Source organism: Stylophora pistillata, chromosome 10 (assembly GCF_964205215.1).
Source record: "Stylophora pistillata chromosome 10, jaStyPist1.2, whole genome shotgun sequence".
In the NCBI taxonomy this organism is placed as follows: domain Eukaryota; kingdom Metazoa; phylum Cnidaria; class Anthozoa; order Scleractinia; family Pocilloporidae; genus Stylophora; species Stylophora pistillata.
In genome coordinates this window covers 1-125,000 of record NC_142528.1, presented here as the reverse complement: position 1 = coordinate 125,000, position 125,000 = coordinate 1, and the positions used below count along the sequence as shown (strand labels likewise).

The window sequence follows — 125,000 nt, the reverse complement described above, 5'->3', positions numbered from 1 at the left end:
CTCCCTCCAAATGTGCTAGATTTCCTTGTGGAACATAAAGAGAATTTGGGGCTGTGTTGAAAGTTACATACAAAAATACTTTATTCCACACATCCCTAATCAAGGTATGGCATTATTAAAGGCTCTTATTTTCATCTTTAAGCAGAATGCTAAAATGGTGATGACATCACTGTCAGGACATATGATGACTTTAGATTTCACAGCCAGTCATCAAAAATGGTAAGAATACATAATTATGTTAACTTAATAACCAAGATATTTTATAAAAATAACTTATGTTATTTTGATAACCAAGATATTCTATAAAATGTTTGTCATAACATTTCCTTTCTTCAGGTATAGTTGTGCTCCTGTAGCCCTGTTTAGTGCTCCAGTTACAAAATATGTTGGTGAAAGCTATCTCCCTATTAAGGTAAGAGACTCGTCCCACAACTACCTTGGTGCATTGTTTCTGTAAAAAGACTCCTTCCTCTTTTCATGAAGAAAATTCCTGTACATGTATCTGTGTATGTTTCATTTTAATCTCATGTGCAATTGTGCAATTATCACAATCACAGAGGACTTTAGAGAGAGAGGTACGAGGCTGTCAGGTGTTGATTATATGGACTGATTGTGACAGAGAGGGTGAAAACATTGGCTTTGAAGTGATAAATCTTTGTCAAAATGGTAAGTTACTTATTGCAAACTTGGACAATAAATGATGTAATAATTTTCATTAGGGTAAGTTTTTCATTTGTACATATTACGCATGGGACAAACAAAAAAAGGGGGGTGGGGAGGGTGCATGGCAAGTGAGGGAAAAACAAGAAAGAATCAAATTTAAAGTCTAGCACAGGCTAAAGTGTTAAGAGTGCAGAGATATCTTTCTTGCATTGGTTTGTTTATATGCTGGTAATACATCATGCTATTTTTGTGAATATTAAGCAAATAAAGTCAACATTTGTAATGTTGTAATCTCCTCTAACTTGATTGTTTCGCAGTCTGTCCAAATATCCAAATTTACCGTGCAAAGTTTTCAGAAATTACTCCTGGGTAAGTAGTTAGAGACGCTTTCTCTTTTATAGAGGAATTCTTTCAAACAAAACATTTTAAAATATACTGGATGTGAGAACTTTTAGTGCTAGACTTGTTTTGATAGTACATCTGTCGCAGCTATTGACTAATTCTCTCAGGCTCATTATGAGGAGAGTAAAAAGTGTTTGTATTGCCCTTAGCAAGATACTTATTAATACTAAAATAAAAAGTGTGTAGCATATAATGCAAAGATCAAGTGGTACTGCAACAGTTACAGAATACAAGGCATGGGAATTATTTTTGCTGGGAAATTTGCAGCTCACAGCTTTTTGTTTGAGGGATTCCTAAAGGTTTGAAATGTTCTCCATAATTGTCAACCTAAAGAAAGAGCAGTATTATTTACTTTTATTACGTTATTTCAAACATTTTAGCTCGGTTTCAAGAGCAGTCCAGAACCTTGTTCAACCTGATTTATTACAGTCACAAGCAGTAGATGTGAGGATGGAGCTTGACCTAAGGATAGGTAATTTTTTCACTTTTGTTTGTGGTAATGTCATTTATAGAAGTGCAGTGTTTTGCTGTACATGTACATCAGAGGATGAAACAAATTTGGATGTGTTGTAACAAACTTTGTTGACTGTATTGGAGTAGTGGTCCCATTAAACTATGTATTTGTGAAGAAAAAATACAACAAAGATTGTGCAGTAGATTCTTTCTATCTTTCTATTTTTGTGACATCTGATTTTCTGTAACCCTGTTTATCATAGGAGCTGCCTTTACTCGGTTCCAGACACTGAGACTGCAAAAAGTTTTTCCAGATGTTTTGAGTGATAACCTCATCAGTTATGGTAAGCATCAGCTTCAAAACATTAACTTGTAGACTTACAACCATAATATATCATTAAAGCCTTATTCAAGCCTAAATTGCTTCTTTTTTTCTTGTTTTAACTATTTCATTTTGCATGAGAAAATTTATACTTGAAAGTGGATGGTACTGTGCATTGATGGACAAAAATTGCTTATAAAGGTAGATGGAAGATGGTGTTATCAGTTAGTGGCAAAGGAATATTCAGGAAGAGAAAATTTGACTAATTATCATAGCAAGAAATGATTTTTTGACTTTTTCCTTGTCCAGTTTCAAGACCTTTTAATTTCATTTCCTTTAGGAAGTTGCCAGTTTCCAACATTAGGATTTGTTGTTGAAAGAGTGAGTAAACCTTGACATTTGACTTTGTAAACAGAAGTAGAGAACATGCACAAATATTCCATCCTTAGAAACTCTTTCTCTGATTAAAATAGATCATGCGCCCATAAGCATTGTACAATTTTTGCTTTGCTTTGTAACTTTTTAGGTCTAGTCACCAAGTATTGTCACTATGAAGACTGCTGTCAATCAATTTAAATACCGGTAATTTATAATTTTTTTGTTTTTCAATCAGTATAAACAGGTTCAGCAATTTGTTCCTGAAGTATTCTACAAAATTAAAGGTAGGAAATTGTTAAACTCATTTCTGTTTTATTGTTTAAATTATTTTTGTTTTATTAATTTATTGTTTGTACTTTCAAAATATTTGGCAGGCTTGATAAATGTTTTTGAAAGCATTAAATTCTAAGAGGTAGTGAAATAAATAAATAAATTATTTTGATGAATGAATAAAGTTGATCTTTATTTTCCTTTAGTTTCTCATGAGATGGAAGAAACAAAAGTGGATTTCAACTGGAAGAGGTACAGTATACTTAAGTTTTTTTTTTTATTCCTAGGGTTTTGGCTGTCAGTGAGTTTTTATTAGCCCCATGATGTTTTGAATAAATGCAGACATGTACAACATATTTATTGTTATTTCCCTTATAGAGGCAGACTTTTTCACCGCTTGCCTTGCCTGGTCATCTATCAGATGTGTTTGGAGGTATAATATATGTATTTTGTTTAAACTACATTTTGCTTTTCTTCTCTAACTGGCTATAAACTTAATAAAATGAAAGGTATATAACGCATTTACCTCACTCTTGGAGCAATAGTTTATTTTTTTTTATCATTAATATTATGCTTGTTATAATATTAACACTATTATTATTATTTCTCTTATGCAAGAATCCTACAGCAAAGGTTCTTAGCACATCATCCCGTCCCAAGAGCAAGTGGAGACCTCTTCCTTTAGACACTGTGGTAAGTGGAGCCACCATTATAAGTTGACTCCTTACAAGTTCAATCTTTTGTTTTGGCTCCTCTGAATGAGTTTTAAACCTACTTAAAAAATGTCTTGCAATGTCTACATAGACTTTATGATTAGTAATATTTTGGTGTTTAGTGCTTTTGGGTAATGTCCAGTTCACTTAAAGGTAACATATACAATACATTTGCAGGAGCTTGAGAAACTTGCCTCTCGAAAGTTGAAAATAAATTCCAAAGAGACAATGAAAATAGCTGAAAAGCTCTACAATCAGGGGTAGGTAGTAATAGTCAAAGATGTATTTCTGAAGAAGTCAATCATATATTATTGGTGCTCCAATGAAAGCCATGTTCAATACAGGTGCTCTCTTAGTTTCAATGTGATTAAATGTGGTGGTAACTACTTATTGTTTTGCATGATTTTATGCTTGTGGCACAATTTAACTGGCTGCAAGTTGAGAGAATGTCTTTGAGTACACATTTTCCATGATAATTAGTTATCCCATCATAGTGTCATTGTATAGACATCATGAAGAGTACCTTTGTCACTTTGTGTTTTAGATTTATCAGCTATCCTCGCACAGAGACCAACATATTTCCAAAGTCATTGGACTTACGACCCCTTGTTCAAAATCAGACTGTTGATGGAAACTGGGGAGGTAAAAATAAAAGTTCATATATTCATTCATTCATTTTTTCATTCATTTTGTCATAATTCACTTAAAGTGCCATTCATACATCTAAGCTGTGTTGTAACTACTATTTAAACTATTTTCACTGACGGCATTTTGTAATTACCTTTAAGTTTTTTTGTGTAGTTAATATCATTACAAAGCACTAGTCTTGATTCTAAGGTGGAACTTCCACCTTGGAAACAGCAACTGTAACTTCGGTGTTGTGACTTGGTCATTTTTTCCAGCTTTTGCTGCTCGCGTGTTGGAACGAGGCCCGAGCCCTCGGCAAGGCAACAAAACAGACAATGCTCATCCTCCCATTCATCCAACAAAGCATACAGACAATTTACAGGTTTGCTTTTTTTATCCATTTGCTAAGACGTATGCAGAGATTTGGAACTATTTTGAAGGATTTCTGGATAATAGCAATCCAATCATTTCTCCTTGTGATATTCTGCTATGGCTCATCAGAGCAATCAGATGTCAAATTTTGTAAATTGAATCACATTTTGCATGTTACCAAATTGAATTATGGGGAATTATATTCGACTGATACATCGGCGGAGTGTTGGTTGCTACTCAGATAATTTATTGGCTGAGTGTCGGCTGGATATTTGTCAACCGACACTACCTACTGTATACATGATCTTTGCCACCTGCTACATATTTTGCATTTTAATGTTATCATTAGTTGAGAATTTTTCCAGGCTAAGTTTAGGTACATAATGTCTGTTTGACTTAATTTAAATTGCAGGGAAATGAAAAAAGATTGTATGAGTTCATAGTGAGACACTTCTTAGCTTGCTGTTCTGAGGTGAGAAGATTCCTTTGTTTTAAAGTCATTTTTATTGCCTTTCTTCCAATTATCTTCCTCCTGGGCCCATTTCCCTGAAGAGCGTGATCACCTAAAGAAAGTTTTCGCATGGCTTAAATACCCGGAATGCCTGGTAAATTCTACTGTTAACACCCTCTTACAATCAAGGATTGTTGGTAAGCAGCCCACACAGACGCCCAAAGAACCAAAATCCATTGTTCGTGTGGTCATACCTTTCAAAGATCAGGAATCAGCAAATTATGTTAAGAAAGAGCTCAAGAATCTTAGCATGAAGGTGCAGACAACTGTCCAGCCAGTATTTGTTAGCCGCAAAGTTGGCCAAGATCTCAAAGTACGAGAAATCAAGCCACAGATCATCAACCAACAACGCGTCGTTTATGGTTTTCAATGTGACCTGTGTTTTTTTTTTTTTTTTTTTTTCCAAGGATGCTAAGGGTCAGGAGACTAATGTGGAGATTGAAATTGCTGGAGAGAAGGTCTGTGTTGTACAGCTTATTGAATGGTGGTATGACTGTTTAAGTCAGAGAATGAGCACCAAGTTGTCAATGAAAAGTCACTTCTGACTGAAAAAAAAAAAAAACCTTATGCTCTGGTAGAAGAAGGTTTTTAATGTTTGATGTACATTTTTTGCAGTTTACTGCCACAGGTCTAATGATCACTGCAAGGAACTATCTGGAAGTTTATCCATATGATAAATGGAGTGATAAGGTAATTTTGTTTCCTTTGTACAAGATTTTACTTACATTTGGCCCTCTTTTTCCAATAAAAATTACCAAACAACTTTTTTTTAATATGGGAACATACCATGGTTTTACATCATGTGGAGTGCTATTGTTAGCTCTGTGGTCAAACAACTGTTTTCTTTGCATATTAAGCTTTCTACTTGTATGATAATCTTTTGTATTGATTCTCTCATTGAAGACAATTCCAGTCTACAATCAATGTGAAGAATTTCAACCAAGCTCTATTGAGGTTTGTAATTTAACAAAATTCTCAAATTAAAAATTCAAGGTGTGTTTGGCCTTCCCTGCTTTGGAAACTAAAAAGGCATCTTTCCCATCATGTTAATATGGAAATTTATAGAGTTTATGTCTACAATAATATTGTTTGCAGATGGTTGATGGGGAAACCAAACCACCTCCTTTGTTAACAGAAGCTGATTTGATTGGTCTGATGGAGAAACATGGCATAGGTAGGGGATAACTCTAAGCAAGAGTAATTACAATTTATTTAGTCTGATCATCCATTCGGATGAGAAGAAAAAACTGTAGAAAAAAAAAATTCTCCTTACCAAAAGAACAGATGGAAAGCAAACAGTTTCTGTTACAAATTTGAAATAATCAGCTGACCAAATGACAGCATGATGGGTGAAAAGAAAAGTTAATTGATGATGTGTTTCATCCTTCTTGCCACAGGCACAGATGCCACTCATGCCGAGCATATTGAGACCATCAAGAACAGGTGCTATGTGGGGGTACAGCAAGATGGGACCTTTCTACCAGGACAGCTGGGAATGGGACTTGTGGAAGGTACAGTGAGATCCTATCACATGATCTGCATGTTGTTAATGACCTTCCTGTTCTTATAGTAGAGATAGAGTATTAAGCTTCCCTAATTAATTTTTTTCTCTCATTTATGAAGAATAGTCAACTTTAGCTAATCCTTAAAATTTTTGTTTTTTGAAGGTTATGATTTAATGGGATTTGAGCTCTCTAAACCAAGACTAAGGTCCGAACTTGAAGCAGATTTAAAGAGGTAACACCAGGAAAACTCCACTGCTTGCATTATTTGAATTTCCCCCATTTCTCTTCCACTTTTTGGTCTTGAACTGAGTGAGATCTATTGGTAAACAACTACAAAGATACAAACTAGAAAAAATTGTTGTAAACACAACAAAGGGAAGCCTTGAATATGTACCCTTTATATACTTGCCAATTTTGTTTTCTTTTGCAGAATTTGTGAAGGAACAAGAAATAAAGATGGTGAGACAGATTATAAACTACATTTTTTTAAGAATTCTTTTTAAACAAGCAATGTCTAATGATTTGTGAACTTTGTCATTTAGATGTACTTGTTGAACAAATAGCAAAGTACAAGGAACAATTTGTCCAAGCTGTGCAAGAGGTTAGCTAGCTTAACTCATGTACGTGTATGTTCAGATCAACTCTATAAATTGGCCAAAAGTTAAATGACTTTAACTTTGCAGATGACAACTTTAATATAGAGAAAGTTTTCTTTTCTTCTAAATATTGTTAAGAAATCCATCTCAGTTTCAAAATGAAGAATGGTCCAAACCAAAGGAAGCTGCTGCAATTTGCTGATTTTGTAAAGAATTGATCAAGGTGTAGATTTAGAATGATGTGCTTAGTAACATTGTGTTTCACCACAGGCAGTCAAATTGGATCAAGCTTTAACACCATACTTTGGAGATCCTCAAGAATTCATTGATGAAGGTCTGTATTTTTATCTAATATACATTGATGATAATGATAGCCAAATGGGCAGGATAACAATAACTAGGTGATTAAACCAAGAAAGGCAGTCCATGCTAAATGCTTAAAATATCTTGCCTTAACTGTACAGGAAAGCTAGAGTAATGATTCATTAATGATTTATTTATAAAGTATTGAGCTTTCCACACACTTTTCTAGCTTTGTCTTATCTTTTGTTTGTTTGTTTGCTACTGAAGTTCTCAGTAGAGGGGATGAGAGGGGAACAGAACCTATGCGGCTTTGTCCAAGATGTAAAACAGAACAAATGGTGCTCAAAAAGACCAAAGATGGAAGGTACAGTACTTTGCTCACTTTATCAGCAAAATGTTCACAGGTGCTCTCATGAGAACTGTTGACAAATACATGTTCACATTTGAATGAAATGCTGGTGATGGCTTCAGCAAAGCTTTATGTGTGTTCCATAATTAAATTGAAATATTGATGGGTTGAAGTGCCATTTACTTATTATGTTTTTCCATGTTATCAACCTGCAGCTACATGATTGGTTGTCAAGGGTATCCAAGATGTCGAGCCAGCATTTTCTTCCCCAAATTTGTTTTAGAGGCCTCGGTTGATGAATCTCTTTGTCAGCAGTGCCAAACTGGAGATGTACATAGAATAAGGTTCAAATTTAAGAGAGGTTCTGTTCCACCAATGATGCCGCTAAAGTAAGTTGGCTTTTGATTAGTGTGTGTGTGTGCGTGCGTGCGTGCGTGCGTGCGTGTGTGTGGGTGTGTTTTATAGTAGACTATAGCTTGATTGTATTTAGGAGAGTTGTTGAATTTTCCCCTTTACAATGGCTATGTCTTGCTCCATTGCTCATATCTGTACTGTTATGTGGGTAGCTACACAGGTTGTGTTGGTGGATGTGATGAAACTCTAAGAGAGATGCTGGATTTGAAGGACTTAAAAAAACTGCCATCTGAATCAGGTAGAAGTTTTGTTCTTTTGCTGTCTCATTTTGCTTACATTGGTAACTGCACTTTTCATCCTCTTTTCCCATTTTTTCTGATCTTGCAACTAACAATAGTCCAGCACCTTGCAGGAAATCAGGTCTTTCCTACTCTGTAATAGTTTACAGACTAACAGTAGCTTCATTCTGTTGAAAATGTTTTCTTTTGCAAGCAATGATAGCAACAGTTTCATCAACTTTGCGCAGTTTCTTATGAAAGTTAATTAAAATAGCGGTTGCATGACAGCATACGGCGTATTGCCTGATTTTAAAGACAATTATCAGCTCTTTCCTTTGTGATATTACTTGGAACAGGTTGTAACTAATAATGTGCAAACATTTCATTAAAAAATAGGTGGTTCAAACCCAACAGGAAGAGGAAGACAAAACCCTCAGCCCAGTAATAGGGGTAATAAACGTACCCCAGGGCGTGGTCAAGTAGGCAACAGAGCCCAAGGGGTTGTGACCAGGCCTCCTACAACACCTCAAGTTACAAGACCACCTGCTCAAAGAGGAAGTGGATTTGTACCAAATGGTCAAAGTCGGGGGCAGAATAGTGGAAACAGCGCATCATTTTCTGGAAGTAATTGCTAAATAAATGGTTTTTTTTTTCATCCGCAACGGTTACCTGTATGTCGCATTTTAAGTTCATTTGGGAGGTACTTATCTAGTAACATCAAAGCTACGTAAAGAGGTTGAGGAGCAAAAAGATTCAATAGTGGAAATCAGACCTGAAAAAAAAAATTTCAGGCCTGTACGGGATTCGAACCACTGACCTCTGCGATACTAGTGCAGCGCTCTACCAATTGAGCTAACAAGCCAACTGGGAGCAGGCCATCAAATTAATTTGATATAAACCCGTAGATGATAAATCGAACAACAACAAACATATGAAACATATGAGTGAACTGCGGTTATGAGACGTATATAAGAACGATCCTTCGCAGTAAAGCACTATTTAAGCAATAGTGGAAATCAGACCTGAAAAAAAAAAAAAAATTTCAGGCCTGTACGGGATTCGAACCACTGACCTCTGCGATACTAGTGCAGCGCTCTACCAATTGAGCTAACAAGCCAACTGGGAGCAGGCCATCAAATTAATTTGATATAAACCCGTAGATGATAAATCGAACAACAACAAACATATGAAACATATGAGTGAACTGCGGTTATGAGACGTATATAAGAACGATCCTTCGCAGTAAAGCACTATTTAAGCAATAGTGGTTCACTCCGCAGTTCACTCATATGTTTCATATGTTTGTTGTTGTTCGATTTATCATCTACGGGTTTATATCGAATTAATTTGATGGCCTGCTCCCAGTTGGCTTGTTAGCTCAATTGGTAGAGCGCTGCACTAGTATCGCAGAGGTCAGTGGTTCGAATCCCGTACAGGCCTGAAATTTTTTTTTTTTTTTTCAGGTCTGATTTCCACTATTGCTTAAATAGTGCTTTACTGCGAAGGATCGTTCTTATATACGTCTCATAACCGCAGTTCACTCATATGTTTCATATGTTTGTTGTTGTTCGATTTATCATCTACGGGTTTATATCGAATTAATTTGATGGCCTGCTCCCAGTTGGCTTGTTAGCTCAATTGGTAGAGCGCTGCACTAGTATCGCAGAGGTCAGTGGTTCGAATCCCGTACAGGCCTGAAATTTTTTTTTTTCAGGTCTGATTTCCACTATTGCTTAAATAGTGCTTTACTGCGAAGGATCGTTCTTATATACGTCTCATAACCGCAGTTCACTCATATGTTTCATATGTTTGTTGTTGTTCAAAAAGATTCAAGTCATTTTTCAAATCAAAACTGTTTCTTTTCCATTTTAGGTCATAATCAATTTCCATCAGCTGGCTCAGATAATGGGTAAGTACTAAGTCTGTACTAAGAAACCAAGAGAAACCTCGAACTGCACAAATTAACTGAGCAGAAAGAGGAATGCTTGTATTGAGCTTTTACAATCCAGTTCACACGAAGTAAAGACTGAAATCACGTTATAACAGAATATGAAACCAACAAAGAATCTCATAGCTGGGATCGTACTACTACTAACAGTAGCTTGCCCAAAAGAACTAACTTGTGTGCTGCAAAAGTGCGTGATGTTCTGTCACGTTGCTAGATAGACTTGCAAAGGTCTCAGCCTAGTAAGGTTTTGTCAAATAGTAACTAACTTGAGTGCTGCAAAAGTGCGTGATGTTCTGTCACGTTGCTAGATAGACTTGCAAAGGTCTCAGCCTAGTAAGGTTTTGTCAAATAGTAACTAACTTGAGTGCTGCAAAAGTGCGTGATGTTGTGTCACGTTGCTAGATAGACTTGCAAAGGTCTCAGCCTAGTAAGGTTTTGTCAAATAGTGCGTGATGTTGTGTCACGTTGCTAGATAGACTTGCAAAGGTCTCAGCCTAGTAAGGTTTTGTCAAATAGTGCGTGATGTTGTGTCACGTTGCTAGATAGACTTGCAAAGGTCTCAGCCTAGTAAGGTTTTGTCAAATAGTGCGTGATGTTCTGTCACGTTGCTAGATAGACTTGCAAAGGTCTCAGCCTAGTAAGGTTTTGTCAAATAGTGCGTGATGTTCTGTCACGTTGCTAGATAGACTTCCATGTGGTCTCAGCCTAGTAAGGTTTTGTCAAACAGCAGCTGCATAGTACGGGTAGGAATCGTCTCAGCGGAGTCGTTGTCATTGCTGTTAGAGAGGTATGCTGGGTAATTAAGCTTAGTTAGGCTTTCGCTCCCCTAGAAGCTTTTCGTATCTGAATGTTTGTTTGTCAGAGGTGATGAGAACTGTGTTGTTTGTTCTTGTGGACAACCTGCAATGATGCTGACCGTTAAAAAAGATGGACCTAATAAAGGTGAGTTGAGATCACTGTTATCTAGTTGTGTTATTTAATATACCAGAGGCTGAGATATATGAAGGATTCTGAAATGACGGATATATCAATTTTGATACTTTGTCGTCAGGTCGGCCATTCTATAAATGTTCAAACAGAGACAATGGTTGTGGTTTCTTTTTATGGGCTGATGATGATTCTAGCGGTTCGTCTTCAACATTTGGTCAAACCGCTCCTCTGAGATCAACTAGCAACTTCAACAGGAATAGTATAGGTATTTCACAATTGTCATGTGATCGTGTGTATTATTCTCATGTAAGTAATCTTCTTTAAGATTAAAAAGTGTAGCAGCCTCTTGATCAGAAATCAGTTTTCATTCGTGAATATTTAAGTGACTGTATGTAATGACTGGAAAGTACTTTTTTTCTAAAATCTGCAACTTACCAAAATCATGTATCTCACAACTTTCCTTCATGTAGATCTTGAACCTTTGTTATGAATGTTGATACTCCTGCAGGGACAGGAAACGTATTAACGAATAACTACGCTTTGTTCTTTTAGGATTTAATTCTGACAGAAACTCGACTTTCCCAGGAAGCAGGTACCTTTTTAACTCTCAGTCCGGATAACAGTTTTAGTCTGAATTGTCAAATATTACATCTCTGCTTCATGTAAAGCCTCAGATATAATTACTTTTTAATACTTTTCCGGGCTATGTTAACATTGCAGTGGATCATCGAATACACAAGGCTCTGGACCACCTTGTCACTGCAGTGAACCGGCCATCAGGTACAACAGTTTTACTATATATGGTAAACAAAATTGAGCTCATTAGGTGAAAAATACTCAAATGAATTTACAATCCTTCTATTCTCAAAACATAACAACTGCAACTACAAAATGAAGAAGTTACTAGAATCGTATCTTTACGAGTTGTTTCCATATTTTTCAGTCGCACAGTTTCCAAAGAAGGAGCAAACAAAGGTCGACCGTTCTACTGTTGTGCTAAACCGAGAGGCCAGGGCTGTGATTTCTTTGAATGGGGTGACACAACAGGGTCATCAGCAGCTATCAGCAAGTTTAAACCTGGAAGATCTGCTTCGTCAAACAGTGGAGGGGCAAGGAAAAGAAGATGTGGCCTTTGCCAACAAGAAGGTCGGATACTATCAACTTAAAACACCTTCATTTTGTGCTTAACTATTTAGTGCACTTTCCCTGGAAAACCCGAGTGTCCTGGTATTGTTTTAAACTTAAAATGTACTTCAACGGGTTGTTTGCATGTAAAACACTACTTTGTTGATTGTTTCGTTACCACGAGTAATGTGTTGATGGTTCTTCTGATGAGATAAAGCCTCGACATAAGGCTTGACGTTCTGAAATCTCAAGTCTTTCCAATCTCGCTTTGAAAATAAGGCCACGTGAAAATATTTCACAATACGACAACGATTTTTCTGAAGTGAGATTTTAAAAAAATTCACCAAAATAGGCCAAAACTGAGGCTTTTGTGATCTTGGAAATGGCTTACAGTCCCTTACTGGGGAAACGCCAATGTTACTTCCACTTAATTTCAAGAGAGGTCCCATATTTTATTGCACCAGACATGGAATTGTCAAGCTTTGCCACTTGTCACTGACTGTCAATTTTTATCTTTCATTTTTAGGCCATACCAAGCGAACCTGCCCCATGAACCGATAAAGTCACTGTACGCAGACTTCGACTTTTTTATATGTTGATTTCAATAGGATTGTAAATAGGGTCCTAAAGAAATATTTCGAGAAAAAAAATGACTCAAACTCTTTGTTATGAAACAAGTCTGTGACTGATGTTATACAATATATCTATTGTAATATTTATCTGTAATTCTGGTTTCCTTTTGTTGCAGGAAGTGCACTTTTACGCTGCGCTTAACGAAACAGTGTAAGATTTAGTGCGTCCATTAAGTTAAATTCCTTGATCTAGATATCGCCAAAGAACAAAGCTAAACGTAACTCTGTTTACTGCACTACAATACAGGTTGAGATCACGTACTGAAAGGTGTAGGAATATTGTGTTTGTTGCATTTTACGAAAGAAGTGTCGGTTGAAAAGGACTCCTTTGAATTAAAGTGTTTACCTCAGGCCGGGCGTTAATTGTGGAGTAAGCGCTTCCTTATGGTGTAACAGCTGTATTTCGCAACCTAAGAGATCAATGCAAAGGCTAGCAAAAACTAACGATAAAAACCGAAACGTCGGTTTTTATCGTTAGTTTTTGCTAGTCTTTGCATTTCTAAATCTTTATTGATAAGAGATCAATGGGTTTTTAAATCATTTTACCAGACTGTTATGTTCAGTGATTCACTGCTTTTTCCCTTAATTATTGGTGTTGGCCCTTAGCAATCTTACCAACAAAAATCAACAGAACAACGGTGCAATGCTACCCCACCTTTTTTCGTTTATATATTTTTTTGACATTGGATTTACAAACACCGTAAGGGATGATAAACTCGTCATGGCTTCAAGGTTCGACACTAACAGTAGCCAACTAGCCACAGACTAGTAGAAATTCAGTTTTTGCTATTGATTTTCGATTTCCACGAGCCAGTTTGGCTGTTAAACAAACTGAAATTGTTGACATCTAAGCTCTCACTAGCCACTTGGCTAGTAAGTTGAAAAGTTAGTGTTGAGCCTTAGGCTTTAACTACTTTGTCGCGCAAAAGAAAAAAACAAGAAAAACGCTTTCAACAGAACGGGAAAACATGATATGAGAGTTTTCTTAAATAAAGTCCTGCTCTTGGTGATGTGAGCAAATGTTGGAAATTATTAATGGAAATACTTGTCGAACTGCATTCATTTGTTATCTGTGAGTTACTGTCCTAGAATTTGCGAGACCGTTTAACTGTAGTTCCTAGTTCCTGTCCGCTTCGTGCTTCATGGCCTTGCTTACCATTGTCTTTTCTATTGGTTAAGCCAAAAGTTGACAAACAATTTCTAGCAGACTATGACACTTGTGAACACAGATTTCACTGAGCAAAACGATTTAAAGCAATGGCAATGGAATTGAGACTTCATCGCTGTGGTGTAAGTGATTTAGTAATTACTCCGTTAACAAAACAAAAATGATGTTTACACCAAGAATCACACATTAAATGAATTGCTTAAAAAGTTGTGACGCAACTTAGTTTCCGAATTGCTTCACCGTACGAGTCATTCAGTTACATTGGAATCAGAAAAATACGTTTTACATTTTTTTTTTACAGCTACTTTACTCGAAGATGGAAGTAGGTGTTTTGTCTTTCACAGAGTTAGGTTGTAACTTTGAAAGAGCACTGATGAGACTTGAACTTTCAAAACTTTCAAAGTTCCAAAGGTTTCAAACTTTCCTGAAACATTTATAGAGCTATTAGGCCCTCCAACCTAGAATTTCAAATTAGCAAAAATTACTTAGAAACATGTCTTTTCGTAGGTTTTTGGCGTAGTAAGAGTTATTGTACCACAGGCGAACCAAGCTCTCTTTAAGAACCACACAAGGAACACAATTTGCATATCGATTTATAAGGATTTGTATGGGATTTTCTACAAGATATCCATGAAGATAGTTAAAAGTGAAAATACTAAATAAAAATGGCTTACCTTATTCCATACGTGTGTTGTTTGCTCCTGGTGTCGTTATTTTACTGATTTAACTTGATTTAAGCGGGGTTTTTTTTAATCCTGGTTTTCTCTAAACCAGGATTAAAAAAAAACCCGCTTATGTTCCTTTAGTGGTTCTTAAAGAGAGCTTGGGCCGCCTGTGATTATACTTTTTCAGTTTTGCCCGGTAGCTTCGCAATTTTCGCATTTCGATCTTGAGAAAGTGGAAATGAAGCGGCTTCAAAACTACCCGATTCTGAACTCATGAGAGGAATGCACAACAGTCTCTCTGCAACCAAAATGATCAGGGAAAGATACCTCATTGAAAAGAAAAAAAGCGTCAGTCTAATGGATCAAGGTGAAGTTTTTCCTTTTTTGACACTTTGGATGTAATAGGTTAAATATTAATTTGTGGGTTATACCATAAAGCAAGCTCATCCTTACAGATAAACTGAAATTGTAGAAGAAAGACGCCTGAATAAACCCGGACTTCAAAAGGACTCAAACCTGAGCTTCTTCGAAACTAATTGGACAGATAATTTCACGATGAACAACGCCTTTCTTTGTCAGTTTAAACTCACTATGAACATGTACCAACGTAAAAGCTACGAGGTACCAGGTCCTATTAATGTGGATTAAAAAAATCTGCGAATTCATCGGCGTTGGGAGCGCGCCCCGACCAATCACGACAAAGATAGCGTTTCTATTCACTCAAGGCGTGTGTCCTCCTCGCCGACATGTACTCCATTGCAAGAGAAAGGGTTTTTATACTTTAGATAGGAGAGAATTTCTCATCTTGTAATAGTTGACGCAAATCTTTCTAGAAGATACAGTTTTATTTTTAAAGAGATATTATGAAGAAGTACAGTTGCCGGGACTCCATTGAAACCTTGCAATTTTTAAATACGGCGGTTCTTCTCGGAGAGCAGATCACATGAGTTGAATTTCTACGTTACTTGCATTTTACCTCTTAAACAACTCTTTCCTAAACTGAGTGAAATTATACGACTATTTTGAATTCCCGATCTCTATTTACGAAATTTTGAAAATACGCAAGTGTTGTCTTTTCGTTCAAAATCAAATGTGTTTAACGCTGTCATGAATCCACTGTATTTATATTACTCGTTATACAAGGTGTAATGAGAATTTTAAAAAAGTGGACAATGTAAACCAGACATTTTTCCAGAATGTCATGCTGCTTGGCTGAAACAAATGAAAGAGCTGACTGAAAACTCGTGATCGGTAGTGATGATCAATTTCGATTGTCATTTATGAACGTCCAACTGAACAATAGAAAAACGTTTAATATAAGATGCAGCCGGATGATAAGATATAAGGACAAGAGACCATATAATTTCACCACATATGCAGGGGATAAAACATGACAAAAGATATTGAACATTTTGTCGCGAGCGTAGCGAAGAAATATCCGAGTGGCTCTTGTCAATTCGAATCAGAAGTCTTCGAATTTTGTGTTCAGATGCTCTGCACTCTGCACATGAACTACAGGTACCTCGCTAGTGAATTGAGCAAAAACTGGTTCACACGTGAGAGAACATATATCTCAAGAACGACGGCGATAATTTTTTTGATGATGAAGTCAGTACTCCTGTTTCAATGAACACCTCGTTAAAGATATATTAGAATCTCGAATTTCCTCGTAAATGCGGAAATCAAGCACTGTAATTGTGCTGCAAAGAAGCTTTTGATTTGCCGGGACCGGAACTCAACCAGCACGTTTCAGTAGATATAAATGATTTCACCATTGAGTTTATTGGCACCTTGAATCAGATCCCATGTGCTAATGCAGTCATGAAGAAAGCACCTAAAGAATTGCTAATTACAGCCATTTACAGCCAGTCCAATGTCGCGCGTTTCTACACCTTAATTGGTTTAATACAGTAGCTTGATTTACTTAATTGTTAGGTCAGCCCCGCCTTATAGACCCTTGGAACACAACAGAAGTCAAATGCCTTTGATTTCAACCAGTCACACAATTGAATGCAGTGAAAAGGCAACGATTATGCCAACACACTACAATACCTTTTCATTTAATCCTCGTTAATTGATTTAATGTTGCTAAAGGACTTTCAGACAAAGAGTGATATTGGTAGCAACACAAATAGCATAAATGTGGCTCTCTTCTACGTTCAGAACGCAAAGAAGCCAGCATCGTGTTGAAGATTACAACCTTGATTTTTTCCTGCGACCAAAAGATTACAACGGCTGGGAATGGATCCTGAACTGCAAAGTGCGGGGTTCTCCATTTCAAACTTGCTGGGATTTGACACAAAAACTGAAAGCAGTAACAAAACTCAACAGAACTTTTCGAGAAAAAACAGTGAGTATTTTGCATTGATGCGTGGCTTTAACTTTTTTCATCCATTGCTGAAAAATAAGTTAAAACTGTTTGATTTTTGATCATATTTGGATTGATTTCTTTGCCTCTGATTATACTTAAAAACGAGAAACGTAAAAGGCAACAGTTGTGTGACCTGCCGAAAAACCTAGCCACACTGTGAGTATTCCACAACTAAGTTTCACAGCAGAATAGAATTATTTCTTAATAGTGTGAAATGTAAATAGTTTCAATTGCTGTCAAATCCGTGTATTTTTTTTTAAGGGAAGTTCCTCACATGAGAACAACGTCGATTGGTTACGAAATAATCAAGTAGCGATACTGAAGCTGCAAAATTAAGAGAAAACCGACAATGACCTCCCCGAATGGTTACAATTGGGAAAAAAAATGAAAAACAGACAATCTGTGTAAAACAAGTTCTACAGTATGAGAATAAGCTTGGTTTCGTATCACTGATTCATATTAATTCTGTACATTTCTTTGTAAAAAATACCAATCGTTTAAATCGAGGTGAAGGCTATGGATGAAATGCAACATGTACAGTGCGATCATGTCAATTTTCAGATACTGTATAATTATTTTCATCTTCTTTTTTTGAATAAGGAGAACTCACTGAGTGAAACTTTACTCAGGAAAACGGCTTACAAAGTAGAAAAAAAGAAAGTCGATCCTACCGAAAATCGTGAACAACGTTGATGATAAAAAAGTACTTTTAACAAGCGACGCAGTATTGTGGCGTATAATAGAAGTTCTTTTATCGAGATGGTGAGGTTTATATTTCTCTACTCCTGGCTGAAAAATGACACATTTTGAGACGCCACTTATTGATAACTTAAGCAGGATTGCACAGCTTCGTCAAGCTCTTCTAAAAGTACCATTTTTTCCTAAGAAGATATAGTTTTCCTAATGAAAGTTGTCACTAAAACTTTTCGAAACTCGTATTTCACTGTAGAAATAATTACGCTAACATTTTTTCTGCGAAGTTTTCTCGTCTTCCGCTTTCAGTCTGTCCAATCCAACTGAAAACTGAATAGCCGACGACACTTTTTGAATATAATCATACATGCGATGTTGGTCAGTTTATTGCTCTTGTTGTGGCATCACTCTTCGAAATATTCACTCTATTGGGTGGGGCGAATTAATGTTAAGTGATCTCGAGGGACTTGACTTGGCTCTGTCAAGCTCACGAGAGAGATGAACAACTTCAAATGTCTTGAACCAGCCCAATCCATCTTGTAAGCTCTGTGAAGATTTGTGAGTGTCAGAAACAATGTAAGGAGTCTTAAGTGATTCTGAAAGGTGGAAAGTGGAACTTGAAAATATTATAGTCCCATAGGAATTCGATTGTAGAAATTTCTGAATAAGAATTATCCACGAAGTTGCTCATTTCTCGATTTGTCAAAAGGTAATTTCTCCAAACAAAACTAACACATTATCGGTCGACGGGCTTGAAAGATGTTGATGGTCATCATAATGTGAAGAGGAAAATGTTGTGAGTTTTTAAAACTAATTTCCTCACCGGCCTATTCTAATAGACAAAGAAGAAAATAACGAGAAAATGACGCCAAACTCCGAGAAAACCAGGCCACCTAAAAAATTGAAAAGATGTATTGGAGGTGACAGCGAGAAGCGCTACAGAGCAACATTTGACAAGTCACAGATCTATCAGATGGAAAGAGTGTTTCTCCTAAACCACTACCCTGATGTAGCAGCCAGATCTGAACTGTCCAACAGCACTGGATTATCAGAAGCTCAGGTGCAGGTAAGGTTTTATTTACACAAAGTAACCGCTTGGATAAGTAAGATTTGTACTTTATCGTTTGTCTTACTAACCAACCCTTTATGACTCGTATATTATAAGCTGAAAAAAAACTTCTTCAGCCGCGGTACCTTTTAACATCAGATAATCCTATTCTATAAATGCTAAAGTGCAAAAAGGGTCTGGCTATGGCAAATTTTTAATAAACAATAGTTTGATCTGTTTTTGACAGATCTGGTTTCAGAACAGACGGGCAAAATGGCGCAAACAACAAAGAAAACGTCGCCATGATGTGCCCGCCATTTTCGGTTTGGGTTACCCGAGTCATTTGGCTCGTTTTTGTGGAGGTTTTGAACCATACACCCTATTCCCATACGAGTATTACAACACCGATTTCTGGACATGCGCACGACAGCAAGTAGCAGCGTTTCAATTTGCCTCGTCGCCAAGCACACCCACACCACCTGCGTCGTCCAGGCCCCACGAATTGTACACGCCCAAGTCTGCCGACTCGGCAGCTTCTAGCTCGGAAGAGGTCCAAGGTGAGGTCGAAAATTTGGAAATTCGTAACGACTCAAGTCTGCTTTCGCTGCGGTTGAGAGCTAAAAAACACATTTCCTCTATGGAACTAGAGTCTCAAGGGGTTTAGAGAATCGACGAATCGCATGGATCTTTTATGACGGAAATGTAGCTGTACATAAGCGCGTGGGAATTAAGATTAGGATTTTAGATTTATCCTGTGATATTAATACCTCGGAATTAAAAAAAGTCTTTAAAGATTTATCCGTGACAAATATAGAATAAACGCTATCAGAAATGATAGCCTAGGTTAGGGATTGCATTTGAAGCTAAGCTGAATGCTGACAGCTTGATTCATTGGCGAAGAGAGTTTATTTTGAGCTATATCATAAATACGTAAAAAGCGATGTATTTATTACACTATCATTGTATATTTTTCCTTTCACATTTTAAAGAAATTTCTTTTTGCTTCGAGTAAATTTTTCTGTAAACAAATAATAAAACCTAACTCTGAATATTTACAACATGTGCTTAAAGATGGCCAGTTCTTAGTTAACCATCTTAACCTTGGGTTATTTTAGGGTACAAATAGATTCCATTCACAGACACTAAGCAGGATGACGGGATATAAGCAGAATGGTGTAAAGTTCTTTTAAAGTTCCGACGAGTAATCAGTCATTATCTGAGAAATTCCTCCCACTAGACAAAAAATGTTTTTTCCATTTCCCCCTCATTTGAGAAAGACAGATGAAAACAACACTCAGTAAGGTTATCGAGTCTTTTCAACCTGTCTAACAATCGCGTTTTCAGTTCAGTACTTGACTTCTGTTAGAGAACTTCAGTCGAAAGCAGGGCTTTTAATGTCTTTAATCAGTTACAGCTGTTTGAAATGACTGGAGATCAGACCGTCAACTCCAAAACACCTTACACTATACTGCGCTTCCGGAGAACCTTTAGCGGTGAAAAGGTACCTAATTAAAAAATTATATGGAGCATTCTCTTAAATCTATTGAATTTAACGTTTCTTCAGTAGAAAGAAACACCCAATGATGCGTTAATAACAACAGATAGTGTTTTGGATGCTCTCAGCATCAACTGATCCCGTCTCTGTGAACAAAAGGCAGTGCTCTGAAGGGGGGGAGGGGAGGGAGGGGGTAAATTATTTTATCCGCCCTTTCCTTATTTTTCGACTGACCTAAGTGAGAAGAGAGAGAAAGAAAGAAACAAGGCAGAAGAAAATAATAATGCTGATTTTGTTTCTTGTTCTTGTGAATTCTGGTACAAAAATTTTATATATAGGACAGCTAATTTACGAATAAGTGCCACCTTAAGCAGATTATCAATGATCTGTCATCTCAAGATACTATTTCCTGAAGTGAGTGTATGAAACGTCAGAAATGGGTATATTAATGAGTTATATACATAAAGATTTCCTCTAGATAAGATGATTGCAAGCTAGACAATACATAGCTAAACTTTCCGCGAAATTTCTCAGTTGGCAATGGGGAAACAAATTTAATTTTAAAGAAATTACTCGTGAAATGCCTCGGTAGCCCATATATTTAAAAAAAAAAGAAAAAAGAAACTCAGAAAAACAAATTATGAAAAATACGAATAAATGAATATAAACCTGAAATTTGTGGGTAGTTATCTGTTTTAAAATACCATTTACAGGTGTTTTGTTTGAGATATTCATCAATACTCCCACACGACTGAAGATGAGCGCTGTTGTTGAAAGAGTTGTGCCTCGTGTGTTATTATCGCTTTTCATGAGTTTCTTGCGCAGAAGGTTTCTCGAGTTTCGGATTAATTCTACTAACCACTTTGACTACATTTGATCAAAGCCTGCCGAAAGAATAGACTCCAGTGATGTACTTTGACAAACAAAGGCAGCCAAGAAATTGTCATGGCACACGAAATACTCTTCTGTGTCCGGCGTAGTAAGGAAGCCTTAATTGAAAATGGTGAACACCCTTGTGAAAACAAAACTCGGCGCGTATTTTTGTGATTTGTTATTGTTTTATCTCATCAAGAGTAACAATGCTCTCGAGATCATAATTAACATATTTGCTAGCGGTAAATCGTTCCATTTAAGTCGTCAAGACTTCCTGAGTCCGGCAAGTTTTGGGCTGCATTTTCAACAAAGACAAAACTAGGTATCTTACTTAAACATAAATACTGCTAAATTTCGTGTATGGCGTGGGTATCAGAAAGATCTGGGAACAAAACAATGTAATTATGTTATGGAAATGAGAAGCGAAACAGACGTTTTAAAGGCTTCACTACGCAGATTAGCGGTGTTATATGTTATGAAGCGGGCGACAACAACAGTATCAGTAGAACAGGTCGAAATATGGGAGAAATGACAAGCAGCGAACAAGTACACTTGGAGGAAAGCAGGGCCCTTAGCGATAGAGAAACGACACTTAGACGACAAAATATGCTGAACACCATAGGAAAGAGCTTCTCTATTCACATGGAAGAGGACGAGAATGAAAACGTGTTTGTAAAAATTTCAGAAGCCTGCAAATCTGAAGCGGCGAAACAGAGCAGTTCGCTGTTAAAAGTCGCTGAAGGATTATGCAACAGAGAGTCGCCTGGATCACAGCGTAGGGGCAAGATATTTAAAAAACTTGCTCCCGAAGTCGAGAAGCACGTGTTTAATGAAATGCAGCAGGATCTATGTAAAAATATGTGGCAAGAGGCTAGACTACGGGTATTCGGTACACCAAGTTCAGAGCCAGTCGGTAGAGAAACGGCAGTGACAACAAGCTTGACTAACACAGATCAAGGTGTTTGATCCGAAGGAAACAAAACTCACTCGAAAAGGCATTAGTGTTCACGATGTATCTTCGCTCTTGTGTTTTTTCTTTGAAAACGGGATGGGAACATCACATTTTAATGGTTTCAATAAAAGATAATTGCAGCAAGAACCTGCTTAAGTCACCTTTGCACTCTACAAGGATGCAGTGTCGGAGAGGGCAGCTGTTCCTTGAATGACATTTTAAAAAATAGTCATTTTCAAAGCTCAAAAGACTTTCTAAGAAAAAAACTATTCCTCTATCTTGAAATCATCGCAGTGATACCGGATATAAAAGATATGAGGAGGAAAAAGAACCAAAACAGACGCATTAGAGTTAGATGGGCTTCCTGCTTAGTCTCAATGAAAAGAAGCTGAACCACACCAACGTCCTTCTAGGAAAAATGTTGACGACTTCGATGCAATGAAGTCCTCAAACAGTACAAAAATGTTTGATTTAATCACGTAAATTTGGTTTTAATTCATCATATTTCTTATTCAAACGTCTCTGCGATTTCGTGCAAACAGGAAATATTCAGACACCTTTACATTCTAGTTAGTCAATATTATGTAACTAATAAAAATTAATAAATTATATTGGCTAGGTAACGATAGATTTCATCATTTTTGCTGGATAGATCAAAACAAAAGGAAAATGATCCTGTACAACAACGAATCCAGATCGATCGAATAAGAAATAACTAACGCTAATGTTTGATTTTGGTGCATTAAATAACCGGTTCGAGAAGGAAGTTATATTTTTCTTCGCATAAAATTTTGAAAGTCGTCGCCAAGTCTTGTCACATTCAAAGTATGACGAATCGAACAACATAAAAGCAAACAGAGAAACGAAATACTCAACTTTACATGAACAGCGCTAGTGTTGTTGCGAAAACAAACCGGTTGGTAGTTTAAATTTTCATTGTAATCATTCATTCAAGATAGCAAGGTTCCAGTAGCCCAAATAAAGGCTAATGATTAATGTTCTATGATTCGCATAATAAATGAAGTGATTTCAATAAAATTTTGAAGCCCGACGAAAGATATTATCCAACCATTTTCAATGATATGCTGGCCATGATTCAGTTATTACTTCATTCCCACTTTGTTGCGAATGTCGCTTTAAAAAAGATTTTCCAAAAACTGTTTTATTAGTACATATATGGCATTATTTCATCAACTAATCAAAAAAACCAACAACAGTTGTACGATAATCGCACAGACGTATGCTTTCTTGTTTCACCTAATACCACCTTTCATACGTAAACAAAGGTCCTACAACACATTCAAACAAACCTTACCAAGACACTTCCATAACACCCACACACACGTATTTAATCTTTCCATTCGAAAGCACCTTGGGCGCTAATCAATTTAATCCGCTTTTGTCACGGTACTTCGCACAGAATTGAATGCCTGTAATTATATTATTAAAATTGGTGTCCAAGGCCACTTTGACATGGGAGAAAAAAGTTTGAAGCGGAATTTTACAGTTTGCTAAGATTCTTGGCAAAGTAAGAGATAAAAAAAAAAAAAACTGCTGGTGAAAAGTTGTCTGCCCCCAAAATAACACGATTGCTATGGACTTTCACAGTTTGTTTCCTTGTTCCTTGTAATTGCGTTTTCAGCATTTTCATAAGCTGAAGTCTCAAGCTGTGGGTGTTTGGATGCTAACGTAAAAAAAAAACAAAAACAGGACAGCTGGGCTTATATAAAACCGGGTTTTCGTAATCTTGTATAACTAAATCAACGGGGTCTGGTTAAAAATTAAGACGAAACAAATCACATAAGAGTAGTAATTAGAAATATGAACAACTGACTGTAGCTTGTTGGTGCGCTTCGGCGGAATTAGGCGAGTTTGGTCGAGCCATGGTTCATATTTTAGCGAGACGCAGTCGAATGTAAATACCCACTGCGAGACCAAACGAGAATACAATTCTTCTAAAATTTTCATTGACAATAGTAACAGACTGATCCGTCTGTCAAAACTCTGTTTCATTGCAAGGGGGCAGCTGGAATGCTATTGCTCTGCTACATAATTGTGAAATGTAAGCGCAAATTCGCCAAACTGATAACTATTCATTTATTTATTGGCTGGTCCTGAGACTAGAGACAGCATTCTCTGCCCATCTTAATTCTCCTACTTCTCGTGTCTACTCTGCTGAACTGTGAGTGTGTTGAAATCAAAAGAAGAATTTACAATGTGATCAGTCTTAACAATAAAAAATTTCAAGAGTCTTCGACTCTCAATGGTTTGCCAATAGAAGTCCGTTGAAGGGAAAACAGGGGGATAACTATAAAATTGCAAATTGTTTCTGGTCACAGTTTTGCGGAGCAGGTGCTATGTTAATGTAAGTTCAGCAGCTGTACGCTTTGCAACAAGGGAATTCCAACATCGTGGGCTTCGTAAACAGCCAAAGAAAACATCTTTTGAAGTAATGAGTCGGAGTATTCTGAAATAAAAACAAATAAACAAGGAAACAGAATTAAAAATAGGGAGTAATCCGAAACCGGACCCAAAGGATTTCTAACGTATTCTAAGGTGGATTAAATATCTTGATCAATTTTAGCGCGAAAGAGGAAATTTTGTGGAGACGAGAAATTCAGAGATCTTCCAAGAAATCTCTATGCCATTTGTATCAACTCACTCGCATCGTCTTGTGTGTTCCGATATGAAATAAGAAGATGTAAGCCGTGTTAAGAATATAACAAAGAAATCGCAGGAAATGCTCACCCACGGCTACTTGAAAGTTTACGTGCCTTTTAAGACATTATGCGCCTTTAGAGGTTTCAAAAAAGGTTTTTTCCACAAGCGGCTGCCAATGGTGTAACATGCGCCCGTGCTGTAAGGCGACACCCAAACATGAGAACCTGCTCGCGGGCTGAAAAGACAACGGGAGACCGCTGGTAACCGACAGAGCTGAATATCGAAATGTTACGACTAAGGTATGCGGTCAACAACGCGGGCTCAAGTGTACGAAGTTTATAATCATGCGAAATTCGCGGAAAATAATGAGGGCTGGCATTTCAAACCGAGGCATTTTGTGGTCATCGAAGGCATTTTCCCATTTCCAAAGTTTTTAGGGAGAAAATTGATTTTCGAAAATATTTGGGGGTGTACAAAGCTTTTGAAGGTTGTTCTGTCAAATAAAAGCGGTAAAGAAAACAACGCCACGAAGCAACAGAAGAGAAAATCATCCATCGCAAACGACTCAAAATTCATTTTCCGCCAAAATTTGGCGAATGCGCATACGTCATTCAGCCTTGTTCTGTAACCGGCTTTCATTCAAATCCCTGGTAGTACAAATCACTTATCCACTCACGTTGAGGCAATTTCCCGTACTTACCGTAACACAGGACGATGAACTCGGGCAGGAATTTCGACGCCGTCAAAATCACGTCAGGTTCAGTTGAATTAAGACAATCCATGTAGGTCTCTACAAACGTAACAGCCGTCCTATCAGAAAGACAAATGCAGAGTATCAAGTAAAAGTTAAGCTTGAATGAGTTTGACCCGGTTGAATAATGCAAGTTATGAAAGTAGTCACTTCCTCCTATCTGCGAGTAAGTCAAGCAGAGATGTGCCTCAAAAATATGAGAACATGTTGGTGGTTGATCGTATGGTTAGTTATCTTGTGGTGGAGTCCGACCATCTTCTGAACTAACTCTGTCCCTACGTTCCGTCCTACAGACTTCGAACCCTCGTGGTCGAAACTGACTCTTAAAACAAGACAAAGGACAAATTCTGAGAAGAGGTGCTTTTCCAATCAGCGAAAACGAAACTTGGGGTACAGAGACATACAAGTCTTCAACAGAGACATATGGAAATCCCGTTGTCACCGGAAGTCCTGGACCCGCACCCGACATGCTCCACCGATGCAGAAGAGGCACGAGCGAAAATTGTTAGTTTGGGTTGACGGCTCGCTGATTCATTATTTTATACTTTTTGGCAAGAAAATTACCCATCACAGTGCTTGTCTCCATCCGGGACTATGAAACATGTAAACCGAAGTAAACGCGAAATAGAGCATTGAAGTAAAGTACATTTCTTAAGTCAGGAGAAAACAAAGAATACAGTGCCTTGTAAAGAGGGCAGCTAAAATTAAACAGCCCCAGTCTCTCAGGTTTTGGTTCACTTTCCTTCGGTTTAGAGAATACTGAAGAGAAATTGACTTTGAAACATACCCTGGGTTCTGCCGAATGTGCCGCAGTAGAAGAGTGTGGGCCTGGGTCCGACAGGTACTCGTTGCATCAGAGAGGAGTCGAACCAGATGAGGCTAGAAAAAAAGTAGGAGATAAATACCAAATTGCCTTTTCAATAAAATCAAACCCTAAGCCAGCCTATTCACTCTTAACAACTATGCCGTGTTTCTAGGAAAAACGACCAAAACGATTCAAAAGCTTGTCAATCAACGTTCGTTGTTGCACTTTAAATATGACTGGGACTCACCACAAAGTAATCCAAAATGTCCACTCGTCTTTTAGACGTTTCATCTAAATCCCCAAGAACCTTCAACACATCTATAACACAAAATAAATGAGCACAAATCAGTGTCAAGTAGTTAGATTTTTCTAATAAAGAGCGTTTCCATGTAACCACACGTATAGAAAACTGTAGAGAAGTTTAAAGTTGAATTTTAGTTATCAAGGTAACTTCCATCTACTCTACCTTCAAGGGGTTGTCCAGGAGCAAGCCGTTGTACAAAAGGAGCGAGCTGTGCTGAAGACCACAAGATGTTCTCAGGTAGTGTAATAACAGACCGGACCTTCAGTTGTGTACTTGACGGAGCTCCTTCAGATGAGGGTCCTGGAGTAACGCTGACGTGGTTCAAGGGGTCATCTGAGTGCGGGCTCGAGGAGAGAGAGATGGCGCTCACTACACTTTGTAGAGAAGGGAGAGCAGGGAACTCTTGTAACAGGTCCCTAAACACAAAAATTAGGATTTATTTTACGATTTCCTTTCGAACAACTCCTCACATTTAATTGATGGAGTGCATATGGACAAAACTTCGACAATTCGCAAACTGAACAGACTTTGAGAGAACACACAACGTGCTTCAAATAGTACAGACACACTCTGATTGTCACTTACTGAAACAAGGAGCCTCTCTTCTGAAGAACAGTAGAAGCTTGATCAGGACATTCTGCACAGAAATGCTGAAGAAAAGGCATCAACTTTGTAACAACTGCAGCCAGCTCTTTGTGATGAAGACACTCGCCCTGACAGAAAACCAAGAATGTGCACAAAGGTATCCAAAAATAAAGAGCAATGGTTCTATAAGGACACTTTTAAAACATTACACAAAGCATTCTTCATGGATACCTGAATGAGGCCAAAGTAAGCTTCCAAAGTGTCCCGTAAGCCTTCTTGAGTGAGCTGTGTAAAAAATAAAGAAAAAGATGTTTCTGTATTTGAAAACCTCACTGGTGCATACAACAATGACACCATTTTATCGCCAAACGGAAAGCGATATAGCCTTAACTGTTCTGTAAGTGGAGAACACAATGATTCTGAATGGTAACTGGTTTAGCCAGGGTTAGGGCTCATAGACACTTTCCTGTCAATTGTCTGGGTTCGCATCCTATTGTAGTCTGGAGGAAAAACTACTACTTCAACTTTCCTTATCAAATTTTCTTGTATTTCTGGCAGCACTAACAATGGGGAGCTTAAGCACCAGGCGTTCATGATTCACGGAGGCGAAGCGGAAGTGAGTTTTCGAATATTTTTCCTACTGCGCATGTCAAAAGGTCGTCGTGATTTGTCACGGCGGCTGCCAAGGCGCTTGTGGCATCCGTGCTGATTTTCCACGACCGCCAATGGTCTAGATTGTACGCAGCAAAAAAAGCACAACGTTATGAACACCAAAAAGAGCTTCTGAAAATGGATTCGCATGAGGAAGTGAAAGAGAAGTCTTCGCCGTACATTTTCATTTGTTTTTGTGTTCAAATTCATCCGGGAGCTTGTCTGCCGAGAGTTGTCTCGTCACACTTAAATTTGACGTGACCTGTTTAATTGAATACTTGCCTTTCTAGCTTTCTGCGCATTTTTCTTTTATTTACAAGATCTTATTAAATAAAAATTTAACTGACAATTTCAGTTTTTTGTTAATAAACGCATTCATATAAAGTTTTAGGAGCTTCTTTACCGACAACTTTCTTGGCAACCTCTGCGCATACGACTTGTTTACTTTGTTGAGTGTAAAGTTAACAATATAGAAACCCAAGTATAGGTACATTCTGGGTCGGGGATTACATCTGAGTCAAATCGCTGGTACAAGCCATAGCTGAATTAGAGGTTTCTTAATGTGTTTTCTTCGAGCAACAGAAGTAGTTCTTCGTCACTGATGACGTTCATGTCATGGCTTAATAAAAGCATTTCTTTAGCTTCTTTAAATGAACACATTTTCGTTGTTTCAAGTGCAAACGCACAACATAAAGCAATTTTTGTTTCTTTATTTACATCACGGGCTTGCAATTTTTATTTTCGCGTGCTTTCTACGCTCGTGTCCGTCGTGAAAAAAAAGGAGTGTGCTTAAAGTAAAAAATTCGCGTAAAGAACGCCAATCTGGATCTAGTCTCGCGGCAATAAGCCCTCCGTCGTGAAGAAAAGTCCTGGTGCTTAAGCTCCCTAGTACGACAGCTAAGCGGCGCTCGGCGAATTTCCAAGATGGTACATCAAATCAATCAGTAGTTAAATGCTCCATTATACTTAGGACCGGAACACGTAATGCAACAGAATGTTGCAGTCGGAGGAAATTCGCTCCGCGTGGCAGGAAAAGTGTTTGTGAAAACCACTTTACCCTGCAATAGTGAAAAAAAATTCAAACCGGTTTCAATTTGTGCGATAAGAGAATAGCAATCATAGAATGATCCACAGTGACTTCTTATCTTGTACGGTCTGGCCGTAAAATCTAAAAGTTCGAATACAAAGAGGTTTGTTGCGAGTTTTTAACCTTATCAGATCTGAAGATATGCGGCCTTAGAAGATCCAGAACTCCCAAGACGTGGGAGAAGACGAGGAGATGTTGCTGATTGGTAAACTCCTTACGCTTTAGATGTACGCGGCCTCTGAGCTGTGCAGCAATCATGGGTAGATGCCTTGTGAAAGACAAGGAAAAGAAATGTTTAATTTCTAATATATACAGTGGCATGGCCTAACAATGAATTTGTTGTAACCTGGTTCGGATTCCATTCTGGCATGCTTTGTTTTTGCCTCGGGTACTAGTCTCGAAATTCCTCTGTCTTCTCGGGAGGATAACTAGATACAAACAAAATGGCACAGCAAGAAGTTGAAATTGAGCTATCAGGGGCTCTAGCATTACCCAAAAAAGACTTCACGCTTCACGCCTTCCATTCAAATCCGAAAGTAATCTCCGATTCCAAAGGTTCTACTTCGCCCTGCTCTGTAATCGGTCTGCAGTAAAACACGTCTCTTGAAGCGCCTTTAGTTTTATCAAAACACCGCACTTAAAATAGATAAACCGCAAATGACAGCTGTTCGCGCTCCATAATCGTAAGAATGTACCTTAATAAGAGCATGGGATGCTCACAAGCCAGTTTCTTCAGTAGTAGACTTGAGTTGTAAGCTCTGTCTTCGTACTCCTTACCAGGCTTCGACTCAGCCAAACACGACAACACACGGTGGCACAGAACATCCAGCTGAAAAGAAAGTATTTGAAGGAAAAGGCAATATAAAACGACCACATCTAGCTGAATCAGTCAAATCTTCAGTGACAAAAAGAAGCATTACAAACCTGACAATGGCGTGACTGACTAACAACAGCGGAAGTGGTCAGGGACCGGAAGTTCTTAATATATCGCATCACCCTTGGCTGGGCGAGGTAAAGCTGAACCAAAAACTGAGCTGTGAACCATTTCGACCATCTATAACACGGGAAAAAAACAATTTTCAAACTGGTTCAATTTTTGTCTTCTTTTGTGTCAAAATAAGGTAATAGACCTGATATGACAGTTTGAAAAGTTTAACCCCAGACATAAGGACAGTTATAGCCTTAACTTTAAGTTACTGATTTTTCTTCGTTAATGCTTTCATCCCACTGTAGCTTTCAAGATTAAGGAACTATTGGTGGATTTATGCAAACGATGCAACAATTCATGCTCTGTGTATGAAATTGTGATAATTTTCCTGATTCACTCAACAAGTGCATGTTACCTTGCCCTATAATTACAACCCGGCATTTCAGTCTTATATCAAATGTATATCTTTTACCTTGAACTGTTCAAAGCACAGCTGACTGCACATTGAAACTTCTTTTTGTCACCATGGCAACAGAGGGTGATTAACTGAAGTCTCCTCCCTAACACTTTAGCTGCAAATTGCTCAACTTCCTCTCTGAAGGAAGAATAGAAACCATTGTACTCAGTATTCAACCTGCTAAAAAACATCGTGACTAGTCGGGGCAAGACAATCTCAACTCCAGTTTTTTACTTTTTGTAAGTCTTATCCCGGACAGCGCTGTATGCATGATGTTCATGTAAAATCTCCTTTCAGTCTGGTTTTAGAGTGGGGAGACCCGGTGAGTTGATCAGAAAAAAAGTTCCTTCACTCCTTATCTTACCTGATTTCTCCCGATATAACAGGGTTTCCATCTTTCATCTCTTCAAAGAAACGCTTGTACCTGGGACCTTAACAAGAGAATAAGCAACGTTACGCTAAAAAAAACAACAACATTTTGTCTTAGCTTTGCGGGTGTTGTGATAAATATTCGGGTGTACCTTTTCTTTCGCATAATTCCTCAACACTTGTAGAAAGCTCGAGCAAAATGAAACCCGTGAGCGAGGAGACCTGAGGCGGGCTCAAATCAAGGACTGGCTTTTCAAAAACCGCCTGTAGAGACAGTCATAAGAAAAGAAATGATAAATAGCAAACGAGAATGGCAATGCTGACAGTAAAAACTGTCAACAAGGGATGCCACATGAAGCCATTACAAAACTGGAACTCACATAAAAACGTTCACTTACAGAATTGGTTCCTTGACTGCCCACAGCAGTAGACTTTTGATCTCTGCCTTGCCAAAGTCGAGGACAATGGAAGCAGGTCCACACAAAATCCAAAGCGGTTGTTGGATTAAGCCTTAGTATAAAACAAAAGAACGATTTGTTCAGTAAAAAGCTACAGTTGCTCACGAAAAGCAACAACATCATTACATACCACTCGCCCTGATTCAGATTCGCCGGGTTACATGATTCACTAACTGGCATGTTATTCCTACTCTTGATTTTCAAACAACTTCGAGCGCTTTTCTGATTTTCTAGTTCATACCTGTTTCCTTTGCCATCTTGACCCAGAAGCCAATCTAAACAGTCCTGCAATGTTTCCCAGCATGCCTGATGCGCTAACAAACTCAAGAGATACGTGGACGGCGAACGCTCCTCGTGACCGGTCAGCGACCTGTCCCCACTGGGCGTGCTCTCTCTGTCCTGGAACAGAAGCTGACGCTGCAACAGAGGGTGAATGTGGACAACTTCTGGATCTATTATCTCGGACCAGTCCACCAACAAACCGTTGGACAAGTGGTCACGGGACGAGTCTGTTCCATCAGACTCTTTAAGTAGCTTGACGAGGATTTCTGAGCATGTCTTCAAGGGAAGAGACTGCTGTGGTGTCCATACCGCCGTATTCGAATCAGAATCTTTCTTACCTCTACCAGAAATAAGCGTTCTGGTAATGGCCTTCAGGAAATCCTCGTAAAGCGGAGAGTTCGCTTCCTTGAGCTTCAAACAAGCTATATTTAAGAGAAAAAGTTCAAAATATGTCAATTTAGCAGCTTCTCTTTGCCGAGAACAAGAGCAAAACACGCAATTCAAAAGTTGCTTTGAAAAAAAGGGATTAAATGAGGAATGCTCAGAACAAAAAATGCGAAAACTAACACATCATCATTTCAATAAAACTGTACATCTATCAAACCGCCGAAAGGATATCACAAAGCTTATTGACGATAAACTAACCTTTCACTGCTGTCTCCACACTGATGGAATCTGGCTTCACCATACGATGTTTACAAGCAGACAGAAACTGTCTGACCAAAGAAGCATAATCAACCTTTTCACTTGACGCAATTTGTTCAAGGACATTTCCAGCTAAAATGCGTGTCAAAAGAAGTAAAATAATTATTAAATAAATGCCAATGAAATCAAGAAAAATTTTCTTTTCAGTTTAGCATTATCTACCCAATCATTTTAGTCGGAGATACACTAGCAACCATGCTGTCAGAAGTACGTTTTGCTCTCGCTAAAACATTGACAAAGCACCCAAATAAAAAATCACCCATAGTTTTTCCTTCGTCAAAACAACATCATTATCAGTTGAAACCTTATGAATCTGTACCGAGTATATGCAAACGCCTCGCTTATCATTGAATGTTTGAGAGCAGATGCCAAGCTGCTCCCACAAAAGTTGGTAAAAACTAAATCGAAAGCTTTAATCTTACATGATAGTGTCTGTTCTTTAATTCCTAATTGTTTCTTGTACTGTGAAATGGCAGCACTTAGTGGACCATCTAACAAAGGAAAAAATGAATGAGTCTCGTTAAAGTTACATTTACTTCTGCTTGCCATCACAACTCATGTAGCAGTATATTTTACACTTCCCTCCTGCATGGTCATAGCGCTCTACGCTGATTACGTCTTAGTTTGACTTCTGATTGGCTAATTAGATTATTTGCATTGTCGTAATTGGCCAGAGGAAAATTAGTTCAACTAATTGGTTGATCATACGTGCATTTCAAACCAATAAACCGATTATTAAATATTAATAACTTATAGGATAAAATACTAATTCAGAGCGAAGATAAATCTTAATCACGAGTCAGCGTGACTTCCCCACGACACGAACCACAACTCAATCGTATCAAAAGAAAAATTTAAATTTTTCGGTTAAGAATTCTTTGTGGACTTATCTAATTGATAAACTTTAGTGTCATTTTTCTAAACCAGGTTCCAAACTTTCTGCAAACAGCTTTACTAAGAACCAAATGAAGCGCATACAGTTGACGCGTAAAGGAGTCCATCAAAAAATGGGAACATTCAACTACAAAAAACTGATATTAGAGACCTACGTAATTTTCGCCCACATCGTGAAAAGACGGCGCGTAAATAACAATCAGAATTAAGAACTTTGCTTTAATACCTGCCAATCATACTGACTAACCTGTAAGATTGCGGCTGGACAATTTACTTATGGTGTCAAAAAAACTACAATGAAATCCTTTCCTTTTCAATGCCATCTGGAATACATTAAAATGTAAATATTAGTAATAATAATATAGACAGATCCGAAGAGCTGTAGCGGACACATTACAGACCTGTCTAGACCTTAAAAGTCTTAGAATGGAACAAGATAGAGCTGTCTTGTTCAACATCCCATCCAATAATCTCTGGCCATCATCACAATCCATAACCTACAAAAAGAATGCACAAGTCAGTCTAATAAATACAGCTTATTCCATTTTAAAGCATTTTTTTTTTCGTGGCTGTTATTCAAAGTATCTATTATAACGCAATTTTGAAATCGATAAAAGCGTTTTCATGCAAGTTACAACTAGCGCCAGAAAAAGCTAGAATACACATGAAAACCTCTTTACGTACGCACGATCAAGCGAGTCTGGGCAGAAAGTGCGAAGAAATCACACAACAGACAGACAACAAGAGGGGGGTGGAGAATTTACGCTATATAACATGCGCTACGGTTTGAGACGTCGGTCGTTCGGGCTCAAATTGATTAAAAGGGTGATTGGAATAGTTTGTTATACAAAAACTATAGGGAAGGAATCTAAAGGCGCTCATCAACTGACTAAAATGAGTCAAATATGTTTGGAACAGTATTCAAATCTAATTACGGCGAGAAACTTGTGCATGATTTGTTCCGCTAAAGAGTCCTCTGGAATTTCCCCTCGGTTTGCGTTGATCAGTTCTTTGGTCAGTATCTTAGGGAGGCAAAAATAAATAACAAAAAAATTAGGAGACGTTTGCACTTAACTGTAACCCTGTTTTAAGAGAAAACTAGAACCTTTCACCACATAGGGGTATCAAATACAGTACATTTAAAAAATTTTGTAACTTTCCCAAAGGCCGTGGTTGACTTAGGCAGTTTTGCACACTTGTTCTGTGTTTTTTTGACATGGTCCACTTGCTGAAGATTGTCTTTTGATTGCTGTAATTTTCTAGGTAACGAAATAGGTGAAATTCCTGCCAAGCATTGATTCAGAGTAACAAATACACACCGTAGACAGTCCCTTCGTGGGGTGTCCAATTCTTGTTGTCTCAACAGATAAAGCTTTCCTACCTTTTTAACACGAGTTTCAATGCTGCAATGTTCTCTTGAACTTTCGACCTCGGGTGACAGATAAATCTAAAAAATTGAAAAAAAAAAAAAACCAGTTCATTAGGTTTTGCATGTCCTCTACGATGAATGTTTGTTATCTTTGACTGAAAATGCAATGGTTCTCTGTCATTATTACCTTTAACACCTCATCTGCAATCTGCTTATTGGTAGACGATTCGGCGACACTAGGGACAAATACCACAGACTTATCATAAGTGTAGCAAATCTCCACAGATATAACGATTATTCGAATACCCGATTCTATATTCTAGTGACTAGTTGCGCAAAACAAATTACAATTTTTCCCTAGAGCTTTCATGAGTAAAAGATGTCTCATCAAACCTCCTGGCTTCCTCTTTAGCGCTTGGCATCTCTGGCAGAGTAGCCAACGGTAATGGAGTGATTCCACCATCAAGCGCTGCCAAATTGCTGTCTGTAAGTGCAAAAATGATAAGGTTACAAGATAGCAATGGTTTTGTGGGAATATAAGGGGAGGTAATCGTTCAGGACTTAAGGACCGAGCTCACTTAATCCGCATTTTACCGAGATTTTCCTTCCTCACGGAGAGGTGTTTCACTACCAATATGACTCTCGCAAAAAATTATTTTCAACCAAGACAGAGCGAACGTATTTCACAAGAATTTCCATGATACCCCTCACAATCATTTCCTTGTCAATTTCTTGTCAAGTCAAATGCACTCGCAAATGTAATCGTTGGAAAGTTTCCCTTCAAAACTCTCCTTGATCAAAATTTGTTTGTCAGTTTTCGAACAATGCGACTGAACCAGGAAAAACAAGTGATATTTTATGAAAATAAGCTTTAAGAAAAAGGTACTGGTGTAACACAGAGCTCAATCAGGCAGCAATACAATAAAAAATAAATAAATACTTACTGTCTTTCTTTTCCGGTGTTTCTCCGGTCAGTAAACAGCAAAACAAATCTCCACCTTTAGCACCACGAAGTTGTTGAACCTCAACAAGCTGCACCATATAACCTGATAAGGTAAAATATACTGTAAGTAGTGGGTTTTAACGTCCATTAGGATACTCATTAACGTCTATTGATATCATGAGTTCAATAACACCATCAAACCATCAAAAAGAACCAGTGCAATCCTGAAGCTTCTGTTCAGATACAGGATGACTTAAAATGTAAAAGATTGTAGGTACAAACGGACCAATCAAAACACTTGTACAATTCATTAGATTTTACACATGGCCTTGAAACAAAGGTAACGAGAACAAATTCGCCATTATTTAGACATGTACAAGGTAGAAACAAATTGACATGAAAATAAAAATTTGGCAATTCAAACCTTTATCCAGCACTGCTTCTTCTATCCCTACAGGGTCCTCCTCAGTCGCCTTGTCCAGCTGTTGAAGAAGCTTGCTGAAATATAGAGTTGGTAAGAAAATAGAGTTGACGAAAAATAGGTACAAAAAACTTAATTTCAATCCTTATGTAACTTTAGTTAGTTAGAGATCCCTTTCGTGGCTGGTAAATGTAACTGTGATTTCCTTTTTTTCTCTGAACAATCTTGGTTTTGCTTTTAGATGCAAATGGTAAATGTTTTCAAGCGTTCTCATTTCAGGGTCTCGGTCCGAGTCATATTTTAGGATATGGTATAAATTTTACCTTTCCTCACAATCGCTATTTGACCATTTTTAACCACACGTAATACAACATGAAACTGGAAAGGGCTGCCATAACACCCGTTTTTGTTTGCTTCGCCTTGATTCTGTACACAATATATTTAAGTGAATGATTTATAAATTATATACAGCGCTTAAAGCATAACACATGTTTGTTTCTCACCTCATGCTACTGACTGGGATTCCAAACGACTGAGCAAACAGCACAAGTTGCGACGGCATCAACTCACTTAAAGCTGAGAAATCGGAAAGAAAAATGACTATCACAAGAAATGCCAGAAGAAAGACTAGAATTTCGGTTTCACGATCTACATTTCCTCATGAATTCTTAGAATTGGTCTTTCTGAGGACATCACCCTCTTATCCTCTTGGAGGTAAGTTTATCAATTATGACCTCTTGTTTAGTTACAACTTATCTAGTTGATATTGTCAGAAAATGGTTCCGTGCCGATCACTCAGGGGTATTACAAGGGTTCAGAGGGTTTCGTGATATATCACGTAAGTTGGGCTCCTTGTCAAAATTGACAATGCTTACCAGCATCGACCACTCTCGAGACCTGGGACCTGATCATGCGCAGTCTGAGCCACTCTTGCAGCAGAATGACCTCTTCTCCCGTGTCTGTCAGGTAAACCTTGACCTGTCCATACTCAGGGCACCAGGCATTCAGTAAAGTAGAGAATAGACTAACATCTCCTGAAGCCACAAAAACTTCAACTGTTGACTCGTTTCATTTAAAACGTCAGTGAATGAAAGATAACTATGATCTATTCACTCGTCACCCTAGCACGAAAACAAGCTATTACACGATATCTTGGTCCTTTGGCAACTTAGGAACGTGCCTTTTAATGAAGGATTACTTCAAAATCATAGTTTTCTAAAATAAACAATACGCCGAAAAAGGTTCACGGATGGAAAAAGATAGCAAAAATTACCAGGACCGAAAAAAAAACGCTAAACTTCTTATGATGCACAGACTATAATGTTGTTCCTTGTTTAAACTGAACTTTTGCGCATCGCAATAGTTAGCATTTCTAGACGAAAAAGTCAAGATAACCCTAACTCTTCGACACAAAATTATCGTCCTCAGAGAAAGGAACAGAGGTCCAGTTGCCAAGTAAACGACACGAGGCTGACGGCTTTGTCTAGCTTTTGAGTCTCACGATAAAAAAATTCATTCAAACATCTGTTGATTACAAGTATATCCCCAGAGTGAATCTTTCTACATTGAGAGATTCATTTCTTGACTAACCTTGTGGTTCTCCGTAAGTCAGCAACACAATCATAGCATGGATTACCAACACGTGTAAAGTGGCTGCCTTTCCAGCAAACTCTGTGTCCTTAGACCACTGCACAAACAACTGGTCTTGTGTTTCCTGCTGCAAAATTGCAAACCGTGAACCAATATTTAATCTCATTCCCATCAAAAGACATCTTATATAGTTTGCAGTTTAAGACTACAATTATAAAGTTCTCATGAGGACTTGCATTCAATACCGGGGAGGTTTTTTTACTTCTATTTGCCTGATGTTGCGGAAAATGAGATATCCTCAGGAAGGCAGAGCCACTAGGCTCGTGTTCAGAATTAACTTCATTTTGAAGGCTTAGCTTGTTCAAGCTTGCTAGCTTACCCAAGAGAAGCTCCCCTCTTGCATATCAATGGCTTGTTGTAAAGCAATGGTGTACAGCCTCAACAGTGCTTGGTAAGTTTCTTGTGCAGTGGGGCCTTCTCCAAGTACTGGAGTCATTATGGTCGGTCGCTCGATTATCAACTGTGCAATGTCCTGCAATCGAAGGCAAAGGATACAATATTTTTTATTATTTACATGAAGCAACTGTTGAGAGGCAGATTTTCCTTGGCAAGCGCGCCTAAAATGAAAATCTTGCTCTTTGTTTACTTTAGAAAAGACCACCGTGACTTATCAAGCGATCGAATTTTTTGGCATCGAATTTTGAATTTCATTTTAAAAACCATTCACAATTCTCTTGGCATGTATCCTTGTCAACCTATATTCGGTTGCAATTTTCGTCTCCAACAAGTCTCCCCGTTCTAAGTAGCCGGATTTTGGACAAAAGCAATTGTCATATTTTTCCATCTCGAAAGTAAAGAGAAAACCTGATGGTGTTTGCAAGAAAGAGCATACTTAACTAGGAATGCAACAGTAATAATTGTAGTAATTAAAAAACAAAACAAAAACATGATAAAATGAGAAAAAAACACAAACCAGGAAATTTCAACGACATGTTTAAGGTAGCGAAGTACTCACAATAACTGTGGCTAAGAACTCTTCCTCGCCATTGTCGGTGCAATTCTCGGCCAGGAACATCAGATACGCCTTTGTTCTCTCAGAAATAATCTCAACTTGACATGACTGTTGTGGGCGGAATCATATATTATAATTCTCATTATCAACTCCATTTACAAGTCCTCTTGTTAGAAATACTTACACAGTCAGAAGATGCTTTTCTTTTAATATAAAGCGAGTGTTTCCCCTTTAATGGGGACAAAATAGTTATAGCGGGGCTCCCACGCGCGCAAAGCGCGCGTGGGGCTGAGCCCTATACCCATGGAATATTGTCAACCTCTTTTCGTTTGGTTGTCACGTGACTGACTGAGCGTACGTACGTAAGTGCCTTCAGATTGCACGGGTAGGGTAGGAGAGACTATCAAAACGAAGGGAGGGGTGTCTCAGGTGAGTCTTGGCAAATGCACATCTTTTATGTTATCATTAATATTACGAACTTGGGAGCTCCGCTTTTAGGCTTGGCTAAATGTATATATTACATGTTCAGTGGAGCGCGTAGAAAGGAGTAGAATTAATTATCGTAATTACGAATTTGCCTCGACTACGCGCGGCGGGAAAATCAGGTCATGTGACTTGTAATTTTAAAAGGAACAATTTATGCTGTAAGATTCATTCGAAGCTAGTCATCAACGGTCATAAAAACGCAAACATCAAGATAAAACATCAAGGGATCCGACTACGCAGAAACACAAATTGTAAGTTACATAACCGTTTATCATTTCGACTAAGAATATTGTAGATAATAATGTATCCCGAAATTATTTAATTTCAGTTGACTACGATGTAACCATGGATGTAACGAGCCGTGTCTTACATTAGTACAAATAAAATCTGACAACGTTGATCCCTGGGCTAATCTTCAGAATAAGTAGCCCCTTCAATCATAGGAGCGAATCACAAATTATAGCTGAAAATAAGGTACTTAGTCCACAAAAGTAGGGAGAGGGGAAGTCAGATGCGTGCATGAGCCGTCGAACAGCGCCGGTCATCAAATGGCGCAGTAGGTACTTTAATGGATGAGTGAATCTCTCCTCGATATAGCATAAATTCAGCAATCGATCATGTTAAAAAAGTTTGCAATGTTTTCCTTTCGGGCTGAAAAAGAACAACATTGCTTATAGCTCACCTGTCTCAAAGCAAAACAGCAAGTGGCTCTGACAGTTTCAAAGTGCGGCAGACTGGGTAGGTTAACCAACAGCCATTTGTAAGTTTTGGCTATGGCGCTGGCTGTCGGAAATGGTGGCGAGAACAATTCCTCCATGGTGGTTATCATAGCATCACCCTCTAGCTCCTCCTCACACACCACAGTCACGTGATCTCCCACCTTGACAGAATCTTGGGATAGAACTAGTTCCAAGCCCTTGATCAATGGTTCAAATAGAAAATAAGATTAAAAACCAAAAGAAAAAAACAAAACAAAACAGAAATCACGGCAATCCATAAAGTTTTAGTACCAAATGTGCAGTGGTACACACACAGAATAAAGACGAAAGAAGGTAATTTTCGCTTCTTGGGAACGAAAACGGACGAAAGTTCATCTGAGTTTAGTGTATTTTCAGAACAATCTATCGCTTGAACAACAAGAGTTCACAAGAAATGTCGAAGATAAGCTGACACGAACTTTCGAAATGTCTTTAAGAGAGTTTGTGCATACTCTCATGACTGGTAATTCATAATTACTGAGGCATTTTGTCGCCCATTCAAGAACAATTTGGCTCCGTTCGAACGAGTAGAATATTCAGTTCGTAAAATAACTGTCATTCGTTTGCAGTACTTGATAATCCATTCTAGAGGTTCTTTAACCGTTGGAAATACCCTGGTGAACCATGCAGACATGCAGAACACTCTTAAGAAATAGTATATATCAACGAAACTAAGTTTCAGTATGTATCTCGCAAATGTAAAGGAGCCATAAAACTCGCCATATAATGTATATTTTACCTTAACAGCCGAGTCCCTCTCTGCCGTTTGTACAGATGACAATCTTCTCATGAAATACTCTAACACTTCACCTGTGGAGTCGGCGTCAGCTTCAGTACCAAACAACAGTGACCTAAGTCGTCCTAAGACGTGGCGTTGTATATCCTAAAGCAACAACAACAAAAAAACTTGAAAGACTATTCTGTTCCATATAACTTGGATATATCAACAAAGTTGAAGTGGTAAATTGGCCACCGTAACGATTACAAAAGCTGACGTTTCGAGCGTTAGCCCTTCGCTCGAAACGTCCGCTTTTGTAATCGTTACGGTGGCCAATTTACCACTTCAACTTTGTTCATATATCCAAGTTATTTCGTTATCCCACCGACGCAGCCCCAAACAGTTTCTTTCGAAACTATCAGCCTTTATTCTGTTCCATAGCTTAAAATGCTGACACAAATACAGCAGCTCAGCACAAAAGAGATTAAAAGATAAAATAGGTGGCACTGATACGCTATGAACAAAAGTTACAGCAGTATCAGTGAAATCATTCGAAGCTTCTTTCTTCCGTTGGCAATTCAGAAGTCCGGACAAATAATGGATCAAAAAAAGAAAGATTGAACGATGAGGAATGGAGACATACGAGACACTAGTCTACATGCATTGTAGCTTATGGTATTTTATATTTTAAATTTTCATGTAAGGAAATTTCACCCCGACGTTAGCCCGTATAAACAATCTTCTCTCTTTCACTGTGATAATGATTTTCTCACTTTCCAATGTCCTTTCCAAGGAATACCCTTACTCAGACGATCTATGACCGACTAAAAACAACGAGAGTCGAGCTATTTATTCCTATCCCAGCCATAAGGGCTATCTTCACTGGTAGCTTAGATAAAATGTCCATTATTTTTACCAAATAAACCTTATATGTTCTTTCGAAACTATCAGCCTTTATTCACTTATATGTTAGGTTGTAAATGCAGTTGCGCGTGCTCATAAATCATCGAGACACAACCTGTCGCGGTGGCTACTTACAACTCTCTTGTCTTGCACTTCTTTGCTGAAACCTTCATCTTGTTCTTTGTTATTCTCGCCCGTTTTTTCCAGGAGCAAAAATTCACACAGACATTGAACTGGAAGAACATCCAGTGAACCCTCAGAGGACTGAACAAGTTCTGCCAGCCATGGCATACTCTGTGATGCACCCTGAAAGCACACAAGAGTAACAAGCAAAATATTGTCAGGGATTGTGTCTTTTAGAAGTCATAAAATTCCATGACTTCAGATGACCTTTTCCAGAACTTTTACTATGTCTTCCTAAAACCGAGAATCGTGGCCATATTCTCCTAGATAACGAAAAGTCCCTCCGTTTTAGGGAAGCCCGTCGCGCGAGTGGAAAAAATCAGTGCAAAAGGAAATGTGATGTTGGCACGCGGCGCTGAACTGTGGGAGCGGGGCGCAAAAGGTAGATTTTGGTGAGCAAGGTAAAGGGTAAATAATTGCTTAACGGGCAGTTCAATCAAAGAAAAATGGATTTCACAGAAAACAGTGTCTAACCTGTCTTTGGATGATTTCCAATAAAAAATCGGGCGAGCGACTGCGGCATAACATCTGACCAAGTTTAAGACTCTTGTTTGTTGCTTTTAACTGGTCAATAACACTCTGTGGGGGACGTCGGGCAGGTCCTCTGAATAATAATAATAAAAAAAACCCTCGCCCTTCAAAATTGAGAAGTAAACAGTTTTTGTTTGCTCGTAATTCTCTCTTGCTAGTCTTTTGAAGCCGTTTTCTGAGTGTCGTTCTTCTGGAAGAAAAGATCCAATTGTACTTACACAGGGTCCATGCTAATCAGCTGGCTCAGCAACAAGCTGTTACTTTCTGTTATGGCCACTTTAGTTGTGGCTGCAGCCAGGTGTGACTCAAACAAAAGGATTTCTTCCTTCTCTGCCTGTGCCAGCTACAAATTAGAATAACAATAATACAGTGTATTAAGGTATGGCCTCCACGACCCCAGCCTGCTTCCATAGAATGGAGCCACTTGCACTTAAACTACTCTCCCAAATGGAATGAAAAATAGCCCCTCCCTACCCCCCTCGTGCCCCCACCCCCTCCCTCCACAATTGCATCGTGTCAAACCGCAAAATCCTTTGACAGAGGTACATTGTACAGCAGCGTTTCTTCAGTGGCTAGTTTGAACGAAAAGAAACTTTAACACAGACCAAGTTGTTGGCTTAAATTCTTTGTTGCACCAAGTTCATTTTTGAGAGTGTATAAAATAATTGCTAGATATGATGAAATGACATTACGACCAGTTCTCAATGTAATACAGTACCTGAAGTTCTTGAGAAAGTATCTCATCTTTTTCTTCACTTGTCAGAGCAGCGGTTGGTGGTGGAAATGTAAAGTTGCTACAAAGCAAAAAGTTAACAATATCATAAATTGTAAAACTTTATTTGATATGCACTTTAAAAAAATTTTCATTTAACTCTTTCACTCCCAAGGTCAAAACATAAATTCTCTGCAATGTTTCTCATACATTTTTCTTGACTATTGCTATGGGAATTCGATGACAAATCAAACAGATTCCTTTAATTGAAATTTTACTTTTTACTAAACACCTTTCTGCTTGAAAATGTATTGATAATGTAAGGTGAAACTCCTCTTTAGTCTCTCCTGAGAGTTCAAATATTGGTGTACTTACTTTGTCATCAATATTTCCATCAGGCATTTGAGCATTGGGAAGTTATCCCATCCAGATTGTCCTTGATAAAAGAAAAAACAAACAAACAAACAAACAAAAAATTGAAATAATAAAAAAAAAGGTTAACAATCAAAATATTAACAGCAAGGGTGGAGAGACATGTAAAGTCATCAATCAGGCCACAGTAATTTTATCACTTCATAGCTTGATATGAACTAATAACCTTAAGGTTATTTGACAAACTTAAAAAGAAATGTAAAAGGATAATACTTAGTGTTCTCCTATTAGGGTGGTAACCACTCAACTTCACTACCCTTAGTTTCTCTTATATATTATTACTCCCTACAATTGCTTGGAATCCTTGAAAAATTTAATTTTAATGTTTAAAAACATTCAAGTAGAAGGATTGCTCTACTGGTTTGAAAATTTCTTTGACCCCTTGTGTTTTAAATGAGGGAGGACATCTATAATACTATCAATTATTGTTACAATACCCCTTGATGACTTATACACCCATGAAACCAGAAATAAGGTGATATGAATTATATCCCTAGGGATTAAGTGTCACGTAATAGATATTTTTAACACATGATGCTCACTATTCATTTCATTTCTTTAAGTGAACTAAATAGAGCAGAACTAGATGTAACATGTATATATGAATAAAGGCTGATAGTTTCGAAAGAAACTGTTTGGGGCTGTGTCGGTGGGAGTAATGAAATAATTTGGATATAGCAACAAAATTGAAATGGTAAATGGCCACCGTAATGATTAAAAAGGTTGACGCTTCGAGCGTTGGCCCATTCGCTCCGACGAAGGGCTAACGCTCGAAACGTTAGCTTTTGTAATTGTTACGGTGGCCAATTTACCATTTCAACTTTGTTGATATATCCAAATTATAACATGTACATAAACTACATGCACCATCTCACCTATTGAAGAGGGATTGAGAGAAGCAACTATGGCAAGTAAGATCCAGGCTTTCCAGTACAGATTAGCAATTGCTAACTTTGGGGCAGCATATCTATAAAATTGGTGCAACAATAGACTTGTTTGAAAAGCAAATAATAATTATAGTTCAACACAACTTTAACATGTTTTTGAACTTTTGTATGTCAAATTCAGGCTTAGCCCTTACATACCCTGAGGGAAGAATAATATCCTTTGGATGATGATAAGCACAAAGGTTGAGAACAGCATCCAAGAGCTCCACACGATTCACAGAGAGAGACGCATCTCCTGATAGTGAAATGTTGACCAATCACAATCATTACATTTTTGTCTTCAAACTGACGATGTCATTTAACTTAAGGTAAGTGAGAAAGAATACATACAAAGGATGGAAAGACAGAGAGAGACGCATCTCCTGATAGTGAAATGTTGACCAATCACAATCATTACATTTTTGTCTTCAAACTGATGATGTCATTTAACTAAAGGTAAGTGAGAAATAATACATACAAAGGATGGAAAGACTCTGAGGAATGAATCTTAATCACAAAATCTCACACAGACCTGACTGTGATCCTTGCATCCAGGAAGAAGGTAGTTTGATTGCTGCCACTCTCCTGACCAATGAATCTGCTATCTCAAGGGTCTCAGTAGGTGTTAGTGGCAGCTCGTTAGAGAGGCCAATGATAATGGTCCTCATTAGTGTATCTTCTTGTATAGGTACCTCACTAACAATGCTTAACAACAAACTAAGGAATGTAAAGAAATGGAAGGCTTGAAACTAACATATCTTCCCATGGTGAGATACTGAAGAACTACATGTAACAAACTTAAACCCATTCTAAACTACCGGGTACATACATGTAAGGAAATGGATAGACATTAATAAATATTGTCAAATTTGTCTTGAAAAGCCATTCAGAAAAATTAGAAATTATTTTGACCTTTTGTCATTCTCCGGAGGCCAGTTGTCTTTTCCAGTGTAGCTCTCAGCTGGATCGAGGAAAAGCACTTTGTTCATGCTTGAAAAAAATTGACTCAAATTAGAAATAAATAGATGAAAATTAAAATGAAAATGGCTGCACCATAAACACGTAATATGTAGAGGATCACAACAGAGTTAAGCTAAGGTTAACAAGATTGTGAGCATGATATCTAATTATCGATCTAATTATTTGATCAATTCTTTATTACCTGTACATGCACACATACTACTTACCATGATAAGAAATCTTTTCCACTTGGAGTGAACATTTTAGGGACAACAATGTGCAACCACCAAACTGCATCACGCTGGATTGTGGAAACAGACTTGTGAAACTCCTCAAGTACTGATGTATCTACAATAAATGAACAACAATTCACCAGCAGTTGGTAAAAATAAACAGAGCTGTACAGTTTTGTTGCACTTAAAAACATCGCAGCAGGGGACAAACAAGTCAACTTTACCTCTTTTTTCCCCTCTTGCAGATCCACTGTTGAATGATTCCTTGACAGTGGGCGTTATACTAAGAAAAGTTGCCATAGTGATAAGATCTGCCAGGGAAAGTAACATGCGTTCCTTGGAAAGAAAAACATACCATCAGTACAAGTTCATACATTCCTGCTACTGATAATGCTTTTATGATTGGTTCAGTGGTACAATTCCACTCTATTGGCCAACTGAGCACTTTTTTTGTCTCAACTTTCATAAAACTTCCGAACCTTAATGGCAGCATCCAGATCCCTGAACTGAGTCTCAGTTCTTTCCTTCATGAATCCGCGACACAATGCCACAAAGTCTACATCATGTCTGAGAGCTCTGACAACTTCTCTCAACAAGGACCGTGAGGCTCTTAAATAATCTTCTCTGTAAATAAAAATGGAAGCAAAAATGTTAAATTGGACAGGGATAGTCTGTGGTAATTAAATTAGTTAAGGGAAGGTACGTTTCTTTATCGGGAGGGGGTGGGCTGGGGTATTTTAGAAATTTTTTGCCAAAAAAGTCATGGCCCTCCCACTTTCCAGATTGGATTAATGCATGACCCTTCATAAATGCCTAAACAAAAGGATCTAACCCTCCCCCCACCTCCTCCAAGACAAAAATAACCAGAAGTGAAAATAACTGACTGGAAGTGTTGCTCACATAACCATGTCTGCGCACAAAGCAGTTAATTGCGTGGTGTTGCACAGTGAAAACTTGAAAATGGGCAAGGATGTGCAAGGAATAGAAAGAGGGAAATGCGCTTGTGGAGAATGCGAGGTTTTCATGAGGTCAGATGGAGCAACTTTTCATGAGGTCAGATGGAGCAACTTACGGTGGCCAATTTACCATTTCAACTTTGTTGATATATCCAAATTATTTCATTACTCCCACCGACGCAGCCCCAAACAGTTTCTTTCGAAACTATCAGCCTTTATTCTAAAATGGATGCCCGCTACTCCTCTGACTCTGTTGGTAGCACATCGAGTGCGGGAACAAGTGAAAGTACAAGTCCAGAGAAGTGGAAAGATGAAGATCTGGGGTGGTTCCCAAACCCCAAAGGGCGAATATACTGAGTTCTCAAATAGCATTTTGAGAGAAAGGTGAGCTTTGTATGGAGTATAGGCAAATGTCGTGTAAAGAGAGAAGTGGCAAACTACGTAAATTTTGCGAGAAGGATGAGACTACCAGTGCTCCACTTCCAACTCGACAAACATATCCCGACTATGGCAAGCTACCAAACTTCCACTATCTCTCTTGGAGTGCAACCCCCACTGATGGCCGTGAGCCAGATGACTTCCAGCCTCGAGCTCAGATTAAGTGATTGTTTGAGGAAAGTGAACTAGTCAGTGGGGACAGTGAAGCTATTAGAAGGTTTTCAGATAAATACATTGTCCCCGAAAAGCTTGTAGCAGAGTATGTTGAGCACCTTGCCCAGATAAAAATGTGCAAGGAGAAGAAGAAAGAGGAGACTGATAGGGAGCGAATGGAACGGCTGAACCGGGAGTACAGTGACATTGACTGGGTTGGACTGTACAACTCTGTCATCCTTGAGGGTGAACAAACTATCCTTGTACTTTTCCCATCACAAGATCACCTTCAACGGGAAGAAAGCTGAAAAAGTCGCAAAGATAAAAGCGCACATTGGTAGCTTGCTGTACAATTTAATGGGGCATCAACCACCTTAGAAGCTGGTCCCCAATCAGAAATGTACAGCAACAAGTGACCTCGTCACTTTCTGAGGTGGAAACTGACTCGCAAAGTGATGTAGTAGATCAAGTTATCGGTACAAGCCCGAGTAGCTCAAGTAACGAATCATCACCGGACACTAATTTTATACCAGAGACCCGCACTGAAACATTACCGATGTCAAAATATAGACGAAAGCGGGCACAACGGTCAAGAGAGAATATTACGTTAGTTGGGACAAGATCGTTTTTTGACATAATATTTCGACATCTATTTAAAATGATGAAGATTGATTTAGACTGGTAGCTTTGCTTGTATATATAAGTTTTAGGTTTCTATACACTTTGCGTGTTTGGTGACAAATAATTAAAAGTAACCGAGATGGAGTAGTTTTTTCCTTGCCAAAAAAAAAAACTGTGACCCTCCCCCAGCTGCATATCAAACAGGTTTGACCCTCCCCAATTTGTAAAATATTTACTAATGACCCTCCCCTCCGAAGCCCTGGCCCACCCCCCCCAATAAATTACGTACCTTGCCTGAGTTTGATTATAATTTCAAACAGTCAGTCAGTAATCAAAAACAGAGTTTGATGACGTTTCCTGTCAACACTACATAAGGAAGAAGACTTGAAAATAAATGAGCAGCAGATTGTTATTAATCAGTGTCTGGTGTATAATATGTTTCCTAAAGCAAATCTTCTCAATTAAAACAAAAATTGATGACTGTGTCCATGAGGATCACATTTCCAAACTGCTTAACAAAATTGCCTTAAAGTTCTTTTTTAAATAACCTAAAGATGAATTTAGAAGTACACATCACAAATGCATCAGTCTATATAATTTATTTATATTTATTTCACTTACTTGTTGGTCAGTAGGTCTTGAAACACCATAGCCAGTAACTGAAGAAAAATCCAAAAGAATTTAATAAATAATTACAACTTGTTAGACTGAAGGGAGTGCTGCTCACATAGAAAGAGGACAACTAAACATAAAATGTGTTCAGCATATCTTACAGACCTTGGCTGCCTTTTCTTGGTTACTCTGGAACAGAGTACTAAGCAAAACCATGTTATTAGGATTGCGAGCATTGGACAGTTCATTGTAGATCACATACTTCAACACTGTTCCTAAATTCTCCGTGTGCTGATTAGCTAATTCTCTGTGAGAAAAAGAAGGCAAAGTTGGTATTTACTTAGTTCTTTATTAACCGAGCGGGAGGTCTGTATGGGAGAATATTGACCGAGGTCGCCAGTACAGTCCGAACGCAGTGAGGTCTGTACCAGCAACCGAGGTCAAGATTCTCCCATACAGACCGACCTAGCTTGGTTAAGAAGATGTATATTACATGGCTGTGTCTTATATGCTAATTTTTTTTTTATTAAAAACTGGATCATTGGATAATGCAATTAGAGAATTTTTATTGGCTTAGCCATTATGGTATATGAGCCGATATACCATAATCTAATATCTGTACATTGTAACATCTGGTTTCTTCTTACCAAATAAAGTCGAGAAGATTTGTCTAATATCTTGGGGGTGTTTTTTTAATAAAACAATCATTCCACTAGTGCTTGTTGGATATGAGATGATTATAGCCAACTCGGCGCTACACACCTCGTTGGCTATCTATCATCTCATATCCAACGCGCGCTCGTGGAATAATTGTTAAATATTCTTTGTACCTTGTTTTTCTAGACCGGTCTAGATGCCGCTCTAGATGGGAAAATCTATACTGCTTTCAATATTGATTTCAGCCAATCATATTCGTGAATTCGGTGGTACCCAGTCTTTGTGAGACACAGCCATATAATTATTAATAAACTGGGATACTACTAAGTATTCTTGTAGCCTTATAAATTGACTGAATGCTGTTAAGCTTAATTCTGTCGCATGAAGTGAGTAAGGACATTTCTAATGCCTTTGTATAGGTTGTTAGTTCATTGATAGTTAATCATAAATGATTAGACTGGGCTTCAAGCCAGACTCCTCCCTGTAGTATGTGGTAACCATAAGGCTACCACATGTTCTACACTGTCTATTTATTAAAAATTATGTCGAAGGCAAATATTGCTCAGAAGTAAGCAATGCTTTTAAAAAGAGGATTACACCAATAATTCAAAGTAAAGTTCACTGCCCAAGGTTCCCTACAGTGTGTAGTAAGTTGATAGTGTCTCAAAACTTAAATCACTGTTCTTGATCCTTGATTCTGGAAGACTTTCAGGATTGAGGCTCAAGCCCAGTTTGGAGACTATTGATTTAAGTTTTAACTTCCTTGGTTAGCTATCTTTTTGTGAGCAAGAATAAAATTGTTTCCTTGATACTACAGATAAAGATCCTCAAAAAGTTCTTGGAATGTATCAATTCTCCACCCCTGAACCTCTAACATCCCGCCTCAGATTTCGATTCTCAAATCCTTGATTCTCCAAAGAGTCAAGGATAACAAATTGAGTTTTGAGTTAAAGTTAAGACTGTCTACTTACTCTTTAGCTATACTGTATACAATTAATTCTGCCACGTGCACATAACCTTCCATACACTGTATTCAAGTATAAAGTACTGAAAATCAGCAAGGATATGTACATACTTGATGCAGTTGATATAATGATTGGCCAGAGGTTTGGTCTTCAGTCTCATTCTGACCAGGTTACTTATCACTTCAACATCTTCACTGCTGTGTGTGTTACAGTTCAGTGCAAGAGACATAAGCAGCTCTTGAGCTGGACGAGTTAGCTGATGATTAAAAATAAAATGAACTTCATAACACTTGGAAATTAAAATGGTATTTGCAAACCATCTTGTTGAACTAAATATTTAAACACAGTTTCCTAACTTTCAACTTCACCCTCATTTCAACAACTTTGCTGTTTCATCACTTACGGTTACTTCCTACCTTCAGAGGCCGAAAAGATGTTTTTTTTTTGGACAAGATTGAAGTTAGACATTTTAACTAACATTTACAGAAACAAAAATTTAACAATCTCAAAAAGCTTATTAGAAAAACATATTTTCAAATAAAAGTTAATAAATCAGGAAGGTGTTATAATCTCGTAAATGGGCGAACCCCCCTGGGAAATATTCGCAGTAATTTCATGTCATTTGCATATTTTGTTTACATTGCGCACATGACAAAATTCACACGTGGAAGTTATCTGCTTGTGGAAAGTCTTTTCTCATGGATAAAAAACATAACTCAAAATTAGAGAGGAGTCCTTGGGTAAAGAAAAAGGAAAAAACAGGCCCAAAGAAGAGAGAAATGGCAGCATTTTGTCAAAAAAAAAAAAAAAAAAACAGTCCTCGCTGAAAGCGACAAAGGCTCTTGGTTTGGCCAGGAGCCTTCAACAAGCTCAGCATCCGCTGAAGATTGGCAGCATTCGTTTATCCTTGGGGCAAGCAGCTTAAAAACTAAAGTCAACACCACAGAAGGTTGTAAACAAGATTCTTTGTCGGAATCTGACAAAACAGTTGGAGAAAAAGAAAAATACAACAGATTTACCCTTTCTGCCACGGGTTTTTCCATCCCCGACTTTGTCCATTACTAAACGATCAACAGAGTGAGATAAAAAAATGTGACTGCTACGTGATACTTTTCCCGGGAAAATCTCGCTCCATTGTCATTGACGCAAGGAGGTCTCATCTTCTTATTGGTTTGCAGTTTCAGGAGGCGAGATAATCTCCGGTGTGGTGGTAGTTGTTTACAAACCTTTAGGAGTTAAACTCTCACATTTGATTTTGAGAGGAATACATCCCCTTTGAGTGAATTTATAGGGTACATAGATTTGACCAATTTTCATGAAATTTCACCAACACATTCCTGAGATGCTGACAAACGAGTCACGAAATTTTGATATTTGAAATACTTTTTACGTGGTGTCCATTTACACAACACACTTTACATATTTTTTACTATTCTAACTTTAGATGTGAATAACTAGACAACCAATCAGCTAATTTTCTTGTGCTGCGGGATCCGATACCCGATAAATTCAATACAAGGACCCTCGGTCGTTTCACGCCTTACTGGCTCCTGACACTTCCTAAATGAAAAAATTGACTAATTATATTTTTATCATAAACTGCATTTATTAAGCTAATTGTTTTTATGTATACTTTGTTAGGGTTTTCTTCAAACTAGTGCGCATATGAATTTTTTCCCGAAGGACACTCACGAAGGTAGGAAGTAACCTTAACTTAAGATTTCTTAGGGGCACACATGTTAAGAAAAAGAGTTGGCCCAGTATGTCTCATCCACTGATAGTATACATAATAGTTTACATGTAAACTTCAAGTCTCTATTCACCCTTTATATATATTTCAATTCTTATCAGGATTAATCTCCAAAACATTTTTTTTGATTGATTAAATATTTCCCGAGATATGCCGCCTCAAAGTTCATCCTTTGGCCACACCCTTTTGATTTGGCTGGGCTAAGTTTACTCTGGTAACTAAAAGTCCCTCATGACGTCACAGCAAGAATGTCTTTCGATTGATGTGCCTACATCCACTTGAATATGCCTTTGGACGAATCTGGTGTATTTGAGCAACCAGCGACCACGCAACAAGTTGGCATTTTCACATAATTTTACAGCAATAGACACATGTTCTTATACAAGAAGTTAACATTTGTTCTTGCTGTGACGTCACTTGGCCCAGTAATTCTCTCCCGGCCAAGTCAAAAGGACGTGGCCAAAAGAGCAACTTTTATAAACCTCTGAGGGTGAATAGGGACTTTAAGCACAGCAAGACATTTTACCTTGGGATTCTGCAGCCACATCTCTAGCCTCTGAGACACTAACAATCTGATATGATTGTAGCCGCAAGTTACTGTCAGCAGCTTCAGAAGGTTACGAGTAACACTATCCAATGTCTGCCGTCTTGTTAGTTGATCTTGAACTAATTCTAGAATGTATGTGTGGATGTTGTGCTTAACAGATGGTGACATGAATCTATGGATTAACAAGAAACATCAAAATCATGTGATGTAAAATGTAAATGAACCTAACCTAAAATCAATCAAAATGATATTAAATTAATCAATGCATTTCACAACATGTTTTAATTGATTAAGTTTGATCTTATAAAATCCTGAAGGATGAATTCTTGGTTTTACCTTAAAATAACTGGAATATCATCCTCCTCAAGTGTTGTTGATGTTTCCATTTCCTCAACAACTTCATCTTCCTCTTTTGTCCCTCCAGCAGCTCCACCAGCTGTAGTCTGTTCAGTTGCTACTTGCTTTCCAGTGGGATCACTATGTTGTCGTGACAGTGTTCGTGGCACAGTTCTGGTCCCAAACGCTGTCCATATGTTCTCCACAAAACTGCGACAATGTTCATTGTCAACCCATACCCTGTCTCCTAAAGCATCTTCAACATAGACTTTCACAAATGACTCTGGCCAGTCATCTTCCTCTTGGAAGGTGTAAAGCAGAATGTTGCAGGCCATCATTGGTACTAAAGCATTTGATCCCTTATTTGGTTTGATATTCAAGGAACCACCCTCACGTTTTAAGATGCTTGTCAGTGCCTACAGAACACCACCATCTTATGTCAAATGCGTATCCTCTCACTAAGCATGATCTACCTCGCCTTTACAACTATTACATGTTCAACACACAGAACTTTGAAATCATATCATGTCTGGCTGCAGCTTAACCCTTCAACTTGCATGAGTGACCAAGACAGACTTTCTCCTTACAATATCAATACAATATCAAGCAGATTAGTGTTGAGATTAGAAAAAAAAAGACAATCGGGGAATTATCAGTTGATCCAACACCAAATTTTCCAAACTTACATCATGAGAATTGTATGGCAGATAATATATGGAAGTGAAAGGGAGTGAAAGGGCTAAGTAGGAGCAGCTGCAATTCTTTTAACCCTTTCACTCCCAAGAGTGCCATATGGCACTCTGGTGTGCTTGATTTTAATACTAATTCATTTTAAAGTACATTTTTTTCATTCTTTGATAACTTTAAAATATGGTTGTTGGTACTGAGACCAGAACAATTATCTCTTTAAGAGAGGTCTCTATTTTAAAGACATTTAAATGGATCTTCAGCAGTCAGAGTGGCATGCCAAAAAAAATCTAGATAAAATAAATATAATGGTATCTATGTCTTAACATGGCATAAGCACTGTAATGCACTCCTGCATCTGTCAAAGTCATGGTTTGCTAGATGTTTCTAATAATGTTCAAGTAACATGTAGCGAGGACACAGATTCACAGGAAAACTGCACTTTTATCATACAAAAAGAGCAAAAATAAACTATTCAACCAACAGCAAAATTGAACAATAACATACTCAAAAGGGGTAAGTCAATTGTGCTCACCTCAAAAATTCTATTGGAGAGGAAATAATCAGGCCTGCTTTTTGCAAGGTACATCAGATTCATGATCATCATTTGATCTGGTTTGGCTTTGTTTAATTTTAGGTTTTTTATGGCTCCTAATAGAAGAGCCTCCACTCTTGATTTGTCACCAGTGGCATCTGCATCAAGGACCTGATCTTCAAGTTCTAATGCACTCACTGTAAATTAAATGAATATGAACTAAAAGTCTAAAAAAGACTTTCCATGAAGAGGCACGATAGGTATAACAGGGTAGTAGCAAGTCTGAATAAAATATTCACGTGCAGCTGTACATATAGTTGGAGCTATCAGAATTTACACTGTAGCTGGAAGAAATATGTTATTATCAATTCATATAAAGAAAATAAATAAATGTATATAAACCTTCAATGGGTGTAACTTGTCCATGCGACAGAGACTGCACACTATTTCCAGGTCTCTTGCTGCTCTCTCCATCTCCACCTTTAAAGGAATGGGGAGGATATGTGGGAGATGACAGCTTTGGCCTCTTAGAACCTCCCAGGGGAGTAAGAGGAGTAGAGGACTCCCTCTTCCTGTCAGACAGAGATGACCCAACTGGTTTCTTTGAAGGCATAGCTTGTGGTGGTTTGAGTGGCTGGGAAGGTTTCAATGGCTGAAGAGGCTTCAGCTCACTTTCTGAAGTCCTGGAGCCTCTGCTGCCTATTATAAACAAATACAGAATTCAGAAAGAAATAGCAACTGCAAAGGACATTATAATACGATAGCCTTGCAGAAGGGCTAAGCAGTTAGAGGTCTTACCAAGAGCAATGAAGTCTCCTGGTGGTAGGTGACCTGTAAAATATAAATATAAAAGTGTTCAGTATTCATCTCAATTTTTAGGGATGGTACAAATGTGGACTCCCATTCTGGAGCCCCTTCAGGACCCCTTCTGGATCCCCTTTTGGACCCCCTTCAGGACCCCTTCTGGACCCCCTCACCAAATTAAAAAAGGATGAAAACAATAAATACCTGGTGCATCTTAGGAGGTCATCATCAAAGTGGCATTTCATGCTACAAACATTTGCCTTAATCTTCGAAAAGTGCTACTAGAAATGTCAATTCTCCGGTGTGCTATTGTGGGTGCTATTTTGTTTATAAGTTAGAGTGAGGACCTCGGCACAAGGCCACAAAACTTCTAGTGTTTCCTCTGATCAGCTGCTCCAATCAGATTTTTTTCCACCATTTTGATTGCATCATTTCATGTCCTTGGCTACCACTGCTGACCAAAAAAATTGTGGTCATCCATACACAGAGCTCTATGGTGAAATGTTGAAGATAGGTGTGCAAGTTTTTCGCAATTTGTATGCAATCTCGACATTCCTGAAGCCATCCATAAACAATCACGACATTTTCTTGCCAAACAATCACATACCTTACCTTCAATGTTCCACCATAGAGCTCCGTGTATGGTGACCACAATTTTTTCGGTCAGCGGTGGTTGCCAAGGACATGAGATCATGCAATCAAAAAAGTGGAATAACCTGATTGGTCAATCAAAGGAAAAGACCGGAAGTTTTGTAGCCTTATGCCGAGGTCCCCAGTCCAAAAGGGGGTCCAGAAGGGGAGTCTGCATTTTGTACTGTCCCCAATTTTTATTTCATAAGTACAGTATTGTTATGATCGATGTAAGGGGTGAAAATTAAGGCAGCCAATTGGCTTAGGTGGACATGGAAATTACAGAAAATACTGCTATTTATCCCTTCAATATAAATAAATGAAAATCACCATTATTTTCTAAACACATAGACATGTGACGTCTATGGCTTGTTGATTGAAAGATGATAAATAAAAATTTAACTCAGATACGATGAACATATGAAGTTCATATATTTTGAACTACGGTTATAGATACGTATGATGCACGATCCTCGTAGTAGAGAGCGTTAAATTTAACTACCAGTTTCCATAGCTAAGTGAGGTTTAAACGCATCCAAGTTAAGAAGCGGAAGGTGCGAATGTTCTACACCCGTGGGGATCACTCAGAATGTTTTCCACCAGGTCGGTGTATAATTTTACAGTTTGAAATGAAAACGTAGTCGGATTAGACTATAAAAAGTAGCTACCCCTTCTCGACTTGTAAAATGTACTTTCATCGGCTCCAATCAATGAATAACTACCCCACCTCTTGGTCCTATTTTGGGTCTTCTTGCTCCAGGTCCACCCTTATTCATCGTGACAGGGACAAAAGTTTTTAACAACTCAGCACTTCAAAATCACAATAAATAATACTTCGACATCGTCGCCATGTTCGAAACAAGCTAGTGTCCAGGCTCTTCACAAGCAAAATGAGTTGTCATTCTAGTGAGCAGCGGTATCCATTGGTACATTACAATGTATGATACATGAAGATTTTACCTCGATAAATAAGATGGCGGACAACTACAAGCAGGAAAAGAGAGGACACAAGTCCAAGTCTTCTTACAAACAGGATTTACCGATCAGGGATTATAGAAAAAGATTGGTGCAGGCAGTAGAAGAAAATGAATTTCTAGTCGTTGTTGGTGAGACAGGAAGCGGTAAAACAACCCAACTTCCGCAATACCTTCTCAAAGCTGGTGTCACATCTAGAGGAAAAATGATTGGTGTAACGCAACCACGACGTATTGCAGCTATTTCTGTAGCCACGCGCGTTTCTGAAGAAATGAAATGTCATTTAGGAGGTGAGATTGTTACACTTAGCCATAACTCGAGGGAAACTCGTTGTTACATGCAGTTAGGGTGCTTTACACAAATTATTCGATACTGTAAGGTTATGGTCTCATTTAATTATATATGCATAATTTCTAGCAATTTACTTTTAGTACAGGCTGGAAGTAGCCTGTATAATCTGGCCGAATTATACAGATATATTCACAGTTATTTGTTTGAAGATTTCATTTTTATTTATTATTATTTATTATTATTGTAGTTATCATTTGTATTACTTTTATAACTTTCATAATAATTATTTTGAATACTTTTATCACATCTGTCTGATTGAATTGAGTAAATCACATTATGAATAAGTTATAATATGTTATGCTATGAATAAGTGATAAATCCTTAATTAGTCAATCATATACAGTCCAACCTCTATTAAGCGGCCACCCCTGGGACTTTGAAAAGTGGACGCTTATTAGAGGTTGGCCACTTAATAGAGGTACAATTTAAATTGGATAGGAATGGCAGAAAATATGATTTTATTGACTGTATATAGCAAAATACTTTTAAAAAGTGAACATATATGGAGATAAATCCAAAATTCATTCTAACAAAACATCAAGTACATTTCCAGCCCATGCATAGTTTTGCCCATGCATGCATCCATGAGAATGAATTAAATGGCGAAACAGTTCTTGGACATGTTCCCAAGCTTATGGCCCTATGTCTTACAAAATTTCTCAAGAGGCCAACAAACAAAGGAAGAGCTGTTGTGAAAGGCAAACATGTAAACAGAGGGGCCGGCTATGGTTTAGAAATTCCATGCGAGTACTGCTTCACCAGAGACAAGTTTTCAATTCAATGGTTAAAATCAAAACTGCGAGGAGCAAGGATTTTTGTAGATTTCCAGTACAGTAGTAATAAAGTTTTCCACTACAGATTTCGGTTGTAACAAAACAGTGGTTCAGCTCTATCTATTGTTAGCTATCGTTATGTTTGTATAGCGCCGGATGTGAAAAGTTTGCATGTGTATGTGGCTTGTGACTTGTTATAGTGGAGATTAAATTGTAGTTCTTGTTTTCTTGTTGTTATCAGTTATCACCTTATATCATCTCTCACCATTTCGCTTGGAAAGATAATTTGCTGGCCTCTTGATGGAGGTAAAAAACCATATAAATAATACAATTACGACAGCAGAAAGGTGGCTGCGGCCACTTAATAGAGGTGGCCATTGAAAAGAGGTATCAAATACAGCAGTTAACTGACAAATAAATCGGGACTTTGGAAAGTGGCCGCACAATGGAGGGTGGCCGCTTAATAGGTGGCTGCTTAATAGAGGTCGGACTGTAAACGGAAAGTCACAAACTAGCCAACTTCTAAGTCTAGTGTGCAGCACAAACAGGTATCAACAATGTCCATGGAGGGGGGCTTTGGGATTTTCAGTTTTGCAGTTTTAACTGATTTTTGGATCGGTTTTTCGGTTTTTGGGCCAAAGAGGTTTGGTGTTTTGGTTTTGACCTTATGAGCGGATTTTACGCGTTTTTGCATTCGGTTTTCGGTTTTCACTAAAACTCTGATGCGGTTTTCGGTTTTTCCTTTTTGAGCTTTTTAAAGGAAATGTAGCGATTTTGTCAGGTTTGCATGCGGTTTTCGGTTTTGGAGGTTTTTTTCTCCGGTTTTGCAGTTTCCCAGAGGCCCTAATGCCCCCCTCATTAAAGCATTTAGGGACTTGCGCTTTATCAGAAATGGGAAAAATGTAGAAATAAACTTACTAAGGAAGGTGGCAGAAGTAACTCGTGATCAAGCATTTTTGGATCAATTTTATTATAGGTAGTGTCGGCCGACATGGCGACTGAAATGTCAACCGACATATTGGTCGACAGTTGGTCGATAGTCGGTCGACAGGTGGGTCGACAGTCAGTTGATAGTTGGTCGATAGTCGGTTGATAGTCAGTCAATAGTTGGATAGTTGGTCGATAGCCGGTTGATAGTTGGTCGATAGTCGGTCGATAGTCGGAAGATAGTCGGTCGACATGTCGGTTGATATGTCAACTGACTGACAAGTGTCGCGTCTCGGTGGAATATCAGTCAAGTGTAGGTGGATTATCGCTCAAGTGTCGGTGGTCTGTCGGCTGAGTGTCGGTAGTCTATTGGTCAAGTGTCTGAACTTTATCGGTAAATATAGTTTGAACATCACTCGTGTGGTTGTGTATTGTTGCAGTGTCAGTATTGAAAAATTTGATTTGAAGAAGAATTTGATTTGAAGGCATAAAATTTCAGGTATATGATTAAGTGTCAGTGAAGTATCGGTGAAGCATCGGCCTAGTGTCAACCGAGTGTCGGCAAAGTGTCGGCTAAGTGTCGGTCAAATATTGACCGACTGTCTACCGATATGTCGATCAACTATCGGCCAACATATATCGGTCGACGTATTGACCGGCATGTCGACCGACTATCAACTGACTATCGACCGGCTGTCGACCGACTGTCGACTGACATGTCGGTCGCCGGGTCGGTCGCCATGTCGGCCGACACTACTTATAGTAACATTGATCCGCACTTTTTATTCTTGATAACTTAGTTTCTATATTTCTTCTAAACACTGTCAAAACTGGTTTCTTTAGAAATGGTTGGATATCAAGTTCGGTTTGATGATAACACCAGTGATAAAACTCTGATTAAATACATGACTGATGGCTGCCTTTTGCGGGAATTCCTTGATGATTGTGCACTTAGCAAATACAGTGTAATTATTCTGGATGAAGCTCACGAGAGAAGTTTAGATACAGTAAGTGCACTATTGCAATATATTAAGTTTAGATACAGTAAGTGCACTATTGCAATATATTAAGTTTAGATACAGTAAGTGCACTATTGCAATATATTAAGTTTAGATACAGTAAGTGCACTATTGCAATATATTAAGTTTAGATACAGTAAGTGCACTATTGCAATATATTAAGTTTAGATACAGTAAGTGCACTATTGCAATATATTAAGTTTAGATACAGTAAGTGCACTATTGCAATATCTTATTGCAATATATTAAGGTCCTGCATGTAGTAGATTTGATTTTTTATTTTGGGGGATTATTGACTTGTGCTAATCATTTTAATGCATTTCTTCACAGAGTGGTTGATGAGTAACAGTAATTTGTTTAATAAATATGAATACTCTGTCTAAGGGAAATAGGATAAAGAAAAAAAATGCAATAATAAGCATTTACATGTACTTTCTCAAAGCTAAGATTTTAAGACATGTTTGAAGGACAGTAAAGAAAATTGATGAGGAGATCTTGAGAGTGAAGGCTCACTGTGAGAAACCTGGAATGTGCTTTTTTTATTTGTTTACTGGGTCTATAATTATATCAGTAATTAGATATTCCCTTTCGATTCAACTAAGGCATTACAACTATTTTGAACTACACCATTGTGATTATTGCCCTAAGGTGCTTTTTACTTGTCTCTGTTTTGCAGGATATCTTATTTGGATTAGTTGGGAAATTATTTCATGATCAGAGAAAAAATTTAGGTACAGAAGATAAACCTACAAGGCTCCCAAAAGTTATTATCATGTCAGCTACATTAAATCATGAGAAGTTTTCTGAATTTCTTGATGGATGTCCAGTCTTTGAAATTCCTGGTCGCTGCTATCCTGTGAAAAATGTATTTTTGGACTATGTTGGTGTCAAGGACTTACGGACACCAAGTTATCTGAAAAGGGTGAGTCTGTTTAATCTATTAATAGCATGTGCGAATTGGTCAGAGCACTTACCTCCAATTAGTTTGTCTCAGTTATGATGCCTGAATCTGGTGTAACATTAATTTTGTACATGTAGGTTGAGTTAGCTTTTGATGTTCATACTTGCTTTGAGGACTTTTTCCCACACTCTCCTCTCCTCCTCCCCCTTCAAAAAGCAACACCTTGAATTCTAATTTTACCTGGAGGCAATGAAAGAGGAGCCCCTCAATTGATGCGCCACCGATAAATTCAGTTTAATGTTTTGTAGGCTATAGAGACTGTGATGAAGATTCATCTTGAGGAGCGTCCAGGAGACATACTGGTTTTCCTAACAGGACAGGATGAGATTGAACATGCATGTGACAAACTGTTTGAGAGTGCTGAGAAAATTGACTATAGCCATGATGTCCATTACAGTGAAGTGGAAGCCATGTTGATTCTTCCCCTTTATGGCTCCATGACAACTGGTTTGTGCAGTTTTCATCCACTCATTTTTTAGATTCCTTTGGAAAATGTGTTTGTACTGTTGGTTGATATTACAATAAAACATATTTCTGTTTTGCAGAACTACAGAAGAGGGTATTTGATCCACCCAGTTCTTCTGTGAGGAAGGTCGTGGTAGCAACAAATATTGCTGCCACATCACTTACTATAGAAGGAATAAGGTAAACATACAAAGTTAACAAATGTAAAATTAGGATGGAGTAGTTAATTTAGATGATAGGAAAGTAGGACAAATTTTCACAGCAGGATATATGTTGCTATACAAGCATACCATGTTGAACATTGTGTAATTTTTCTAGAATCAGATTTAGTCCAGATTCTCTTGGTAGCATGTGGCATTTTCTCTGAAGTTGTCTTGTGGTTCAAATGTTGGACTTACCAGACATGCAATATTCATACTCGTACATTGTGATGTCACAAATCTTTAGTTAGCAGATGATCAAGGGGTGTGGGTGTGGGTCACTGTGTTATGTTTATGGGCCAAACAGTTTTCTTTTACGACACCTCCCTCCACCCAGGGGAGTATATATAGGACTGGTACACATAACAGGAAGGAAAGCTTGATGAAATGTTGGGGGTGACCTTGCATTTGGGATGGGCCAGCATCCCATTCAGTGAGGTGTAAAAATACTCTTAGGTGTAGTTGCTTCATGCTTATAAATTATTTATTTATTTATTTAGTTTCACCAACTGGCAGGGACACCGCAACAGCTTGCGCCAATTACTGTGGGCCCAATAAACCAACCCATCCCACCCCAGGGGAGGACATCCATCACACAGTAATCTCATGTGTGGGAAATTAATGTCTCCTACCCCTCCTGCAGGAGATGGGACCTCCATTTATTCATCCCTATCCGAGAAGACCAGAATATCTAACCATTTCTTGATGTTATAGAAAGGCAGAAAATTCTTCTCAATTATTGTAAGACCCTGAGTGTTGGTCCGGCCAGGGCTCGAACCCTCGACCTCCTGCACAACAGTCCAGCACTCTATCCTTTGAGCTAACCGGAAGGCAGTTAGCTCAATGGATGCTCTTGAAACTGGGATAATTTTTGGCTGGGTGGGTCACTTGGGGCTCCAATAAAAACTTTATGGACTTGCTATAGATGTTACAGGTTGAGATTGAATTCAGGTTCAGTGGTTTTCAAATGAGTTTGAAATGCCATTTTCTTTGTTATCTTGTATAGATATGTTGTGGACAGTGGCTTTGTGAAGCAGTTGTCATATAATCCACGCACAAGACTTGACTCACTTAATGTTGTTTTGACATCAAGGTATTATTAGTACTGTACATTTATTTTTTAAATCTTTTTAAAAATTTTTTTTCTCAGGAAATAGCATTTATTTTTATCTTTAGATCTCATGTTGTTTTCTTTTCTAGATCTGAAGCCATTCAAAGAACAGGGAGGGCAGGTAGAACCGCACCAGGAAAATGCTTTCGACTTTATTCAAAGTAAGTAGATACAATAATACATTATATAAAATAAGTAGCAATGTTTGGTTGTTCGCTTTTCAAGTCTAAAATTTATTTTTTGTTTCAATCAGGGAGGTTTATGAGACAGCTATGACCGAAGAAACAATTCCTGAAATTCAGAGAACAAGTCTGAGTCATGTGGTTCTCTATCTCAAGTCCATGGGAATACATGATGTTTTAGGGTAATTGCATCTTTCAGATCAAAAAGGAAATATTAAATGGTCTCATTTATTAGAAGATCAAAACTGTACAATACCAGAAGTTATACCCGGGATCCCTGGGATTTCCTGATTGTAACACCCTGCAATGTAGCAAGTTTACTCTGACATTCAGTAATCAGCAGCTAATGACAACTTCCCTTTCTGCAAACTCTCTGAGGAATGGGTGCAGAGGACAAGTGACAATTGCAGAGTGAGAAAGACTACTAAGGAGAAAGAAAGAAACATTTTCTCCCTGGCTTGTGCATCTAGCGAGGTTTCCCTAAAGAAACAGCCCAAAGGATGATTCAGTTAAACAACACCTTAATTATGACCTTTTCAAAAATGCTTGTATTTACTTTTCTAACCTTTTGGAGTTTATGTTATGGCTTGGATAATTTGATTAATCAGCAATCACTGTGATGATTGACCTTAACCACAGCATTTTAATGCCATTTTTTGTCTGTTTTCATAGCTTTCAGTACATTGATCCACCAGAAGAGAGAATGATTCTAGAAGCATTAAAACAACTCTATTACTTTGGAGCATTGGACAGGTAAATCTAATCTTCAGTCCTGAGCAGATTTCCAAGTCTGGTCATTTTTCATTCTTTTTTTAGAAGCGTGGTTCTGAGAATTTTTAAGTTAAGTACTGCATTGAGAATTGTTTACCTAGCATTGCAATATTCATAGTTAATCACATTCCTTTAGAAACTCTTTAATTATCAAACTGCCCAGGGCTTTTTATTCACAAAACAAGTCATACAAACTGTTCCAATGAGGCCTTAAACTGCTATCTAAAATTAAAACTTAAAATTAAAACTTAAAATCCAAGCTTTCACTGATCAACGGCCTCATCAAGGGTTATTCAGTTTGATTAAAATTGGGTTTGGTAAACTGTTAAAAGAACTTCAATCTACCAACAATATAATGGGGCTATATGTGTCAAGGGAATTAAAAGAGGGGGAAGGAGTTGGGAAGGAAAGAGGAGAAGGATATAGAAGTCAGGGGAGGGGGTTGGGGTGACCCATGAAGGACTGCTAGCCTATCGAGAGGGAGGTGGACGTACATGTGTACTCATTCCTTCTATGAGTGGACTCATGTGGTTAGTCTTTTCTGAAAACAAGGCATTTTTATAGACTCTAGTGAAAGACATGTTAATAAAACGCTCAAAACTTAAATTTCAATTTTGTTTTCAGGGGTGGAAATGTTACCACCCTAGGTCAACAGATGACAGAATTTCCACTTTCTCCAGGCCTCTCCAGGACAGTGATATCCTCAGCTAGCCTTGGTTGTGCAGAACTAGTACTTGCAGTGGCTGCCATGCTGTCAGTTGAAAATGTCTTTGTAACTCCGGGAGGGAAAAAGAATTTATCGACTGCCACAAATGTTCATAAAAAACTGGCGGAGGAAGCCGGTGGAACAAACGACTTTGCAACACTCCTGTTTGTCTACAGGCAGTGTCATTCCAGGTTGGTATTCCTGTGCTAAGTTTGTTTTTCTCTGTACTATTATTAGTCAATAATGTCAGATCTTTGTAACCTGTGCGGTTTTGCTTTATCCTGTTCGCTGTAGTCCATCACCTCCGCGATGGTGTCGTGATCATTACATTCACTGGAGAGCACTTAAAATGGCATACAACATACATCATCAACTGGAAACCATCTTGCACAGACAGGTGAACAACCACTATCAATTTATCGTAGCCTGCATTCTGAGTGTTTCCTATAGTGAAACTGGTATATGATACAAATTATCAAACAGTTGGTAAGTTTGATTCGAATTCTCTCCCAGCTCGTATACTAGCCAGCTTAAAGCTGAAATACGAGCTCCTACTTTTTTTTGTCTTCCCAGCTTAGCAAAGATCCTCATCCAAAGAGAAATACAGACAAAACAAAAATGAACTCCAAAGATGTGCTAAGGAGAGTGTTATGCTGTGGATATTTCTGCAATGTAGCGCGGAAGTAAGCCATCCTTTTTTTAAGAGTTTGCTTTACAACTGAGTTGTTAAATTGTCAAAGCGAAAGGCCAACGCTCGAAATGTCAGTTATTTAACTCTTTACGGTGGCCAGTTTACAATTTCAACTCAGTTGAAATAATGAAATCACCTTGTTACCCCCATCGACACAGCACCACAGTTTCCTTAGAAACTCATCCCGTGTATTTACCTTACTATGCTTTGTTATTGGTCAGGAAAAGTCCCATCACTCTCTTTGCCAATCAGAAACGAAGCTGAAACAATCGCTACTAGACCGCGCACGCAGAACTGGAATAAGAGCTAATGCGCGTTTTTACCGCAGTTGAAGTGTTTGAATTTTCATTAGTTCCTTGAAGCGCTCTACATTTTTTTATATTATTCGTACTTTCATGGCATCTTTTTTGTCTTGTTCTTTTTAGAAGCAGTTCAGGAAATAGTTTCCGCACAATGGATGGGCATGGTACTCAAGTATATATTCACCCATCTTCAACGGTAGAGTTGGCATTTTCACGATACTCCAACTAACAATAGTTGTGTTGCAGAGATGAAGGAGTTCGATTTGCAAATATAACTGAATTTGATTATTTCATCTTGACATGTCAGCATGCTAGGAAGGAACGCAGAGAATGGTTTTAACAGTCATTCTTTAGGACTATTGTTTCTCTCTTTTCTTTTTAGTTATTCGGTTGTGAAGATCAGCTCGAGTGGATAATTTTTCATGACATTATCTGGACCTCAAAAATCTATGTCAGAACAGTTTGCCCGGTGAGTGTGTTTTTTTTCTTGTTCATTTCTTTATAGTTTGAAGAGTTTACTTTTAACCAGTCCGTACTGAGCTGTGAGCCTTCCAAGATTCCTGATGACCAGTCACTTACAAAATTATGTTCCTCTTCAGATAAGATACGAGTGGGTGGGAGACCTCTTGCCTAGGTTACATGAGGTAGACAGTTACTCCTTGTCTGGCTGGGCAGAGGGGAAATTAACGGACAGCAAGCATGATGGGAACTTACAAGAGCACCACGAGACCGAAACAGGTGTGTTTCTTTGTTTTAGAACTTTGACACGGTTAGCTGTACTTCAGTTTGTTCATTTTATAATCTCTGCTTACCTTTTTTTTATTCAGGCACTGTTGCAGACGTCGTTAAAATATCGAAACGGAACACAGAAGACTCTCTTACGGCTGCTAGGCAACGCTTTCTTGAAAGAAAGAGAGCCCGCGAAAAAAACCAAGGCAGATGACCGGAGGAACAACGGCTGCCATCGTCGGATGTGCCCTTATTAGGGAAGCACTGCTAATCACGTTGACAACACATGTCCTGACACACTCGCTATAGCTTACGGCTTCTTGTTGTCACTCGAGCCTCGCATGTGGGCGCAAAGCGGAACGAGACCCACGTGAGCAGGACGGATGTTATCATTTTATTGTGCTTTGACATTTCTGGAGAAAATTCTGTGATGATTTAACTAAAAAGGAGATATCAAATTAATTTACGGAGGTGAACTTGTTTTCATAAAAACATTTCAACATGCCTTCTTTCTATTAAATCATTACACATTCATATGACATACTGCCTCTTACCAAGACACGGCCCAAACCGACCGGTGGAGAGCGGAATACAAGAATAGTTCTGAAAGAATTTGTTTTCGTCCTCTCCCCAGATTTCTCTTGGGCAGTAGTTCTTTGCAGCTTGACGGCAGTAAATTTAAGCCTAATCGTAGAGCTACTGTTCATTTTCGTATCGAAAATCATTTCGTATCATTTTCGTATCGAATGTGAGATTTTCCGCCATTTTTCTTTGGATTAAATTCTTACGGTCATATATGCAGAAGGCAATCAGGAAATCAACACGCTCACTTGATATCATGCAGCCTATTCAAGAAATATTTCGCAAGGAAGCTTTTTCAGTTGTCCCGTCCTTATATTTATGTCGTGATGATGTACATGACTGATAAAAACCCTGGTGCACATTAAAGTGACATGATTAGGATGGAATCCAGTAATTTCCTCGCCGATATCCTCCCCGCTTTTTAGGGGACGTGTTTGTTGGGCTTTTCGTCACTCTTGTCGTGTCTAACGCGGAATCTTTTTCGCAAGCAATGCTTGAATCCTTGCTTTCTGCTTTAAAAGTTTTCACGTTATTCTGCCGCTCTTGATGCGCACTCTCACATACCATACCCGCTTGTGTCTCAGTTGATGTGTCAACGTCCTGATCTTTTTCGCAGGCTTCTATTAAATCCTCGCTTTCTCCTTTTACTGTTTTCACTTTACTTGGTCGCTCTAACTGCTCACTTTTACTATTTTCACTTTCTTCTGTCTCATGATCAGTTACTGTGTCAACGTCCTGGTTCTTTTCGCAGGCTTTTCTTAAATCGCCGCTTTCCCCTTTCATTGTTTTTACTTTACTTTTTCGTTCTTGGTGCTTATTCTCGCTGACTGTATCTGCCTCTTCTGTCTCAGTTATCATGTCAAAGTTCTGATCTTTTTTGCAGGCTTCTTTCAAATGTTCTCTTTCTCGTTTTTCTATTGTAACGTTACCTTCTCGTTCCAAATGCCAACTCTCGCTGATTATACCCGCCTCTGTCTCAGTTATCATGTCAAAGTTCTGATCTTTTTTGCAGGCTTCTTTCAAATGTTCTCTTTCTCGTTTTTCTTTTGTCACGTTACCTTCTCGTTCCAAATGCCAACTCTCGCTGATTATACCCGCCTCTGTCTCAGTTATCATGTCAAAGTTCTGATCTTTTTTGCAGGCTTCTTTCAAATGTTCTCTTTCTCGTTTTTCTTTTGTCACGTTACCTTCTCGTTCCAAATGCCAACTCTCGCTGATTATACCCGCCTCTGTCTCAGTTATCATGTCAAAGTTCTGATCTTTTTTGCAGGCTTCTTTCAAATGTTCTCTCTCTCGTTTTTCTTTTGTCACGTTACCTTCTCGTTCCAAATGCCAACTCTCGCTGATTATACCCGCCTCTGTCTCAGTTATCGTGTCAAAGTTCCAATCTCTATCGCAGGCTTCTCTCAGTTCGTCGCTTTCGGCTCGTGTTATCTCTTGTACTTCAGAGATAAGATCTAAGTTTTCGTTCTCAGTAAATGCTCCAGCTTTTGTCTCCTTTTTTACGTCGAATTTTTGATATTTTTTGCACACGTCATCTTTCCAACTGTCGTTTTCGGCTTGTGTGATCTCGTCTGCTGTACTTGTAAGGTCAACCTTCGCCATTTCAGCTAATATTTCAGTTTTAGTCTCATTCCCTTTTACCACACCTTCGGCCTGAGATACCATTTCTGTTCCGCCGCGGGTTTGGTTCAACTCCGTTTTAAAGTCCTCTTTCTTATCGCTCTACATGATTAAATAATTGGATAACAAAGTACTGTTGTGGTGCTTTAAAAAATTTAATGTGATCAGCGATAAGCTAATAAAAACACTTTCTTGTTATGCCAAATATCTGTATGTTTTTTAGCGAAAACGTCCAAACAGCTAACAAAACATTAGAAAAGGTTTGGAAGCAGACAATTGTTAGAAAGAATCTCAACTTTTACCTGCTTTGAGCTGCTGTCACTTTTCTCTTTCTTGCTAACTTTATTGGCAAAGGTTTTGTACAAGAAGAAGCCTGTAAGGGAAGCTATCCCTACGCCAAGGCAGGCCACAATAATGAAACTTGATTTGATTCTTCCCATTCCTTTTTGCGACAAAATTCGCGTAATGCAATCTTATATTCTAAACCGAATCGTACCAGTGTGAATGCGTCAACAGAGAAATAGCCCACTGTAATACCAAGCAAGATAAATTTGCCTTGTTGTGATATCATAAACATAATTAGAAGAAAGAGGATGAGCGCGAGCATTTGGAACACAGTAAAGAAACTTAATTAACACCCAAGTCATTACAACTCTCCTTACCGAATTCTTCCGACACTGTTGTTACTTTGCATGGTATTATAAAGGCAACCTTCAATGATTGTCTCAAGAGAAAAGCTTCCAACTGTTCGATCTCTATAGACTAGCTCTTTGACAAGGAGGCTCAAGCGAACAAAACGTTATACGAGTTAACGCACCACACACTCAGAAAAACTTTGATTCATGCTGAATAGGCCGGGATATTCTCCTAGGTAAAGGGCGAATTCGATCGTCTTTTCTTATTCGAGAAGCTATTTTATTAATGTGAGGCAAACAAAAACACAAGACAGAACAAAACGAAAAGCGATCAAAATTTCTATAACAGATATTTACTCTTACTTTGAGGATCTAACTCGTGTAGTTTTTTAGATATTTAAAGTTTCGAGTCATGCGGAAACAAATAAGTACTTTTGTCTCGAAAATAAATAAAGAGGTTTTAACTGTATATTGTTTTCTTCATTTAGTATATCATCACTTTATGTTTTTATAAATATGTTCAGTCAATGAGAGCCGTAAGACAGTCTTTTACATCATTTAGTGGTTTTTAAGCGTCAAATATATGACAAAATAACACAGTGACGATATTGAACAATTGTCTTTTCTGTGTTAAAAGGGGCAATTAAACAATACGGGCCAATATTTATATTTAGATCTCCAGATTAAAACAGAAATCATGTCCAAGTATGTTTCAAGAGCCTGTTACCTTCGTAACAGAAAAAAGCCTGAGTATTTCGAATACAACACGAAATAAGTCACCACTTATCACATGTCTTGGTTACATATTAGCGATGCAAGAAACTATCGGCACAATTTTTTTCCCTGTTTGTTTCCATAAGGACTCAAAAGCCATTAATTGAAGGCCAATATCTTTCTTAAGCTTTGCCGATCCACAACGTTTGGGAGTAAAACGGGCAGTTCATTAAATTATGAGGCCTCTCTCATCCGTTCGAGACCTTTAAATCATGCAGTTATTTTGATATATTATACTATTATTTACCGACTGTCAGTGGTTATTTACTTGAATGAGTGGGTATGAATTCCTTGGTGGTCAAAGCACAGGCACGGAATCGGAGCTGTGGACTATAATCCTCAAGGAAGATCAGACGATAAGCGCTGAGGACAACAAAGATAAAAAATTGTCGATACAAGCTTCGGATTTATGTCTGCGTAGACCAACGTGGAGAATGACAACTTTATGTCTCGAGGATAGTGTCTTTAATCTCTAAATGTATGGAACCTTGGAGGTGAGTCATGTAAGCCAGTTGTTTGCCACGCTATTATAGTGCAAAATCAGGTGCATTGATCTAACTTTTCTATGGAATTCTTATCATTCTTTGGGCTAGGGATTTGTCTTTCGTCTGTTTGCTTTGGGGCAAAGCTCTTGAGGCTCGCTCTTACAAGATGCACAGCCTCGATCGCTTGATTACATTTTCTGTTAATTTTTTATATCTACATGTCAACATGTCAGAATGGATTCGATTTCTTGAAGGTCACAAGCTTTCTTGCAAAGACAAAATAACTAGTGAATCAAACTTAAAGAAACCAAAGCTGACAAAAATAAAATCGCCAGATGAAATGAAAGGCAACAGGCAAAGCAAAGTGCATGAAACGTTAAGCACAGGTTACATTTGTTCGAGCGGTTCGTTTATGACTCATCAATTCTTGTAGGAACACTCAACATTGATCATCAAAGAAAATGGCATTTGTCCCTCAAGTGTGACTGGAAAGCTAGAAAGTTATCTGATTTTAATTGTAAACTCATTTCAGAGAATGCAATCATTTTCCAGATTGTTCCATTAATTCTTTTAATTTGAATTGATTTCCGATACTTGTCACCATTGTTGAGGTTTAAAAGCATCGAGGATTAAGTGATAAATCGCTTGACGAAGTCGCTAATTAACTTTTGTGCTGTAAGAACCATATTCACCGGCCATGGAAGAATACCTAGCTCTTTTAGGATTTGTGAATCTTGAACAGTCAAACTGAGTTTTCTTAACTTTCTTAATTTTCACACGCTTAAATTTTCTCTATCACTAGTCATCATTTTCCCTTCTTAATTATCGTTGCTTCTTTCGTAGTCACGGCTTCCTCCTACCGTTTAATTTTGCACGTCAAAAAATAAAATGAAATCAAAGAAAATGGAGAAAAATATGAGAAATAAAAGAACTCAAAATATGTTCACGTAGATTCTTCATTGCGCCTAGTTCTTTGTATACAGCTTTTCGGTGACGTGTGGTCTGTTCTACATATTAAATGCGGCGAAGAGAATTAGAGAGGTGGAAAGAAACCAAGGCACCCGCGTTTTTTCTAACTTCGGTGAAGATATCTTCTTTTCGCTTTACTTCTCACAACTCCTCTCCACTTCAGCACGACTGTTATTTTCATTATTATCCGGGACACTGGTTTTTAAATAAACGCGAAATTTTTATTGCTAATCATTGTTTGTGTTAATGTTTCTTTATCAAGCCTGGCAAAATGGATGGAATAGGATCAATTCGGCACGTGCGATCAGCCGGCCGCATGGGTCAGCGGACCTATTCAGCAACAACTGTTAGTTCAACAGACGACAACATCTCTGTAAGTTCGGGTTACAGTTCAAGACGCTCTCATGGATCGAAGACTGGTGCTGACTACTGGTCCATCCGGGCAGCCGCCGGGATTTCTCGGATGAAGAACGCTCGTGGACTTCGGAGAGGTTCCATATTTCCAAGTGATAACAATGGATCTTCAGAAACGTCGTCTGCGAAGGGACATCGTTTGAGCATTTACTCTTTGAGTGAACTTGCTGAAGTAGGGATCAAAATGCGCAGACGTCGACGCAGTACCATGGACTCATGGGGAAAGAACAGGACTCCGGGAGAAACGAAATACTTTGATAAGGTAAATATTTAGAATACAGCTGGGATGTGAGAGTGGCATACAAAGATTGTAAACAATGACGCAGTATAAAGGACACACCCAAACAACTGAAAAGAGCCTTGTTATTAGGCATGCAGATCCAAAGGAACCGCTTCTCACGAAAGAGGCCAGTTGTCTCTTAGCGCGGTTTCTTTGTGGGTAGAAAGAACAGAGACAGTGGGGCCTGTCAGTGATAGATGTAAACCGTGAACCGGGGAGGAAAGAAGCTCTTGACATTTAGTACAGAGAAAAGACATTTCGTCAACTGCTTCGCAACTCTGATAATTTTCACCATCTTGTTTTTTAAATAGCTTTTGCCTCCATTGGAGTTATTTCGTCGAGCAGTGAAACTTGTCCAGATGTCCGCATCACTTTGCCAATACAAGTATGAAAAGTAAGTTTTCGGAAGGAGCGTTTTTTGTTTTGTTTGTTTGTTTGGTTTTTGCTTTCTTTCTTATTTAACGATGACCTTAACAAATGCTTTTGATGTTAACCTTGTTACTTTAAAAGAAAAAAAAATATAAATAAAATGTCGCGAGATTCAGCAAGTCGGAGAGGTACGTTTAAGAATTTTAGATTCAGACGGAAGAAAGAGTTGTAAGGAGAAGTTTAAGAAATAAGTTCCAGCTCATTTATCTTTAGATGGCTGACCTGGGGCCTCCTTTCCCAAGACATTCTTTCGTTATGTCTGTTTCAATTTCAGGGACACTGAGGAAGAAACCCAGATGACCCACACTGTTTTCACACAGTACATTACTGAACAAGAAAATCAAATGGAAGCGGAACTTGCTTTTGATGCTTCATTTTTCAAAGCCAATAGAAAGGTAAACAGACCTTGTGCGAGTTTCATGTTCCCCGGCGCCTCTTCAAAATTCGTTCTTTGTCTGTTTCCCATTCTCTGATCTTATTCGTCTGTGAAGTGTCAAAAACATGGATTATTACGGGGAGAAAGAAGAGAAGTAATAGGTTGCTTCGATTGATTTTTTCCAGATGCGAGTTGCCGCTGAGGTGAAGTTAATTTTATCAATTCACCCAGAACAGAGGACGGAACAACAACTAGCAAAGGTATTTCGTTTTCAGTTTGCGTCAAGCAGTATTGTGAAGGTGTCTTCTCAAAATAAGTAACTTTAACTACAGTAGTCTTTTCGAATACTGCTGACACAAGCCAAATTCAAAATCATCTTGATTTTAAAAGACGTCTTAAAAAAAACCGACGGCGTTCTTGAAGTCCCACTTGAACCCTTTTCGGCAATGGGTTATTTAGGAAACAGCTCAACTTGATAAAACAGCTTTTAATTTTGTCTCTTAGGTGCTCTTCTCCTTGCGATCAATTCGATCGTTTGCAGAATATCCTCAGAGAATTCAGCAGAAGCTCGTTAAAGTTGGTTGGTTTGAAACGTAAGTGTCTGTTAATATTTTCGATACATTTGATTTGGGATATGTAGAGCTGTTAGCTTTATTTTACGCATCTGAAATGTTAAGAGAAATTTTATGTAGCAAACATATTTTGTTTTTTAGTCAACGATTTTGATTGCATTTGATTCATTTTCAGGCACAAGACAAAGAGAGCCATTTTAAGACAGGGTCACATCCCACAAGCTTTCTACTTTGTTCTCTCTGGCTCAGGTCAGGTTACATGTGAGGCTTAACATTTAAGGAGACTCTTCACCATTATTACATGAAATGCAAACTATTAATCATGGGTGTCAAGGAAACGCGGACACGGGGTCAGGAAAAGAGAGGGACCGAAATTAGCGGGGAGAGAGACCGCAACCCCGGCCCCGAGTCTGCGTTTTACGGAAGTTACCCCAAGTTGACTACAACATCTAAACGACATATTAGTTAAAGGTAAACGATCTTCTTAACATGTCTTGAATCATGAATGATAACAAATGAAAAAACTCTACTTTTTGTCATTTTACAGCTGTAGTTACAGTACTGGGAGAAAATGAGAGCTTTGCAAGAACTGTTCATTTCCTAAGACGTGGTGATAGTTTCGGGGTAAGTACTCAGCTTTCGCTAACAAATAACCCCTGGGGTAAAGGATCCGCAGGGCTTTCGTCCATGTCTCCTCGTAGAACGTGAACCAAGATAGAAATCAACAACTTGTTTGGAACTTTATATGTTTTCCGTCTTTGTGAAGGTTAATCTGTTGGCTAATATTTCGCTGTAATTTTTCCCCAACCATAGGAGTTGGCTATTCTACACGACACTAGACGCCAGTCCACCGTAATTTCGCGGGAAGCTATTGAACTGTTGGTGATTTCTAAAGAGGTACGTATTTGGAAACATACAATATGTGAGCTACAATTTGAAACATTTTAAGCAGAACAGAACCAATTTATGGAATGAGAATCCCGATTTATGAGGACTTTTGACGTTCTGACCGTAAAACATGCGCAAAATGGAAATGTGGATAAATTAGAGCTTTTGGCATGTGTTTCCCTATTTCAAGGAACCACATGGGTGCCATAAAGGGGATAAAGATAGCAAAAAACGAACGCGGTTCCAGTCTTTCTTTTTGGTTTCTTATGCAGGATTTCGTGGACATCTTCATGTTAGCGGGTGGAATTAAGAACATAAACGACCCTGATCATCAGAAGTTTATCAAGTAGGGATGTAGAGTAGCATCAAGGCTTCTAAACACAGTCATTTCTATGCTTTGTTTTAGTCGAGTAGAGTTGGGGGTGTGGAAAGCGTGGAACGTGAATTACGCGCGAGAAGAGGTGCGTGATTCTCCTTCGTGCTTCCCTCACGCGTCTCTCATGCTTTCCCCGCGTTCGCCTCGCGCTTTCCTCGCGCTTGCCTTATACTTTCCTCGCTTTCGCTACGCGCTTACCTCGCGTTCGCCTGAAAATCGCAAAAGAAATGATACCTGTTCCAAAGGTTTTGCAGTATCAAAATATCTAGTCCTGGTTACCTTAAGGTGGCTCGTACCAGTTTCCTCGCGCGGGGAACAGATCACTCTTGCGTCACGCGCGAGAGAAACGTGCGAAAGAAGCGCGAGATTAAAAGACGAAAATTTAAAACAAAGATGGCGGCGCGAGGATTTTATTTCGACTTACGTGAGAAGTTTACCTAAGAGCTTGTATTTGATGTGTTGAGCGGCCACTGTGAATGCAGGAGATAGAAACTAACAACCTCGTTCCCAGGGCCTTTTCCCTTAGTTGGGGGTGGGGCGGGAAAAGGCCCTGGCATCGGCCGGTCAGATCAACATTTTGATTGGTTGATTGATTTAAATAATTTATGTGAACCTTGGTCATAAAATATAATTTATGCATTATTCCGAAGTCATAATGGCGGAAAGTATGCCTACACCAACAAAGATTTCTTCTAGAAATCCGGTTTGCAGACTCTGCGGTGATTCTCGCGAGAGTCGTCATATGCTTCGAATATTTAGCAAAGCTGGTTCATCAAAAGATCTGTGTGCAAAAGTCCATAAAACCTGTGGTATAACTATTTTTGAGGACGATACGAGATCAAAGATCGCATGTCGGAGTTGCGTTACATTCGTAAACAAGATGGAACAGTTTATTCAGAGAGCTCAATCCATGGACAATATGTCGTCCGATCAAAGTTCTGAATATGCTGTAAAGAGATGTGTACAACTTTCACCTTCTTCGCTTCAGCCGTCGAAACGTGTATCAAAGAATTTGCCATGCGAAAGCTCATGCGTCACCTCAGCAGATGAGCTGTCGAAGCGAATCACACCAAAAAAATCTGCAAAGCAGCTTTCCTTCTCAACTCCCCAAGTTGCGACTGTTTTAACGCCTATATCATCAGGAGATAGCTTCAAAATAACTTCTATTGATCAGGCGAAGCGAACAACATCAATTTTTGCAAAACAGCCGTCTTTCTCAACTCCCCAAGATGCTAGTGTTATTGTCACGTCTACAGGACATGATTGTGCAGCCACTTCGGTGGATCAGTCGTCGAGGCTAACAACACCAAGGTCTGAAGGGCAGCAATTTTTTTTAACTCGGCAATCTGTTCTAAGGCCTAAATCAATAGGAGATAATGATTGCACCTCATTAGAAGCTCAATCGTTATTGACTGAAAGACAGCAGAAAATGATTCTACAAGCTGTCAGTAACAGGGATGCAACTGTGTTGACGGCTATCTTGAAAGATTACTGTCCAAGTGTTGTGGACGAGTTAAAAAAGACCAGCAGTGAGGAGTTGAAAACGTCGTGTGCAAAGCTGTGCAAACGTTCGCAAGGTTCCGTTTTATATGGAAATGAATTTGAGAGCATGAACAGTTTCGATTTCAATAAAATTTGGGTCGAATTGAAGACGAACCACCCTTATCTTGTCGAGATTATGAACGCAGTGTCTGGCAAAGAGAAGTCCGTCTCAGACACAAAGCGTGAGCTTCAAGTAAAGTACAGTTTTCTGTACTCGATCCTCATGAACGAGAGATGGCACGAACTCAACCTGGTGAAACGTGTGAATACAGTTCTCATCAATGAAGGTGGATGTACCAAAAAGGTAATTCTTAGCTAAAGATATATATAACATTGGATTGTTATCCTTAATCAACTGCTTTAGTCGCACTGTAGTATTTATTATTCACCAGTGCAATCATGCATTGAATACAATCTGCATTTTATCCTCTTAATTATATAAAGCTCTGCAGAAATTTGATCCTTGTGAGGTAGTTTTGTGTTAGGTTGTGATTGTGATTCTAATTGAAAGATCCATTCAGAAATATATTGTGAGTGATAGGATAAGTATAGGTAATTGCATGACTTGTAGTGGTATTTGGCAATAATACCGCGATTAATATTTCAAAATTGACCGAAATACCACGAGCCGCGAAGCGGTGAGTGGTATTTGGATAATTTTGAAATATTACGAGCCGGTATTATTGCCAAATACCACTACAAGTCATGCTATTATTTCTTTATAACAGAAGCCGATAAATTTTCGGAAACGCACACGAGTCCTTTATTTCGTTACGGTTAAAAAAACAAACACAGGCCAAAAGGAAAAGGCAAAGTAAAAGGTTGTCATGGTAACCTTGTTATACCATCCATTTTTATTCTGTTTTACCACTATTACGCGAAAATAGGGCCATTATCAACCAATCAAAACTCCGAAATTTCTTGGCTTATATTATAAAGTTGTGAAACAGGAGGTTACTGCATGTGCATGTGTAGTTAATTTGCTGTTAATTTCTGATTCCCTTGTAATCCCTAGCTTCAAGAACGACTGAACAAACTTGGTGTGTGCCTATCATCTGGGAGAAGGGACACCCTGCTGAAGCTCTTAGGGGGTCATTTTTCAGACAAAGTGGTTCAGCAAGTAAAGAGAGGTAGTGTGTTCCGAGGCACTGGTGACAACTGGGACCTGAAAATTTTGAAAGGGCACATGAGAAAGGAAATTCAGAATGAGGATCTACACTTATTTGCCAGTAACTTGATTGAGAACCGAATTAACTTCAATCACTTGCCTAATGACAACCCTAAAGGAAACATCAAAGATTTCCCTCGATATAATTTTTCCTTGAATGTTCCTGAATGGAAACGTTATGCAGAATGTGCCACAATTATTTTTGGTAGAATTGTTCTTGAGTTTTTTCCCAAATTTAAGTTTTTGAAATCTGTTATACCAGATCACATTCCTCATGAGTACAGCCAGCAAATGTCACAGAAGTCTACCATAGTAAGTTTGCCAATCATCAATGCAAATGAAGCAAAGTATGATGATTGTGTTCACATATTAAGAACTTATGAAAAGTGGATTGCTGAAATCTATGTTCAAGCAGGGTTGCTAGATGAACTGCCACACACTGACAATCCACTGATTCCCGACGGGCCTGCAGCATCTGGACAGACAAATGCGCACCAACCAGACACCCATGATGATGCAATGAGGGAGATGAAGATTACATTTGCAGGTGATCAGCTCACTCGGGTCAGATTTGCAGGTGCCAAAGATCTGCTATCTGGTTCTCACACAGCAGCTGATCGTTTTGAACATTGCTCACCTTTTAAACCAGTAATGTGGCATACAAAAGCATCCCTTCTGCAGTATTCTTACTCGTTTCTTCACAAAGCTGAGTCTGTGAATCAAGTTGGCACCTTAAAGTACTTCAGAGAGAAGTACAATAGGAGGAATGCTACCCCATCCAAAGTTCTTGACTCCTATGAAGGAAGTGAAGAGTTGTTCCTCAGCGTGGGGAAAGCTTACATCATAACAGCTGCCCTGAACTTTTTTGGGATGTCAGACCTAGAGGACACTCCCTCAGCACATAAATTCCCAGAAAACATTGCACATAAGAGCTCAGAAAACAAGAAGAAGTACTTTGATGATGCTTTTGGAAAGTTCACTGACAAGTTCCTATTACAGAAAGTAGATGTCAATGACTGTGACGATGAAGATGATTATATAAGAAATTATGCCCTTTGTTGTATTTTCCTGGCTACTCTTGTCATGCAGATGAAGGACACTGCAGGGGAGGGAGATGGCAACAGAAATCTCATCAACCAAAAACTTTTGCTGTCAGTTTTCAAGTCTATGGGGGCTTACAGCAAATATGCTATTGAAATGTTTGTGAGTATAGCTCAGATTGAGTGCCTGCTAACCCCACGCTTATCTGAACAGTTCAAATGGGGATTTTTTGTTAACTGGAGGGGTGGTGCCGGAAAGAATATTGAAGATGATTTGGCCCAAGAAATTTCAAATAGATGCAGTAAACACATTGTCCAAAGGCAGGGACCAAACAAGAGTCTAAACTCAATTAGCAAGGTCTGTAAAGCAACTACTGGCATCCATCAGATTGTAGAGCAGTTTGACTCATCTGTGGGCATCCATAAGACATCTGTGCAACATACAATGTGCAACTCACTTAATGATGAGAAAGAAATGGTGAATGACCTATTGCATTTGAATCCTTTTAATCATGTGCCTGGAAGAAGTCATGACAGCTTCCCTGACATTAAAAGGTCTCCCTTAAGGTATTTGAACATTGTTGACTATCATCAGTGGCTGGCCAAACACATGGGAGAATTATCAACCTAGATACTACTGAGGATGATTGTAGTTATTCACTGACTATTGAATCGCCAAATTCTGCACAATACAAGTAGTAATGACGTAACTGACCTCTCTTAGACCCTTATCTTTCAGTTAAGACTAGTGAGCCACTGAATTTCTGCTGAGATCGATATTTATGGGTTACTGACCAAGTGCAAGGTCGTGATGGCTGGGTATTAGCCACTTTCTTTTTTTGTCTTTTTTTTGCATGTTTATGGACTGAGATGGAGTAAAGCTCCATAAACAGATTTCCAGTATCCAGCCATCTTGAAAGAACAGGCTAGGTCAATTTTGGATTTATTACATGGCTTTTAAGGAAGTTTCGTGCAGGACACAGCAGTTAATCACAAGTGGGTTAGAAAGTGCCATCTTGCCTGCTCACCAAGCTAGTTCTATAATTATATCGTTGAATGAAATATATATACCGTAAGACACTGACTTTTAGTTAAAACAGCTGAATCTCTGAATTTAGCAAAATACAAGTAGTAATGCCTTACTTAACATCTCTGGGATCCTGAATTTTTATTAAAGACAAGTGAGCCATTAAATTTCAGCTGAGATGTTATGGCTTTTATGAGGATAGCCAATAACCTGAAATAATAGCAATAACACTACTAGTACTGTGTAGTGTTGTGCTATTCATGGATCATAATCAAAAACTGATAAGACTTAAAGTGATGTGGCAGTTGATCATGCTTGATATATAATCAATTATTTTGGGAAACTGAAAAATTTATTGCAGTCAACTTAGAACAAATAAAACTAGGGTGTTTTCCTTTCTCTAGGACCAACATAACAGCAGATTTAATCCATTAATATGTCCTATTAATTGTGTGAATTGTACCTTGTTTACTTGTAGCTTATGAGTTCAATATGGTAAACATTTAGCAAAATCTGCAAGTATCGTGGTAAATAAGAAATCTTATCTTAGTAAATAAGAAATTTATCTTGGTAAATAAGAAATTATTTTCGCTTTTACAATGTGACAAGGTCCTGTTTATAAGGAAAATATGTGGGGTACTTATCAGCAGACTCATCCAATTGTCATTGATGGCTGGTTGGTAAGGACAGTGTGTGTGCTTATTTCCAATGACCTACTACAAAATCTCAGCAGATTTCCAACATTAGTACATGTAATATGGGGTTCACAGATCCTTGTGAAGTTTGTGTACTAACAAACTTTAAAAGGTAAACAATCTGATCAGTACCATGGTAGCAACAGAGATAATTAATATCAAAAGTGACTTTTGGTGTGTGAATCAAGATCTATTTAGAGTTGCCCACAGTATTTACAATTTAAGTTGACTTTCTCACCACATTATTGTGCTCAGACATAGCAAAAAGGAAACAAAGGTAAACAAACTGATCGGTATTGTAGAAACAACAGATATAATCAATATCAATATTGATTTTGGTTTGAATCAAGATACCTTGTAGTAGTTTGCAGTCTTTATAATAAGTACTGATGTTCTAATCATCATCAGAGTTCATTACAGTTCTACACAGAGTAGTGTGCTTGCATATTAGCGAAAAGATCTGAGAGGAACAGATTTCATCCCAGATACCAAAGGTCTTCAATAGGTCTGTTTCTGATTCAATATACTCCACTCCCTCCATAACTTTTGTAACCAGATTGTTATCTACAGAAATGTCAAATAGCATGGAACTCTCTGATGCTGCTTGGGACTCTTGGGCAGAAATTGCACCCCTGATTAATCTTTCAAGGATAACACTGTTATTGTTGGGCAGTAATCTCACCTTGCTTTTAACAACATGAGGTACATCCTCCTCAGTTATTTTGAACTTTCCATCACATATACAGCAACAGTTATCTTGCTGAACACAAGAGAATCCAAAGTAATCTAGAAGAAGTTTCCTCTGACAGGTGTCTTGTGATTTGCAGTAAGTTTTCATTGATTCTTCTACATGTTTCATATTATTTCCAATATCAGAATTATTGTAGTAGAGTGTAGCACACGATGAAAGTCCTGTGCGACCGGCCCGACCAATTTCTTGCATGTATGCTTCAAGGCTACTTGGTGGTGTTATGTGAATAATGTTCAGCACATAAGGAGCATGAACCCCCATGCCAAGTGCTGATGTTGCAAAGAGCACCCTCACCCTCGAATTTTCTTTCTTTATTTCTGACAAAATATCTTTCTTCATGCGACTTGTTTGGGGGGCATGAAATTGAGCAAACAGTCTTGCAGTGGGTTCTGAAGTTTCTCCAACATACTGCTTGTCTCCCAATATTCTTTCAAATAATCCATAAGCATATCCACAATATTTCAATTTTAAGTAGACAATTGTCATGGGATAGTTTTCTCTTTGAATTGCTAGTTGATTGGCAATTGGCCCAAGGATTTGATCATAACTTTCATCCCCATGGTGGTTACTCCATCGCAATTTCTTATTCAGATATATGTTTACCCGGTTGGGGTTTTGTGCAACAATTTTGCACTCATCTTTTAAACACAGACTTCGCTTCAAGCCCCTCAATAAATGAGGTGGTGCTGTTGCTGTTAGAGCCATTGTGGGTACATTAGGAAAAAAGGCCTTCAACACCGAAAGATCTTTGAAGTCCTTTCTAAATTCTTCACCCCTGAAAAAGAAAAGTAAACCCTGTAATATATATATCTATATCTATAACGTTTTCTTTTGAGTTAACATGTTTCTGTAGAAGTATCTTTTGTATTTCATAATAGCTCCCTCATATGGATGGATGTCTATTAATAACTAAAAAGTATACTGTGTATACTGGTATATTTATTTTATCTTGAATTTATCTTTTAGCAAATGGCTTTATCTCCTTATTTACAGGTTATTTTAGGTTTGGGGGTCAACTTAATATAGAGCTTAGGTTCTTCCCTGTTGGCACCTTCTTTGTAATTGTTCAACTAAGAATAGTTCAGTTGTAGGGGCATGGAGACAAAGGTGAACATTCCACTTCTAAATCACAAAGCAATGCATCAAGAATTTGGAAAACTGCATGCCAGAATAAAACCATAGACAATTAATCTTGTTTCCTTGTACTGGCAAATAAATATAGATCAGTGAGCGGTGTAAACGTCACAGGAATCATAGATGAATTAGTTCCTAGAGAAAAATCTATCATACTCTATAAATAGAGAATACAGCAGAATTTCACCGTAAATACAAGTCAGTGCTGCAACCGTGCTTTAATTAGTTTTCCGAGACATAAGCTTATATAGATAATTTACTCTCTGAAACAAATATGAAATGAACAAACAAGAAATTAATAAATTTAGGCACTTACCATAATTCAACGCAGTGTGCTTCATCAACAACACAGGCCACAACATTGTCTTGAAAGACTTTGCTTCCCATCAATTCTCGCCCTTCCTTACTTAATAGAGTCTCTGGATGGGCGAATACGATCGAAGTGTTGCCGTTCACTACATCCTGAGGAAACTTTGTTGTGATCACGGCCACATGCTCGCTTGTTTCTTGTTCATTTCCGAACAAGTTCTCGGCCGTTTCTTTCGCGTTTACAGGTACCTGTAACACATCAGCGGTTATCCTCCGAGCTTTTAAAACTTTCAACTGGTCTTCAATGATGGAATTCAAAGGGCATACTACAATAACTATGTTCTTGGTTGTCTTGACAGGAAAGAAATTCGGTAGAAGGTGAAAAAGAATCGACTTGCCAAATCCAGTAGGTAGGACTCCGATAACATCCTGGCCTTTCAGCACATATTCAAAACACTTCATTTGAAGAGGTTTTAAATTCAATGATGGAAAATTACCTATATTCAAAGAAAATCCGACTCGGCGAACGACTGACAAAAACTCTTCTGCACTCGGCGGGACCACCATCTTGAATATTTCTGTTAATATATGAATTCAGTACACCCAAGATTTTTGGGTGTTTTGAGATCATGTGACCGGCCGATCCCAGGGCCTTTTCCCGCCCCACCCCCAGCTCCACCCACCAACAAAGGGAAAAGACCCTGGGAACGAGGTTGAGAAACTAAGATAACGAAGACGATTTTCGGAGAAGTAAAGGTTGCTTCACTTCACATTTAAAAGAAATATTCAACCGATATGAAATCTTGCGACGGCGAAAAAAGAAGAACTCAAGTGAAGGATAATCTACCTGAAGTAGAAGAAGACTTTGAAACTTCAAGGAAAATAATGATATAGCCAGAAGTCATGCGTACGATTTTTAAGATGAGTTCGGGAGGCTGTCTTTGACGGCTGTTTAATGATTTTCTGAGCAGTAAACGTCTGTAAACATCAGATCGTAGGTGCTCGCGCGAGCACACGTAGTTGTCAGCGGTAGCTAAAACAGATCATGAGCAAATGTCGATCTTATAGAATCCAGACTTTTAAATGCGCGAGAACGCACGTGGAAATTGCTAAACTCACGAAAGCTATTGCATGAAAACAAGTCCGGTGTCCCCTTCTTTTTATTGTTCCAATATGATAATAACGTCGAAAGGAATCATCAGAAAAAAAAACTAGGAAATTCTACAGAAGGAAATTTGCGATGTGTGAAAATTGCCCTTTTTGTAGATTTTCTGAAATTCCGCTCCGTAGAATTTTTTGAAAATCTTTGTGCATTTTCCTTTTCAAGTGCCAAAAGCAAACCCTGAAAAAAATCAGGGGGTCACTGGGTTAGTTTTCGAATTTTTTAAGCCACAAGCTAAAAAGTGCGTCTGAATAAGCCTATGAAAGCGTTGCCATGGAAAATGCTAGTGACGAAATGACGCCTATTTTTGGATAACCAATGATTATGTAATTCAACCGCGTAAAAGTGTTCAACTGGCCTTGGTCAGTCTTTCAGTTGTATTCTTTCAAAGTTACAAACCATCAAAAAGATGAAAACCGGTACGAGCCACCTTAATATGTTTTTGGCTAGTTTGAGTTCTGCAACGAACTGATTCAAGTCCTGGATTGATTGCATATAAAAATATATAGACCTTTTGGTCTTTGGTGTTACAGGTGCTAAATTCCAGACGACTCCTCACCCACAGCTATTCCATGTATAATTTATAATATCAATCATAACGTGCCTGCAAATATTTTCCAATCAGTACAATGGTTTTACTTTTACAGAGATTGGACATTTTTTTTACAGGGGTTGGAAATTCTAATCTAAACTTTGCACTCCACAGAAAAAAAAACAACATGTCAGTAGCAAGTACCTGAATCGCTATCAATTGCTGTTAAAGAAAGAGCAAACACTTTTAACGAATTCTTGCTTGTTTTAGGAGCATAGACTTCTTGAAGGGGTGGCCTGTGGAACTTATGGCTTCTAATCCAAAAAAATGCCTTTTTCACTTTTTCAGGTGAGGAATATGCTCTAGTATATGTCGACAGATCCAACAGTGACGCGAAGTCAGTGCTAAGCCGCATTATTTTCTATTCTCAGTCAAGAATTGCTCTTGTAACGTTTTCCGTCAAGTCCCGTCACGTTATAATGGTGTTTCGTTCTCTTCCTCCAGGAGTGGCTCTGTTCTTGCAAGAGATAGCAATCACTCGGACTGGATATACATTATAAAATCGGTATTAGCAATTTCTTCTAAGCTACTGAAATTTCGATTTTGATTTGACGATCTGCAACATCCAAAAACTTTGTCGTGTCCATTCTTCTAACCACCTGCAGGGAAGCTGTCAGGTGTTGAAGAAACTGAGAGAAGTCAAATCCTGTCTGACTCAGCACAACGACAGGGTTGTTGGATTCGAAAACGGTAATATGTCAACATTTCTTATATCTCTGATTTCGTAACCTCTTCTACCTTCTCTTAAAGTAACTACATTTACATAAACAGTGACATGGAAAATCTTTGAACCTAGTCGTTTATTTTCTGTTCATAGTCAAGAGCCAGGTTCCTAAGGCCTCATCACGTGACAAGTTACAACGTGTCAAAGCAAAGCTGTCAGTGGTTACACTCTTATTACCCAAGATGCATCTCAGGTCTGGTATCATAACACACGAAAGCGACGACGATAATGATTCAGGAAACGAGGAAAAAGCAGCTGATGTATTAGCCATCGATAAAGTAGCCGCTGCTCAGAAATTATTTGCAACAGGCGGTAACGTTAACAGCAACCGAAATTCTCCCGTAGAAAAATCGATCAAGTTCGTAGGTTTTCGGGAAGCGTCGCCTCCGATCTCTAGAAGAAAAGGGGTTGTTAGTGCCCCTAAGACTTCCCTTATTATTTCTACTGATGAACAATCAAACAATCTAAAAAATATTATTGAGTTGGAAAGAAAACTTTCAAGTGAACCTAGAATAGTTCAGAGAACTCCAAGTGAAACAAACTTTGTAGATGACGTGCAATCGAGGAAACTGTCAAATACTACCAGGGTATTACCTAGACGACTGCAGAAACGCACGACTCCTGATTACAGAGGCAACAACATGCTTCCTTTACCAACAGTGGAAGAAGAAAACTTTCCTTCATCTTCGGTAAGAAATTGATACGTTTTTGATTCTTTTCCAAGTTCAAAGTTTGGATAGCGGCTACAGTACTTACCATTTTTGACTAGGATTAAATTGGACTGATTTGTAGGAGTTTTGGCCAAGTCTATTGAAAACAGAAGAACTTCAAAAAATCATTCCTTCGCTATCACCCAGACACTGTTCAAAAATTTGGATTACAAGAAGATATTTTAGATTACTAGTTTCACGCGTGAATGCCAGACAAATGAAACACGAGAAATATAATTTCGCAAATTGTTAAAATGTAAGCATAGTTTGTACAACGATCATGGTGCGTTTTTGTACAGGAAAGCCATTAACAGATGATATTCTATTCTTAATCTTGTTAGACATCACCAATTCCTCGCTGTCAAAGAATCAGTTTGCAAGTTGACGCGGGTGATTACGAGCAGAGACCTAGAACCGACTCTAACACACGACCCAGGACTCTCCCCAGCCCCTCGAGACGTACGAGTAGAGTGAGAAAATCTACTGTGACTCCTCCCTCAGGTAACAATCACCTGTTAAGTAACTCAAGTATTTCACTAGCTTTAATTTCTTCGAGGAACAGGATTGCCTTCCACGAAGGAGAAATTCCAAAATATTCGTCTGACTATGAAAAGAAAATGCCAAAACAACACTTGAGACAGCTACTTTCACAAATAGTTTTTCAGAGGCGACAGCGAATACAAGAGTTCTTGTCCTTGGAATTATTTTCAACGGACAGTTACAGTGACATCAGTTTGAGGGAGACTGACTGATTATCTTTCACTTGGTCTAAATTTGACCGTGCATTCCAATAAAGAAAAGAGAAAAGAGAACGTAGATTCAAAAAGACATGATAACTTAAATAATAGTTTAGGCCATGATACCTGCGAAAGTTCGTCGTTCGCCAAAATCAAAACCGACTCAATCTATTGGATACAAATATGCCGTATATTTAACAATTATTCCATGAGCGCGCGTTGGATATGAGATGATAGATAGCCAACGAGGCGCGTAGCGCCGAGTTAGCTATAATCATCTCATGTCCAACAAGCGCGAGTGGAATAATTGTTTTATTAAAAACGTTCAATTAAATTATTAAATTTTATTAAATTTTTAGCTCCCTGTTAATCTTAAGCTGAAACCTACGCTTGCCATATTTGTAGATTATGGTATATTGGCTGATAGACCATGATGGCTAAGCCAATAAAAAGTCTTGAATTGCATTATCCAATGATCTAGTTTTTAATAATTATAGTTATCTCCGTAATATAACGTACATTTTCTCGTATTTCAGAAGAGCTGTCTGAAGAGGAAAAGAAACTACCATTGCACAAAATTTCTGTCATCGACGAAGGTGAACAAAGGCCGGTGAGTATATGATGTAAACTAAGTAGTTAAGTCATCCATTAGGATCTTCAGAGACTGCTTGATAAAACTTTTGACAGTGAAAAAGCAATTCACTTAAAATGAATCATCATCTATTTTTGGAAAGTGATTATTTGTGGGTTCTAGTGAACTGACCAAACCTTGTTCTCATTTCCTCTTTAACACAGACTGAAGTTCGTATCACTGAGGCAGATCTGCATCCAATGTTTGTTCAAGTTGCTCTTCTTTCAAAGGGAGATTGTTTTGTAAGGACACTGAGCTTTTCTCTTTCTAGTCCTCTAGTCCTGTCCCTTGTGCTATCTGGGTCGATAACATGCACACCCGGTAATTGTGATTTTTACCAGAGTTTTTCTGAGAATCATTAGAAATTTTCTTCCAATGCAGGATATACTTCTAAACTGAATTTGAGTTCAAATCGGCCATTTAATAATTCCTGATTTATTTAATGAGAAAATAAGCAAGCTGTTTTAAGTACAATCATTTAAATATCTTCATTTCGGTGCAATCCTTACTGGTAAAGGAAAAATGCATAATAGTTATGTTTCCACGGTTATCTATTTTGTGTTCTGCTATTCAGGGTGTGTCTTCAATGGTGTTTGACGAGCAGCCTAGTCTTAGTCTGGTCAGTTGGTTGATATGTTTTTACACACTTTGTTCATGGTGACTGTCAATCTATACAAAAACAGTTTATGCGTTTAAAGAAAGCTATTTTATTATGTTGTCATGGTCTAAGTCCCAATGAAGAACTGAACCTCTGACTCTTCGGAGTCCACGCTCCGATGCTTTACTATAAAACCAAGGAGACTTTTCGGTGAAGAACTCGTTGGCCAATATTAGGTTTAATTATGACACTCGTTTTGCATAGTTCTTGAACTACAATGAGAAGTTGGCACGCCTCCTTCTAGTGGCTGGTTGGGAGATAAATGAGAGTCAGAAAAAATTCAAAAAAGTATTGGTTAGTGCCGAGATTTTGCCTTTCATTTGACAATGTCTAAAACCTCGTTTGGGTAAATAAGATAAAAGAGATGGTTCATTTCAGCTCAATTATGAAATAAAGCAAGGTATATTTTAGAAATGTCAAGAGATTGATACAATACACGCCCTAACAATGGGCGTTTTCATTCTATGCATAGGTACAACTTCCTCTGTAGGGAACAAAAAGAGACCGAAAGAACGGCAAATCTTCTAGTTGCTTCTTGATATTTTAATCGAGTCACTGTTATCAAGCCTCACATAAGAGGTCCAAGATAGTTTTGCTAGATACAATGAATATATGAAGTTCATATATTTTGAACTGCGGTATTAGATAGGTATGATGCACGATCCTCGCAGTAGAGAGCGCTATTTATGTAATAGCGAAAATCAGACCTGAAAAAAATCAGGCCTGTACGGGATTCGAACCACTGACCTCTGCGATACTAGTGCAGCGCTCTACCAATTGAGCTAACAAGCCAACTGGGAGCAGGTCTGATTTTCGCTATTGCATAAATAGCGCTCTCTACTGCGAGATACTCTCTCGTGCATCATACGTAGAGTTTTGCTCGTTAGTGAAAGAAGCTTTTCTATATCTGATCTCTCTTCATTTCTTTCGCAGGTCAGCAATGGGGCAGAGTGCATCATGATCTCCAAGAAATTTTACCTCGCCCATTGCACCGACGCCATGAAAAGAAGACTCCTTGTTACGGTAAGTTATTACAAGTGTCCTAAGGTAAGAAAAGAACGACGGGAAAAGATGTCTTTGGGCAACCTCGATTTTGCCTTAAAATGAAAAATCTACGGACAAAGCTGCTCAGTGTAATGTGGTGATATGGTGAGGAAGAATTCTAGCCATGAATAACCTTACACGTCAGATAACTGAGATGCCTGAGCACTCTGATTGGTAAAAATGTATTTTTTATCGCACTGGTAAACCTATAACTTATTATGGAATCAATGTACTGCACTTAATGAAAGTTTTGCTTTCGGTCCATGATTTCCCAGCTCTTTTTCGAGTGTCCCTCAAAACTTTAATAGGGTTATCAAAGAAGCGCACCGAGTAAATGAGATTGAGCGGTCTATTGCTTCAGGAAACCCATGCCTCCCCATTTTTCTCCGAGCTCATTGTAGCACGTTGGTTTCTAAGTGAATTCTACACGTGCTGGCAGATGCTGACCAGAATAGCGACTCCCCCTGTTTGTAGGAAACACCTTACCCTAACGATGAATCACTGCAAAAGAGTCTACAAGACAAAGTAAACTGGGACGCATACCGTCGGAAAACGCTCAAGTCTCTCGTTCGTGAACTGCCCAGAAAACAAAGGAGAGTGGACGATCTATTGGTGCACAGGAGAACCAAGCGAGACATGTCTCTTGGGGAGGACTTGAAAGAAGCCCTTCGAAAAATCCAAAGGAAAGATGACGACACCTGCTGACGTCATGCAAGAGGAAAGGGTCTAAGAACGATATTTCGGGAATTGGCAAACATTGGAAAAACAAATGAGCATTTGGGGTATAATTGATTCTGGAGCTATTTAATTTGCCAATTTATTTGAGAAGTAAATTGTGTTTCTCCTTAGCAAGATTGTTATTGTTGGTGTTGTAACAGTTGTTGTTCTCTTCTACTTGGACTGGACCTTTTATCCTACAGTAACATACATAGCTAGTTTCTTCTCCTTAGGTATGTTTGTGACATGTGAGTGACCACTAAAGCAGCTATATAATTGTTAAAGGGAAATCTGTTCAGCCAACCCCCTCCCCACCCCCCACATCCTCTAATCTCTTTCCCTTCCTCATTCGTTTTATTTATCGGCCCCAGTGTACTGTTTCTCACTTTCTGACCGTAAAGGGTTTACCTGTAGCGAAATTTGATCGGGAAAACACATCCGGTCAATTAGTGGAGACAAGATGTATGCAGCTCTCTTATGTTGCGGACTGTTTCATCTACTTTCTTTGGTGCTAATAAAACTTTTGAGACTAACTGGGAAGAGAGGATTAGGTAGGGAAACCTCCACAGTCAGGTTAACTTAGTACTCTTATCAGGTACTAGTTAAAGTGACGGGCGAGTTTATTGAACTCGACAAGTCGAACGCTGACGTAAGCTCACGTTTACAGAAGTACCAATGATAAACACGAAAAAAGTCGATTACAGTAAACATTGTCAATAATTGAACTATAAAAAGGAATTTTCAGTCTCGTTATGGGGCCTAGGATAAAAGCCGCCATATCGATCGCAAATCGATCCGTAAGATCAACGAAAGTTTAGAGCGAGTAAAAAATTGTACCAAGGAGGCGACAGTGAGACTGATGGGTCTGGCTTTCATCAGTGTTTCTCTCATATTTTTCTTTAGTTCCTCCTCCCGTCTTATTTGTTTGTTCCCCACAGAGTTACCGCGATCTCACACATCCATTATGGCGGCCTCAGTTCTGAACCGGACTGCTCAGCGTTCACATTGCTGGAAAGCACACCCCCCCCCCTACCCACTCATACAGGCTACGAAGGCTGAACACTCCCACCCTCTGCCCACCCTCTGTAATTTGACTCAGAGCGCGAATTCAAAATGCTAGATGTACTGTCACACCAATCTCAGCCCACTACTGATTGACAGTGTAATTCCATTGATACAAATTTGCTCTAAAAGTGCGACTATTCCACTCGTGCGATTGAGAAGTTTCACCTAGAGAGTGACAAATCTGCAATGAATAAGGTGGCAAACTTGCAAAGCATTACGCACGGCATAAAATTCAACAGAATATGATTTGACAGTTCAGTTCCCCAGTTGCAATTGCAGTCACGCAGATGTGAAACTCCTGATGACATTTTACCTCAGAAAGGTCATGATTACCACACCATGGCCATCTTTTTTGTAGCAACATTCGTTTTGATGATCTTTACCACCGTTGTACGATCTTCCCTCTCCCCCACAGGAGTCAACCTTATTCTTTCCACTACTCCCCCCCCAAGTAACCTGAGCGGATCAGTACAAAGCTTTGGTGTTGTTGACAAGAAGCTAAGCTTGTATGTATTAGTATTGATTTAGCACGAGAAACTTTGTTGCAAGCAATCCATAAAACAAGTAGGAAAGACAACGCGAAAAAGTCAGGGTCTTTGTAAGGGCAATAGCTAGAGCAGTAATAATAAATGTAGTAGGCAACTCGCAAAGAAGAAAACCCTTTGTGACTAACAAACGACGTGCAGTGGCAACCACGATGTGAAGAAATGTAGACGGAAGCGAAAGCAAATAGTGCAAACAACAGTTCTTGTAAGGGAGACCGTGTAAGGACCGATTTAACAGTTGTTTGCAATTTCGCACGGGCAAAAACAGCGTCTCCGAAGAAGATAAGGCAAAGGAAAAGCCATAGGCCTCGAGAGTGTCCGAAGACGTGACCTTACTCCATGAATGTGTACTCAACATTCTTCGCTTTTACGGCTTCCTCCTGAGCTTGTGCAGATATTTTGTGATTTAAACCATTTTTCAGTGTGTGCACTTCAACCAGGATATCACATTGGACATGCACTGGCAAGGTCTGGTTCGCGTAAGCCGACTCAGACCTTGCCAGTGCATGTCCAAATGTGGTGTCCCTGTTACAAATGCCTTGCAGATTTAGATCGATTCAAGGTCTTTTCATGTTTGAAATGAGACCTTTTTCATATTGTTAAACCTAGGAAGAATCATTGACTAGAAGCAATTAAAGAGCAAATATTATGGTTGAAAAAACATTTTCACCAATTTGTTGATAAAATTATTGTTGACTTAGGTATTACTTGATATCTACTTTCAACAATGTATTGGTTGGGTATTGAACATGTTTGAGTTAGTGAGTTTGTTCCATGATGACTGTATGATTCAGGATCAATTTATCCTTGATTAGAGAAAAGGGCTTCAAGATTCTTGTTTTCTATTGCTTCTAAGTACCTACTGTTCAAAGTATTGACTTTCATACATTGGGGGGGGGGGGGGGGTTCTACAATATCTTATAAAATAAAATATGGCATTCAACTGTTTGGAATTGGCTGCCACTTAAAATATTTACAGGGCAAGTGGCTACAAAAGGAAAAATGTTAATTTTACACCCTGTATGAGCAACTGTAATTCTTCCTACTACAACTTTCTGCTACTATAAAGTTTCAAAACAAAGCAGGAGCTGTAATTACCTGAAAGTGAAGGATTATATGATTGTATACTTAAAACAATCTCCATGGTAGCAAGAATTATATTTGGACAGGTACAGGACCACCTTTATCTCTAAACAGTGTCACAGATACAAATCCATGCCTTAATTTGCCTTTACTCTCTTCTAATCAGCAAGGTTCTTAAACTAACTGTTACAATAAGCACTGTATGTGTCAAGATACAATTACATTCTTTTGAGGGCATACATCTTAATTCTTGAACTCTCAGAAATGATTAACAGGTTACTCCATTATCCAGCATACAATTAACGAGAAAACTGAAATCTATCAGGTAGTTGTTATCTTGATCTAAAACCAAATTCTTGTTGCTGTGCAGCAAGTTTAGCAAGCAAACTGAGAGTAACATAATACCGATTTAAGGAGATTATTAAAGGGGTGCATTTTCTCGAATTCATCATTTTTTTACAGAATGCATTGCATTCAACTAGAGTTCACTGCAACCTGTTTGTTGTGTTAAGTGTATTACTTATTTTATAAAGTGTTAAATGTAAGGACATTTCCTATATGTACTCAATGGTGTTGTAATTCTAGTGTAATTGAGAGTAAGTTATGTTAAATCTACTATCCTCATCACTGAATGAATGACAGATGAATTAGAGCAATGAAAGGAGTCACTTGATCAATGAAGAACTCTACCTTGTGAAAGTTATCACACCAGTAAGCAGGAAAGCAAAAGAAGGTAGTCAACTTTTAATAGGTGTTGATACTCATGCCATTCAGTAGCACCTTTAAATCTTCTCCCCTCAAAGTTAAGCTCTTACTAGGATATCTCTGAATGACTTTCCTTTATGATATGATATTAAAGGTTTAGTTTTAAGATGTTATTTCCTCATGTGTATGTTCTTGATGCAAAGGCAGATAAGTTTGTGTTAGGAAATGAAACATCTTTCTTCTTTGCATGCATTGTTTTCTTTGGTTGTAAGTGTACCTTCTCCCCTGCAGAAAATAACTTCAGAGATATGTTTCTGAAAACATCCAACTGGGAATCCTCCATAAATTATGCCTCTCCCCCCCTTCCTGCCCAAGCAAATGAAAAAGAAAATTCCAATTTGTATTGACCAGTATGTAGTCAATGAAGTTACTAAACCTACAATCCAATTGGCAATGAGCCAAGAGGGGTGCTCTTAAATCTAACTTTTGCTGACCCTAACCCCACCATCTGACACTTATTTGGAATGGGCAGGTAGATGAATCTCTGCACAAGATCTGTCACTCAACAGAATATGCTGCAGCATTGCTATCTTGAGATACTCTAGTATCTAATTGACAAGAGAAATGTTTAGTTGATAGAGGGGAGAATTAACAATCAGATCTTGGGAGTTAAAGAGTTAATTTTCTGTCTCTTTCAACTCTTTTAATGTGTTCGGATACACTTTCTCCCATTGAACAATTTTGTTAGTTCTCTTTGGTGAAAATAAATAATGAAATGAATGAAAACTGAGAGATTTGCATGGGAGGGTAAATATTTGTAGAAGTTAACTGAAGGTAAAATTTATGATAACAAAGTTTTCAAGAAGTTTTGCTCAAACTTGTAGATTTAAAATATCTCTTCTTTTGGTTATATAGTAAGAAAGAATTCTTCTCCTACATTGCTTTAACCCTAAAGTGTATCTGGTTGGTGACCCATTAGCCAGCCTCAATTTTTTGTTTAAAGGCCGATAGTTTCAAAAGAAACTTTTGGGGCTGCATCGGTGGGAGTAACGAATAATTAGGATATATCAACAGAGTTGAAATGGTAAATTGGCCAACGTAACGATTACAAAAGCTGACGTTTCGAGCGTTAGCCCTTCGTCGGAGCGAATGGAGGAATTGTGGGTTGTGTGTGCTTTTAAAGGCAGAAAATGGAGCTATGTTATTGGTGGGAACATGGCCACGAGAAAAACATGAATAAATTAGTGGAATGAAAAGCATTCGTTGATCCCTGTAGGATTTAGACTGCCATCTTTCAACCCGGCAGTGTAAATCCCACTATCAGTGTAGTTGGTAAACATTGGTTTGCAGTTTCTAGTTCTATTTATGAAGTAGACTGTAGGTACAAAAAGCTTGTATGTAACAGAATCACAGCATTACTATAGTGTGGCAGATTAACCCCTAAATTATTCATCCTAGCAGTCAAAATGAATATTTTTCCTGTGACAGCAACATGTTACAAATAAAAACAAAACTGTTTGTTCACATGAAATGGCATAATGTGTCAGAGGAGTTTAGCTGCAAATGAATGTGTTGTAGTTTCCCACCATTCATTACTCCATCACACAAAGAAAACATACACAACAATTTGATATGTGCATGAGATTTGTTTTCATCGTTCAGAATTAATCTACATTGAAACTAAAAACATTAAAATCAGAAACTGTTCAGATAACTTATGTAAGATATTTACAACTAATTTCTTAAATTATCAGCATCAGCACATCGTAACAGAACCCACATTACCCAAGGTGGCAGTTGCTTGTTGAGCACTGTTGTGTTCTTTGAACTTCTCAGTAACCTTTCTCTTCATGCACTATACACCTGACATTTAACCACAAATGATGTTATAAGATAAGTGAGCAATTTACTTACAGTATTGCTGTGATTGGAGATGAATTGCAGCTACTTCTTTGCGCAACAATAGCGCTCCGGGAGTGTGTATAAACAATTGAGACATACGAGGAACTTCTTAAGCGTGCTAAGTTACCTACGCTTCATAATAGACGCTTACAGGACATAGCAACACTAATGTATAAAGTAAAGAACGATCTAGTACCCAGATACATATCTGAGATATTTACTCGAAAGGGTACTCGTTATAACCTTAGGAATAGTGACTTTGAAATACCACGATTTAACACTATACGCTATGGTAAACACACACTAAGGTATCAAGGACCATATATTTGGTCCAAATTAGAAAATGGTATGCGTGAACTACCAAGCCTTAGTATCTTTAAAACTAGAATCCGTAGAGTTGACCTGGTCAGCCTAGTGGAAGACAGTGGCAATTGCTGCAATCTTTGCAGCACGTGATTTTTTTTTTTTTTTTTTTTTTTTTTGAACACTGTTGATATTTCTAAATATTTTAAAATTTTAATGCATAGTTTATCGGCTGTATTGTTACTTATTATGATACTGTACATAGTTTTTTTTTATTAATTTAGTAAAAGTAGGTGTCCCCAATTAGCTCTATGAGCTAAATACATTGACACGGTAATAAAGATTTTATTATTATTACTATTATTAATTACATCGCAATATTACAGTAGCGATAGTTGCGTGCCGATCGGCGTTCCAATGAATAAATTTGTGTAGCGGACCGTATGTAGGTGATGACGCGATGAAGGGATTGTGACGTTAAATTTGAGCGCCAAAGTGTAGCGAAGTGAAGTTTTAGTAATGGCGGACAGCTTGAAAGCAACAAACGATCGAGTGATGTTCTTTTGGTTGATTTAGGGCCGCCTGGTGACGGAAAGGCATCATGAAGCCTGGAAGTCCGTAAGCCTTGTGTATCATTCTAAGAATGGAGTGATAAAAGAGAGGGGCCAGGTGGAAAGTGTAAAAGCAACTCTCTATGTTGATTGCGCAAATAAGTAAGCATGCCAAAGGGAGTTTTTGGGTTTATAGAGTGGGGGTTTTTAGGTGTTGCATTAGCTCGGCGAGTTGCTTTTAGACTTAGCTTGAGTTGAGTATATGGTCGACGCGCTATGGGTGCTCGCGAATAAACTTCGAAATATGCAAATATAAAAAAGAAACGCTATGGGTAATCACTGGCAACTCCCAAAATCGACCCCATTTTTTGTTCTTAGTATCTAGATATCTGAAGTTGGGGTCCTTAACCGGTGTGTTAGTGCGGAGTGTATGGATAATGACTAGAAACTTCTGAACTCGACCCTGTTTTTGGTTATTTTCTAGATGTCTGAAAATTGGGGCCATTCACCGGTGTTTTGGTGGGGGGTATAGGTAATCACTGGAAACTTCGCAAGAACGACCCCGGTTTCAGCTATTTTCTAATTTTCGGAAAATTGGGGTCATTAACCGGCCTGTTAGTGCGGGGTCTACAGGTAATCACTGGAACCTCGCGAAATCAACCTCACTTTTCTGTTTATATTTTCTAAATATATGAAATTTGGGGGTAGCCGGTAGCTCACTCAACCCTGTTTTATTGGTCATTTTCTTTGCTCTTCACCCACCCTATATCTAAAGTTATGTCCTGTGTTTGCAACGACGACTCAGTATCAGACTGGCGTATTTATGACATAATACATTGCAGTTATTAACGATACACGTTGGATGATGGTTGTCGCCATACGATCTCTGAGCGTGGCATCCAAAATCTCACAGCTGAATTTTAAAAGGAGGTCCCATTCAGACCTGCCAAGTGTTCCATCTTTGAAAACAAGCGACAAGCTCAAAATCGGCGCGACGTAATATACCTCATCAAAAAAGTCAGGAACAACTGTATGATTGACAGTTATCACACAATCTTTACAATCTATCCAAAAAAGAAATAAATATTTAATGTTACTAAAAATAATCTCCCTAGCAAGTGTAGTTAGCTTCATAACTGTAAAATCAGAGTTTATTGTTCAGCTCAAACTAAGGTCAAAGCTATTAGTGTCCATCAGTGATTTGCCTTTCTCTTTTCTCCGAACGCACGATTGCTCTCACATTGAATATAATTAATTCAATACAGTACAACTCAATTTTTTTAAAAAACAGCAGATATTTACTATCAGAAAAGAAATAATGAGAAGAAACCGAGGAAATTTTCCCTCAAAGGTGATTTGTATTAATTAACCGACGATATTTTATAGTTGTGAAATAATTTGCAACAAATCACCAAATTCAAAGCGACTTTACTATGGGTACGTTTCATAAGAATAGAAACCATATAAGTTGGGTCCTGGTGAAGTACACTTAATATACTGAGATGAAACTTGTTCAGTGGAGAGCATTAAGGATAAATGATGTGTTGTTTTAATCCTATACGTGACACTTCTGCAGCAACAATTTAATTTAATTTTTTAATATACTCAATTTTAATTATACAGGTCTTAACATAATATACAAATTAAAGATAAATTAATGATTATTAAAAAAAATAAAAAATTCACAAGATCTGAATAATTAGGTCAGTTTATACAGAATTCGAAGATTCCTCATAAAAATTAACTGCCTCAATGAAGAGAAAAAAAATTTTTACGTATAATATAGTAGCTCAAATAGTATAATTAACATGACATTAATTATTAATTAATTATAAAAATCTATCCTTATTTCCATTAAATTTGTTTTGATAAAATTCATTGATACTGTTCTTAAATGATGAGAAAGATTCAATCATTCTAATGTGTAGTGGAAGACAATTCCACAGGTCTACAATATGATTAAAAAAAGAAAACTTAAAAACATCAGTTCCAACAAGGCCTTTCCCCAGTGTAACTTCACTATTTCTGATGTTATATTTAGACGTCTTAAAATTTACACATGACAAAACATTAAAATCAATATAACCTTTAAGGCATTTAAAGAAAAAGCAAAAGAAAAAGCAATTCCTCGAAAATGAACTAAAGAGTTAACATTCAAAAGTATGCTTAAAGGGTTAGATGACTTTCATTACCAAAAACTACTTTCTGGCTCGAGCATAATACTCTTGGTCCTAGCATTTCAATCAAGAATGTATTCTCTTAGGCTAATTATTATCACTTAGGTTCTAGAATCAATATTGGGTCATTCTCTTCACTTAGATTATACTATTTAACATTTTATTGTAATGTAGCTAAATTGTTCGATGATTTCATTTCCATTGATTGGTCTAATGCGGCATGATCTGAATGAGCACTCGCATTTTGGTTATACCTCTATGGAATTAAATTGACCTAACTTTGATACAGCAATCTGGCCTGATTTCGAACCAGATGGAGGGTTTTTAAAGTTAATTTATCAGTGAAATGTTCAGCAAATTAATTTTAATTAATCAAATTTGTGACTGCAAAAAATACCTTAAATTTACTTACAGTAAATTATTACCCTAAGACTTCCTTCAGGGCTCAACTAAGGCAGATGATGGAACTTTAGACAACTTTCACTCATGACAATTCTGCTCGCTACTTACAAATGTTTGCATATCTAAGTAAAAAGTTAGTATTGAATTTTGGTTTTGAGTTGGCCTCAGTAGAAAAACAACAAATTATTCATCACATTCTAGCAAAAGCTATGTCTTCGAGGAAGTAATTACTGTAACTGTTTTGGTCCTTAATTGAGCCCTTTTTACACAGTACACAATCCTTGTTGACTAAGTGTAACTAAAATAACAGAGCGAATGGCCCCTGGTAAACAAAATGGCTCCCCTGAGAATCCAAATTTGCACAACACTCAAAGTAAAGAGGGCCATGGGCAGTGCGGATAATGTTCTTTCCCAGTACTTGATCATTATTTAAAACTTCACTGTAATTAATTCTGTTTCTTAACTAAACCAGAAAAATTCTATTTCTGAAATACCTCATACATGCATTAAACTAAAATTTACATTCCTTTAGTACATTCCATTTGTAACTCAAACCATTAGTTACATACAAAACGTAGTTGTTTAATGACAACTTCTGCAGTTTTTTAAATACTTACTGTATTTCTTGTTGAAAAGGTCTTGCACATGAGCAATAGTAAATTGCTGATTATTTGCACCTATAAAACAGAAAGTAAACAAAAGACTTAATATGTAAACAAGATATGAATGGCAGCTACATGTAAGTTTCACATGAGGATTCTATTAAATGGCTCATACACTTCTTTGTGGTTCAACTTACATACATGTACCTTAATTTTGAAAAAGTCACAACACCTACAACATTAATGTTTAAAAACTCTGGAGTACTTGAAAATAAATTATTCTTGGTATAAAAACCAGTCCCTGTCAAATAGGATTTTGTACTGTAGTCCCATGAGATGCAACCCCTCACTGAAATTCCTCGTCTCAGACTCTAAGGTAGATGGCAAAATTGTTTTATAGGTGACTCAATCAAGACATTATCCTGTTTGCTATGATCACAGCAGTGTCCGCATCTTGATCTTACTTATTAACATCATCTTTGATGCAGCTCTTGAAGACATGCTCCCTTCCTTGAAACAAAGTGCCAAATTGTGCCGTTCATTTTTCATAGTTCTGAGCTTCCATTAATGGGCGCTTCACGAGGTCCACCAACACCCACAAAAAGGATGTTTTATGTTCCAGTTTTCCCACAAAATGGCAAACCTTAATCAGTGAATGAAATATCTGCAGTGCTCTGTTTGTAAGGGTAACTCATATAGGGTAGTTGCTTTATTAAAATCTTAATGTATTGCCTGCTAAGGCGAGGGCAATCAAACACTAGAAAATATACACAATGTACACCATAAAACAAGAGAGAGGCAGGACTGGGGAGGAAAAGGGTTGATCAAGGGTTGATTAAGAACCTATCATCTATTATATGGCCACAATCCACAAATAGGATATTGGCTGCAGATGCCATCTTTGGTTTAAAATGCAAAACAGTACACTCGATTCCATATTCTTAACCTCACTCAAAGTGAATAATTATGGTGAACTTGTCACATAAAATTTCACTGTTTGAAAGCAAATATTGTCTTCTTACCAAAATATTCTCGAAATTTTATGCTCATCTCTTGATTAGTTGCAAGAAATGCTGTTCCAGCCCTAGATCCAAGGTTGTACACTTCACCACTGATATCCAGATATAATGTGGATGTCTGACAACCCAAATTTTCAAGAACCAGGATCTATACATGCAATAAAATAAGGCAATTAAAAAGGTTATATTATCTTCAGTCTTAATTATTAAGATATAGCTATAACCCGAAAACACTTCTTTTAAATCCCCTAAGGAAATGCTCAATATGAATAATTCATAATTACCCTTGGTATTATTAATGTTTTTTGAAGATAGGCAACTTAACTCTATCAGGGTGAACATACACAGCTGTATTAATAGTACCTCTTCCAAAAGTTTCTTTCTGTGTCTATCAATTAGTTTTCTTTTCTGCTCTTCCGTGAGTTCTGATACTTTGACATTTAATTCTTTATAAACTTTTGCAGAATCCACAAACTTTTTTTCTCCATGTCACTTCTTTCTCACCACTTTTCAGATGCTTTCTTATTCCTCTGTTGGTAGGTAAGACCTTTACATTCATCTGCAACTTAGTAAAAGAACATATATGATTCATGAAAAATATATGACTAAGTCCACTAATCACATGCAGTGATGTCAGTCAAGACCACCTTACAGCCACATAACACTTACTGATTACTAAATTAAAGATCAGTCATTTCCCAACAATGAGCTATCAACACATTGATGATTCAAAATAACTATTATATTGTATTGTGATCTGCAACAAAGCCTACATTTGACCACTTGAAAAATGTCAAGGTATCGATGGAAGGCCTGTTTCCTTTCCAAAACTTCATGCAAGCTAGAGCAGTTCTGAAAAGAATGTCTGAGTGAGAAAAAAATTATTTTTATAGGCTACAATAACACAAATCAAAACCATTGTTCCTAATATTAATAGCCATGATGTCAAGCAGTAACAATACTTAATCATGACATTAAGCATTATACAACATAATGGGTTGTATGCAACTGACATTACTTACAACCCATTATACAGGTTTTAGTCATTTGTCAGGCAGTTCTGGATCAACTTGTATTGGTATGTATGTATACATGTATTTGTCCTGAGACCCCCTCCTATCTGGAAGAGAGACTAGAGTGGACATACAGGATAGCCCCTTCAGTGTTGTAAACACTGGTATCAACGGGGGTCCTGTTTACCACCCATCCCACCCCAAGGGAGGACATCCATCACACAGTATTCTGGTGCATGGGAAATTAACGTCTCCTGCCCCTAACCCTGCAGGAGACAGGACCTCCATTTCATTGTCCCTATCTGAGAAAACTAGAATATCTAAACATTTCTTTATGTTATAGAAAGGTAGCATATTTTCTCAACTATTTTAAGCCCCTGAGTGTTGGTCCGGCCGGGGCTCGAGCCCTTGACCTCCCGCACAAACATTGTGCATTTACAAGAACTCATAACCATTACATTAAACAGTAAACTTTGAATTAATTTGAGAAATTTGTGATCCTTACAGTGTTGCTATCGATTTACATGTGAGTATAGTGTACATGAAAACAAACATGAAACCAAAAACTCAGGTTTGACAAGGAATGTAGATAATAGCTGGAAGGCAAGGGGAAATAGGCAGCTGTGCACTTGATTTTCCAGGCTGGAAAACTTTGTGGGGTCTTAAAAATCTGTAGTAATGGATTATTATAAACCTGTCTGTGAACTGTCAATTTCCGTCTTTTAACAATATCGTCTATATCCCTGCTTTAAAAAGTATTTGAATCCAGGGCCATACCTACAGCTGTATTTAATGCTAATTCCTACTTATAACTTACATTAAGCCACAACTGAGTGCACCTATACAATGTAGTAAGTATGGATAAAACAGGAGTGAAATGAAAAATAATGACAATATCAGCATTGTAAGAAAATGACTGAGTATGTGTATATCAAATATATTCTCCCTCTAATACAAGTACCTGTTTTAAAGAATTCAGCACAAAATAAATTGTAAGAATTTGGTCCTTTGACACCTTTGAATCTTTTTAATGTGGCATCTACAGAAGAAGATGATACTTGTGGCCTTTTTCTTTTCTGATTCCTGACCACTTCTGCAAAAATCATTCAGTGTAATTGTTACATTACTCATTATGCTAAAATTAGTAATAATTATCCACTGATGACAGCTGAATAAACATGCATAAACTATTTTTAATTATATTAATTTTGATCAAAGACCATAAAAGTGTTATCATGAGGAAAAAGGAAGAGGAGAGGAGAAAGAGGAGGTATGCATAAGAACTATTGAGAAATACTGCAATAATGCCATGCCACTAGTTACAGTATTGGTACATGCTTGAATATAGTATTTAATGTCCTTTAGACAACAGACAGAGGGAGCAGGGTTGGCGTAGTGGTGAGAGTGCTCACCTTCCACCAATGTGTTCCGGGTATGATTCCTGGACCCTGCACCATAAGTGGATTGAGTTAGTTGGTTCTCTACTCTGCTCTGAGAGGTTTTTCTCCAGGTACTCCAGTTTTCCCCTCTCCTCAAAAACCATAATCATTTGAATTTACCTCATTTACAGTTTATTTGGATTTATACACGACCCCACAGGCTGTTGAGCTCTAAACACTATTGTGTCTAAATAAAGGTGTTATTATCAGGGGTTTCAATAACAATACTTATAAGTGGCCACTGAAAGTTTAATAGACGACTGTGACCACTATGGCAGTAAGAGGTCCTACAGGCACCGGTAGACCGCCAGTAACCACTCTTTATTGAAACTCCTTTATTATTATTATTATTATTATTATTATTATTATTAGACCTACAACAGACACCCTCTACTTCATCCTAACCAGGATTAACCGAACCTTGCTTTGACAAAATGAGCTTGTGGGTTTGCATAATAAAAACACTAATAATAATAATACAACTATCTTAAATTCGTACAGTTGTAGTCGAACAAAACAAAACAAAACAAATAAAAAAACTTTATTCATTAATTACAAATTATAATTTCATGTTGGCTTCCACCCGCATGTAGAAGAGCCTAATCGAGACAGGGGAAGTGACACGCAAGTTTATTGGAAAAGACGAAAAATATTTTACAAGCAATACCAGCTGTTGCCAAATTTAATTATGGTATCAGGTAAAAGTATTATTATGATACAAGAATGGCAACGTGGATAACATAGAAAGTAAAAGTCAAATCGTGTTTCAGAGCTATCTAAATTTTAATTAATTGGTGCATAATTTCGGTGATGGTCAATGTAGTCATCAGATTTCAGTAAAACTTCCACGTTAATTTATTGGATGTTCTCTTTGCATATGATCTTCTTATGTTTATAATGTTTTCAAATAAAAACCTTAAATTTCGGAAATCGATGGATTACCTTGAAATGCAAATACACATGTATGATGAACGTGAATGATCTTGAGCTTGAGTAATTAAAGCAGAGTTAACTGTCTGATAGTATAGAAACTGTACCTCATCACGATCTTAATAACATCCAATTAACTTTAAGCGTTAGGCTATTATTGACATATAAATGCATCTACGATCTATACGAATTGCTAGTTTTGTTTGATTTGTGGAATTATTGAGATAAAATGAGGCACAACCTGGTATAAAGCTACAGCCGAGGTTAACCAAATGATTTAATAAGCTTACCTCGACTTGTGCCTTCGTCAAACCAGTGTCCGTTGACGCTTTTAAAACCATCTCCTTGTACATGGTTCCCGTTCCAACCATCCCTCCTGCAAAAAACCGCTCTAAAATACCTCTCTGTTCATCTGAGATACGAGTACGTTTCGCCATTGTATTTCCTCACTATCTCGCTGAAGGCTTACCAGACGGCATGTTGTGGAATTTGTTACTCGCGGGCGAACGTGGATTATTCCATAAAGCGATTTCATTGGCTGATCCAGACGATGAATCAAATAAGCGGCATCAGACGGCTCAGACGGCCCAGACGATCCTTTCACTTGGTTACTACCAACATTCTCAATTGAGAAATACCGGGTGTTACCCTATGAGAAAATGTGACACGGGTGCTTCAAACTGGCATTTTCGTTTACTGATAAAATGAGTTGCAGAGAAAAGATGTGAACTCAGCAACAGCATTGCGTGTCGTTCTCCTCATAGGGATATCTAGGGCTCGTTCGTAGCTATAGTAAGAGTACACTGTGACTGCAACAGACGATCCAGAAAACAGGAAACAGTAATTATACCTCTTCTTGCCTGTTCAAGGCGGATTGAGAGCAATTAGGTATTCATTCCGCATCAGCCACGCTCTATAATGTTTCGTCATATAATGCATTGCTAGCTTTGGACCCGACCTTATTTGAGGGGGATAGATCACTATTTGGCTACCTTCTTGGGAAAGAATACTAAATAACTAACTAGTTGAGCTGATTTTTCAAAGCCACCGCTTCCAAAATGCAAGTATTTGATCTAGGTATACCGACTCGCAGTCGAGTCTGCTGTGTCAGCTGGCGCAGTGATTACTCGAAGCGTTTCTTGAGTTCCGAGCTACGTAGAAATGGTTTTATTTCCAGATGTGAGCTTTTTTCGGACCGCTGCCGGGAAAAGGTGCGTGCGAAAAATATGAACGTGTTCCGTGAGTCGTAGTCTTACAACCGGCACGAGTAACTTAACAAGGCAAAGAAGCCTCTGGAGAAGAAGTAGTATAAATATAAAGATTTTGAACGTTGGCTTTTACAAATATTTCAGCGAAAGTTGTGGTTTTCCAGGTTTGACCCTTATAAAACTTCCTTTAAATAAACAAACATTCGAACACTACACTTTTCTTTATCGCACATCTGCAGTGATGTATTATGGGCTATTTGCAGATCTTTCGTTTTTTTTTTTTTTACCTAAAATGAGCTTTATCGATATCCCACGAAGTACCATGAACATTCAATTATGATACTTAACAATTATTCCACGAGCGCGCGTTGGATATGAGATGATAGATAGCGAACGAGGCGCGTAGCGCCGAGTTGGCTATAATCATCTCATATCCAACAAGCACGAGTGGAATAATTGTTTTATTAAAAACGTTGAATTCAATTATTAAATTTTATTAAATTTTTAGCTCCCTTTTAATTTTAAACTGGCACGTACGCTTGCCATATTTGTAGATTATGGTATATTGGCTGATATACCATAGTGGCTAAGCCAATAAAAAGTCTTGAATTGCATTATCCAATGATCTAGTTTTCAATAAATTAAATTATGATAGGAGTTAGATAATCGTTTGCTCCTGTTTCGTATATTTAACAGACGACCTTAGTTCTTGAAACCACGTGCTTCATAGTCCAATTTTTTATTTTTGCGTTTTATCTCAGTAGACCTCATTTGGAATTAATTGACAATTATTCCACGAGCGCGCGTTGGATATGAGATGATAGATAGCCAACAAGGCGCGTAGCGCCGAGTTGGCTATAATCATCTCATATCCAACAAGCGCAAGTGGAATAATTGTTTTATTAAAAACGTTAAGTTATATTATTAAATTTTATTAAATTTTTAGCTCCCTTATAATTTTAAGCTGACACGTACGCTTACCGTATTTGTAGATTATGGTATATTGGCTTATATACCATAATGGCTAAGCCAATAAAAAGTCTTGAATTGCATTATCCAATGATCTAGTTTTTAATAATTAGCGTTATTCTGCACGTGAGAATCATGTTTCTGAACTAGCAACATTGCGCTTACATTTGGTTCACGTTTCGGTTATATCCTCGGAGACCCAGGGGCTGAGTCGATTTCAAGTATGGGCATGAAGAGCCCCTGGGGACATTGTCTTACAAGACTAGTTCCAAACGGTCGCAGTCGTTCTGCCATCTGATTGCTGCCAGAAAATCTTTGTATTTTTCTGCCCTATCAGAGTAAAGTGTACTTTACAAACCTTTCGTGTGTTTTAACACGGACATATATCCTGGTAGCTCAGTTGCTCGCTATGTTTGTTTGGACCGTGCGACGAAGATTTGCTTGAGGTGAAAAGTTTCAGTCTCAACAAACAATGTACGAGAAATCGATCAGATTGTCCGCGAAAATTTTTGCCAGAAATTATACTGAATAGTTTCACAGGTATCACTAGAGAACGTGTTTTCAAGTTTGCGAGGTTTGTTTACAACACTATGGTTGCAGTCATTGATATGTCGCTTTAAACGTTAAATGAGATTTAAGCTTAAATCTTTCTAGATTTTTTGCATAATTTGCTATGACTGAAACTTTGCCAATCCCGTGAAGTTATTGCGTCGCACGGGCCACGCAGGTATGTGGAGCAACTGGTACTTGCGTATCTTTCTGTGCGTGCCAAAATCTAATCTAATCTACGCTTGAAAAAAAAGAAAAGCTAAGCGTGGAAACTTTTGATTATTAGATGTGGGTAGATGACCCTGTACTACTAAGCTGACATTTGCAATGAAGCAAACCCGCCCTTTCCATCCAATGTTTCTTGGTCTTTGGTTTTGTTTTTCCCATCGAAGGCAGCATCAGATCGATTCCCAATGATCAAAGGTATTTAACTTGGTCTTCAACAATCGACAGAAGAGGTGAAATGACAATGACGAAGGGACTAGAAGAGAATCCGTGGCCTTCCCAGCTTAAGAATTTCAACACTTTAGGCAGCAGTTGAAAGATAGAACTCTTTCCAAACCACTTCGGTAACTGCCCGAAAACATCTCTCCTCACGATGTTCTCGTTAATAATTTTTTGTTCAGATTTTAATTTGCTAACCGGAAACACAGCTAAGCTTTCTCTTAGCGCTTGCTGGAGGTCGTCCACGAACTTAACGTTCTCTACAACCTTGGCCCTATTGTGAAAGACTTTACTACAAAGCGAAGATTAGATTTTGGTGTGCACAGAAAGCAGAAAGCTACGTGGGCAAAAGCGCCAGTTGCTCGACCTACCTGCGTTGCCCGTGCGACGAAATAACTTCACGGGATTGGCAAAGGTTCAGTAACAGCAAATTACGCAAAAAATCTGGAAAGATTTAAGCTTAAATGTCGTTGAACGTTTAAAGCGACATATAAATGACTTCAACCATGGTGTTTTATACAAACCTCACAAACTTTAAAACACGTTCTCTCGTGATACCTGCGAAAGTATTCAGTATAATTTCCAGTAAAATTTTCGCGGACAATCTGATCGATCTCTCTTACATTGTGTGCTGAGACTGAAACTATTCATCTCAAGCAATTCTCCGTCGCACGGTCCAAACAATCATAGCGAGCAACTGAGCTACTAGGATATATGTCCGTGTTAACACACACGAAAGGTTTCTAAATACTTTCTTTGTGGGAATGTAGCTAAAAAACACTGACAAAGACATTCCATGTGGGAACTGCTCTCCAACTGCTTTTCTGAAGGGCAATTTTCCTGATTCCCCTGTTGCTTCAGTTCAAGTTCAAGTTGATTGATACATATCTCAAATGGACAATAACAAATCCATTGGTCCCTACAGTATACCAGTATCATTGCTAAAATTATTAATTTGCCAGTTTACAGGTACTGGGTCAAAAGAACAAAAGACAACTCACCAGGGTAGCCAGCGATTTAGGGCTTCGAACTCCTCTCGCGACGAAGGCCGTTCTCTGTCGCCTTGCTTTTGAAATATCGTTGCCTGTGCTCTCAACTGACGAATCATTTGTACATCCTTGAAACCGGGACCGTGTTCCTTATGCAGAAACTTCACCGCATAAAGCAGTGAGCTCACGTGGTTTGAAATTGTCGCCGAACTGCATTGCCTCTCGTCCTAGCAACAACATTTGAGTAAATCCAGGTTATTGAAGGTCACGTACAACCAAAAAACAACTGAGAGAAATTGGCAGAGCTGAACTGACCGGCGAAGTAGTTCCGGCAGCCATTTTGATTCAAGAGACAAGCATTATGGTCAGCGGTCTAAGGGCGTCATGTCATATTTGTCAAGGTGTCCTTTTTGTCTCAAGCAAGCACGTGTCTCGCCGCGCGAGTTAAACATATTGCTGACGTTGAACAAGCTGCAAACTTGCAAGACAAGAACGTCTTTTGAAAGCTGGTCAAACAAAAGCAATGAAGATTTCTTTGGAAGGAGTGATCAACGAAAGGGATGACCTGAAATATAGGATCAGAGAGCTTGAAAATGCGCAGAAATCTTCGGAACTGAGCACGGAAGCTATGAAGAAGGATATGCAGGATGCGAGAGAAGAACAAAAGAAACACGAGGACGACTGGAATAAAATGAAACTACAAGTACAGAAAATGTCGAAGGCAATTCAGAGAATAGAGGAGGAACGCGATCAAAAAGAAGAAGAAATAAACAAATGGAAAAAAGAATTCCAAAAACATTTGCAACGATTGCAGTCTTCTGGAGGAGGAGGAAGCTTGTCTTTGCCTGATCCAGTTGATAACGCTTGCATTCTTCTTGGTCAAATGTGCTCGCGAGTGCAAGCGATGATGTATAAGAAAGTACTTCCAGAAGAATATCATAAAGATTATTGTTATAAAGTGAAATTTATTGACGAAGACATCGCAAGAATGGAAGGAGACCTTAAAGATCAGGCGATTGAAAGGTGGGATGAATTGAAAAGGAAAATAGGCTGGGATAACATCAATCATCCCAGAATACTGGAAGAGATCCAAAAGGAAAGAAATATTGTGGCTCATCCAGGTCTGCTTACGAAGGAGTTGCTTCTCCAATCTGCAGACTTGATGCAGGAGGCAGGAAAACTGCACGGCAGAAGTTCTTTGGCTTGTGTCCACGAAGTAATAGAAATGTGGGACCTTCTAGGGCAAATGGAGTAGTGAAAACCTCAAGCATGTGGTGGACTCATACACGTATGTACAATTAGAGTAACTGAGTGCTTTAATTTTGGTCCAGCCTAAGCGCTGGACTAGCCAAGATGTCTTGTTGGCAACAACTGTAAGAGTGACCAAGTTTCAGTGTTAACACGGCGTTTGAATCTCATCGGTGAAATTCATCATCAGTTCAAACGGTAGTGTTTAAAATGCTTTCAAAATACATTTACTACACAAGTTATTTGTAGAATATAGCATGAAATAGTATAATACTGACGTGTTAGTCAAGATTCTATAGAAAACGGTGTAAGGTGAGCATCCCAGCCAAGACATGGATTCGAAGCAAAACATTCTGATGATGACTTAGTATAAAGTCACTTAAACCATCAAAATTAGCTTTTTTATAAATATAAGCTTTATGTGGAGGTTTAGTGGAGCGAAGAGGTTTCAAGTTGATCTCGAAAATTAAAGCAAGATGATTGCACCAGCCGGAAGACATAAATACATTAGAGACACTGTTTGGATAAGTAGAAAGAAGTAGGTCGAGCGTTTTCCCAGATGCAGGTCTAGTTGGAGTATTCATTATTTAGCTCTAAAATTAGTTGAAGTCCTCTACATCTTTCCCTCCAGGGCACCTTTATTAATATTTTGCACTTGAAAGCTAATCGAAGCATGTCGAGGTTTGAATTTTTCCTGAAGTATATTTTGAAATCACTGAACTCAGTACTTATTACTGTCCTATGAACGAGACAAAGAACACAAGACACAGGAAAATTACCAGAGGCCATTTACAAAGAAATGAAATCCGTGTTTGTTATTCTAGTGGAACAATGAAACTAGGCCTCAGTGACCATGACTTGATCTACACTATTCTTAAGCAGAAAATTGCTCGACCTCCACCAAAAGTCATTGAATACCGGAGTATGAAGGGATTCGATAAAGATTGTTATATAGCGGATCTTGGCAAGATCCCCTGGGACTCAGCCTACATATATGATTACATTGATGATATTTATGAGCACTGGCATCGTCTGTTTATTACTGTTGTTGATCAGCATTTGCCTTTCAAAAAGAAATACATCAGAGGCGATCAACTGCCCTGGATTACTCCCAAAATCTCTTCTGCAATCTCCAGGCGTAACATACTTTTCAGCAAATTTAAGAGAAATGCAACTGATGACAACTGGAATCAATATAAGAAGCAGAGAAACCTTGTTACTACCTTAAAACGTAATTCAATAAAGTCTTATTTTATCCAGGCTTCTGCTTAATGTACCCACCCTGGTGAATTTTGGAAAAAATTCAAGCCTTTTTACCTTCCAAAAGTACTTAACAACAAATTCAACTCTTGGAGGAAGGTCGCTTGATTACAGACAACGTGGAAATAGCTAATATCTTTAACAAACATTTTATAGATGGTGTTGCTGCTCATATTCCTATCTTACCCGAACATGCTCTTGTTAATCACCTTAGTGTCAATGAAATTAGTCATAGATGTAATCAACTGCAATTTTCCTTCCACCAAGTTGAAGCGGGCTAAGTAAAGAAACTGATAGATTCTCTGAATCCTAAAAAGGCCACTGGTCCAGATAAAATATCACCAAGGGTTATTACTGTTTCCTCTGAGGCATTGGCAGTACCACTCACCAACCTTATAAATCACTGCATAACCATCCACGCTTGGCCAAGTTTGTGGAAACGCAGCAATGTGAGTCCCCTTTACAAGAAGGATAGTCCTACCGATAAGGCGAACTATTGTCCAGTGTCTGTTTTAACATGCTACTCTAAAATCTTTGAAAGAGTTTTGCATGACCAAATGTATGAATTGGCAAAATTGATACTAAGTGATAGTCTATCAGGCTTTTTGAAGGGTCACTCATGTGCGACTGCTCTCCTTAAAATGACTGATGATTTCAAAGCTTCTCTGGATAATAAGGATCATTGTATTGCCATTGCAGTGGACTTATCAAAGGCCTTCAACTCAATCTCTCACAGCCTACTTATTTCCAGGTTGACAGCTTATGGCTTTACCGAAAGTGCAGTGAACCTTATTTGTTCTTATCTGCATGATAGGCTGCAACGAGTTAAGATTGGTAATAACTACTCAGATTGGAAAACAATCCAACATGGTGTTCCTCAAGGATCAATATTGGGACCTCTACTATTCAACCTATTCATTAATGATCTCACTTATTTTGTCAAAGATGCTAAACTAAGGCTTTATGCTGATGATACGACACTGTATCTGTCACACCCTACTCAATATGGGTTATAGTTAAGATCTCAGAGAAAGTTCGATGTGCTGCAGTCATGGTTCAAGCGTAATTACTTAAATATAAATGAATCTAAAACTAAAGTATTGCCTTTGGGTGATAATCCGCCATGTTTTGAATTGTTTGCTGACCGTACTAGGCCTCCCTGTCACAGTCTCGTGTTTGTGAAATGCGCTGTTTAATTATGAGAGAATGATAAACTTTGAGGATGAGCTAAAAAGTTGAATTTTTGAGAGCTTATTGCAGCCGCCGCGAGAGAGCTGGGGCTTAGAAAAACTGTTCCCTCGATAGTATAGACAGTGGAGCGCGCGCCTGTCACACTCTCGTGTTTGTGAAATGCGCTGTTTAATTATGAGAGAATGATAAACTTTGAGGATGGGCTAAAAAGTTGAATTTTTGAGAGCTTAATGCAGGCGCCGCGAGAGAGCTGGGGCTTAGAAAAACTGTTCCCTCAATAGTATAGAAAGTGTAGCGCGCGCCTGTCACAGTCTCCTGTTTGTGAAATGCGCTGTTTAATTATGAGAGAATGATAAACTTTGAGGATGGGCTAAAAAGTTGAATTTTTGAGAGCTTAATGCAGGCGCCGCGAGAGAGCTGGGGCTTAGAAAAACTGTTCCCTCAATAGTATAGAAAGTGTAGCGCGCGCCTGTCACACTCTCGTGTTTGTGAAATGCGCTGTTTAATTATGAGAGAATGATAAACTTTGAGGATGGGCTAAAAAGTTGAATTTTTGAGAGCTTAATGCAGGCGCCGCGAGAGAGCTGGGGCTTAGAAAAACTGTTCCCTCAATAGTATAGAAAGTGTAGCGCGCGCCTGTCACACTCTCGTGTTTGTGAAATGCGCTGTTTAATTATGAGAGAATGATAAACTTTGAGTATGGGCTAAAAAGTTGAATTTTTGAGAGCTTAATGCGGCCGCCGCGAGAGGGCTGGGGCTTAGAAAAACTGTTCCCTCAATAGACTTGAATAATGACAGTCTGGAGTTTGTGAAAGGCGGTGTTTAATTATGAGAGAATCATAAAGTTTGATCAGAGTTAATAGAGGGAACGGGAAGTGGTTATGAAAGCCGGAGAAGTTCAAACGATAAGAACAATGGGAGCCCTCTGAGGTTGAAGGTACAAGTCACATTCAAAACAAGATGGCGCTTGGTATGGGGAGACGATGTGGAAGTTATTTCAGACATTTTAGAAGGTGATGAAAGAGTCAGTCAGCAGTTTGTAGCAGCAGTTAAGCAGCATGTAAGTTGCGATTGTGCTAATGTAGGTGTCTAATTTCTTTCTACCGACCCAAAACGTTCGCTCGGTGATATGTTCGGGGCATGGCAAGTTACTGAGTCGAGTCAGCCTTTTAAAAATGTTACAGCCCCAAAAATTGGACTTAGATATACATGTCCTACCTGCAATGACTGATCAGGGTTTTTCTGTAGAAGCTACACTGAATGTCTGGTTTAATATGAGAAGTACTTGCTGGAAACAGCTCACATGGAATTTTTTGAGCTGGTTGTAGCAATGGGATGTTGCACGAATCGTAGTTTTTCTTTGTTTGTTGTAGGTCCAGCAACATGAAATGATCTGCAAAGACTGTGTGAACGACACAGCAGTCTTCACCAAGGATCCATTCAGCCTTTGAGCGTCAGCATACTTGCTGAAGTTGTGGCTTCCGCAATCAGGAAAATCGATGAAACTGAATTGTTACAAAAAGCTTGAGGGATGAACTAAGCAAGTATTCTTTTCAACAGCCAGAGGAAAGAGGTTTGGAATTCACTGGTATAAAATCAATGTATGATGGGTTTTTTAAAGAATTGAGACTTGGTGAAGTTTTTCAGAAATATCATGCAACAGTCCCTGTGAAGTCTAGGCAGTTCTTCACTGGACTGTCAAGGAATGCTGCCCCATTATGATGGTGGAGTAAAGTTGCCGACTGCCTCATTGCATACTACTGTAAGAGAAGCAAGAACTCTGGTGACAATGATCCCACCACTACAGTACCATCTGAGGGGCAAAAGGGCTGGCTTGCACTACCTAGGAGGTCATGTGCAGCACAATAATTATTTGTGTGTGAGAAACATGCAAGAACCGGTACCGTGCAGAGCCAGCAAGCTATGGCAATACTAAAGGCTGGCAAACTTGACTGTATCAATGATTCAAACAAAGCATGCAAAATCTGATTTCAAGTAATAGAACCGTGGTGGGCTATGGTCAATTACAGAGCCAGCTCCAAGGAATCGTAACTGTTGCGATAACTCTCAAAGCTACTAGTGATAGTGATGGATTGATCATAACTGATCAAGGATGTATTGCATGGCATGATTACTTTGTGTGTGTACGGATATGCTGACAATTCTCCTTCCCAAAGGATGTGAGTGAGAAAAACAAGATCGAAATGAAGCACACAGAGGGGAAATTAGTCAGAGTTGCTAATCAAATGAACAAGGGAAGCAAAGTGAAAGCGCTCCATTTATATTTCACTTACTTTTGTGAACAACAAATAGCAAAGTTGTTTACAACATTATTAAAAGAACCTAGTTTCTAATGTTTAGTTCCAAACAATGTGACAATGCCAAATGAAAACTTTCCCATGTGAATGTGGAACTTGGTGTAAATACGATCATAGCTTGTTTGAATGGAATTTGGAGGATTATGGAAAACTACTTATGAATTCTTTCATTCTAAAAACGTGTGTTAACCATTGTGTTAATCACTGTTTGATTGTGAAAAAGTGGTCTGTCATTTCATACTGGCATTTGTGGATGGCGTGCCAATGTTCTTCTCAATTTCACATTAAAAAAAAAGAAACACTTCCTATGCTTTCTGTCCTCTTACATTTGTTGTAGGACTGCAGAAGCAAGGCTACAACCTAATTGGCATTGTGTAGTTCCAGAAAATGTCCATACTCCGCTTAAAGAGAGGGTTGAAAATTCTTGGGAATGGGGGGAATCTCAAAGGCCAAAAGCCTCAAGGAAATGTATGAACCTTCATTGCAATTTCCAGAGTGTTGGGAGGGGGTCTTAAGAAAAGTCCCTTCTGTGTGGGGGAGGCATGGATAATATTTATAGAAGTACATAGGGCAAAAAAATTCCAACCTCCCAAACGAGGTTTGTAGTTTTAGTCACACAAACTTGACTTTTTCGTTGACCCTGACAAACCTAGAATTGCCATGAAATTTCTAACGAGCAATCTGAAACTCTCTTTCGCTTCAATACGGTAGCATAGCCAGGATATTTAGAAATTCTGTGGCAGTCGTGCTACTACACAGCATTTTTACAGTTTGACTTTTTTTCGGCATGGCCACTTGGCATCGGTAAGCTGTTCCCAAGATTTCTTCCCATCTTTCCTTCCTTTGGTATTGCCACTCTGACATGAAATGGATCTCTCTATTCTAATGGTGTTACTATTGTAACCAAACTGATGAAGAGCTGAAACCTGTAACAAAATGTTGATGATTGATATGGATGATTTAATAACATATGACTTGGAATCATTTGAGTAAGGAGATAATTTAGATTTAATGTTTGAGTTTGGATTTTCTGATTTCAGTATGACTCTTTTTCATAGATTTGAATGCAATTGCGCTCTGCAATTTTCCAAAAATAATATGTCCAAATCTATTTGCGAAAAAAAAAAAAAAAAAAAAAAAATAGAAGAAGAGAAGAAAACACCTGTAGATATCAAAAACCCAACCCTTAGAGCAACAATTTAAGATACACACACACACACAGTGGTTGTTTTGGTTGTAAAACAAGATTTAATGGAATGGCTTCAGTTTACAAGCGTCCTCCTGAAATAAAACTAGTAGTAGTAGTAGTAGTAGTAGAATCTTTATTTATACACGATAAGAGTTCAAGGTAAAAAGCTTGTGGGCTCGTGTACTTAACAAAATAGTATCTAGCCAACTTATGATTATACTGAGACACATTTCAAACTAAATAAGAAGCTATACTACAATAAAACATTCAATTTCCTCTCAAACTTAAAAGTACTTGTAATCAGTTGATCTATTCCTAGCCGTGGAACCTGATGAACTGGTAAAAAGTAAAGCTTGTGAAGTGATTGTTTCTCCTGAGATTCTTAAGGGCGAAACTACCTACATTTTTGACAAGATGGTTAACATAGCTAACATAGTACCGAACCTCTATATGCTAAAGAGTCCTCGACCGGCGATCGGTCGCGCCGGTGAGTGACGAACAGAACATGACAGCGAGAACGAGGAAGGAAGGAAGGAAGAAAAACAAACTAACCCTAACACAATTGAAAAATCTGAACGCGTGCAAAGTCCAAGTCATTCGCATGCATTCACCGCAGATCTGCAAAGAAGGTCAGGGGCCCATGCAAATTTGAATCAGGGCTGCTCGTAACTGAGGAAACAGCAACGGCGAAACGACAATTCTCACACTGAAACTTCCACACATACATGCATGCATGCATACGTATCACTTTATTTAAACTTGGATTTAGTGTAGCTCGAGAGAGCTAGTATATCCGAGTAAAATACAGCCAAATTTATAAATATAAATACAAACATATCTAAAATTACTACGCGCGCACGCACACACACACATACACATATACAACTGTCATTAGTTCTTCTTGCTCCCTCAAAAAAATACTATTCTTGGCTCCGCACTACCTTTCAAGCTTTGCAACCACCTCATTCCGTCGACAAATGCTCCACCGTGTACTGTGTAAAGAGGACAAGAAAATCATAGGTCAACATGAGATCAATGTGGAAATCGATCGGAACACTCGTTCATCCCAGCACTAAAGGGTAATCCGGCCCGACAATCAATTCCATACGAAAAACTTTGGATATTGCTGCTGGCTTCATCAATATTTTCAACGTGTAAGCCCTACACTTGCCAGCTCCCTAGGGAATCATGTGGGCAACCCCCTTAAATACAGGAAATCTTCTCCTGGCTGGATTTTTGTCCTTTGACTCCCGTAAGTGACCAAGACAGAATTTCTCCTTACAATAGCTAGCAGAGAAGTACTGAGAATAGATGAAATCATCAATCAGGGGGTTTCAGGTTGATGCAATACAAAATTCTCCAAACCGACATCATGAGAACTCTATGGCAGACAGTAAGGAGAATCAATTTAAGGAGATCTCCCTAGTGAAGTTGTAGACAAATGAACAATTAAGATAAATGAAAAGAAGGAAAAATCGCAACCTCTCCATGATTAGGCCAGTTCAAAGCGGACAGGATGATTCCTTGTTAAAATACACTGCCTCGGTTAAAGAAAAAAGAAAAGAAAACAAAACAAAAAAACAAAGGGGCTATTCCATATGAGACATGAGAATTTGACAGATTTTCCAATTCAAAATATGAGAGCCAAACTTATTTCTAATGAAAGCTTATACATAGTTCTATAAGAATCCAAATCTACCCTGGCAGTATTGGTCACGCCCAGGGTGTGTGACGCCATTGTTTTTTAGGGTTTTTTATTAACCGAATAAGCCATTTTACATACCAATATCTAAATTGCCATATCTCAAAGAAATTGATTGCTATGAATCAGATTTTGAGATCTTAACTACTCACTAGGATGGGCCTTTCAATGGCAAAAGAAAAAAATTCTCAAGCATTTAATGCCTCAAGACAAAAGACAAAGACATAAAAGACACCAAGACATAAAAGGTGTTGCGGACACGACCTCCAGGGTATGATTCAGAGCAACATTTATTTAATTTCTGTGTAGGTTGTCAACTGTTTCAGGTCTTATTTATGCTGCTCTTATGGTTAAGTGTTATGATAATTTTGATACCCCAGCTTGACACATTTGTAAAAACCCAGAAAACCTCATAAACTTTTCAAACATGAGAAGATACGTGGATATTTAGTGACACAAATGATAGTTATAGACATATTATGATATATGTAAAGCTATCAATTTTTTTACAATTTTCCAAAGTAAAAATGCCCTTTGATGCCCAAAATGGGCTAGATCGTCAGAGTTTTTATATGTTATTTGTTATTTATTTCCCAATTTACAGATAAAAGCAATAAAAACAGCATTTTTACTTCAGTGGCATTACTCTGAACATTATTAGTGGTGAATGAAAAGCTCTTTCCTGAACATTGGCAAAATAAAAAGGTACTTCATGGGGTAATTTTATGACACGGCTCATTACAATTCAAATAGTTCGGATCTGGCTTTAGGAGACATTTAATACTCAAATTTCGCCTCTAAATGTCACGTCCGCAACGTGGAATTGACCAAAGATACATTGATCAACTACAAAAATCTATCCTTGTTTACGTCAAGTTAATTAAGAGAAAACTTGTTAATGCTGTTTTTAAACGATGAGAAATGTTCAATTGTTCTGACATCTAGTGGTAGGCAATTCCACAGCTCGGCCTACAATATGATTGAGGAGAGAAAACTTGAAAACATCAGTTTTGAAAAAGGCCTTTAAGCAGTGTAACTCCACTACTATTTTCTGATGTTATAGTGTAGGTGTCCTAAAAATTTACACACGACAAAAGGTTGAAATCGGTATTCTCTGGAGCTTGGAACATGACCAACTCTATTCCTTCCTAGAAAAAAAAAAAAAAAAGGAAATTCTACGCGAATATCAATTTGGCTTCCGATAGAACTGCTCTACCCGACGAGCCGTACTCAAGGTCACGGACAAATTAAAAGGAGCGATGGATAAAACACGAAAGACAATACATGTAACTGATAAAAATACCTTGCAACAATACATGTGTACCAGGCCCTTATTGGGCAGACTATAACGCGCGCATACGTGAAAAATTACACTCTTGACCGGCGGAAGACAGCCGGGTGTCTTTTTCATGCATCCCTAGTGCAAAAGTCTTTACCCTATCAAGTCCAAATGTAAACCACTTGTAGGCTCAGCAACAATAGATCACACTAGAAACCAATCAGATTTACACAAATTAAAGTAGGTTGTGCTGATTGATACACATAGTAGCTGACCAAAATAAACAGAAGCTTCAATTGTTTTTAGGTACATTGACAGACACTGACAAAATTTCATTGCTGAGTAAGATTTCGGCAGAAGGACGAATTTTGATAGCACGTCACGTCGACCATTTGCAGGATGGCGTGGAGTTGACCTTTTCATTTCATGTCTCCACGTAGCTTGAATTTGGGAAACACACTGGCATGAAACAACAACATCCATAATGAGAAAATTTGACAGATTCCGCTACTTTAAATTATAGGATATACCACCATGCGCTTGCCCGTACATTGTTTAAGTCATGTCTCCGATGACTTTTCCTGAAACCTATCTTGGTGACACTTGTCGTCTCTTAATTGAACTTTCTGTCAGACCAAACCTCCAGGTCAAATTGTGAATCTTATTGGGTTAAAAATTATTAGCAGTCTTAGTGTAACATTACTTCAGAGTACTACCCAACATGCGATTTATTGGAATATTGTTAATTGTGTCCTTATCTTGTTATGCACCTTTCTTATTTTCCCTAGATTCTTCCATGAATTTTGTAGCCCCACATTCACCTGCCTCAAATGAATTTTTCTGTGCTTTTTTTTTTTATTGAAAATTCAGTCCCACAAAACCCAAATACAATAATTGGAGTATACCAATGAGTAGATATGTATATCAGTGATTTCGTAGATTCTTCATCCACTTGTGATTTTCATCTGTTCGCAGACGACTCAAATCTGTTTTATTCTGATAAAGATTTACAGCATCTTGAGGAAACGGTCATTAAGCAACTCGGTGAAATTAATACATGGCTTTGTGCTTAAACAAACTATCTCTTAATATTGATAGAAAAAAAACACACACACACACACACACACACACACACATTTTGTAATATTCCATCCTTGCCAGAAAAAATTGAATTACTCTATGAAAATTGAAATCGATGGCAAAGCAATTAATGAACATAAAAGTGTTCAGTACTTGGAAATTCTCATAGGCTGTCAGATGTCTTAGTTAGAAAGAACATTTTAACAACTTTGGCCAAAATTATCTACGAGGCATTGTTCTTTACAAAATTAGGCACTATCTGCATGTCAAAAATTAACCTTAGTTCAATTGCACCATGCCATCATTCTTCCTTTTTTCTTTTCATACTGTTGTATAGTCTGGGGTAACACCTATGATCCTAATATGAAACCACTCCAAAGAATACCAAAGAAAGTGGTTGGTCTGATTACCTTTTTCAACTTAAGCTTCTAAAACTTCAGGATCATATCAAACTTCAAACTCTTTACCTCATGCATCAATTCTTGATCGGCGAATTAACAAAGGTTTTTGACGCGTTTCTTATTAAAACTTCAGATAAGCATAATGTTAAAACTCGCTGTGCAGCTAGGAATACTATTTATGTTCCAAAAACTCGAACAAACTATCATGATGGTAAATTTAATATTCCATTCAATGGACCTATCGACACAAAGGTCATCTTGCAGATAACATACATTTCTTCCAAAATGCAGCTCTTTCTTATAACAATTTTACTACGCACAAATACAGAAGAACCTTGCAATGGTTTAGAAATGTAAGTTCAAAAAAATGATTCGAACAGAAAATTCTACGCGTCGCGTTGAAAATGTCGCAACTGACCCAAGCGCTTTGATTCTCTTGAGCTTGAGGCTTGTGTACGATTTTCTTTTTCTTTTTTTAGCAGATTTCTCTTTTGCAAATCACAGATTTTCATTTCGTTCCGTTTCGCAAACTGCAGCAAGCCATTTGGAATCATCCACGCCACAGTCAAAACATTCGCCAAAAATAAGCAAGGCACTTGGAAAACTATGGTTAACACCGCGACTCAAGAGAAGTTCATTCTTCAGGTTGCGGTCAATGGGCAAATATTCCGCTCAATTCACCCTAGAGACGAGTATTGGAAGGATTCTTGCAAGTGAAGAACGTCGGAAAGCCATCCGCGAGAGAAAAATAATGGTTTCCGACGAGCGCGCGCGGTTCGATGGTGGCCAACCAACGGATGGTCAAGCGACATTTGCCTGGTGTTTTGTAACTAAAGATAGAAAATGAGCTTACCTCTTTCTCTCCACACATCTGATCTGTTTTCAAGCGAAGGAAATAAGAAAAGACTTGAAGGAAAGACGCCAACACTTCGAATACTATAAAATATGGCAGCTCTGGTATTTAAAAGTACCAGGCGCGTGACCTCAAAAGCTCTTCCCAGGCCCTTTTCCTCCAGGAAAAAAGTCACGGGAGGTGTCGTAATGGAGTGTCCTCTCTTCACGGAACGACCATGGTGCAGTGTTGAACCAAAATCCCACTGGTAGCTTTGAGCGGTAGGATAGAATCGCCCCATATACAAATTCGTTGTAAGCGTTAGTGTTTAGATTTTAGGCTGGTAGTTTCTAAAGAAACTGTTAGGGGCTGCGTCGGTGGGGGTAACGAAATAATTTGGATATATTAACAAAGTTGAAATGGTAAATTGGCCACCGCTCGAAAAGTCAGCTTTTGTAATCGTTACGGTGGCCAATTTACCATTTCAGCTTTGTTGATATATCCGAATTATTTAGATTTTAGGGTTATGGTTCAGCTGTTTTCGTTATTCACGCAAGCTTCTGTGAAACTTGTGTCTAACCTTAAGGTTAGGGTCAGGCCGACGGAAGCTTCCGTGAAACTTGTGCGGCTAACCCCAACTCTATGTCTAACCTTAAGGCTAAGTTAGGGCTAGGTTGAGGGTTTAATTTCTTTGTTATTGCCAAGCAATCGATAGGGAATGAAATTTTGATAACGTCAATTGCATCAGGAATGGGGCTACAATGTGGATCGTACACAAGGCTAAAGAGAGGCAAGTGGTCAACAATTTCCTCTGCAATACTTCCACTTGTATTTGAGGTCGCAAAATTCGAATGGACATCATCTACGCAACTAGTTTTTGTCCTATACCTGTTTTTTTTTTCCCAGAAAAATAAAATTGCGCAATAACACGTCAGTGCCTTTCGTGTCTAAAAGAAAGTCTGATCGTTTCGAAAGAAACTGTTTGGGGCTGCGTCGGTGGGAGTAACGAGATAATTTGGATATATCAACAAAGTTGAAATGGTAAATTGGCCACCGCTCGAAAAGTCAGCTTTTGTAATCGTTACGGTGGCCAATTTACCATTTCAGCTTTGTTGATATATCCGAATTATTTAGATTTTAGGGTTATGGTTCAGCTGTTTTCGTTATTCACGCAAGCTTCTGTGAAACTTGTGTCTAACCTTAAGGTTAGGGTCAGGCCGACGGAAGCTTCCGTGAAACTTGTGCGGCTAACCCCAACTCTATGTCTAACCTTAAGGCTAAGTTGGGGCTAGGTTGAGGGTTTAATTTCTTTGTTATTGCCAAGCAATCGATAGGGAATGAAATTTTGATAACGTCAATTGCATCAGGAATGGGGCTACAATGTGGATCGTACACAAGGCTAAAGAGAGGCAAGTGGTCAACAATTTCCTCTGCAATACTTCCACTTGTATTTGAGGTCGCAAAATTCGAATGGACATCATCTACGCAACTAGTTTTTGTCCTATACCTGTTTTTTTTTTGTTTTTTTTTTTCCCAGAAAAATAAAATTGCGCAATAACACGTCAGTGCCTTTCGTGTCTAAAAGAAAGTCTGATCGTTTCGAAAGAAACTGTTTGGGGCTGCGTCGGTGGGAGTAACGAGATAATTTGGATATATCAACAAAGTTGAAATGGTAAATTCGCCACCGTAATGATTACAAAAGCTGACGTTTCGAGCGTTAGCCCTTCGTCGGAGCGAATAGAGGAATTGTGGGTTGTGTGTGCTTTTAAAGGCAGAAAATGGAGCTACGTTATTGGTGAGTGCATGGCAAGGAGAAAAACATGAATAAATTAGTGGAATGAAAAGCGTTCATTGATCCCAGTGGGATTTAGACTGCCGGTTTGAAAGATGAGCTTTTGTTCAAGATTTTTACGGCTTTCCGTGCCACCTAAGTGTAAGGAAAGACCGCAGAAGTGTCACGGGAACTCATCTCCACTTCGAAACGTAAAATTTTTCTTTAAAAAAAGTATATATATAGTGACGTGAAAGGATGACTAAACTAAGCTGACATGCGGCGAAGTTCGCTATTTACTTTCTATTTTGGAAAAATGGTTGCGAGGAGTTTACATACACACACACACACACACACACACACATAAAACTACCCACGCCCACTCAAATAATCAATCAACAATTATATTATCCCACAACATAATACTTATTTTATTAGAAAAATAAAAAGAAAAGAACACCTTCTTTTTTGATTGGGACCTGTGCTCTCCCTAGTGTAGAGCGCCCAAGAAAATGAAAGAAATACGGTACACAAGTTCTTTTAAGTAACAAATACAACTAAATTTAATTTGCTGCCAAATTATTTAACGCAAAATGTAGCCTCTGAAATGCCATTTTTTTCGTAGATCCAAGAAACATTTCAATTTGCCGGCCTTCTAAAATGTCAAAGGTATTGATAAAAAAACGATCTTCTGGATCTCTAAAAAAGTTCACGCCCTCAGGAAGGCGGTGCGCCATAATGCTACAAAACGCTGGGTCTTCCCAATAGCCTGTAGTTTCATCCCACTGTCGCACAGTATCTCGAGCCCAACTTTCTGCTGATTGCCATCTCCCTGACGCGCCACTTGGTCTGAGGTGTAAGTTTAGACTTCGTAAGGTGTCTGTTGGGACTGGTTGCTTGCAGTGTGGACAAACGACTTCTCTTTTTCCCAGTTGTCTTCTAAACCATTCCTTCAAGCAGCTTTCAAAGTGACTAAGCTGCTTACAGCAGCTGGTCCGCTGTAGAGGACTTTCCTCACCCAAACAGATAAAACAGCGTGTTTCTAAACAATCAAACACATTGGAATAGTTAGTTTTCACATTACCAAATTTGCGAATACTTTGCGAAGTACCTCTTGCCCAAAAAAAAATTACTTACGGAGTTGCTCAGGCCTCGGATTTTCTGAAAAACTTTTGGCCATCTTTATCTTGCTATGTGATATCTTACAATAATCTAAACGATGTTGTCTGAATGAAGTTCAAAGTTGTTATTTGAATGATGATAAACTGAAAAAAAAAAAAAAGAAAACGAAATCAAAAAATTAAGCAAAATAACCGGACAAGCATGGAAAAATGTGTAAACATGCGATCTCCTTTGAAAAGTAAGAGTTCCTCACTCAAGAAAAAGCAGCCGATTGACAAACAGCCTCTCGGCTCTTCAAGCTAAACGGCTTCAACCGCAACCGCACTGGCGTTAGGGACGCTCAAGGCTCCGATTACACACGTACAGAAAGCCCCATGACAGTAGAAATGCAACGGCAAAATGTACATTAGAAAAGTAAAGCAGATAGACTCATGATAAATAAATTAACTGCGCCAAACGTGCGATCTCCTTTGAAATCAAAGAGTTTCTCCTCGAGGCTCTTCAAGCTAAACGGAAGGCGTCCACTCGAGTGTTAATTAAGCACATTTTCAATTAGATTAATACAAATCAGTTCACCGCCCTAGAACATTAACGTTCACGGCACCCTTCCGTCCCTAACTAGAAAACTGTGAGATTGCCTACACAAAATGGGAAAAAGGTACTTACCTATAGGTGAAGCTTGAACCCAAGGTTTAGTGCAGAGTGGACGAAACTGAAAGCCACACGAAATCTACCGCAACTGTACGTGATGGGGACGCGAACAAAGCTCATATACCAGCGTCGGGATGTGACAGCGTCCGATTACAAAAAACCAATGGCAACGCAACGCAACGCAAGCAGCAGGCGGTCTTGGCAACCGTTAATGTTGAGAAATAATTAACCCTTTCGCAGCCATGAGCCGACCAGGAAATTCTCTTTTCACAGGATCAATATCATATTGAGCACACATGTGACGCGGAGAATGAAGGAAAAATCTGTTAGGGGATTATCCTGAGTTCATCCTCTACCAACTTCTCTGCACTAACATCACAAGAATTGTACTACAGAGAGTGACGAGAATTATCATCCAGCGGTGCCTTGTGTAGTACAAATATCGCGCAAAAACAAATACAAAGATCGCTTTCATACATTTAATAGGCAGGGAGGGATATATTTCTGGGGCTAAAAACTGACAAGGAAATATTTTTAGGCATGGTGTGATTAAGGTCGGGTTCCACATTCATTTAGTCATTCGTGTTTTGTAATTTATACCGCTTTTTTCGGTAGCTTTTTAACAGCCATGACCCCCTACGCTCGGCTATCGTTTATTTACGTCATTGTTGCCAATCAATTAAGGCCAGCCAGTCCCAAGCATCCCGAGCCTCCTGCCCTTGTCGGGAAGCGCATGTCAAGGCAGTTCACACAATCATGTTTCCTTGTTTTCGTAATTTTTCTATTTAAACCATTGAAAAAAAATTAGAAACTAACGAATAATTACAAGAATGCGCTCTACGTTAAATAACATTTTTTGCTTGTCAGCCGTTTTTTATACATTTGATTTCTAAGTCTTCTTGCATGCCTTGTTATTATCACTTATTTTCGCGCCACTTTACTTTCGCATATTTGGAACAAAAATATTTCGCGGACTTAATATTTGCGACTTTGACGAGTCATCATTTTTCGAGGTAGTTAAATTTTGCGAATCAAGTAACTAGTGCTGGTTTTATAAACCTCCATTTCTGTATTTTATTTAACCACAACGGAATAGAAACATTAAACGCAACAAACAACTGGCTGAAGTGTTCAACAATGTCAGCAACTTAGTAACATCTTTTTAAGAGGCCAATACAAGCAAGATTAGTCACATAATGAGGAAGAAGGGTTTGCCTTGAATTGAAGTTTGAGCCCTCCAACTCCTAGCAGACGGAAAGCTTGAAATAAAGGTCTCTAAACTTGGCGTCTTTAATTTTCGCGGCACCTTTCATTCGCGGGACTTTCATTTCACGAATTTGTTGAAATCACGAAAATTAAGTATCGCGAAAATAAGTGATAATAAGGTACTTTGTCTCTGCCAGTATTGTAATATTTGATACCTCAGTAGAGACAAAATGAATGAAATGATTATACATTGATGTAAATAACTGGAGATTTAGAATAAGGCGAGGAACCTTTAGGGAAACGAAGAGGCTTATGCGAGCTACAGGCTTCTCCTATTTTACACAACTGAAAAAAGGTTTGTTGGCGTGATTTAGGTACAAAGTACTTAAGGTTAAAAAGGAGAGCGGAACACACACACACATAAAACAACGAAAACAATGGCAGGCACTGAAATAAACCTATTGGATTTCTATATTCAGAGAACTAATGAAGTTAGGTCACGTCACGTGACGTTAAAAGTTCTTCCCAGGCCCTTTTTGTCCATGAAAAAGAAACTTACGGAAAAAATCGTGTAGATCTGACCTCTATTAACGAAGGGTGGGGCAGTATTGAACCAAAATCCCACTGATAGCTTTGAGCGGTTAGGATAGAATCGCTCCATATAGCAAGCTTTTCTAAGCGTTAGTGTTTAGATTTTAGGGTTAGGGTTTAGGGTTAGGGTTAGGGTTAGGGTTAGGGTGGCATGCTATTTTCCAGTTGAAGGTGATGAGTTGAAGGGTTCTCATGAATATTGTCCAGTTTCGGGGGATAAGTTGAATCTACTTACCAAAAGCAAAAAGTTCCCACTTTCCTCCTTTGTAAGGCGTGGACGAAACTCCTTGATGTAATTTGCAAGAACTTTGTACAGCTCGTGGCCAGGCTAAAAAAAGAAGGACAGATCCTTTTTCAGTTGACTTCCCCTTTTTTAGAAAGCGATGGGAAAATTCTTCGCACAGTAATGAGTATGGTATCTTTGTTCATGTGAAATCGGCAAAATCTACAATGATCCTTCATAATCGTAAAAAAAAAAATAAATAAATAACTAGCTACCCAATTCCCTTGCCGGCTGCAACTTGGCAAATGTTAACAACACATGCTGTCCATTTCTTTTTTCCCTTGAGCTGGCATAAAAACTATATTTTGGAAAGCACATTGTTTGCAAAGACTTTGCAACTGGTACAAATGTTCTTTTCATCAGCGCCACAAGAGCGTTTCGGGCTTTCTTAAAAACTGAGTCCTTATCTCACCTGCAGAGTTAGCTCATCCCGTCCACAGGAGCTTTTGGTTTTGTAATCATTAAAGTGGAGCACAATCGAATCTTCCCTCATCACCAGCAGATTTTGTTCCTTCCGCTGTCGTGCCTCCAAGCTGTCTGGCTCTGTGACAATTCGAAGAGTTCGCATCTCAAGACCCCGGGATGGTGGAATGAAAACATACAGGCTTAAAAGGACCAAGTTGCAGCTTTCCCTGGCTTTCATGTTGACCTCCCAGCTCAATTGAAAGCGTTCGCGTTGGAGTGAGACGGCAGCCACAACCTCGTCCCTAAAAGATTGAACGACGAGGCTGACTTAGAATCAACAAAGAAAGTCCACATAATTGATAGAAAAGTCAAAAATGTTTTTCGTCCTTGTACCTATAGACACCATTCCTCTACCCCTAAGGTTCAGAGAACATCTCGAGTCAACTTTATCTCGGCTAACTAGGGTAAATAAGTCCCTCTTCATTATGGGTGATTTTCATATAAACTTATTCAATTGTGAAAGTCATCCTGAGTCCAATGATCTCTTGCTAATGCTAAACTCCTTTTC

The 125,000-nt window shown here is 38.3% G+C and overlaps 12 protein-coding genes across 29 annotated transcripts in view; 6 read left to right on the top strand and 6 right to left on the bottom strand.

Moving 5' to 3' along the window:
• Nucleotides 1-13,082, top strand: part of LOC111338125 (DNA topoisomerase 3-alpha) — a 15,226-nt gene extending 2,144 nt beyond the window's left edge. The window contains exons 3-37 of one of the 2 annotated variants that reach the window (XM_088736455.1): nt 146-219; nt 337-412; nt 558-666; nt 981-1,032; nt 1,446-1,537; nt 1,782-1,862; nt 2,181-2,221; nt 2,454-2,502; nt 2,695-2,740; nt 2,867-2,921; nt 3,107-3,181; nt 3,379-3,461; nt 3,746-3,843; nt 4,104-4,210; nt 4,613-4,672; nt 5,119-5,169; nt 5,327-5,401; nt 5,615-5,665; nt 5,807-5,885; nt 6,109-6,222; nt 6,379-6,448; nt 6,647-6,675; nt 6,759-6,817; nt 7,083-7,146; nt 7,383-7,479; nt 7,680-7,853; nt 8,031-8,116; nt 8,493-8,720; nt 9,969-10,005; nt 10,907-10,986; nt 11,096-11,239; nt 11,527-11,566; nt 11,695-11,754; nt 11,918-12,120; nt 12,626-13,082. In XM_088736455.1, coding sequence (XP_088592581.1) covers nt 146-219; nt 337-412; nt 558-666; nt 981-1,032; nt 1,446-1,537; nt 1,782-1,862; nt 2,181-2,221; nt 2,454-2,502; nt 2,695-2,740; nt 2,867-2,921; nt 3,107-3,181; nt 3,379-3,461; nt 3,746-3,843; nt 4,104-4,210; nt 4,613-4,672; nt 5,119-5,169; nt 5,327-5,401; nt 5,615-5,665; nt 5,807-5,885; nt 6,109-6,222; nt 6,379-6,448; nt 6,647-6,675; nt 6,759-6,817; nt 7,083-7,146; nt 7,383-7,479; nt 7,680-7,853; nt 8,031-8,116; nt 8,493-8,720; nt 9,969-10,005; nt 10,907-10,986; nt 11,096-11,239; nt 11,527-11,566; nt 11,695-11,754; nt 11,918-12,120; nt 12,626-12,660 — 2,874 coding nt within the window. In that variant the 3' untranslated portion in view covers nt 12,661-13,082. The remainder of the gene's footprint in view (nt 1-145; nt 220-336; nt 413-557; nt 667-980; nt 1,033-1,445; nt 1,538-1,781; nt 1,863-2,180; nt 2,222-2,453; nt 2,503-2,694; nt 2,741-2,866; nt 2,922-3,106; nt 3,182-3,378; nt 3,462-3,745; nt 3,844-4,103; nt 4,211-4,612; nt 4,673-5,118; nt 5,170-5,326; nt 5,402-5,614; nt 5,666-5,806; nt 5,886-6,108; nt 6,223-6,378; nt 6,449-6,646; nt 6,676-6,758; nt 6,818-7,082; nt 7,147-7,382; nt 7,480-7,679; nt 7,854-8,030; nt 8,117-8,492; nt 8,721-9,968; nt 10,006-10,906; nt 10,987-11,095; nt 11,240-11,526; nt 11,567-11,694; nt 11,755-11,917; nt 12,121-12,625) is intronic. The other variant, XM_088736456.1, reaches the window with a different exon arrangement.
• An 822-nt stretch (nt 13,083-13,904) lies between these two features.
• LOC111338135 (uncharacterized) lies at nt 13,905-19,775 on the top strand. The gene is made up of 3 exons (XM_022944565.2): nt 13,905-16,914; nt 18,468-18,694; nt 18,924-19,775. The coding sequence occupies exons 1-3, from the start codon at nt 16,806-16,808 to the stop codon at nt 19,338-19,340; spliced, it is 753 nt and encodes a 250-aa protein (XP_022800300.2). The 5' UTR covers nt 13,905-16,805; the 3' UTR covers nt 19,341-19,775.
• A 3,367-nt stretch (nt 19,776-23,142) lies between these two features.
• LOC111338113 (integrator complex subunit 1) lies at nt 23,143-55,682 on the bottom strand. 4 transcript variants are annotated; one of them, XM_022944542.2, is made up of 54 exons: nt 55,529-55,661; nt 54,784-54,887; nt 54,166-54,198; nt 53,770-54,066; nt 53,368-53,564; nt 52,146-52,561; nt 51,789-51,981; nt 49,623-49,768; nt 48,056-48,197; nt 47,900-47,937; nt 45,590-45,734; nt 45,335-45,446; nt 45,105-45,225; nt 44,830-44,907; nt 44,450-44,634; nt 44,077-44,173; nt 43,867-43,958; nt 42,935-42,995; nt 42,566-42,641; nt 42,066-42,190; nt 41,791-41,920; nt 41,269-41,439; nt 40,252-40,395; nt 39,437-39,670; nt 38,272-38,376; nt 37,636-37,788; nt 37,257-37,383; nt 36,542-36,700; nt 36,170-36,242; nt 35,670-35,743; nt 35,247-35,348; nt 34,696-34,786; nt 34,490-34,538; nt 34,315-34,380; nt 33,869-33,955; nt 33,335-33,430; nt 33,181-33,256; nt 32,462-32,530; nt 31,980-32,111; nt 31,294-31,756; nt 30,993-31,104; nt 30,747-30,858; nt 30,590-30,656; nt 30,241-30,363; nt 29,765-29,894; nt 29,536-29,669; nt 28,964-29,108; nt 27,334-27,387; nt 27,103-27,230; nt 26,680-26,933; nt 26,461-26,531; nt 26,196-26,287; nt 25,358-25,467; nt 23,143-24,463 (listed from the first exon to the last, which is right to left on the bottom strand). In XM_022944542.2, the coding sequence occupies exons 2-54, from the start codon at nt 54,863-54,865 to the stop codon at nt 24,357-24,359; spliced, it is 6,876 nt and encodes a 2,291-aa protein (XP_022800277.2). In that variant the 5' UTR covers nt 54,866-54,887; nt 55,529-55,661; the 3' UTR covers nt 23,143-24,356. The 4 variants fall into 4 exon arrangements, with proteins under 4 accessions (XP_022800277.2, XP_022800276.2, XP_088592579.1 ...); XM_088736453.1 differs by lacking the exon at nt 23,143-24,463 and adding an exon at nt 24,580-24,892; XM_022944541.2 differs by lacking the exon at nt 54,784-54,887 and having other exon boundaries at nt 55,529-55,682.
• Nucleotides 55,683-55,765: 83 nt separating this feature from the next.
• Nucleotides 55,766-68,273, top strand: LOC111338126 (putative ATP-dependent RNA helicase DHX40). The gene is made up of 16 exons (XM_022944554.2): nt 55,766-56,066; nt 58,671-58,834; nt 59,523-59,768; nt 60,056-60,254; nt 60,353-60,452; nt 61,479-61,565; nt 61,673-61,744; nt 61,837-61,947; nt 62,438-62,518; nt 63,161-63,433; nt 63,537-63,639; nt 63,816-63,925; nt 64,359-64,431; nt 64,618-64,704; nt 64,835-64,973; nt 65,063-68,273. The coding sequence occupies exons 1-16, from the start codon at nt 55,775-55,777 to the stop codon at nt 65,176-65,178; spliced, it is 2,253 nt and encodes a 750-aa protein (XP_022800289.2). The 5' UTR covers nt 55,766-55,774; the 3' UTR covers nt 65,179-68,273.
• Nucleotides 65,922-67,863, bottom strand: LOC148721194 (uncharacterized). The gene is made up of 3 exons (XM_088736104.1): nt 67,857-67,863; nt 67,472-67,641; nt 65,922-67,271 (listed from the first exon to the last, which is right to left on the bottom strand). The coding sequence occupies exons 1-3, from the start codon at nt 67,861-67,863 to the stop codon at nt 65,922-65,924; spliced, it is 1,527 nt and encodes a 508-aa protein (XP_088592230.1).
• Nucleotides 68,274-68,520: 247 nt separating the features above from the next.
• Nucleotides 68,521-88,139, top strand: LOC111338124 (uncharacterized). Its single transcript, XM_022944551.2, has 20 exons — nt 68,521-69,072; nt 70,295-70,708; nt 71,038-71,120; nt 71,430-71,550; nt 71,717-71,791; nt 72,036-72,124; nt 72,279-72,352; nt 72,651-72,727; nt 72,917-73,000; nt 73,264-73,337; nt 82,998-83,075; nt 83,232-83,292; nt 83,393-83,477; nt 83,605-84,200; nt 84,563-84,722; nt 85,495-85,568; nt 85,754-85,831; nt 86,164-86,208; nt 87,181-87,270; nt 87,766-88,139. The coding sequence occupies exons 1-20, from the start codon at nt 69,055-69,057 to the stop codon at nt 87,994-87,996; spliced, it is 2,607 nt and encodes an 868-aa protein (XP_022800286.2). The 5' UTR covers nt 68,521-69,054; the 3' UTR covers nt 87,997-88,139.
• On the top strand, nt 73,923-79,192 carry LOC111326503 (uncharacterized). The gene is made up of 2 exons (XM_088734893.1): nt 73,923-75,213; nt 75,925-79,192. The coding sequence occupies exons 1-2, from the start codon at nt 74,002-74,004 to the stop codon at nt 77,746-77,748; spliced, it is 3,036 nt and encodes a 1,011-aa protein (XP_088591019.1). The 5' UTR covers nt 73,923-74,001; the 3' UTR covers nt 77,749-79,192.
• On the bottom strand, nt 79,009-81,535 carry LOC148721193 (ATP-dependent DNA helicase Q1-like). The gene is made up of 2 exons (XM_088734895.1): nt 81,041-81,535; nt 79,009-80,365 (listed from the first exon to the last, which is right to left on the bottom strand). The coding sequence occupies exons 1-2, from the start codon at nt 81,493-81,495 to the stop codon at nt 79,234-79,236; spliced, it is 1,587 nt and encodes a 528-aa protein (XP_088591021.1). The 5' UTR covers nt 81,496-81,535; the 3' UTR covers nt 79,009-79,233.
• Nucleotides 88,140-91,346: 3,207 nt separating the features above from the next.
• On the bottom strand, nt 91,347-106,276 carry LOC148721192 (uncharacterized). 14 transcript variants are annotated; one of them, XM_088734905.1, is made up of 8 exons: nt 105,916-106,276; nt 102,035-102,393; nt 100,788-100,823; nt 100,337-100,468; nt 98,726-98,927; nt 98,366-98,510; nt 97,359-97,418; nt 93,510-95,226 (listed from the first exon to the last, which is right to left on the bottom strand). In XM_088734905.1, exons 2-4 carry the CDS (start codon nt 102,179-102,181, stop codon nt 100,415-100,417), a joined length of 237 nt encoding a protein of 78 aa, XP_088591031.1. In that variant the 5' UTR covers nt 102,182-102,393; nt 105,916-106,276; the 3' UTR covers nt 93,510-95,226; nt 97,359-97,418; nt 98,366-98,510; nt 98,726-98,927; nt 100,337-100,414. The 14 variants fall into 14 exon arrangements, 13 of the variants coding, with proteins under 13 accessions (XP_088591031.1, XP_088591033.1, XP_088591034.1 ...); XM_088734907.1 differs by having other exon boundaries at nt 98,726-98,921; XM_088734908.1 differs by having other exon boundaries at nt 100,391-100,468.
• Nucleotides 106,277-106,339: 63 nt separating this feature from the next.
• LOC148721191 (uncharacterized) lies at nt 106,340-113,399 on the top strand. The gene is made up of 2 exons (XM_088734891.1): nt 106,340-107,191; nt 110,976-113,399. The coding sequence occupies exon 1, from the start codon at nt 106,427-106,429 to the stop codon at nt 107,156-107,158; it is 732 nt and encodes a 243-aa protein (XP_088591017.1). The 5' UTR covers nt 106,340-106,426; the 3' UTR covers nt 107,159-107,191; nt 110,976-113,399.
• LOC148721190 (uncharacterized) lies at nt 111,863-118,736 on the bottom strand. Its single transcript, XM_088734892.1, has 3 exons — nt 118,425-118,736; nt 114,051-114,101; nt 111,863-112,846 (listed from the first exon to the last, which is right to left on the bottom strand). The coding sequence occupies exons 1-3, from the start codon at nt 118,702-118,704 to the stop codon at nt 112,815-112,817; spliced, it is 363 nt and encodes a 120-aa protein (XP_088591018.1). The 5' UTR covers nt 118,705-118,736; the 3' UTR covers nt 111,863-112,814.
• Nucleotides 118,737-120,576: 1,840 nt separating this feature from the next.
• LOC148721189 (uncharacterized) lies at nt 120,577-124,898 on the bottom strand. Its single transcript, XM_088737131.1, has 4 exons — nt 124,440-124,898; nt 121,963-124,072; nt 121,312-121,439; nt 120,577-121,216 (listed from the first exon to the last, which is right to left on the bottom strand). Exons 1-2 carry the CDS (start codon nt 124,668-124,670, stop codon nt 123,935-123,937), a joined length of 369 nt encoding a protein of 122 aa, XP_088593257.1. The 5' UTR covers nt 124,671-124,898; the 3' UTR covers nt 120,577-121,216; nt 121,312-121,439; nt 121,963-123,934.
• Between the last annotated feature and the right edge of the window lie 102 nt (nt 124,899-125,000).

What these genes read in the sequence shown, in the direction of transcription:
- LOC148721192 (XM_088734896.1), bottom strand. Translation starts at nt 98,393, where the DNA reads ATGAGCATAAAATTTCGAGAATATTTTG. An exon ending in AAAATTTCGAGAATATTTTG is followed by an intron (nt 97,419 to 98,365) that starts GTAAGAAGACAA and finishes TCTGTTTTATAG; the next exon opens with GTGCAAATAATCAGCAATTT. An exon ending in CCTTTTCAACAAGAAATACA is followed by an intron (nt 95,227 to 97,358) that starts GTAAGTATTTAA and finishes TTTTTTGGATAG; the next exon opens with ATTGTAAAGATTGTGTGATA.
- LOC111338135 (XM_022944565.2), top strand. Translation starts at nt 16,806, where the DNA reads ATGGATCCTGAACTGCAAAGTGCGGGGTTCTCCATTTCAAACTTGCTG. An exon ending in GAACTTTTCGAGAAAAAACA is followed by an intron (nt 16,915 to 18,467) that starts GTGAGTATTTTG and finishes CTATTCTAATAG; the next exon opens with ACAAAGAAGAAAATAACGAG. An exon ending in TATCAGAAGCTCAGGTGCAG is followed by an intron (nt 18,695 to 18,923) that starts GTAAGGTTTTAT and finishes TGTTTTTGACAG; the next exon opens with ATCTGGTTTCAGAACAGACG.
- LOC148721194 (XM_088736104.1), bottom strand. An exon ending in GTGACAGCAGCTCAAAGCAG is followed by an intron (nt 67,272 to 67,471) that starts GTAAAAGTTGAG and finishes TTAATCATGTAG; the next exon opens with AGCGATAAGAAAGAGGACTT.
- LOC148721191 (XM_088734891.1), top strand. Translation starts at nt 106,427, where the DNA reads ATGAAGATTTCTTTGGAAGGAGTGATCAACGAAAGGGATGACCTGAAA.
- LOC148721189 (XM_088737131.1), bottom strand. Translation starts at nt 124,670, where the DNA reads ATGAAAGCCAGGGAAAGCTGCAACTTGGTCCTTTTAAGCCTGTATGTT. An exon ending in GGGATGAGCTAACTCTGCAG is followed by an intron (nt 124,073 to 124,439) that starts GTGAGATAAGGA and finishes TTCTTTTTTTAG; the next exon opens with CCTGGCCACGAGCTGTACAA.
- LOC148721190 (XM_088734892.1), bottom strand. Translation starts at nt 118,704, where the DNA reads ATGGGGCGATTCTATCCTACCGCTCAAAGCTACCAGTGGGATTTTGGT. An exon ending in AGATGTGTGGAGAGAAAGAG is followed by an intron (nt 114,102 to 118,424) that starts GTAAGCTCATTT and finishes CTCTTTACACAG; the next exon opens with TACACGGTGGAGCATTTGTC. An exon ending in GTGGTTGCAAAGCTTGAAAG is followed by an intron (nt 112,847 to 114,050) that starts GTAGTGCGGAGC and finishes ATTTTGTTACAG; the next exon opens with GTTTCAGCTCTTCATCAGTT.
- LOC111338113 (XM_022944542.2), bottom strand. Translation starts at nt 54,865, where the DNA reads ATGATCTCATGTCCTTGGCAACCACCGCTGACCGAAAAAATTGTGGTC. An exon ending in AAGTGCAAGACAAGAGAGTT is followed by an intron (nt 40,396 to 41,268) that starts GTAAGTAGCCAC and finishes TTGTTGCTTTAG; the next exon opens with GATATACAACGCCACGTCTT. An exon ending in CTCGAGAGTGGTCGATGCTG is followed by an intron (nt 36,243 to 36,541) that starts GTAAGCATTGTC and finishes CCGATTTCTCAG; the next exon opens with CTTTAAGTGAGTTGATGCCG.
- LOC111326503 (XM_088734893.1), top strand. Translation starts at nt 74,002, where the DNA reads ATGCATTATTCCGAAGTCATAATGGCGGAAAGTATGCCTACACCAACA. An exon ending in AAGGTGGATGTACCAAAAAG is followed by an intron (nt 75,214 to 75,924) that starts GTAATTCTTAGC and finishes TGTAATCCCTAG; the next exon opens with CTTCAAGAACGACTGAACAA.
- LOC111338126 (XM_022944554.2), top strand. Translation starts at nt 55,775, where the DNA reads ATGGCGGACAACTACAAGCAGGAAAAGAGAGGACACAAGTCCAAGTCT. An exon ending in CACCAAGTTATCTGAAAAGG is followed by an intron (nt 59,769 to 60,055) that starts GTGAGTCTGTTT and finishes AATGTTTTGTAG; the next exon opens with GCTATAGAGACTGTGATGAA. An exon ending in TACAGGCAGTGTCATTCCAG is followed by an intron (nt 63,434 to 63,536) that starts GTTGGTATTCCT and finishes TGTTCGCTGTAG; the next exon opens with TCCATCACCTCCGCGATGGT.
- LOC148721193 (XM_088734895.1), bottom strand. Translation starts at nt 81,495, where the DNA reads ATGAAGTGTTTTGAATATGTGCTGAAAGGCCAGGATGTTATCGGAGTC. An exon ending in GCACACTGCGTTGAATTATG is followed by an intron (nt 80,366 to 81,040) that starts GTAAGTGCCTAA and finishes TTTCTTTTTCAG; the next exon opens with GGGTGAAGAATTTAGAAAGG.
- LOC111338124 (XM_022944551.2), top strand. An exon ending in AAACGAAATACTTTGATAAG is followed by an intron (nt 70,709 to 71,037) that starts GTAAATATTTAG and finishes TTTTTTAAATAG; the next exon opens with CTTTTGCCTCCATTGGAGTT. An exon ending in AAAACTTTCCTTCATCTTCG is followed by an intron (nt 84,201 to 84,562) that starts GTAAGAAATTGA and finishes TAATCTTGTTAG; the next exon opens with ACATCACCAATTCCTCGCTG.